Below are 144,179 nucleotides of genomic sequence, written 5' to 3'. Positions count from 1 at the left end.
GTGGATGTGGAGGTACCAGAGGAAGATGTTGAGTATCTTCCTCAATCTTTCTCCACATTATTTTCTGAGACAGTCTCTCACTGAACCTGAGGTTTATCAAGGCAACCAGCCATATGACTACAAACCCCAGAGATCAAGACTCCTTCTCTGCCTGCCCAGAGCATGTGCTGCCATCTTTGGCACTGTCGTGAGTCCACAGACGCCAATCTAGGTCTTCATGCCTGCATGGGAAGTGGTATCCTAACGGAACCGTCACTACAGATCTCCGGATAAAGCTGTTTTCAAAACAGAAAGCGTAAGATTTATTATTGATTTCTGATTATAGAGATTTCAGGGTAAAATGAACCAAGTGATAAAGATTGTGAACTAACTTGCACAGCAGGTCTGGAGAGACGGCTCAGTGGTTAAAGGCACTGACTGCTCTTCCAGAGGTCCTGAGTTCAATTCCCAGCACCCACATGGTGGCTCACAACCATCTGTAATGGGATCTGATGTCCTTTTCTGGCACACAGGTGTGTGTAGACAGAGCACTCATCTATGTAAAATAAATAAGTCTGAAAAAATTTACATAGTAATAGAAAGTCTATGTACCTGACAACAGAAATTTTGGTTTAAGGCAAAACCCAAAATAAAAGGAAAAGCATGCGAGTCTACTTTATAGTGAGACACGTTTTGCTTTGTCTTTGAAACTGCTCTGTTAAGTAGAAGGAGGACTACACAGAAATTAACAAGCTTGGTAGAAAAGCCAACAAATGTGTACCCAACAAGAAGAAAACATACTCTCTACCCTAAAACAATTTCAATATTCACAAAAATAGTTTAAAATTAAAAATATAATAAAACTCAACAAGTTTCAAAGGTCAAAATTTATACATGCTATATTCTTTGGCCAAAAGCCAGTGGATTAGACATTTATATCAAAATCCTACCTATGTGATTTGTTTTGTTTTGTTTGTTTTTGGAACTAAAGGCAGGTTAGGCAACAACTTAGCTATATCCACAGCCTCTTGAACTTCCTTTTTTTTCTTTGTCTTCTCTCATACATCCTGACAGTCCTCCCTACACTCCTCCCAGAGCCCCCTCTCCCCCAGATCCACTCCCTTCAAAAAAGAGCAGTGTTCCTAGTGATATCAACAGAACTTGGAATAACAAGATACAATAAGACCAGGCATGTAGCCTCATATTGAGGTTGGACAAGGCAACCCAGTAAGAGGGGGAAAGTCCCACGAGCAGGCAGAAGAGTCAGAGACACCCCCACTCACTTTGTTAGTAGTTCAATAAAAACCCAAGCTAAAGGAACCACAGCATGTATGCAGAAGGCCTGCTGCAGACTCATGCAGGCTCTTGATTGCTGCCTCAGTCTCTGTGAGCCCCTAAGAGCCCTGCTTAGTTTAAACTTCATTTTTAGCAACTTTTGTGTTAAAGATGGACAAAGCATATTTTTCAGTAAATCCATTCACATCAGTTTTGACTTGTATCTGTTCTGTGCTCCGTGTGTGTGTGTGTGTGTGTGTGTGTGTTTCTCAAGCAGAGACACTGCCTGGTTGACTTGTGTGTCCGTTCCTACCAGCTCGACAGGAGCCAACAATGTCCTTGCATGCAAAATCATTTCAGAACAGGGAAGAGAGCAATTCCACAACTCATTCTCAGAGGCTGGAGAACTTTGAAGGAAAAGCAACACAGGATTTCTCACACATGAATGGAAACCTTGGGCCAGTTCCACTGGTGTGTGTGTGTGTGTGTGTGTGTGAGAGAGAGAGAGAGAGAGAGAGAGAGAGAGAGAGAGAGAGAGAGAGAGAGAGAGAGGACAGATAAACAGAGACAAAGAGACAGAGAGACAGTCAGAGATAGAAACAAAGAAGGAGACAGAGAGACAGAGTCAGAGACAGAGATAGACAGGTGGCCAACAGAATGTTTGTGCTTGAACACACACACACAGAGAGAGAGAGAGAGAGAGAGAGAGAGAGAGAGAGAGAGAGAGAGAGAGAGAGAGATACAGACAGACAGATAGACAGAGACAGACAGACAGGTGGCCAATAAAATGTTTGTGCTTGAACACACACAAATGAAATTACAAGTTTGTCTTCCAGATGTAGGTCCATAAGCTTTTCCCCCAGGAAGACAGTTTTCTGTGTACTTTGAGCATCCATGCAGATTCTTGTGCACGATCCAAGGATGTAAGGCTCTTCCTGATGCTTACCAGAGACAACCTCAGCACTGAGATTGAGGTAAGCAGCCTTGGGGGTTGAGGAATTGTCTGGTACAAAAGAGAAGGCTAGCTCTGCATGACGGACATTAATCTGGACCTTTCTCCGTGCCTCGGGAGCTTGGGAGAACGCAGGCCACCGACACGCTGCTTATGTTGCTTGCTGGACCATGAGTAATAGGGCCTTTATCCCAGACCCAAGCGTCTCGTTTCCTGCCTGCGTCATGAAGCATTCAGACACTAACTCACCCCTTTGTTCATGCCCTCAAATCGCAGACCCTCTGTCCCCACCGCATGTGCTTCCGCCTAAATTTACATTATATCTTATTCTAAACTTCTACACTTTACATTTTCTTGGAACTTAATCACTTCATCCATTATGTTAGCAGCCACCGCTGGCTTCCCCTCCTCCCCTCCCTCCTCCTCCTCCCCCTCCTCCTCCTCCCCCTCCTGCCCTCTTCCCCTCCCTCCTCTTCAGCATTTGCTGAAGTTACTTCCTCCTTTTTGTTTTAAATATTTTTGTGACTTTTGCTTTTAAGCTTATTGTTTTAAAGATCCATTCTTGGTTTTCTTAAACTTCTTAAGAAAACAATTTTATGATTTTCTACTTTCTGTCTTATTTTTTAGTAGGCAACAGAGGTTGCTGTGTGTGTGTGTGTGTGTGTGTGTGTGTGTGTGTGTGTGAGTGTGTGTGTGTTTATTTTAACCTTGGGGTAATGTTTACTTGTTAGTGGCTTTCTGCTAGCCAGTTTGAAGTGAGCCTTCTGATCACATACCATCTGGGGTACACCCCAGATGATTCCACATCCATTATCACTAATTCTGAGTCCCAAATCGTTTCATTTCTTTTATATTTCTTTTTTCCTTCTCTTGGCTTTTTGGGACTGTAGACTGTGCTGGCCTTGTACCCACTACAGCCCTCCTGCTCAGTGTCTTGCACACTGGACTAGATCCATGCACTCTCTTCACTCCCCTTGTCCTTGGGATTTCTTTCACCCAAGGGATATTTAGAAAAGTTTCAAGCTCCCAGATGCTAAGATTTTTTTATTTTAAAATTTTGTGATCAGTAAAAAAAGTTTGACTTAATCCTTTGGACTCCTAGGTTTCCTCGTGACTGACAAATGGTCTTATGTTTGTTATTGGGAATTGAATGTAGGACCTCATACGTCTTATGTTTAGACTACTTCCTGCTGATTAGGGGCATGAGTTCCTAGGGGTGAGTTTGCTCATCACCATCAAGATATCAAATTTCCTCATTCCCCCTCCTCTTCTCCTTCATTGCATATGACTACTTAGAAAACCGCAACCAACAGCATCCAATCATGAACAACCCACACTTGGGACCCTAGCATTTATATACCCTGTGAAGAGTCCCCAGAATTCCAAATGCCACACACTTGCAGAAACTACCTGCTGCTGTCAAAATCATGCACCTTCTAGAGCACGAGGCAGATCATAGTCAGCTGTGGTGGACAACCTAAAGCAGTCTCACATACCACACCTACGGTTAAAATGCAAACATGTCCTTATATTTTTCGATACAACATGATTTTTTAGACTGGCCCATTTTCCTGCAGCTATAATGTTATTTTTTTTATGATCATTGTGTTTATGAACCACATTTTCCTTATCCACTCATCTATTGAAGGGCATCCAGGTGTTTCCACGTCCTGCCTATCGTCAGCAGTGCAGCCAGCGATAAGCATGGAGTGCACATTTTGGAGGAAACTAAGAGTCCTTCAGGTCTTCCTCTGTAGGAATGCGGCTGAGTCAAATGTTCTTGAATTTTAGTTTGAGAAGCTCCACTGTGCTGTGCACAGCAGCCGTACAAGCTAACATTCCCACCGGCAGTGTGTGAGGAGTCATCTTTCCCGAATCCTCATTCTTTCTTTACGGTCCTTGTGCTGACTGGGAGGAGCAGGGCAGTTTTAAGGTCACATTTCCCCCATGTTTAAGGATGCTGAGCATCTTTTCACCTATGTATTGTTGTTTCCACTTCCTCTTTTGTGAGCTGTTTAATTCACTAGCCAATTGATTTTGGTTTGGGATGTTGAGTATTTTCAGTTCTTTATATATTTACGTTCGCCCCCACCCTTTCCTCTAATTTCTCCAGTCTTGATCTCTCTGGAATTTATGGGTCCCACTGACTCCATCTTGATTTAAAGCAGGATAAGAATATCATCAAGTAATAAAGCAAGCACCCAAGGCCACTGATTTTGCATGTGAATTCTGTACCCAGCTGCGTTGCTCTAAGTGTTCATCCGGATTAAGCTCTCTGGTGGGGTATTCATGGTTTTAAAGATAGGATTCTACTGTTTGCAAACAATTTGGCTTCTTCTTTTGCTATTTGTATCCTGCTTCTTTGTCTGCTACTGCAGCTATGGCTTCCAGGACACAATACTACTTATTCCCTCTACTTTTTTCTTCTATTATTTTTATAGGCACTACAGACTCTCCAAGCCCTCATTGTTTAACTTGGCTCCTTTTGATAGTCTCACAGACTCTTGGGTTTGGTCTTGACTGTATCTCAGAGTTCTAGACATTTGTGGTCATGTTTGCTTATTCTTTCTTTGCTCATTCTTTCCTTCGTGTGGATGTGGTTGTTCCATCTATACTGCTGAGGCTCTCCCAAATTTTACCATTTTCTGACATCATATGGATGATCTTCTCCAGCTCCTTGTTTGAATTAATTTGCTTTTTTGTATCTTCCTTCAACATATTGAACACTTTCTTTTTACCAGAAAAGTAATGATGAAGTTGCAGTCACTCAGCCCCAGATGGACGGAAGAGCAGAAGTTACTTCCAGAAGCAGGGTTCACCCCATCCCCACCACTGAGTGGTACAGGAACCCGAGGCTTCAAGAGGAGGCTGATCGAGCTCTGGAGCTTCCTCTAAAGTAGACCATATATTAGGACACAAAGGATGTCTTAATATAGGAAGTTAAAGTAAGTCCTTATATGTCAGCCCATTCCACAGGAGACAATCCATGCTTTGTCCTTTAAATCTGGTCAAGTGCAAGACTATGACTCATTCATAGAATTTCTCGTTTTTTTGGTGGACTGTAGGAGCTCATGTGCATATTTTTCTCAAAGTCCTCCCGGTAACTACTATGTGGAGATCCAAAGACACTGACATAAAAAGACTGATGTTAGATAGAGCTAATGGTAGAAAGACAGTGAGCCACGTGGTTGAGTCTTCGAAATAGGGAGAAGGGTATGAGACGTGTGTGGTGAATGAGCTGGGAGGGCAGGTGCACGGGGCAACAGTGATGTCAATCAAAATTCTGCCATAAGAAGACCAAGTAACTATAAACACAGGTCAGTGCATTCTGTTCACAGTATACCCACTAGGAACTCTGACATAAATTCTTGTATTTTGAACTGAAAATAAAGGAGTTATTTAAAAAGATGGCTGGCACATAAGTTGAAAGATATTCCCAAGTCCCATCATGATAAATAATGGTTTAAATAATTTTTACCTAATTTTAGAATTAAGTGCAAGTGGTTCAAAGATCTCCACATTAAACCAGATACACTGAAACTATTAGAAGAAAAAGTGGGGAAAACCTCAGAACACATAGGCACAGGAGAAACACCAATGGCTTGTGTTCTAAGATCAAGAATTGATAAATGGGACTTAAAGAGGTTGCAAAGTTTCTGTAAGGCTAAGGACACTGTTAAGAAAACAAAACAGCAGCCAACAGATTGGAAAAAGGTCTTTACCAATCCCACATCTGATAGAGGTCTAATATCCAATATATATAAAGAACTCAAGAAGTTAGACTCCAGAGAATCAAACACTCCTATTAAAAAATGGGGTGCAGAACTAAACAAAAAATTCTCAATTGAGAAATATCGAACGGCTGAGAAGCATCTAAGGAAGTGCAAATCCTAGTCATTAGGGAAATGCAAATCAAAACAACCCTGAGATTCCACCTCACACCAGTCAGAATGGCTAAGATCAAAAATATCTTACAGCACATGCTGGCGAGGATGGAGAAAAAGAGGAACACTCCTCCAGTGTTGGTGGGGTTGTAAGCTGGTACAACCACTCTGGAAATCAGTCTGGCAGTTTCTCAGAAAATTGGACATAGTACTACCTGAAGACCCAGTTATTCCACTACTGGGCATATACCCCAGAGAAGCTCCAACAAACAATAAGGACACACGCACCACAATGTTCATAGCAGTCCTATTTATAATAGCCAGAAGCTGGAAAGAACCCAGATGTCCTTCAGTAGGTTAATTGATACAGAAATTGTGGTATATTTACACAATGGAGTACTACTCAGCTACTAGAAACAATGACTTTATGAAATTTCTAGGAAAATGGGTTGTATCTAGAGCATATCATCCTGAGTTTGATAACACAGTCTCAAAAGAACAGACATAATATGCAGTCACTGATAATTGGATACTAGTACCAGAAAGCTCTAAATACCTAAGAAACAACTCACAGACCCTATGAAGCTCAAAAAAAAAAAAGAGGCCAAAAAGTGGAAGCCTCAGTTCTTCTTAGGAAAACAAAAAACAAACAAATAAACAAAAAACCAGTAAGTGTATAGCCCTCTCTCAGAGTGAGGTACACCTAGACCTTAAATCATTAATAATTCAAGATTTAGATCTTGAGATAGCCTTGTGGCAATTTTTGGAATTTAAAAATCATTATGTTTAAACTCTACACACCAAGAAAACTTTGACTATTTTCATGTTACGTTTTGTTTTACATGTACTTTATGCTCATTGTAACTAGTAAGATTTCAATGCATACTATCAAACCTTTAAAAATATCAAGTACTGACAAAAATATATTCATATAGTTTTATGTTAAAATGTTTTTAAAAATCTGTACATATATGTTATTTTAAAATAAAGTTGTAAGAAAAAAAAAGTAAACTGTGTGTAACCTTTAAAAAAAGAACATTACTAATATAAAATTATAAAACATGTTGGAAAGAGAAAGTAAATTGACTTGTATGTTTACTGGTAAATGTATAACCAAGCTCCATGATTTAAAATTATTTAAAACAAAAGTAGAAACATCTATAAAAAGAACATTCAGTTTTTAAATATCACTTTTAAAAAGCTGTAGGATGATGGTTATAAAATAAGTTTGAAGCCAACAAATTTATAATTTCGGAAAACACTAGAAATGAATATTTAATTTCAGAAAACACTAGAAATGAATATTTAAGAGGGTGTACCTTGCTGTTGCTTTGGGAGGAAGGTGGAGACAAATATTTTATCACATGCACTTATTACATGACTTTGAAAATGACACTGTAAATAGTCCTTTTTTGTATTTTGCAACAAAACATGAATTTACTCAAAGGAAATAGAATGAATAAAATTGTAAGACTGGTGGGAGTGGAAATCATCCTATACTCAATTATGCAGCAAATTACTGCAAAGGGAAGACCCTGGACATACAAGGCACACTGGTTACACGGAGCACCACCTCAGGGACGTTCACAGAGCGACTTTATTAAGTCGAGGGGAAACAAAGCATGTTGCTTGTAGCTGACTTTTAAGTTCTTTCTCAATCACAATGAAATCTAGTTTTAAAGAGGATTTTCTTCAAGTGTGAACAGTTGGTGCATGATTAGTATTTGTCTCTGACATCTTATTTTGTACTTCTCTTTTCTAAGGGTCGGCACACCTAAATTTTTTGGAGTTACAACCTTGAAAATGAAATTGTAAAAAGCTGGTTTTGATCTATATGCCATGGGATGGTGCTTACATGCTATTCTGAGAGACTGGGTTTGAGGCCACAAATAGGTATTGTCAGATGCACATTGGACTTTTAGCAAAAACACATATCAACATTTACTTCATAGATTTTCACATTGTAAAATTTTAGACTAGTACATTTAAGAATTTAATTAGTAAAAAATATGCCCCAATTTTCTGTTTGATTCCTTTTACAAAACTCTGAATACATTTTAGTTTAATTCCTTAAAAAGAAATGCATCATGTGGGTAGCCACAGGACAGCCCAGATAAGGTCCACATAGATAAACATGTCTCCCACTGCTGTCCTTCCTGCTTGCAATAGTTAGTTATACATGACGATAACTACTTCATCCAGAGTTCTGTAACGAGCTCACTTTGCACATGCCCTCTGTATCCAGGAAAAAACTTTCAAAGTTGATGAGAATATAAGTAATTTTCAAACAGACAGCCAAGTTTATTGATCTGCAGTAGGTCTGAACTTCAGAAGCAGCGGAAACACCTCAGGAGGTGAAGAGGTGCAGATTTACTGGAGCAAGTAAATCCCTGGGAGAGGGCTGTTGGGGTGCACAGCTTCTTCGTACTTCCTGCTCACTCTCTGAGCTGTGCCGGCTGCTTGCTGCTGGCTTCCCTGAGGGACTCCTCGCTCTCTGGAACCATAAACTCGCATAGCTCTTCCTTTTACTTAGAGTAACAGTGGTGGTAGTAGTAGTAATAGTAGTAGTAGTAGAATTCTGCCAACAGACTAGATTTAAATGGACTCCCCTGGATGAGAGACAGCATCATGTGCTGATGACACAGTTAAGGGAACCAAATGGATCATTCTCTGAGTTCACCATGCTATGGGCTATGGGCTATAAACACAGGCACGAAAACCAAACACACCTAAACAGTGCAAGAATATTTACACGCATATATTATGGTTCACTAAAGCACAGATTATTAAAGCACAGTGTGAGCATATTAAATTAATTCACAGTATAAACACATTTTTAGGAGTAATTTAGTTGGGAATAATAAAAATTCACATATCACATCACTTAAGCTATTAATACATATTTTGTTTTTTCACATATGAAAATATATATAAGGCTCTTTTAAAACTAAACATGTTTACATAAATATCCACTGATTTAAATAAAGGTGGACAGAGGTAGAATTTGTGTCAGTGTTCATGATTCGCAGGAACAAGTACTTCAAATATCTCATTACTCTTGTGTTCTTATAAAAATCCATGTAGAAACTCACTGAAAACCATAATCTGAAAGGTAAGGCAAAAATTAGAGTCACTCGATATATCAATAGTTTTACATTACAGTCTCTAATAAAAACTTGTTCCCCAAATCTCATCATTTTTAAGAAGCATCACTACTTCGTGAAGACAGACAGTAAGAAGGCAGTTTTGGTTTGCTCAGTCCCCGGGTCCCTCCGTGTGCCTGTGCGATGCTGTGGCTGAAGAAAACAGACACTTGGTCTCTTCTTCCACTTGTGCCTGGCAAAGGCTCCAAGCAAGTCCTTGTGCAGTGGGCGTGACTGCTGGTACTGCCAGAAGGCTAATGGCTGAGGCTGAGGGGAAGGGGAAGGGGCTGCCCACCAGGATGGCCTTGGGTAGAGGAGGAAGGCTAGGGCCAGGTACTGAAGCCTCTGTAAGGCCCCAGTGGACGAGGGTTGGAGACCTTCCAGAGAGCCGAAGGCCTGGAAGCCGTGCACACACTGCATCGTGTGGCTGGTCACTGGTATCTTTGGTAGGAACTAGGTAACTATTAAGAAAAACATGAGCACCTGGCAAATTCACTCAAAACTGAAAAGAAATCCTTGTGGGCTCCTGGGTTTAACAGCAGGAAGCACAGCCACCTGGGACTGTAGCGGGCACCTCGTGAGGGGAGGGGTCTTGTTGACTGACCCCCTTACCAATGGGGTCTGACATTGTCTTCAAGGAAGACAGTTTAGGAAATAGAGTTGAATTGTAGGACAGCTAGTTGGAGTGTGGTAGAGAATAAACAGTCAGAAGGGTTGTGCTGAGTTTGTGACAGTTTTTTTTTTCCTGTTCCCTGTAGTGTTAATAAAAACATAATAAAAAATAAAATTAGGTCATCTATTTTTACTACTAGAGAGACACGATTTCATGTATATGCAGTTGGTGTCTCAGTGCTCAATGGAGAAATCCTTTAAAATTAAACTGATATTATCTAAGAAACATCTACAAAAAGGGATTACCAGTTAAATGTATTGTGATACTTTGAGAATTGTCAATTATTACAAAATTGTCAGCTGTGAATCGTTAACAGCGGAAAAGCTTCTGATGCCCATAGACTAGGAGGCTACAATGATAACCACCGTTAGGTGCTGGTGGAGGCGTGGACAGTCAGAGCTCAGAGCAGCACTGGCAGCTGGAACAGCGGAGCTCTGTGGACCTTGGCCTACAGAGGTGGGCCAGCCGGTAAAGTGCCTGAGCTGGGGAAGGCAAGAAACATGGATTTCAGGAGCTTGTGGCCACTCAGTCTAACTGACACAGAAAGTCCGGTTCAATGAGCCCCTGCCTGAGAGGATAAGGTGGAGCTCGGCAGAGGACATCGGCATTGAGTTCTGGCCTTCACATGTTCACACACAGGCCAGTACATCACACACGCACATACACATTTACTATGAGACACTGGGAATGAAACTGGGGACCTGTTGCTGTGTAGTGAGCAATCAATCTACCACAGGGCCCCCAGATGTTATCAGTGGCTCTTATGAAGTCCAAGGAGCCCAAGTCCCCAAGAACTTTTTAGGAAATCTACAAAGTCAAGACCCCCTTTTTCATAACTCAATAAGTCATTTGCCATTTCACTTCCTGTTTCTTTCTCATGGTTACAGCTGACTTTTTAGAGGCTACCTGATGTGAGAGGCCAGAAATAGAACTTTTAAATGTGCAGGCCACAGGGTGTGTCATAACTGTCCAGCTGTGCTCGTGAAGATAAACGGCTACTCTGGACAGTCTGTAAAGTTGGATGATACTCCAATAAAGTTTATGCAGAGAGGCAGGGTCTATTGGCCTCACTACAACTCTACTTGGCCAGCTACAGAGATAAGCCACAGACAGCCAAGTATGGAAATGAGTTTGGCACCTTGTTCTGAGGCATTGTATGGAGGTAAACTGCCGTCTACGCACCCTCATAACAACCCAGTGCCCGGCCCGATGTAAGGGTGCAGTGACTCAGGTGACAGGTAAATAAACGTTTAAGAACATAAACATTCACACAAAACTGCAGCCATCAGCCATCAGTAGGCCTGGCCCTAGACACTGGCCTCAGTATGTGGCACAGAGTGACCCTTGTTTGTGAGGGGACTTGGAGCCTCTGAGGAAATGCCAATTATCTTCTCCACACAGTGTTTCTATTAAAAGAGGCAAAGAAATGCATCACTTTGAAGAAACAAACCCAACCGTTTCTGTCAGTGAGTGAGTCTGCATTCTTCAGTAACTATCTGTCAAAGCCAGCGTCTGACTCAGGCTTCATTCCTATCTCCAAGGAACTGGTCCATCTCTTCAACTCTGCCTCAGCCATGGGCATCCTAACATCAGCTCCTTGAGAACAGACCCTCGTGTCTATGGGAGTTGGAAATGAACGAGGTCAGCAGTTCCAGTCCATCTATACTCAGGGCGTTCCTCCTGTCAGCTGGGGAGATTCCTGTCAACCACAGAGTGTGAACTAATGGTTTAAGCTTACATCAGGATTCTTCGCAATGCAGCAACAGTAACCATCCAAAAGCATACGTACCACTGGCTGGATCTCATAAATGCACCACAGAAAATAAGAAGCCAGAAATATACAATTTCACTGATAAAGTCCAAAAACAAAGGGAGAAGAATCTATGCTTTAAAGATTAAGGCAGCTGCTCTGTAAGCAAAGGTTTTTGCTAAACTTTGTCTTGGTGCATGCCAAATAGATGTGTCCAGCATAATCCCAGTGAGAGATGCACCTTTGATGTGGCACCTTTTCTTGACGGCCTGTTCAGGGTCTCATGTAGCCTAGGTGAGCCTCAAACTCATGATGCAGCTGGGGATGACTTTGAACTCCTGACCTTCCTGGCTCCACCTCCGGAGAGTTGAGAAGAGTTTGCTGCAATCTCTTACTACTCTTTCTATATCTGGGTCCTCCATTTCCCGTGTGGTGCAGACATGGCGATGAGGCCATCCTGTGGCGTCTCATATGTCTTAGCTCTTGCTGAACCCCCCATTCCTCTGCAGTGCTGAGAGTGAGCCCGGGGTTCCTGTGTGTGAGGCGGGAGTTCCTTATGTGCTCCTCCACAGGCCATACTCCTAGCCTCTCTGTTCAGGTAAAGATGACACACAGTGAAATGCACAGAGCACATGTGCAGTACGTGCATGTTTACAACTTGGGGCCATGCCACCGACACGCAGGACATGTCCTTTGCTCTAGGAAGTTCCAAGGAACACCTTTCCAAGCCATCTCTCTTCCTCTGACAGGAACAATTCCAAAATGTTTATTAGCTTTCCCTGTCCTTGGAACCTGATACACTCCTCCATGATAGCTATGCATTTGTATGTTAGATCGGCTTTACCTGTCCTTGGAACCTGATACATACCTCCCTGATAACTATGCATTTGTATGTTCAGGAGACTGGACAGCAGATTTCAGAGTAGAGCTCAGAGGTGACGTAGGAAGACCGAGTCGGCGCAACTCTTGGATTGCTCGCTCTCTGTAAGTGAAGATTACAAGACAGAAGCACCATGAAAACCTAAAACGTGGCTTCTGGGGTCATTAGCCCACCACACAACACCTCCTAGTGTAATCAGTATTTCTACCACCTTTATTTTATTTCAGTTGGTTCAGTCTTTGAAATGGGGCCTTACTGTGCTACCCAGGCTACCCTGGGCTCATGGGCTCAAGTGATTCTCCGGCCTTGGTCTTCCCAAGCAACTGGAACTAACAAGTGGATAGGCTGCCTGGCCTACCTGTATATACTTTTGCCAAATCTGCAGGATTAAAATGATTAACTTATGTTGTGTCTATGGGCGCTTTGCCTGTGAGCATGTCTATGCCCGGCTCATGTGCCTGGTGCTCGTAAGGGCAGAAGAGGGTTGGTTACTGATGGTTGTGAGCCACTGTGTAGGTACCAGAGCCTGGGGAAGAGCAGCCAGTGCTCTTATCCACTGGGCCATCTCTCCAGCCTCAATGTGTAGTTTTTATCAGAGTGTGTGAAATATTTGAATTAAAACAATATACATTAGAAGAAATTGTTCGAAGCAATTATGCTATAAGCATGTCAGAATATTAGGGCATTAACAAATAACATAAAAACGTAACAATTACAATGGTATATCTAGTTTAAAAGTTAGGGTACCAAATATCCACTCAGAAACACAGACAGCCACACAAGCCATCAGGATAGCGCGTGGCAGGACAGAGGCATGAGGGGAGAACTTGTCTTAAAAAACAAGCCAAAGCAAACAAAACCCAAAAACAACATACAACTAGATGTTGAACTAAAAATATTAATAGTGGTTCTGGGAGAACCTACTTCTTTCTGCTTTAAATATGTATCTATTTCTCACGTGAGCTACCATGCGGCTTCCTTACATCTCTGCGGCATCTGAGCAGTTAGCACCTCAGCTTCCTCCTTGCCCATTCCTGGTTCTGCTTCTACCTCCACAGCCATTTCCTAGTCTTTACTGGGCCCTGTGTCTCTGCCTATCCTCACGCCAGCGCTGTTTCCCAGGGCCTGCTTTAGGAAGTCCTTCCTGATTCTAGGCAAATGGAGGTTCAAACTCTAATGTCAATAAAATTGACAGTTGCCTCTACCGCGGCAGACACACGCTTCTTGAGATCGGCTTCTGCTATGTAGGGCAGGCTGGTCTCAGGCTCACAAGCTTCCTGCCTCATCCTACTGAGTTTGAGGATTACAGGTGTGCACCATCATGAGCACATGTGTTTGTGTGTTGTGTGTGTGTGTGTGTGTGTACTCAAAGATAGTCATTTACACACCCATGCTTGAAGCAATGTGTATCACTTGTAGCTCACTAACATTGCTGTTGCCGCAGTCCCGGTCCTGGGAACAGTGCTCCTGCCCTGCACACTTCCCTCCTCTGCCCTTCCTTTCTCTGCACATACACCTAGCCTTCACGTGCCTTTATTCTCCCAAACACCAGAGACAAAGGAACCCACTTTCTTCTTCACACTGCCCTTCCTAGTGTCAGGAGTGTGCCAACACCCGGCTGTCCGCCCAGGGGCTCCCGTCTGCCCTTTTCTTCAGCTACTCAGCACTCAGCTTTTCTTCCTAGTACAGCTGCTCAAACCTTTTCTCTTTTCAATGTTACTCTGCCAAAGAAACTTCTAAAAGACTTTTCCTCTCCAGATTTCTCTCGCTATCCAAGGCAACTAGATAAAGACACAGGGTCCTGCTAGTGTACGGTGGCCTCTGGGGCCCATCAAATGCTGGGCTACCTAGACTGTCTTGTTGCCCAGAGGGTGGGAGATGGTGCCCATGACAGTGAGTCACAGTCTGGGGTAAAGAGCAGGAACTGTGTGTTCATGAGGCCCGTGGTTCCTCTGAGGCCCAGGGGGAAGAAAAAGGGGGTGTCTTTAGCTCTGGGCCACAGAGATTATGACAAGAGTTTTGGAAGAGAAATCATTATATACAATTTAGCATTTCATCTTCCAAATGTCAAAAACTTACACCACTGCCACAGTAAATAAAACTCATTTCTATCTGAAGTCACAACTACCGACTTCACAGCAAACCCCGTCTTACTTCATGAAGCATATCATTCAAGTTCTGATATAAATAGGGAAGAGTAAAGTTTTAAAATGATCCAATAGGCAATTTTAGCTTGCTCAAGAACTTATCTCAAGTGTCTAAAGAAAGAGCAATAGAGAGATATAAGTTGGCTGTTGATTTGCAAATTAGACTTTAATTTTAGTGCATTTCTTTTTGAACACTGGTCTCCCAGACTGGCTTTAAGCTCATGATCCCTCTGCCTCAGCCTCCTGAATGGTGGGACACAGGTATCCGCCATCATGTCTGGCTGGATTTTAGTTGTTAAACAGGTCTCGTCTCTGTACTATTTCAGGACTCCATGTTTTCACATAAAGCAAATGAACTGAACTGTGACCATGACTAAGCAGTAGGGGACATATTGTGGAGATCAAAGGCATGAGCTGTGGCCTGAAGTCATATTTGTGTTTAACAGCAGCTGCCATTTACAGGTGGCCTCAGTTTCCCAGCATGTAGGCATGAGACTGGGGCAGCCAGGCATGCCAAGTGCAGCTCACAACTGCTAGCTGCTCTCATGACATGGTCACCATTGTTACCCATGGCAGTGTGCGTTCAGAGCCTCTGGCTGCACTGCATTTGGGATCCTGCACGGACCTCTGCTGTTTTTCCATCTGTACCCTACGTCCCCCACAGGATGCTCCAAGAGGCACTTCTGCAGCCGGGACGCTCCCTTACTGCAGGGACTCTGTCTCTGTCATGGAGACTCTTGCTCTAGGGGAGAAGTGCCCAGGAAATGTATTTTACATATTAATATTAAAGCAGCTTGCTGTTGGCAGTTCGTATTAAATATTCTTAAGTAGGCTAGAAGATATGTAGAAATTCTGTTTATGGCTGAGCAGACATGCCTTACCGTTCGTACTTCTCCTGTGACATCTGCCTTTTCAGATTATCATAATCTGTCTGCAGCTCTGCCACTTTAGCTCGAAGCATGGAGGTTTCTCGGCTTTGGGTAGTTCTTAAAAACAAATGTATAGATCTTAGAAATAAAAAAACGAATGACATCTTTTGTGGAACCGATGGCAAATACAAATGGAGGTGATGCTTAAGAAAACACAAAGATCTCAGCTTTCCACCAGGGCTCTCTCTGACTCAGAGCCTCTGCAGTCTGCCGGCCTCTGTCAGCGAGGGAGCCAGCAGCATGTGCTGCACACGCAGAACCCATGAACTAGGAACACAGGGTCTAAAGCATCTTGGTTCCTTGCCGCTCGCCTCACAAAGAACAAGGTTTTCAACTCCCCTCGGCCCTGTATAAAGCCCACTTCTCTGCACGCTCCCAAGTCCAGTCTCTCCTCTTCTAGGCTGACGTCAGCACCAGTCTCCCTGAAGGTGACGAATGCACTGAGGAGAACCAGATCTCTCCTGCCCTAAGCCTTTCCTATCTACAAAGCAGCTCGCCCTGACACGCCTCTCCTCTGTTCACTCCTCAAATTCAGGTCCTCCCTGAAGATCACACCTCCCCTGCTGTTCCCATGGCACCACCTTGGGGCAATGATCTATGGCTTCAAACACAGCACCTCCTGAGTGGTCCCCCTGGATGTCCAGAAGCGGCAGGAAAGAGTCAGATACGGCGGTTCTGTATCACACCCCCAGTGACCCCGCTACCTCAGAAGTTGAAAACTACTTGTCAAAACCGCCTTCCCACACAGGTTGCTCTACAACACTTACAGTTTGCTTTCTGAGAGGTTTAACTTCTCCTTCAGTAGCTGGATTTCTGTGTCCTTCTCATGGGCGGTTAAGTGGGTCTGGAATTCTTTATCTCTGTTTGTAGCTAACAGTGACTCGAGGTTTTTAATCGTCTGTCTCTCACCCATCAGTTGCTTTTTTAACAGTTCTGATTCTGATTTTACATTCTCTAATTCAGCTGCCGCCTACAGAAAAAAACAAAGATTAATTTAGTAAGAACTTAGATCTAGTTTGAAAAATTCATCTTACAACGTAACAGCAACTGACTTCTTGTTTGGTTGAAGACTTTAAAACATTTCTTTAGTAGTAAAAAGAAAAAGTCATGATTTTAAAGTCCTGTTTGCTATTTTTACAAGGACTTACTTGGCTTTAAGGTTATTCTATCTCTACACCGGAGGATGGTCACCAGTCACCCCCTTATCAAGAGAGGGTAACAGAGATGACAAGCCTCCCTATACTGTCAGCCACAAGTCCCTGCTCTCTGTACATGACTGCACGAGAGACCCAATGACCTGCTCACACGAGAGCACACACCAGCCCAGTCAAAGTAAGGTCTCAACTTGGGGATGGGCAAGTCCAGTAAAGAAGCCTTGAAATTTTATTATAAAAGAAAGTTCAACTTAGAAAAATGCCCAAAGTGTTTAATCTTTCCATCAAATTTTACTTTTAAATAAAAACAGAATGTATGTTCCTGATCTACAGCTAGACAATGCCTAACCTCTTAAGTACCGTCTATTCCAAACCCAATTTTATCGGCTTTTTATTTCTTGCAGTACTGAAGCCAAATCTAGAGTGTTTCACAGGAAAGCAAGGACCCCTGCTCAGCTCCACCCATCTCATTCCCGTGCTCCACTGACAAACCCCAGCAGAGAGTCGGCCAAACCCAGTGACCAAGACCTTGCAAAGGGGACAAACAGGGAACACGAGAGAATACGAAGTCAAGCGTGAGCTCAGGGCTCCGTAGGACAGTATGCCCCATCTCTCTGCACCTACCCTCTCCAGCTCAAGGCTTTTGGAATTCAGCTGCTGGGTCATAATGTCTTTGCCCGAGTCGAGCTTAATGCAAAGTTCTCGGAGAGACGACACATCGCCTAAGACGGTCGCTTTCTCGCTTTCATGGCGTCGCAGCTCTTCTTCTAACTGAGACATGGCTTTCGCCATTGATGAGATCTGAGCCTCATAAGCGTGATGTGCATTTATGTGCTGAGAACAGAAAGCAGAACATAGAAAGTAACGTAACTCAGTCACTTAGAGTGCAAGCCTTCAGAGATGGCTTCTGGAATTTGGGTAGCCACAAACTTACCTCAGAAAACCAAGTGCCAATTTTTGCATATGCTAAAACATTCTCAGGAAGTAAGGTGCTATTTTAAGACAGCCTAAGCAGGGAGTTAATGCATAAAAGGAATGGCATGTAATTATTAATCATAACTACTAATATCTCATATATATATTTGGAAGGTACAAATATGAAAATTATATGAAAGCATTGTAAATAAGATTTTTAAAAGTTTTTTTCTTTATAAATGTCCCTTGACATATTTTTCTCATCAAATAGTAACATATAATATGAAAACATATTTATATATACTTCCAAATCATTCTTATAAATTCTAAAATTCTAAATAAACTAGGGTTTATTTTAGTACCAAATACCTAAATTTATATTTAAATTTAGTCTAGTTTCATTGGCTAACTTTAAATTTTTAGTGATTTTGAAATAATGAGCAAAAATTGAAATATTCCCATAACAGCACACATTTTAAACTTCTTGTTATTTAAATTTTACTTGATAACTATGAATTTATATAAAATCTCCTTTGGGGTTTCAGAAAGATAGCCACTCTTAAAAAGCAAAATGACTTTAACAGAATTTACAGAAATCAATGCACTAAAAAAGAACAGTATGTGCAATAAAGCTTATGAGATACCACTGCTACAGAAAAGTAAATGCTTGGGTTTTCCACTATTAGTACCCCGAGCAAACAACAGGTCCCCCAGATTCACTCAAAGCACACGGGCCAGGTTTGCAGTGTGGCTCACTGGTAGGACGCTTTCTTAGCATCAGGACGAGCATCCAGCCTCAGCACGACAAAAACAAACTCATTCTATACACCACACGAGAATATTAGCAATAGCAAAGAACAAAACTATAAGGAACCCCGCTAAGGAGTTACTTTAAAGTTTGGAGGCCCGCCACTACAGATGCTGCAGACTGAGTGTGCAGGGCTGACTGGACCATGTCCTCCGTAGGCTGTGTAGCTGAACTTGGTCCCCAGTTGGTGGCACTCTTGGAAAGGCTATGGGGATTTGGGGACACAGAGGCTTGCTGGAGGAAGTGTGTCACTGGGGATGGCCTCTGGGAGTTTATAGCCCTGCCCACTCCTGGTTCTGTCTTCTATGGTGAGTGACCTCAGCTTCCTGTTCTTCCCATGCTGCCGTGTGGACTCCCCCTCTGGAACTAGAAACCAGAGTAACCTCTGTTTTCCTTGTGTCCCTTTTGGCCAGGGTGCATTATCACGGCAAGAGAAATCACTGATAACGCCAAGGGTCATCATTTCCCCAGATCTGGAGGCTGCAAGCCAATATTACTTTTAAAAACTATTTTCTTTTTAACTTTATTACGGGTATTTTGCCACCACATCTGTACACCGTGTGCATGCAGGGCCCAAAGAGGCCAGAAGACGGTGACAGATTCCCCTGAAACTGGAGTTACCAACTTTTGTGAGCCACCCTGTAGGTGCTGGGAATCAAACTCAACTCCGCTGTAAGGGTAGCTAGAGCTCTTAACTAGTGGGCCATTTCTCTATCCCACAAGCCCAGTTTTCAAGAACCAGCTCCTTCTAGAGACCGAAGCACAGTTCTATGCCTCTCTCCTTTCTTTGGTAGTGTTGGCGATCACCTTGTCTTGCAGACATCTGTACCCCCATTTCACAGTGCTCCTCAGTGTCGCACATTTCCCTTATCTCAGATGGACACGGGATGCTCACTGGATCCCGGTCTGCTATAGCCAGCGGGATCTAATCTTAACCATGTCTGCAAAGACACTGCTGTCAAGCAGGCCGCACCCAGGAGCAGAGAGGCATTCAAGGATTTTCAACAGTCATGATTGTATGTGCTCTAAAGCCCTGCAAAGTTTAGTCCCTTCTCAAGCATGAAGCACCTCCAGGGTGGCCACAGTCTTTTATTCAATAGGTTTAACTCTTTTGAATGTGTGTTTACTGGGCCAGGTTGTGTGTGAAGATCAAAGAAGAACTTGCAGCAGTCAGTTCTGTCTTCCCACCACGTGGGATCTAGGAAAAACCTCAAAAGCTCCTGGCACCAATGTATCAACCCAGATGGCCTCCAACCACAGGACGAGCACCCCCAACCCCCACCCCAGTCTCACTTAGGTGCCATCGAACTTAGGTGTGAATATGACTCTAGTGCACTTTGAGGTGACCTTTTACTCTCTCTACTTGTCCCTAGTACTAGAAAACGGTTGTCTGCTGCCGAAATACAACAGTGCACTAGGCACAGAGTACATGACTCCACTCCACACCGGAGAGGAAGTGGAACGGAGCTGGCTCACAGTTGTGAGTCAGCATTTACCCACTGTGACAGGATACCCAAGAATCATCTTGAAGGACAACTGCATTTGGCTCACAGTTAGAGACTTTAGCCCATGTCACTTAGCCCTGGTGCTTTGGGGTTGGTGAGGAGGTAACGATATCATGACAGAATTGCATGGCCGACTCTGAGCAGAGGAGCCTCACTGCACTGCAGCCTGCAAGCAAGAGGGGTAAGGAAGACCAAGGTCCTGACATCTCCTCGATGATGTACCCCATGAGCTAACGTCCTCAGTGAGGCTCCACTTCCTCAAGACTCCAAACCCTGAAGTGACATCACAGACTGGTGATTACATCTTTAGATATGTGAGATTCAAACCATGACCCTAGTCCAAAGTAAGTCTGAACTCAAGCAATACAGCTTCTATTCCGTCTTGAGAGTAAGTTGTCTGGGTATTAATGCACTGCTCCTGGATAGTACGAGACTTCTAGCCTCAAACCTGGGCCCACGTCCTCTGGAGTCATGGCAGTGCAAGTCCCGGCAGCCTCTCAACTGCCCTCTGGAGCTCCAGCCATGGCTTCTGGACTATTCTTGGTCACTCTTTCCCTTTCTTAAAGGTGACAGTGGCCTATCTTCCTCCAGCAAGACCCCAGAAGCCCACAGTCTGCCTTCCACTTCAGTCAAAGACTGACGTTTCTGGTGAGAGGGCTGCCTGAATGCATGGCTTCCATCTTAAGTTGTGTAATCACAACACTGGCCCTGCCTACAGATAGTATGGATGTGCTGAAATACTTTCAGAAGCCAGTGACTTGTGGTTCCTTTGCTTGACAGTGTCTTCTACATCCTCCCTCATAAGTGAGGCCTCCCTCCCACACTCCAAGTAAACACTTCAGTTCAATGTTAAAACCCATCTCATATGTTCTAGTGTCTTCCAAACACTATACATAATTTTGACACATTATTTGCAACAGGGTTACCCTTTTTTCCAGTGTCCAGTAATACGTTCTTCAGTTCTATTTGAGACCTTGTTAGAAGAAACATTCCATTTATTACATGTGTGCTCTGTATTTAAAGAGTTTGTATCTCCTCTTTTTAAAATTTATTTACTTAGAGACAGTGTCTGCAATAGCTCAAGCCGGTCTAGGATTTCCTAAATAAATCAGGAAGACCTGAAACTTCTTCCCGACGCTGGGAGAGGAGGCGGGTGTGCCACACTTGGCTCCTGCGGTTGTGGAGCTCGAAGCCAGAGCGTCATACATGCTACACAGGCATTCCCCTAGCGGACCAATATCCCAGGTCGACTTCCTCCCCTCTGTGAAGTCCACAGTACTGACACTTCTAGAAATCTCTCTTCAACACAATCCAGGCTTCCCCTCACACACCTCCGAACTCTTCTAGTTTTCTTCATTACCCAATTCTAAGACTTCTATGTTTTCCAGTGTTTGTTAACAGCAGTGACCCCCTTCTTGATCTCCAAGTCTGAACTGGTGTACCGGGGCTGTGTACAGCAAATGGCCACAATGTTAGAGGCTTACAACAGAAGCTTCCTCCTCACAGTTCCAGGGGCTAACGGTGCAAACGTCAAGTGACGGCACAGCTGACCCCTCTGCAGACTCTGAAGCAGAGCCCACCCCACGCCCGCACTGGAGGTTGCAAAGCAGCATGAAGCAGCGGTCAGCAGTGTCTGCCTGTCTTTGCACGGTGCTCTCCAATATGTCTTTGCTTGTCTAAATAGCCCTCATTTTATATGGGTATTATAGGCATGACCTCCTTTTCCTCGGTTATATCTGCAAAGACATTACTGCAAAATAACAGTCTGAAGTTTAGTACCTAAATATGTCTATTTGGGGGGCTCTAACTCCGTGCAGCACAGAGTCATTACTTTCTCCTGAAAGATGAAAATTTGAAAATTATACCAAAAAAACAAATAGGTAATCTAATTATATCAAACTGTGGGTCCTTATTAGTTTAGCTGAACTCAAAACAGCATTAATAACATTTTCAGTCAACTGTCACAATGATGAAAGCTTATTTATGCCCAAGTGCTCAACTCCTGAGCCAGTTCTCTGACCCACTGCTTGTCATTTTGTCCCAGCGCTCACAGAAGTAACCAGCAACACCATGGTCACGGGAGCACAGCTGTCAAGATCCCAAGTGTGGAAGTAAACAAACTTCACCAAAAGGTGAGCGGCTCGGCCACATTTGAATGCAGCCTTGGAAAAGGACAAAACATGATTTAAGGTAAATACGTTTGAGACTAAGTGAGTGGCATTAAGAATGTACTTAATGTACAGGACATGTAAGAGTGGCTAAATGGCAAACCTTATGTCACCCGTCTCTTGCCGTTGTGAACAGGGGCGGGGCACCCACTAGAGTCTGCCAGTAGCAGGTGATGGCTCGGGGCTGGAGTCGGCAGCACAGCCTTACCTCCTGGATCTCCTTCTCTAGGAGCTCCACCCGCTCTCGCAGGTGCCTTCTCTCGGTGTCGATAGACAGCAGCTCCAGGCGGACGGAGCTGTTCTCCCCCTCCGCCTGCTGAGCTTTGATCTCCCAGTCCTCAGCACGGTTGTGAAGCATCTGGAATCTGTCTAGTAAGTCGTTGTTTTCTTTTTCCTGGTTTAAGAACAAGTACATTATTTCTAAGTCAGTACCGTTGATGAAACATCTATATCACACACACACACACACCTCACACCAGGAGCTGCTTGAATTCAGGAAACATCAGTGTTTCCATGGAGAAAGATAAAGTTAGTAGGAAAGACTTCTACTCTCAAATATCTACTATCTAATCTTAAATGTCCAACATTAATGCTGGAGGCACAGAGTTCTTAGAAAGCCGGTCTTAGCTGCAAGTTAACGCTGCCTTTCACCTTCGTGGCCATCAGGCTCTCCCACCGTGACACCTCAGTGATGTACTTGTGAACTCTGCTCCTCAGCTCTTCTTTCTCTTGCACTGCTACCTCCAGCTCCAGGGAGATCTCCTGTAAGTCAGCAGAGCAGAGAGAGCCAGTGTCAATGTGAGTCCTGTGTACACACTCCTTTGGAACTGAAGAGGAAAATGTGGGAAACCTCTACTGGGTTATTTTTTTCCCCATGGCTGGCCTTGTGTGTGTGTGTGTGTGTGTGTGTGTGTGTGTGTGTGTGTGTGTGTGTGTGTGCAGTGAAAGCATATGTCTACAGATCCACAGAGCAGAGGAAGATGCCAGACCTCACTCTCTGCCACCCTCCCCCTATTCTCCTGACACAGCCCTGTAAATGGAAGTGGAGCTCCCCATTTCACTGAGGCTGGCTGGTCAAAAAGCTCCTGGGATTTTCTAGTCTATAACCCCAACTCTGGGGTCACAGGCAGCCATGCCAGCCATTTTACATGGGCGTGGGGATTTGAACTCAGAACATCTTACTTTCATTCCACAGCAAGCACCCTTACCAGCTCAGCCATCTCCCCATCCCTGATCTTGACATTTTAGCAAACTTTGCCATAAAACTCCCATGACAGTTCTGACCTTGTATTTGAGTTTACATCGGGGCCAGTGAGTTGGCATTAAAGTTGATATAACTACAATATGGTTGACACTGAGTAATACTGAGAATAAATTTTACATTACATGAAAGAAATCAGTCTCCGTTGCATAATTCTGTAATAAACCAGTACAAACAAAGCCTTACATTTAAAATATCCCTTTATTTGTTTACAGATACATCTCTAAGACAATGGAAACAAGCACAAATTACTAAATCCCGTCATGGTCCTTTATACATACGAAGAGGTGCCCGAAGACTGATGCTGTGTCCTACCAATCCTGTGACAAGAACTTCTATCCGAAGAAAAGCTATGCTCCCTAGCAGCAAAAACTAACTGGTATCAGGCCTGGTGACACACCTGTCACTCCCACACTTGAGAGGTGACAGAGAGGATCAGGGTCAAGATACCTTGGCTACACAGGGAGTTCAAGGCCAGCTGGGCTACATGTGACCCCGTGTCCAAACAAACAAACCAATCAACTTCTAGAAGGAAGTTCAACTCCAGAGGAAAAGGAGATTGTAGCTGCACTGGTCTGACCACTGTGCTGGCTGTTTTATGAGAGCTACCTTTGCTAATGCCGATAGACACCATTCCCCTAAGGAGTTACCCTGCTTACATTCAGTCCCAGTGCATTTTGGAATAGTGTATTTAGAAGTTTAGTACTTAGCAAATATGTAATTCGTGTAGAACCTTTGCCTGGTTTCATACCTGGTTTTCTCTCGACATTGTGGCCAGGTCATCTTGTAACCTTCTATTTTCCTTAAAAGAGATCTCTCTGGATTTCCCAACATCATCCAGCTCCTTTTGAGTTGCATCAAGCTGGCGTCGGAGGCTGCTTATCTCTCGGTCTCGATTAGTCAAAGTCTCTTGTAGCTGGCTGTGGAAGAGTGTTGGGGTGGTCATAGTGTACGGGAGTCCAGGTCACTTACTGCGAGACGACACCATCTCAATAAGTGTGTGAACACAGCAGAGGTTAAGTGCTACCCTCGGATATGACTAAAGCCACAGAGTAAATATTATTATGATGCAAGTTAAGCAAACGTAACATTTTCAAGTGTTAGAAAATACAATATAAAACCACATTAAGTATTTTGTGTTTATATTGCCTTTATTATATAAAACACAAAGGCATGTAGAATAAATGCTTAGTGACTTTGCTTTTTAGATAGCTTAAAATCTTTCTGTAGACCAGACACAAAACATGAAAAACTTAAGATGCTCAATATAGGTTTAGCTGAGGAATAAATGCAACAGCTGGCCATTAAAGCAAGCTAAGCTGCGATATCGGGACTCGAAGAGATGACTACGTAAGCACAGAGAGCAAGTGTGTGAAGCACGGGGTAGTGCGACCCAATGCAGCAGGGCGCAAGTCAGAGCAGGACTGAGGGAGCAAGGCTGACGTGGGCAGAGCCCGAACTTCAAGGAGAAACAGTCCTTGCTCCAGACTCTGCTCAGTAGGAAGGCCGCATTTGCTGGAAATTTCTCATGAACACCATTCACTGGCTACTCACTTCAGCGACATTTCATACTCTCCCACTGTGGCCTTCAACTGGGCAATAGCTTTGTCCTGGGAAAATCACAGAAACAAAAGATTTTAAGTCATTCATACAGAATCATCTTCATTTAAATTTGCATAATCAACTCAATTTAGGTAAGCTCAATTGCATAAATTATACATAAAAGCCAGTTCCAAATAAACGCAGTTCTATGCCTATCTGTATGTCTCATCCTGGCATGTCTCCGCCCACCGAAGGGCTGAAGTGGCTTCCTTAAAGAGTGCTTTAATGAGACCAATCACATTCTAGAAACAGATAAAATCCCACCATAAAGGTTCCAATTACCAGGATAGGAGGAAATCTAGCTATGTTGTAGACAGAGCCCTGGGTCTCAGGAATTCGCCAAGAGCATAAGAACTGCATATTTCAAGTGGAGAGTAACCGGGCTCCCCTGCTGAGATGCTGGAGAACAGGAGACAGATACATACTTTACTGGCGAGGCTTTCTTGCAGGTTGGCGATCTTTTCTGTCTTCTCATCCACAGTCTCCTGGAGAAAGTCCTTTTCTTTGTCGATCACTCCAATGGTCTTCTTCATTGCGTGAGTTTCTTCACTTTGCACCGTCATCCTGTGGCTGAGACTCTCTACAGAGGGAGAAGAGCACTTGTTAGGTGGAGGCAGCGTAGGTTAGCAAAAGCAAAATTTCGAAAGACTCACCTAGTTTTTGCTCCAGCATTTTAATTTGTTCTTGGGCTGATTCAAGTTCTCCTCTTTTTATGGCAAGTCGGTGTTGACAGTCATCAAGGGACCGCTGTAGCTGCTCAGTCACCATCCTAATCAGTGACAAAACAAATGGCATTCTTTATCTCTCACAGATTAAGTAGCCATCTTAAGATAGCTAGATTTCTTACGTTTACTTGATTTTTTTATTATTAAAGCTCTTCCAGTCTAAACAATGGCGTTCTATTGCACACTATTATATCTTTGTTCACCGTTCTACTCCAAAATGGTCTCATCTTCCTAAAAACGACATGATAGAAAGATAAAATTGTATATTCTCTTCCAGAAGATTTTCGGTAGTTTTAAAGTCCTCCTCAGTTCCCTAACACCAACCCCCCTTTCCTCAGAATCTCCTTCTGAGAGTAGAGTCAAAGCCCTGTCTTTAAGGCATCGCTGCCACTCCAGACTCCCCGTGAGTCCTCACCATCCGGACTCTGTGAGCTTGTAAGTTTACTTCTTATGTTGGTTCTCTGACTGTAGGTCCCAGTGCTGGGAAGACAGACATGTCTTACAGTGTGATGGGATAACACTAAAGGCAGCTTTCAGAGAGCCAGGGGAAGGACTCATGGTCGCTTAAGCCTTCCATGGTGTCTGTTACTAGTTGGAAGTAGCTGCTCCTTTTCAGAAATAACATCCTGGAAGCAACAGGTCTTGGCTCTCATAGTCACAGGCTTCTGGACAGTTCTATCTCTGAGCAGAAGTATTTACTATGTCTGTTCCTACCTCAGTTTGCTGTGAATAACTTCCTTTGGGGTTTCCTTTGAGGATAAGACACTAAAGAAGATACTAATGGGAACTTGACTAAAAAATGCCTAATGAGCAAGAGGGCTAGTTCCCAAGACGATGAGTAAAATGAGATGTTTCTATAGAAATAAGTTTTAAGGAATGCTGGGGTATTCTGAAGACGAAACACTAACAGAGTTCTCACAGCAAGTGGATGATAAAGACTGAGGCAGGCAGGGGAGTAGAGCTGGACTGACTTCTTAGAACTGGACAAGGAAACCAAGCCAAGTCAGAGAGAGGCCAGGCCCAGGCAATTTTACTTGGGAAAAGCATCTGCAGGCTAGGTAGGTGCTCCTGAACCTGGGGCCATGGTGTGCAGGGACAGCTAAGGAGAAGGGAACTGATGTTAGTATACGTTAGTTCATGTGATCTTGGAGTAGTTCTGTTGCAACTCTCTTCCAAGTTTACTGAAACAATCTACTTGTCCAGGATGACAAAAAGGCCAAGGTGCCAGGATAGGCTGTGTCATATTGCCCTCTGTGCAAAATGCAGGGAGACCAGTACTCTCTACGGCAGTGACTCCCAACCTCCCTAATGCTCAACCCTTTAATACAGTTCCTAAAGTTATGGTGAGCACAACCATAAAATCATATCTGTTGCTACTTTATAACTAGAATTTTGCTACTGTTATAAATTGTAAATATCTGTGTTTTCTGATGGTCTTAGGTGACCCATGGGAAAAGGTCATTCCACTCCCTCAGGTTGAGAATCACTGCTCTACGTGGAGAGGAAAATGGAATGGCCCACGGAGGCAGAGGACTTACTGAAGAGCAAATGGCTGACAATGTTTAAAGCTCTAGGCAGAGATATGTCTCCTTTGCATGAAGCTTTATAAACGGTATGATGTGACGAAAGCACCCAGGACGTCATCTGATCTGACAGAAAGCAAGCCCTCAGGCGAGCCCTAACAAAGGCTTTACCTCTTCTACCCCAGAGTGAGAGTAGAGGGGCGACAGAAAAGTCTGACTGCAGTTCTGCTGCCTAGAGACTTCCTAGTGGGAGCTGGGAGGGAGGCCCACAGATGGGCTGCCATTTTACTCTCTCTAAATTGGAAGGAAACTTTGCAAACCAAGTTGTCAGTCAAAATGAACCAGTTACTTAGCTTTAAATGTTACAGAGGAAAAAAAATGATTTCCCACCAGAAAAAAAAAAAAGTAAACTTGAACTTAATTTTGGCTCTCCATCTAACAGACCTATGCCAGACCTATGCCCTGCTCAAATCATCTCTCAGCCTGAAAGTTCATAGTCGAGTTACATTACATTACATTGGCTATGAATACTCTCATTTTGGGGGATAAATAGAATTGTTTCCTTTTGTTACAGAGTGTATCTAAAATATCTTAAAGACATCTCCCAAAGGTTCTTTCATTCATAATAAATGTTCTAAGCTCTACAGTGAAGTTCTGCCTAAAAGAGGTCAGTTTGGAAAGCTAATGGCCTATTAGTGACTTTTGCCTTTCAGAAGCCGGGCTTAAAGGTGTGGCAGAAACTGCATGGCCCACAGTCTAAACTACTGAGTGCCAACAGGAAGTTTGCTGACCCCGTTCTAGAGACTGGCTAGCATGCAGAGGTGTCAAGACCCATCATCCCTGCACACAGATATTTCCATCTTATCCTGTAAAGATTTGGATTAAGCTGTAAACTGTGGGACCTCATTAAAAGTTGTAGTTCAAGAGAAGCAAGAGTCATTGCCATTTTCAAAATGGCTATTTCATACTGTCTTCTGATACTACAGCAAGAAACCAGACCAAAGACTCGCTATTTCTACAATTGTAGGTTCTGTCTGATCCTCTGAGGCCTGGCTGAAGGCATAGAAATTTGGTGGGAAAATATGCCTAACACAGGAAGGGAAAGAAAAGATGGCCCACAAGGTAGAAAGTAGCATGTACCACAGCTCCCTGAGAATCAGCTTCATGTATGACATCATGTCCTTTGAGTAACAAGAGCTCAATGAACCACACTAACAATGTTACGAGGTTTGGACCATGTCCTTCTGTTTCAGTAGAGGTGTGTGTTGTGGCTCGTACTGAGTTTAGTGCTGAATTTAGATCTGATAGCTTGAACTCAAATTTTTACCAATGTTTACCAACAGAATATTAAAGACATGCTGGCCTTGGAAAAAAGTCTCCCAATACCTTTTGAGAGAGAGAGAGAGAGAGAGAGAGAGAGAGAGAGAGAGAGAGAGAGAGAGAGAGAGGAGAGAGGGAGAGAGGGAGAGAGGGAGAGAGGGAGAGAGGGAGAGAGGGAGAGAGGGAGAGAGGGAGAGAGGGAGAGAGGGAGAGAGGGAGAGAGGGAGAGAAGAAAAGAGGGCACATAGCTGAAGGCAGAAGCAGGCTGAATTCATAAGATAAAATGGTGTTTGTATCAGAACAAAAACTGCAAAGCACCTATAGAACAGACTATGGCTTCCACAAGAAGACAGCAGCTGCTCTATGTCCAGAGTCTTCTGTGAGGAAAAGAAGGTAGCAGCGGTATGACTAGGATCTGAAGGAAAAGAAAAATGGCAGCTGTGGTCAGCTGGGCAAAGAGTAGACTAGCCATTCTGCGATGAAAATATAGCGCTGTGTCTGCCTGGACTTTGGAGCTGAAGGGAAGCGGCTCCCTCTGCTCCCTCCACAGGATGCAGAGGGCATCGGGAGGGAGGAAGCTGTCTGATAAAGACGGTAGTAAGGCTCGGGGAGAACTAAACGCTGAGTCTGGAAGCTGCCGTTGGTAATCTTCCCTCAGCCTTCCTCTTCCTGGCTACTTCTTCATCACTCGTAGGTTTGTGACTCCCAGCTTTTGTATATGAAGTCTGTGACTTATTTTTCCCCACCACTTCTTTGTCCTTCTGAATTGTAAGTGAAACGCCTAAACCTGCTCTTGATTTTACCAAGTCAGTCTCTACAGTAGACAATCTACTGCTCTGTAACTCTTCAGCTGTAACTTACCAATCCTTAAAAAAAAAAAAAAAAATCAATCACTACCACCCTTCCCGACTGCAGCGCGTTACTGCTTCATGCCTGAGTTACGTAAAGACTGCTAACATGAGAGAGTTCTTCCTAATTTTTATGGTAAGTGTAATTCAGAGGAATAGATTCCCCTGACTCTTTAGAGTAGAGGGTTCCTGCTAACCTTCAAGTATTTCTTTTGCCCATGACAACTATGCAGTTGGGGCTGGGGGACGGGGACACAGCTTTTACTTCCTTCAGTTGTGTGTACTTGAAGCTGAAAAATGGCCCAATGTATGCATTAGTGTACTGCTGTTCTGTTCCCATGTAAGTCGCCTTTTGATTTCATGAAGGAAACATTTCTTAACTTTGCTTTTTGCCCTCAGGTTCGCAGTCACCATCTCAGTGACCTGGGATCTGCTCTGACTGTCATTTGTCTCTAAGACGTCAAATCCATGCTCCAAGTTCCAGCACAGTAGGCTTCCTGCCCCTGGGCTAATTTTTCTATTTCTAAATCAGACGGGTTAAAAGTAGAAGACACAACATTCAGATTTTACACTGCTTTAAAAGAGGTGAGAAGAAGATGGAGATGGTCTACAGGGCAGAAGCTCTAAGACCCGTGCAGCTCTTCCCACAGAGCACACATCATGACTGTCTACTAAGGTTAAAGGATGAAGCAGAGAACTTTTTGATGATCCTGTCAACCTGTCAAAGTTTCAAAACTATGGATACCAGACCTCTCTCGATTCACTCAGCAAATCAGACCTAAAGACCTCCCTCGTCCTCCTAAGAGCTCCTAGGAGACAGTCCCATGAGGCCACCTTGGGAAAACACTGTTCAGGGCACAGAACAAAACACCACTGAACCCTGCTGCCCAGGAGAAGCATGTCCCAGAGGGGAAATAATGAAAGAAAGCTTTAGTAGACTTACCTAAGCGAGTTCATCTCTGTTTTCTGATGAGATGAGTCACCAGTCACATGGCTCAGTTTTTGAGCTTGGAGTTTTGACTTGTTCTCTAATGACTCAATTGTTTCTTTCATTATTGATATTTTAGATTGCAATTCATACTTCTCATTTTCAAGCTATAATTTAAATTAAAAAAATTAATAAGCATATAAGGTAATATCTTATTTTTCACAGTCACTCTTTAATAATATTCTGGAAGATAATTATGGAGCTATATTAGGCTTTTAAAACAGTGACTGCCATCTTTACTCTTTGGACCAACATGTCAGCGTGGGTGTATCCACTTGTCCTTCCTCACATGTAAACAAAAATAAAAACAAAAAAATTCCACAACAGCAAGGAGACAGGAAGAAAAACTAGAAGCAGGATGAAAGTCAGAGCAACTTCCTAAAATTCAACCAAAACCCTGGAACCAATAGATTCTCCCCTCATCTCCCTTCCACCCCAGAAAACCTCAAAACCTGCAGTAAATAGACAGGAATTAAACAAAAATGGGAGGCGAGAGGAATGTAACATGCAACACAGTCAAGATTTATGGAGAAACAAAATGAAAGTTTTCCTGACACACGGAGTAAGATCTGACCTAATACAGACCAGACCGCTGAGCTTCTCTGCCTGGGAGCCTAGACTTCAAAGGCGTGCGTTTCACTAAATTATTAACCCATGAGATGCTGACTCTGCAGGTAGGCTCCAGGCCACCAAGCATCTTGCTGTCCCTCACTGCATCACAGTAACATCACTTCCTAGGCCACACACTGCTCCGTCTCGCCTGTTTTTGAACGTTACCAGAGTGGGATCACACCGTGCACCTTCTTCAGCAACTTAGTGCTTGGTACAACCTGCATCTGTACCAGTCATACCTTTGATGTTAGTGACCGCCATTGTGTTTCTGCTCAATAGAAACTGAGCAGACCTATGACTGATCATCACCTATTGGTTTAAATGAAAGGCGTAGGCTCTGTGGGCCTCTCTTCTGTCCTCACCAGCCAAACAGAAGAGCAGATGCAGTCAATACAGAAGCAGACACGTGAGCCAGTCTTTCTCGTCACTAACCCAACACGCAGAGCAGGGAGGGCATCTGCGGGCCTTTCATATACAACAACTACCTACAAGTGAACTGCTGGCAACATGCAGGTGCTATGACCAGGCCTGCTGTGGCTTGAACACGCAGTGTCCATGACGGACTGAGGTGTTGAAGGCTTGGTCCCCACGGTTTGGGGAGGTGCTGGATAATGAAGCAGGACCAGCAGCAGGGCGGTTGCTGGGGAGCAGCCTGATGAGACGAACTGAGGCCCTGCCTCTTCTCATCTTCTCTGCTTTCCGGATGCCTACCAAACCTCTCTGCTTCAGAACCAAGCAACAGCAGCAGCTATGGACTGAACCCTTGAAACCGTAAGCCCAGGTGAACCTTTCCTTCAGTTGCCTGGCTCACAGAAATGAAAGGGGATGGACACTGAAAACCATAGAAGAGCTGTAGGCTGTGGCAACTCCCTGGCTATGGAGCTCAGGACCTTGGGACTGGCTTGTGGAAGGACCTGAACTAAGATGTTATGACACAGAGCTGGTTAGGCAACTCCAGTTGGAGAAGAGAAGACCAGAATGCCGACAGAAATGTGCACGGCTAGAGGCCAGGTTCATAGCTCTCACACGGGAACAAGGACTCTGGAAAAGGACTAAAAGCCATTGTGTTTCACTGTGGCAAAGCATGTAAATTATGTCCACTCCTTGAGACTTGTGACTGTGTCACAAACCTGGAGATAAAAGATGACAGGCTGATTAACCTGGGAGACAAGCACACACGCTGTGGCCTGGGTATTTCTGGCAGCCATTAGTCAGGTCTATGGTGAGATCTGGCAGCCATTAGTCAGGTCTATGGTGAGAACTGGGAGAAACACCAGAGCAGAGAGGTTGAAAAACATGCAGTTCAGCCAGAAAGTAAACGAAAGTGAGGCCAACAGCGGAATGGCTGCTGGTGAAATGAGAAACTAGCCACACTTGGTAACAGGCTAAGAAGCCTGAAGAGCTTAGCAAGGATGAACTCATCTCCATTTAAAGGCATGAATAGGAAAACAAGTAGAAACCTCTGTGGAAGATGGGGCTTTAAAGAAGGAAGAGGTATGTTGCTATTCCCAGCTTGGGAGATAGTTCCCAATGTTCGGCCAAGAACTCAGCGGCTGCTGCAGCTATGGTCCGGGTAAGCCTGGCTACTGCTCAGACTGACAGCAGACACTGTGTGATCCTCCAGCTTCAGCCTTGAGCAGCTATCTCTAAATGTTAAAATGATTTCTGGTTATAGTATTTTTGAGGCAGGAGCCAATTTCTTATTCTTTGTATCTTCGCAGATGCAGACATTCATCCAAGACAGAATTACTAATAATCATTCTTTACTCACTGATCTTAGTTTCTGTATATCTTAAGTTCCTTTTAGGTATATTTTTTATATTTGGTTTCATCAGTCTTTGTTAGCCCTTACCTTTATTATAATGGTCCCAAACCCAGTATCATGTTCCTTAAACTTCTATATGACTTTTGGCTCTTTGTTTCTACATAAATTCTGGAATCACAGAGTAGCCAATGGTAGAAAATATATACTATCTAGTTAGTCTAGAATGGTTGCATCTGTGTTGAACATCCAGATTTTTTCTTGTCATTAACACAGTATAGCAACTGTTTTATGTGACATTTACATTGTATGAGGCATTATGTAATCATACAAAGTCCTAAGAAACCTAAATATGATTTAAAGAATATGGGAGAATATATAGGTTATATTCAATATTATACCATTTTATGTATTTTTATGAATAAACTTGAAGTTCTTCAGACTTAGGTATCTGAAGAAGTCCTTGAATCAATCTCCTACAGATACTAAAGGCTAATTATAAAGAAAACTAACAGTGAGTTTCACTTTAGAATGCATGTATCACATAACTAATTTTCTAAGACCAAACACAATAATCATAGCTCACCACTACCGAGGCCTGTAACATTCCAGGACTCTCTAATGTGTGGCTTGTGTGTTGGTTTACCTAACACATTTTCACAGAAACCCCGAGAAACAGAAACACTCCTCCTAGTCAAAAACAAAAAGCTGAAAGAGAAGAGCCAAGAACCTGGCCTAGACAGGAAGGCAGACTTGAACCACGTGACACACTTCAGAGCAGGCACTGCTCTTCCTTGCATACTAGTTTTCAAAACACTACGTGCACTAAAGGACACAGTATACTAAACTGAAAACATAGTGCACTAAAGGACACAGTATACTAAGCTGAAAACATAGTGCACTAAAGGACACACAGTATACTAAACTGAAACCACAGTGTACTAAAGGACACAGTATACTAAACTGAAAACACAGTGCACTAAAGGACACAGTATACTAAACTGAAAACACAGTGCACTAAAGGACACAGTATACTAAACTGAAAACACAGTGTACTAAAGACATAATTATGGGCACAGTCATCCATAAACCCCAAATCCTCTGATAGATTACCTGGTGATTAATATATGTCAAGTGTTCAACAGTTTTCTCTAATTCTGATTTTCCAACAGCATTCATTTCTTGGATACTCTGAAAAAGAATTTTATAGAAAATGTTCATTTGTATTAAATACTCACAAAAGTAAATAATGCAAGTTTGCAGAGCTATGTTCCCTATTTCATAGAATCTAGGAATGTTATAGAAAGGTCAGACATTTTATAAAAGCATTCTTTCAGTAAGAAAAGTTACATTTCCTATCTTCACCTGTCATGCAGAAGATAAAATGGGGGTGGTCTCAATTATAAAGACTGATGTAGATTGAGCCTGGTCAACAGGCATTATACAGAGAACAGCACACAAAGTCACAAGCTCACAATGCATCCTCACAAGAGGAGAGGTAAGGACACCCCCCCCACACACACACCTCCCATTATTTTTGTTACAATGCTGCTGACTGAACCAAGAGACTCATGCTATGATAGTGCTCTATTATTTCTGAGCTATAACTCAGATGTAAGAAAAACAGGACACAAAGAAGACAATGCATGATCAGACACAGACAACAGAACAGTGTAAGACCAGTTTTAAGAACTAGCTGGTCAGGATATAAATGAAGGCCAGTTTTCTCATTTATCACGTCACTCAAGTCTCAACAGCTGCCCGGATACATAATGTAATGATTACTGAGTCTTTCTAGTAAAGGCACGTGCTCATTCATGTGTTCACTTTGAAACTGTATTTCATATTCAGACTATACATCTGGTTAAAAAGATGACTGCTATGTTAATTAAATCACTTAAACAGTGCTGATATATGCTCTATACAAAGGGCAGAGCCATCAGTAAAGTCTCTGACGTCATAGCTTATATAAAGACAGACCTAAAACAAGAAACTAAGATAAAACCATGAAGGCAAGTCAGGAGTTCCAAGGTGACGCTCAGTTATGAAGCACATTTAAGTCAGCCTGAGCTACCCGAGGCCTTGTCTCAGAAACAAAAAGAATAAACAGAACTAGAACATGCTCTGAAAGCTGTTGAGGGGAGAAAAACATCAAGAGTTGTGCCCAGCTGGGCACCCTGCATGCTGCAAGGTCCACCTGGGTCAGATGTGCCATTGCTGTAACAGTGGTACGATCGTTACGGGGTGGCGCTTCCTGATTAGATTGGAGGGCTGGTCCACAGAAGGGGACTGTCTGATACTGGGGCTATGTGCACAAGACCTACACAAGAGCAAGCCAGTCAAAATTCTTGCACACATGGGGTAGATGATCTCTAGGCCACACCACTCACTGAGGAGATTCTGGCCACTGACAGTTTGGGGACGGAGAATCATTTTCTTTTAAGGATAGGGTTGTTGACAGGATTCCTATGCCCCAGTGCATGGCCCACAAAAAGAAACTAGAATATGAAGGGAGAGGTTAAGAGGAATACATGCGATCATATTTCATTGTAAAAATGCATGAAACTCCCAAACACGTGGGAAATTAAACACAGAGAAGTGAGCGTCCTCCTAGACAAGGAGCTTTATTTCTCTGCTGAAAGGAATCTAGAGCCCAGCGATCATTAAATGACATTAAAGGACAAATTGGAGAAGGACATGTGACAAGGTGGGGAACTTTCAGCAGGCTGCAGAAGACTGGTGGCAAGAAAAGGTCCCTTAAGCCAGACGCCTTGAACAAAATGAGAAATAGCCAAACTGCCTGTAGGGAAAAAGATGACAGACCGTGAAATAGGCCAGGGCCGGTCACTAATGATCTTGTACACAGGTAATAAACTTTGCTAGAAGTAACAGAAAGAGTCTAAAGGGTCCAAAGGGTCCCCCTTGTGAGCATAATGACCACAGGAGAGAAACAGAGGAGAAGAGCTGGAAGGACAGAAGCTCAGGGAGACAGAATCACAGACAAGGTGGCTAGGCAAGGATTTAAACTCATTATATCTCAGGGGTCTCATCTGCAAACAGGAACTACTGAGGGCTCATCTCACACTTGGAACAGAACTCTCGTGGGGTGGGGGTCCATACTGTTTGGGAGGCAGCACTGGCAGCCGTGGCTGACAGCTGGGACTCGGAGCTTTCAGAGAGTTTAGTCAGAATAGCTGCTCGAAAGCAGGGTGGCCAGAGGACCAACAGGAAACACTCCAGAAGGCTGGGGAGTAACGTGACTAGTTTAGTTTGTTTTAAAGGAAAGGTCTCTTGGAAATTCACAAAAGCCTGCCTCCTACAACCCAGAAGGGTTCTGATGCTTTAAAGGCAGTTTTCTGAGTTGCTAATGCAATTTTAAAATTCTATTTTTACAATTCTGGTCATTGCAACAGACACAGAAAAGGGTAAGCAAGAAGCCCGTGCTAAAGGAGGCCATACTGCAGAAAAGCTTCTGCTCTGGTAATTTTAACTTTTATTCCAAGAGACATCAATTAAAACCGTTCTTACACTGTCTTTGGGGGTAAAACTTCAACTGAAAATTTGTACCATGAAGACTATGCTTAAAAGGCTTGTATATGTTTCTAATTTTAGTGGCTACTTTTAAGGCAATGATTTCATAATATTAACTGGAATTAACCATGGCTTCTACAATAAGATCACTCAGAACTTACCATGTGGATATACTATGGAAAAATGCCTTGGTGTATTCACACACTTACTTGGGAACAATTATAAAAATTACAATCTACCCAAGAGAAATGAAAACATCACATAAATATTCATACAAGTACCACTCATGAATGAACCTCAAGGATATCATGCCAAGAGACACCAAAAATTAAACACGTGTGTGGGTTGAAGACATAACTCAGTGTAGGGTAAATGTACATGCAAGGCCCTAAGTTCAATCCCCAGCACATAAAAAATACCCACATATTTAATGATTCAGTTCATATGAACTGTCCAGAGAAGCAGAACTGAATTAGTGATGCTCACAGCTAAGGAGGCCTGGGGAGCTGAGGCTATTATAAAGGATACAGGGCTCCTCACTGTTGGGAGGAGTTTTTCTAAGATAAATTATGGTGAAGATTACAAAAGACAGAGAGAGAATAGCAAAAGCCATGGCACTGTCTCTCCATTAAATAGATAAATTGTATGCTAGGTAAAAAATATCCATAAAGTCATTAAAAAAGAAAAGGTCGCCACACTTGAACTTAAACAATCCTGAGTTCAAGGGTGTGGCGCTAAGGACCAATAAGGAATGTCTTGGGTCTTGGGGGCCAAATGTATCTTCTCCACTCTGACACCGTGGTACAAAACCAGCTATGGACACGTTATCAGCGGTGAAATATTCTCAGTGACTACCACACTCACAAAAGGTAGTTCAGTATGGGCTGGCATGCTGTTATGCTGTGTAATGCTATGTTGGGTGTGCTGTGTGTATGCTCTGTATGTGGGCTGTGTATGTGTGCTGTATGTGTGTGCTGTGCTGTGTGTGCTGTGTGTGCTGTGTGTGTGCTATGTGTGTGCTGTGCTGTGTGTGCTGTGCTGTGTGTGCTGTGCTGTGTGTGCTGTGTGTACTGTGTGTATACTGTGCTGTGTGTGTGCTGTGCTGTGTGTGCTGTGTGTGTGCTGTGTGTGCTGTGCTGTGTGTGCTGTGCTGTGTGTGCTGTGTGTGTGCTGTGCTGTGTGTGCTGTGTGTGTGCTGTGTGTGTGCTGTGCTGTGTGTGCTGTGTGCTGTGCTGTGTGTGCTGTGTGTACTGTGCTGTGTGTGCTGTGTGTGCTGTGCTGTGTGTACTGTGTGTGCTGTGTGTGCTGTGCTGTGTGTGCTGTGCTGTGTGTGCTGTGCTATGTTGTACTGTGCTGTGTGTGCTGTGCTGTGTGTGCTGTGCTGTGTGTGCTGTGTTATGTTGTACTGTGCTGTGTGTGCTGTGTATGCTGTGCTGTGTGTGCTGTGTGTGCTGGGCTGGGCAGTAATGTCGTATAAACTTATAAAGGAGGCAGTGGCTGGGTCTAATGAATGCATACTACTTTAACTTTTCCCCCAAATACTTAATAAATTACATTTCAGGCAGCTGTAACATTACTACTTACTTTCAACTTTTCTCTCAAAGCTTCCTTTTCTGCCGTAATTCTTCTTAAGTCAGATAATGCGTGTTCTTTCTCCTTTTCTATACAGCTAAGATGATCGTTGGGGGCTGTCAAACTAGTGTGTTCCTGTCTTAGTGCAGACAACTCTTCCTTTGCCTTAGAGAATTAAAAGATATAAAACTACTTAGGATATATTCCATTTATAAAAGGGGCTGGGAATGGGATTCATTAGATACATGCTACTTTCCCTTTCTCCCCAAATCCCAACAAAATCAGAGTAACAGGATTAAAATGAACTACTCAAGTCCCCGTGACAAGAAGGTTGAGAGAGGCTGAGGCCACAGCACACTGGAAACCAGAAGCAGCTGGCTAGAGAATTACTAGGCAGACTCAAAAAAGCTGAGAGCTAAGTCTACTGTGGGGAGACACAAGGAGTGGATCCATTCAATTAATGCACTGCCAAGTCCTAGAAAAGCATCTCGTAACTTACAAGTCTTCCCTCTGTCAAAATAGTAAGGGGCTTCATGGGGGCGGATGTGCAGCAAAGGAGCTACACACTCCAGGATCTGTTCAGCCAACTCCTCTGCTGCTAAGTCAGGATCTGTAATAGCGCCAGGCTGCTGCCCTCCCCAGAGCAGATTTTCTCCAGGAGCTAACCTTTAGAGTATGTGTGCAGCACCGTCTCCCACTGACTGGCTAGACTGGGCTAACAGGAAGCTCTGGAGATCCACCGGTCCTGACCCCAAGAGTGCTAAGGTCTCAGATAAGAATCACCATGTTCCGGACTTGGCCTCAGGGCCTCAGGGCTTGTGCAGTGGGTACTCTGACTTACAGGCTAGCAGCCAATACTGCAAATGGTAGGTACACATCCACTTCATCTCTGGGATCCAGACAAGTGGCAGCATGTCTAAATTCAGGGACAATTTTGGCTGAGAGTCAGCTAAAGTCAGTTTAGCTGATTTTAGAACAAAGAGACTATCTCTAAATGACTGGACACACAGATAAGCTAGGAGAAGGGGAACAAATCGAACAAAAATGGAGAGAGAACTAGGCAATCAATCCTGCACTTATCACGTTAATTAAGAAGGAAAGTCACGAGTCTGGTGTGATAAAAACTTGCAGGACCCAGTTACAGTTCTGTTACAGTAACTGTTTCTAAAGCTTCATTTGGGTAATTAGAAGCAATGGCTTACTTCTTTATACAAGACACTGAGTTTGTCCCTTTCTGCTGTCAGCAGCTTCACGTTGGACTGTATATCCTCCATGTATTTCTCGAACCTTTCTAGCATGCGCTGAAGCTCGTCCCTTTCTCTTGTGATCAGGTGAATGTCTGAATTGTAGTCTCCCTGAAACAATACATCACAAAGACGAACATTACCATTTGTTATGACCGTGTGGTTGTCACAATCATGCTGACAGAAGAACAGACGTTCTGGTCATGTAATTAAAGAACTCCTAAGAGCATTCCAGGAGAGCAGATGAAAGCATTGGCAGCAACAGTACAAACTCCCAGCTCTAGGTTCTCGGGAAGGTACCAACGTGGTCACCTCAGTAGAGCTTCCACAGTTGCTGTCTTAGCCGTTCCTATTACACATGGCACCTAGACGAGGCTCTGGACAAGGCAATCAGCAGCACCCAGAACACATATGCATGAAGTTGAGGGTCCGTGCTGGAATCTTTGGGAGCGGGGTATAGGGCATTTTGTCAAGTTTCTATGTCATGCTGGCGCATGGTAACTTTTCATAGTCATTACTTTATAACTCTCTGCCATGGAGAGTCCAGAGCTATATGTGTACCTGTTTTCTATGACTGACCATTAAGGTCAGCTTCTCGGGTACAACAGCCCCAGTTGTCCCAGCTTTGACCCATATGAAGGCTATCTGTGCCATGGTCCACGTACAAATGATTGGCAGGAATGGTCACTGTCTAAGCAACTACTTGCAACATCTTATGGAATCTACTATCACAGTATGATTCTAAAGGTGCAGTCTTCACTGCCATCATGAAAATGAGATGGTAAGTTTACAGCATGTTAATGCCAATGAACTAAAGAGAGAAAACCTGATAACCTGCTATACTACTGTGGGTGGTGGTTTGCTGAGAATGGCCCCTATAGGCTCCTATGTTTGAATATTTGGTCCCTAGTTAGTGGAACTATTTGGAAAGAAGTAGGAGGTATGGCCTTGTTAGAAGAGGGAGGCAGGCTTTGAAATTTCAAAAGACTCCATTTCCCAGTATGCTCTCTGCTCCTGCTTGTGGATTCAAAGATGAGCTCTCAGCTGTTCTGTTGCCAAACCTTTCTCTGCCATCATAGACTCTCTACCCTAACTCTGAAACCATAAGCCTAATTAAACACTTTGCTTTTAGAAAGTTGCCTTGGTCACGGTGTCTTGTCACAGCAAGAGGAAGTAACTACAATTGGAAAGCATCTTGGCTTATATAATATTTGATATCCACTGAGCATATACAATACCAGTATAGACTCAATAAATGCTAAAACTGTGAGGAGCCTCCACTTAGAAAAAGGCTATTCTTTTTTAAACACACACAAAGCATGATGGGAAAGATTGGGTATAACGGACACACTAAAGGGCAAGATGTTCTACATGACAAGAGCAGATCAGAATTTCAAGATAATCCAGGCGTACAGCCACAGAGGAAAACCTGTGGCCTAACTCTTCCACTGCAAACATCTGCACAGATCCTAGAACAGGAGTGCGGTGAATCAGTATTCAAGTCTTTCATTACTGTCTATGCCTCAGCTTAAACATCACTTTCTACGAGTCTTCGTGTAATTCGGATGTATATAAAATTCTAAGCGCTCTGATTGGCCCTGTATAGTCTTCACTGGCACTTAATATAAATGAAAACTTAAAGTTATTTAGCAGTAAGGGTTGTGACTCAATGGTAACATAGCCCTCAAATCTGCATGATGCTTTTGATGTACTCACTAAATTGAATTCCTGTGACAGACACAGGAGGTGCCTGTTCCTGTCATTTTGTGTTTAGTACCTGGACGTTTCCTGGCTGGCTTCCTTGAGCTGGAACTCTACACTTTCCTGAAAAACATATCTTATATGCAATACTGACATTAGTTTTACTATACCATGCGCTAATTTGCTCCTTTTCTCCACTCTCTTACTCTCAACACATTGATAAGCAACATACAGTGCCCAAGGCACAGCATCATGTCAAGAACTCCTTTTCTTCTTATTTTGAGACGAGGTTTCACTATCTAGCCCTGCCTCTCTTGCTTTGCAGGCAGGTTGGCCCTGAATTTGTGGCAACCCTCTTGCCACTCCCACAGTACTGGGATTACAGGTGTAAATCACCACAGTGGGCTAGCAACTGTCACCACTGTCTCTACAGTACATGCCTCATTCATAGCAGACAGCAGACAGCTGCTGAGCTGGGCCGTCTAGACCAGAGATGCTTTAGAACAGCAAGCAAGCCAAGAAAGAAACCATCTTCCAGGTGGGAACTAGGCACTGTGCCAGAGGATCCTCACGTGGGTCAGCTCATCCGATCTTTATAAGACGACACAGTTACTGTTCTGGGCCTGCACCTGAGGAATTAGGGGTGTCAGGAGTCAGCTTCTCTAAGGTCTATCACATGATGCAAGAAGCCAGGACCTGTGTCAGGTCTCCTACTCCAAAGCCTTGTGCTTGTGTTGCCCCGACCAGACAGTGACCAAGTGGGTGTAGTTAAAAGAGAAACACTACCTATAACGACAAGGGAAATCATGAAATCTTCATTACCCATGGGGCTCTGATCACTAACAATAAAAGTGTCCCTTTTCTTCCTGATTTATTATAATTCCAAGAAACTGTGCCTAACAGCTTACCATGAAGCAGGAAGCTGACAGCACAGCGAGTACCCAATCCAGCTTGACAGAGGCCTTTGTTGTTTGCCAACAACGTACTTACAATATCCACTTTTATGTGGGCAGTGTGTGCCCCAGGTCTCCACGCTCAACAGCTGCACACACTCATTTGACTCGTGCTTACCACAGCTGCCCACCATGCCTCAGCTCAGTATTGGGACTATAAAACATTCTCGAACTACACAAAATGAATTCTTTGTCTGTGCCTGGCAATATAACACTTGAAAAATGCCGAGGGGTGGAAGAGGCAATGGTAGCTCCTAACTGTTCCCCACCTCACCAATGTCTCACCTGCCTTCCCACTGTGAACCAAGCAACTGTGTAGATACTTGGTGTGGACTTGATTATCTACTTAACACTATATGCCATTTATATGTTTTGTGATCCTTTTGTACAATAAAAGTGAACAATTTCTCCTGAGAAATCAGAGCATAATTAAATCAGAGCTTGCGCTGTCTTCCCACCAACCCATTCTGCTGTAGCAGACAGCGTAATGTTGATGCTGTTCATTCAACTGCAGCCATTAGCCAGTGAGGTTGAAAGGCAAAGGCAAAGCAAAAGGCACAGAGCTATTAGACCGTGGATATATGGTCTTCGTGGAGAAGGGAGCAGGATGAGTAATGCTGAGCCAAACCTGAAATCATAGACTCTGAGCTAATGGCTGTCCCAGCTCCATTCCATTTTACCTGTTCTGTGGATAATGCTACTGTCCTAGAAACCTTCAGGACATCTATAGCTCCAACGCTCTAAGATAAAAGTGAAAGGACAATCTAAAGACAGTTGACATTAGCGAGACACTGGTAATGATTCGGACTTAAATAGGAGCATGTGATTTTACTCTCTCAGGAATCACGCCCAACTTTTAAGAACACACACAGTGGCAGATGCAGTTAGAAAGCACAGTGCAGACATAGAGAAAGAACTCAGTGTCAGAACATGCACTGGGTCCTGTTTTCAGTCCCCTGCTTCAAAAACAGAAAACAAACAAAACAAGACAAAAACCAAACCTATCTGCAAGAACCCAAAAGGAAGCCAAGTGCCGTTCACATAGGTCATTTTGTAAGACAGTTCACTGTGCAGCCCCGGCTGACTCTGAACTTTGGGTCCTTGTGCACAGCTTGATTACCATCTTGTCTAATCTTCCAAACGAACATTTTTAACCAACTAGTTACAGCAGGCTAACAGAATAATCCACTTCCGATGTGCACCCCCCACCCAGCAAAAAAGGTTCTGGAGAAGATTGTTCAGTTGAACGTGGTGATGCTCTTGACTCAACCAACGAAGCTGGAAATGTCACCAAGTTCTGTGTGTCCTGAGGACAGAGCTACTCCATTAGCAGTGGCAAAGCGCAATTGTTCCAGAACATAAATCCCAGGAAGAGCAGAAATGTACAGTGTTGTGAATCTCTCAGTCTAGTTTCTGAAAGCCAACATGGCTCAACTAAACTCAACCTAAATTTACAGGAATCAAAACGTTACCCTTTACTGTGGGGTCGTTCTCCTGGCAATGCAGGGTTCCCACACTGCACATTATAGAATAAAACAAAAGTCCAAATTAGGACTTTTTAAATATGTTAATGATGTTTCATTTAAGACAGCAACAAAGCAAAAAGGTTTATAGCACACACACAATTTTTTGATTACTCTTACAGAAGGTCTTACCTTTTCTGAGCATTTGACTGTAGGATTTTTTTCCCGAGCACAGTAATTAACAGAACAAGATCTTCGCTGGATGAGATGCTGCAGTTTCTCCAGCTCTTTCTTGTAATAATCGCGCTCTTCCTCTATGCCTTTCAGAAACGTGTCTAGACGAGAGGGTGACTTGTCTCGACGTTTTATCCCGTGTTCCAGCCTCATCCTCTCAACCTCTAGCGTCAGTTCTCTTTCTGTGGATTACAGTGTTAGCCTTAGTAACCCTGCATATATAATGTGGACTAGTCTGGTAAACTACAGCATTAGCCTTAGTAACCCTGAATGTATAATGTGGACTAGTCAGGTAAACTACAGTGTTAGGCTCAGCAACACTGCTTATACAATGTGGACTAGTCAGGTAAACTACAGTGTTAGCCTCAGCAATGCTGCTTATACAATGTGGACTAGTCAGGTTCACTTTCCAGGTTCACTGTAAAGACTGACTCAAAGTCCCAGGTTCCAATGGGCCTTGCACCTGTCAAGTGCCTGGGAATGCAAGAGTCCTACTGTATCCAGTCACCTTCCCAGTTACTTTTGCTTGATCTAAAACAAAGCAAATACTGGCAACTTCAGAGTTCAGCCTAAAGGGACAGACACTGACTTAAGAGCTCAAGGGGAGACTCCAAGGACTGATACTATTAATGATGCTAAGGTATGCTTACAGACAGGAGCCTAGCATGGCTGTCCTCCAAAAGGCCCAACAAGCAGCTGAAAGAGTCAAATACAGATACTTACACCCAACCAATCGACAGAAGCTGGGTACCCCTGTGGTTGAATTAGGGAAGCTGGAAGAAGATGAGAAGAAGGTGGACCCTGAAGGAGGACCAGCAGTCTCAACTAACCTGGACCCCAATCTCTCAGACATTTAACCACCAACCAGGCAGCATACACCAGCTGATATAAGGGCTTCAACAAGAGGACTGCCTGGTCTGGCCTCAGTGAGAAAAGATGCACCTAACCTTCGAGAGACTTGAGGCTCCAGGGAGTGGGAGGTCTGGTAGGATGGGGTTGGGGGTGGGAACGTCCTCTTGGAAAAGGGGTGGGAGGAAGAGGTATGGGATGAGAAATAGTCAGAGGACAGACCAGGAGGGGGATAAAGACTGGACTGGAAAAGAAGGATTAAAGAATAAGGGAAAAAAGTAATTTCATGATCTAACGTACTGCCATCTTCTTCTTCACTTCTTCAGCAGATACAGGGGCCACTCGATGCAAATGACCAACTGAAGAACATTCACTGAATTCGGTGGGGGAGCAGGTGGAAGGGCAGAAGCCTCTGGAATGGAGTAAGGAGCTTCAAAGTAGTGGGTGATCAAATGGGGACACTGAGGGACAATTTTAAGGCAATATAACAGGATTCCTTACCAAACCCAAGCACTATTGCTGATGCCAAGTAGTTCTTACTGGCAGGAACCAGATATGGATGTCTCCTCAGAGGCTCTGCCAGAACCATACTGCTACAGAGGAGGATGTTTGCAGCTCACCATCGGACTGAACACAGGAACCCCAATGAAAGAACTAGAGAAAGAACTGTAGGAGTTGAAAGGCCTTGCAACCCCATGGAAAGAACAAAACCCTCCACAACTCCCAGGGACTAAAACACCATCCATTGAGCACACATGGAGAGACCCATGGCTCCAGTTGCATGTGTAGCAGAGGATAGCATTGTCTGGCATCAATGGGAGAAGAGGCCTTTGATCCAGTGAGGGTGTTTTCCCCAGTGTAGGGGAACGCCAAGGTGGTGAGGAGGAGAGGGTGACTGGGAGAGGGAGCCCCTTCATGGAAACAAGAGGAGGGGGAGGGAGGATAGAAATAGAGGCAAAGAGGATAACGTTTGAAATGTAAATAAAGAGAATATCCAATAAATTTTTTTTTTAATGACTGAACTTCGATTTCTGCCGTTTCAGAATGGTCTTCTCTGTCTGTCTCAAAGAAGCACACACATCTATCACAAACATCCAAGTAGCCTCTCCTATACCAGCTGGTCAAAGTGCAGGGAGGGGTTCCGACTGTGCCCACGCTGCCTAGCCGGTCTCTGCTCCACAGCCAGTGCTCAACAAATAGCTGTTAACAGATGCACAAAAGCTCATCTACTAATAAAAACAGCATCTTACCTGTGACTGCAAAACTCTGCAGCTTTTTGTTAAGTCTTTGCTTTTCTTGCTCAAGCTGATGAACAACAGTCTCCAGGTCCGACTTCAAGAGTAGTTCACCGTTCAGTCTCTCCTTCTCCTTATGGCTTACGTCTAATTCCTGCAAAATGTTGATCCTATAATTGAGTATTCTAATAACCTCATTAACTGTTATAGCAATTACAGGTAAAATGGATATTTTATGAGCATGCATATATATATATATATGAGTATATACTTTTATAAGCATATATATGAGTATATACTTTTTATAACTATATATACACTTATAGCAGCATATATACAATATATATATATATGATAGTATATTGATATGTGTGTGCACACGTGTGCATATACTTTTAGTGACAAATATACCATACAAGAAGGACCCACAGCTGCCACACCATGCTGGGACTCAGATCACTGCCACTCTGTGTCCTCATCGGAGAAGCTTCTCATAGCAAATGGGAACAACACCGAGACCCGTAAGTGGACAATGTGCAAAGTAAGCAGCTTGAGAGCTCCATTCTAAATGGGATGTGCTCATCAAACCCGCCCTCAAGGATCTATGTGGTAGAGGATCTGAAAAGTCTAAGAGCCAGAGATGGTGATAACGCCAAGGAAACGGGCTTCAGACACAACAGGGCTGATGCGGGGACAGAGCCTGTGGCAGAGTGCACAGGGCTTCACGGGTTCGAGGCAGACAGGGTGGCAGCAGAGAAGGAAAGTGGACACTGTCATCTACCTCTAGCCAAGAGGCCGTCTGCATTTGACACCTGCTGGAAAAGGGAATCTGTTTTCTCCAGTGGAGTGTCCCTCTGCATATTAACCACACTCCAGGGCAGGCCCTGTGCCAGGAGAAGCTGGCCAACGCTAAACAGACTCCACGGTTTTGTCTGTGCATTTTGTTTTGTTATATTTTTGTCTTACTTTGTTTGTTTGTTTGTTTGTTTGTTTGTTTTGACCTCTGCTTCTGCTTAGTTTTTGAGAGGAGGGAGGATATAAAAGTTGGATATGTAGGGAGGATATGGGAGGAACAGGAGGAAAAAAAAATATGATCAAAATACATTGCATGTAAAAGAAAACTTTAAGGAACTTAAAGGAAAGTAAACAAACAAAGGAGAAAAAAACCAAACATGCCCTGAGACCCAGATGCTAACAGATGCTCTTTTGTGGAAAGTGGAAGGAGCCCTTACATTTCTAACTCATTTGTTTAGCAGTTAACCTACTTTTTTCTAGATGAATATAATAATATGCTTGAAGAGGGTAGCAGAACAGACCCAGGGACACAGTCACTGTTTCTGCCATGACAGGTGTTTAGTGAACATTAGCTATCAATATCACTGTTATCTCAGAAAAACATAAAATACAGAAATACTAACCGGAACCATAAGAAAGTCCTGAGAGTGAGTGTCAGCCACCGTGACCGAAAATCGTTCCCGGACCTGAGACAAGCTCTGTCAATCATCCTCAGCACTCACTATGTTATACAATACTGAATGGCAGCAAACAAGCCCTGTTGCACACGGAGGTCATGTTCCAAAAAACACCTCATCAACACCCCTTTAGGTACGGGACTTGAGAGTGAGCTCCTTCAGCTCAGGTAACAGCTACTCGATGCCACTCAAGGCTTACTGAGCTCAACATAAAAAGAAGCCACTGCCACTGGACAGTGGTGGCACATGTCTTTAACCCCAGCACTCGGGGGCAGAGGCAGGTGGATCTCTGTGAGTTCGAGACCAGCCTGGTCTGCAAATGGAGTTCCAGAACTGCCAGGACTATACGGAGAAACCCTGTCTCAGAAAGGAAGGAAGGAGGGAGAAAGGGGGAGAGAGCGAGGGAAAAGCAAGAGAGGGAAGGAGGAAGAAAGAAGCCACTATCATGTGCTGTTTATACCATGTGTATAAAAATCTACAAACAGTGAATGTACGCTACCATACCATAGCGATGCATGTATCTCAAATGCAGCAGCACAGACTATACAGAAGGAAGAGACACAAGTCATCTTTGTTCTTTGTTTCCAATCCTACAGGAAACCCTTCTGATAAAGCAGGCTACACAACTGAAGAGAGCTCCCCGCCCCCGGTGACCATCAGTTTTCACTTGTAAGGCATCTGCTAATTCCAGCAGTCTCTGTATTGAGGAGTCTCTTGGTGTGGAGCATAGCTTTCTCAATAAAAAGACACAGGGACAAGCCCTGTGACTAGGAAAACCACTTGACTTACACCAGACAAAGCAATTTCAACGAGTACTTTTATATAACTAGCAGTTATGATGTTACTGTAGTAACCAGAGGAGTTATGGAGTAGTTAGAAGGATGCAGAATTGCTAACAGGGTCTCAGATTTTCAGCTTTACCTACAAACCTGTGCTATGAATGGTTAGAGATAACAGCATGAAATTGCATAATCATATGGTGGACCATTAATACTCAGCTGTAGGAAGGGAGTCCCCTTCCATGCTGCGACCTCACAAACCATGAAAACATCCTAAATGAAAGAAGAACCTTCATGCAACAGGACGTAGGATTCATTATCCATTTATGCCAAATGGTCAGGTAACTCTAGACCCTGACGGTGGGTGAGTGGCTGTCAGGGGCTAAGCAGGAGGTAACAGTGACTCTCATGGGTAGGAGTTTTCTTGCCAGAGTGATGAATGTTCTGGGACTGGCAGTGACGGTTGTACAGTTCCGTGACTGGGGCACGGCTGAATATGCTCCACACACACTGTATCTCAATAGACCTATGAAACCAGCCATCAGGTCATCGCCGAACACACTGGCAACAGTGTGTCATCAACTTACCCACTGCAGTTTTGACATTTTTTCCTCGAGGTTCCGCATTTCACAGAGGTTCCTTTTAATCTCTTTCTAGGAATAAAAAGGCTATTAGGTGAGTAGCTAAGACCCTCAGACTATCCATCACTATGGCATCCTGAATCAGAGCAGCTGGTTTGCATTCTCTAAATCCATAAGGTCTGGGACTCGAATCTAATGCTCAGCCCCAATGAACAGAGAATAAAGGTGAGATGAAGCATCTGTTTAATACTGTGGTGTCCTCAGTGTTTGTGTGAACTCACTTGTCAGGTAAAGAACCATTTTCTCGATGGTAGTCCATTCCTAACCATGCTCTTCCCTGCTCTCGGCCTGCTTTTACTAACCTGGATTGCTTGCACTACAGATGAGCAGAAAGCCAGTGAAATGTTGGGATCCAACAGCAATCCATTGTTGCTTCAAGTTGACGTCTGTGGGCCTTGTCAACAGGCCATGAAGCACCATGTCCAGTGCATTGCATGTGAAAGCACAGAAGGCTCAAAAGGAGCAGAGAGAGCAGAGACGGAGGTGCACTGCAATCCACTAAAACCTGAGAAGCAGACCCACCCCAGACAGCCCAGTTCTGAAGATCGAAACCAAGGCCTCACACACGGAAGACCAGCACTCTACAAACTGGGCTACATCTCCAGTCCATGTCTTCTTCCAAGACTGCTGTCTCTTGAGAGCCCGTATACACTGTGGGACTGTTTTCTACTTTTGCAAAAATTGGCACTGCATTCTGATGGGACCTTAGCTGAGCTCACAGACTGCGTTACACCCAGGTCCCCTAAGCCACACTCACAGGAACACAGGACGCTGCTCCACTTACACATTCTTCAGTTGTCACTAGTGCTCTGTCATCTCAAGTTTCCACCTCACTGGTGTACTTCATTCTGATGTAATTACAAATGACATTTACTAATTTCTTAATATACAGAATTGCATCTGATGTGTGTGTGTGTTCTGACATGCGATTTTGTTATGTTTATTCTCTTTCATTGTGTGCAAATCTTTGGGTTTTCCACAATTAATCATAAAAAGGGCATCAAGTATGAAATGTTAAAATGGGGTACAATTTTGTGAGACTTTCTAGGAAAAAGGTTTTTTGGACTCACTGTTGCATTATAAATACCGTAAAACTTGCTTTAAAAGATTAATGCTGTCATCATAAAATTTCTCTCTGTGCATTTTTTTAGCAGGAAGATTAAAAATGGTAGTTATCAACTATAAAATATATGTGGAAAATGTTTTTAAAATGCCTTTAGAGGGCTGGAGAGATGGCTCAGATAATAAAAGACAAACTGCACAGGCTTAATGACCAGAGTTTGGATCCTGAGAAGCCCTATGAACGCTGGGCTGACTTAGCATTTGCCCGTAATCCCAGCACTAGAGAATCTAAGATGAGGTCCTCAGGGCAAGCTCAGGAGCTAGACAAGCTGAATTAGTGAGCTCTGGGTCGGGGATAGAACCATCAGCAATAAACAGTGACTGAGGCAGACATCCTCAGCTTCAGGTCTCCACACACATAAGCTTACAAGCAGGTGTGTTCACCAATGCATACACACACACACACACACACACACACACACACACACACACGCACACACACACACATGCATGTACATGATATAAACACATACACACATGCAAAAATAGTCTTTCAAGGACTCGTGATAAATCTGACAGAGAGGACGGACTTCAGAGGTGAACAGACAAGGGTGGAAACTGTAGAAGAAATCAGAATAGAGTCTAGACATCCATTCTATGAACAGGGAGCACCAGGAGAACTAAACCAGCTAGAACAGAGGCCATCCTTCACAGGGTGGAAATAATGCTTAAGGAAACCTTGGGTTATGGGGGAGGGGGGGCTCAGCTCTTAAGAGCATTGGCGGTCCTTCTAGAAGTTCTGAGTTCAATTCCCAGCAACCACAGGGTGACTCACAACCATGTATAAGATCTGAGGCCCTCTACTGGCCTGCAGGTATACATACATAAAATATAAATAAAATTAAAAAAAGCCAGTCATGGTGGTGCATGCCTTTAATCCCAGAGGCAGAAGCTGGCAGACCTCTGAGTTCAGAGCAAGTTCCAGGACTGTGTTGGAAAAACAAAACAAAACCAGACCCCCACTGAGCAAACCCCAAAGCTCTCCCTCTGTGCTGAGGTCCTAGCCCAGTCCTGGCATCACCTTTGCCTCCCCAAGCTCCTTGTCCGCCGTCTCCAGCACTTGTTCCTTGTGCCTTTCCAGCTGCTGCGCTAACTGGTCGATTTGGGTCAGCTCCTGGCAGAGCTTTTCGTTTTTGCTGCTCAGGTTCACAACTTCAGTTGCCACAGTTTCCTTGGTTTCCATGAGCTCGTGAATATGCTTCTCTAGTTCTTTATTAGCTTTCTGAAGGAAGTCAACCTAAATCCAATTTATAATCATAGTGGTTGAGTAAATAAATTGAAAAACTATCCAAAATCCTGAATCTTCAAACTAGAAGTTCTAAATATTATATTTTAAAAGGCGTTGAAGTTAAATTCAGGTATTTTTGTATATGCAACCATAAATACTATTTTCTTTTGCCAAAACTCACAATGTGACTTTAATAGAAGTATATGTCCACTGGCATTGATTTTCAAACACAAAAAGATAAGAAATGTGTGTGAACTTGTTCCCGACAGTGCTTAAAGAATGATGTCACAATGAGATTAGCTTGTGCTGCCCAATAGAGTGGCCACTGGCATCTAGACGTAGCCACTGAGACTTGAGAGATGGTGAGTCCAAACTGAGATGCGCTACAAACATAAAACTCACGGGGTGTCAAAGTCCTAGGATTTTATTTGTTTTCTGTTTTTTAGAAAAGTAGCAAGTATTGTATGCTGAAATGAAGCTTTGGATCTATTGCATAAATACATTATTTGCAATTCACTCTGTCTGTCTGGATTCCCATTTCCACTGGACAACAGTATTTGAATGCTGCTCTATAATCTTTGAACAAGCCCCACCCAGCCACACACAGATAAAACCCGAGGCTTGTGCGTCCTCGCACCACCACGAGTTCATCTGAGGATGAAAAGGCAGATGGTGAGAACGGCCTTGGATTTTGTATGTTACACAGCATCTTATTACAAAAATTCACGCTCACCACATTAATGGGTTACATATTTATATAAGGTATGTAAAGTATGAAATAGATAATAGCATGTATTATAGCCAACACATATAATCTAGGACATATAACACATATAAGTATATGTAAACCTTAAAATCATCTTTTACACTATAAAATAGTCATTACATTTTTCAAAATACAGAGCCATCAAGAATTCCCCAATACACAAAAATAAGCTTCTGAAATATATTTTAAAATATTCTTTGTGTTTTCTCTATGCATTTATACATTTTGCTGTTGTTCTGTTCTTTTAGAATCGAGTCTCATGTATCTCGTGTTAGTCTAGAATTTACTACAGGGCTGAGGCTGGAAATAAACTGATCTTCCTGTCTCTCTCCCTCCCGAGTGCATTTCACTTATTCACAGTGTTTCGTTTTGTTCTGAGGAGAACTGAAGGCACTGCCTGGGGTAGCTGCCTGTGCCTTGGCCCTCCCTTACTTGCTGCCTCACTGAGCACTCTGACTTCTCAAAAGCTGCCCCTTAGTTCTTAGCTGGTTCTATGAGAAACCCTCCAGGGCCAGGCATGCCGGCTCACACCTTTAATCCCAGCACTGGACAGGCAGATAGGCAAATCTCTGGGAGTTCAATGCCAGCCTGGTCTACAGAGAGGGTTTTATACCAGTTAAGGTTATATAAGGAGGCCTTCTCTCAAAATAAATAAACAAAAACTACCTTGTAATTCTTCAGTGAACAAGCCTGTCACTTTTACACAGGTATTATAAGAACTAAAGTTTTTATATACTTAATGAAACAACCCTAAAAGCCATTACCTGAATATTTAGGTGGGCAATAAGCTTCTCGTTGGTTTTATTTCTAGTCTCCAGAGACAAAACATCAGGGGAACGTCCACCATCCAAAGCAACTGACAGCCGTTCTATCTCTCGTTCTCTTAGTTCAATCTGAGAACACAAAGTTGTGCTTTCGGTTGATAAAGTCTGGTCACAAAGCGAATCCCTAACTGCGCATTCCTTCAGACACACTCTTTACTGATGTCACAGCAGTGCACACAAACAGTCGCCATTTATACTGGAATCCACACGTGTGCAAAACACAGAGCAGAGCATCCTTAACAGTACCAACACAGCACTCAATTATGGAACTGATTCTAAGTTTCTAGTTTGCTTCTCTCCTTTAAAATCAGGGGATTGTTTATATGAAGAGAAATGTCTCGGCAGATTATACACATGTTCGAGTACTGCAGGAAGGCTGACATGCTGCGGTGCTTGGCAGGATGAATGGAGAAGTGAATGAAAGGGAAAGACTGGGTTGCTGTCTCACTCGGTATTAAAAAACACATGAAAACAGAGAGAATTTAATTATTTGTATTTAACCAGTATTAACCATATACTGATACTAAGTCACATGTAAGAATAGGAAAAAAACACTTTTTTGTTTTCGTGGAGAGGGAGACAATTCAGCTCACTAGTGACCGGTATAAAGAAGGATGAGACGAGGGACTCTGACCTTCAGGAGCAGAGAACTTAGCAGGGAAAGCTAGCAAGCATCCCAATAGTGGCTGCTAACCGGAAGAGCGGAGGCAATGCTGTTAGGAAGGCACCAGCAGTTAAAGGGACGGAGCGAGCCACTCTGCATTCTGTGCCTATAATACACCAAAGGTCTTGCAAATACAGAATGTCCACACAAGGTTCTAGCAACGCCGTATCAAGAAAAAGGATGCCCCAGGCAGGATGCACCAAAGCACGGAATCATGGGAAATATCCGAGGCAGCAGAAGTGGCTCCGCAGGACTGGACTGTCATGTACAAGGCAGCTCCTTGCTGCAGGAGGAGCGGAGGGATTGAGCATTGAACCAGAACCCTGAGGACACGCATCACGACTTAACGGTGCACACAGGAAGCTGAAGCGAGGAGCTAGCTTGAGAAAGTGCTGATAGAGTGTCTGCAGATGTTGGGGACAGCAGAACACGGGGTGCTGGTACGTGCTGGTGCTGCTTTCTGTCCAGGGCTTTCTTTGAGCATGCTCGGTAACTGCCTACCACTGCGCCGACCCCCCATCCCTCAGAACCTGTTAGAAGTTCTGAGAAAAACAAACTCAAGCAAAAAGAATCAAAAGCAGAGAGGACTCAACTAAGACAGCCGCCGGTGCTTCCAATCAGAATGGCCGAGCAAATCCTCCACACGCCTCACCTCAGAGAGATGGCAACGCTTGGGCCGTTTATGCTGAGAAAGTGCTTGGGGGAAAGGAGGTTATAAACTGAAAAATAGCAACGACATCCAATTTGTCTATTTTTTTTTTTTTTTTTTTTTTTTGTCTTTTATTGCTATGTCGAGAGTTGAGCCCAGCGCCTTATGCTGGACAAGCTCCTTGCCTCTGAGCCACAGCCCCGTGTAAAGACCTGACTTTAGCGCAATGGTTCTCAGCCTTCCTAAAGCTGTGACCCCTTTATAATACACTTCCTCGTGTGTGGTGACCCAGCCATAAAAGCATTGTGTTGCTACTTCATAACTGTAATTTTGCTACTGTTATGAATTGTAACACAAATATCTGATATGCAGGATATCTGATACATGTCCCCAAAGGGGTCACAACCTGTGCACAGGTCAAAAACCGCTGTTTTTAGTGTCTTCACTAAAGTGCTTTGGTTTGTTTGGTTTTTGGTTTGATATGAAAATTTCCTTTAACTTTTTTCTAATCCAAATAATTTTCAAAGTACTTTACAAATTAAGAGTTATACCAACATATTAGGTATATATAGAGTTATATGTACCTAATCATACAAAAAAAACACACAGCCATGTTCCCGAGAAACGTTACCAAGCTTAAACTCCGAGAGGCACAGTAGAAAATAAAATGTGCTGGTCAGCTAAGTCACGAATTTTGCAGGCAAATGGATGGAACTAGAAAATACCATCCTGAGTGAGGTAACCCAGACCCAAAGGACATGCGTGGTATGTGCTCACTGAAAGTGGATATTTGCTAAAAATCCAGAATACCCATGATACAACTCACAGACGGTAGGAAGCTTAAGAAGGAAGACCCAAGTGAGGGTGCTTCAGTCCCGCTTAGAAGGGGGAACAGAGGGACCTGGGTGGGAGAGAGGAGGGAGAGGGAAGGGGGAGGCAGGATTAGATCTGGGAGGAGACGGGAGAGAAGGCCAGAGAGGTCAGGAGAATAAATGGAAAACATGCAGCTGTATGGGGGTGGGGGCGGGGAGACCTCTAGAAAGTCCCAGAGACCTTGAATGTGACAGGCTCCCAGGACTCAATAGGGATGACCTCAGCCAAAATGTCCAACAGTGGGATGACAGAACCTGAAGAGACCACCTCCAGTAATTAAACAGGACCCCAGTGGAGAGGTGGGGTCACCATCTACCTTCAAAATTTTGATCCAGAATTTTTCCTTAGTAAAAGAAAAGGGGTTTAAAAAAATGGAGCAGAGACTGAAGGAAAGGCCGTCTAGTAACTGTCCAACTTGGGATCCACCCCATGCACAGACACCAAACCCTGACACTACTGATGCCATGTTGTGCTTGCAGACAGGGGCCCAGCATGGCTGTCCCCTGAGAGGCTCTACCAGCAGTTGACTGAGACAGATGCAGATACTTCCTGCCAACCATTGGACTGAGGTCAGAGCCCCCTATGGAAGAATCAGGGGAAGAATTGAAGGAGCTGAAGGGGATGGCAACCCCATGAGAGGATCAACAGTCCCAAATAACACGGACACCTGGGAACTCCCTGAGACTAAGCCACCAGCCAAAGAGCACACATGGGCTGGTCTGTGGGCCTGGCACACATGGAGTAATGGACTGCCTTATCTGGCCTCAGTGGGAGAGGATGCTCCTAACTAATCCTGCAGAGACTTGATGCCCCAGGGAAGGGAAGAAGAGGAGTGGGGTGAGCCGGGGGTGAGTGGACGGGTGAGAAGTGTGGATGGGTGGGGTGGGGAGGAGCACCCTCTCAGAAGCAAGGAGGGGGGACCGGGAAGAGGGGGCAACATTTGGAAGTGAAACAATAAAGACAGAAACACTGACATAAAGGGCAAGAGCCCAGAGCTCACTGTAGCTATGATCTAATGTGGCATCTGCTAAGCTCTTGCTGCTCAGACAACGGTGTTATGCTGTAGTAAGACTCCCAGAGGAACCACACTGAAGACGGCAGCCCGGAAGAGGAACATTCAAAGTTATATTCAAAGTAAAAAAATAATAATAATACAATCACTTTTTGTGGTTTTAAAAATTATTTATTTATATATTCTGTGTGTGCACCTCATAAATGGAGGTCAGAGGACAACTTTTAAGAATCGGTTCTCTCCCTCCACCATGTGGGTACCGAAGATCGAACTTAGGTCATCAGGCCTGGTTATGAGCACCTCTACCCACACAGCCATCTTGTTGGCCCTCCTAACAAATAAAATTATAAAAGTATGTTGTCATACTTTAAAAAATTACTCTTACTTATAATTTTTATTTGGGAAAATTTTTTTTATTTAGGGAGAGATGCTTTAAATAAATGAAAAACTAAAACTAAGATTACTGCTCACCTCAGTGAACAATAAGGGAACGGACCAGGCACTGTAGAGATACCCTACCTATTAACTCAACTGACAGGCTTTTTGAAAGAGAAAAAGGTGGCACTTGAAACTAGGAATGTGTAATATAAGACAATTCGAGTCATGATTGATCAGAGCACACACACCTTGACCCAGAGCGACAAATGAACAAGCCCCACCTGCCTGCTGTAATCGTTCACTCCTTTTTCCATCTGCGCTAGCTTCTCTTGCAGCTGGTGGACTTCCTCCTGCAGCTCCTGGATCCTGAAACAGGTATGACTAATGTCAGCATGTGTAGCAGAGACTTCGGCTGAGAGAGACAAGACACCACGGTGGGACAGCAAAGTCCCAGGTGTCGCAGGAGAGACGCAGGGCTGTGCTCAAGGGTCCCGGTGCCTCAGCACGGATACAGCACATCACCTTGGGGAGCTAATTTTATAGGAGCAGATATCAAAATTGAGAGGCAAGTGATTGGAAACTCACACACAACATGCAATAAAGCAGCTCACAGTTTCATTGGGTCCTTAGAACAACTCTGAGGCACAGCTACTAATTTTTAGGCTCAGGAAACTGAAAATCCAGTTCAAACTTCATAGCATCACTAAGTAAAATAAGGGTGTTTTCTGACCCTAGCCAACCCTGTGTTGCCTAATAAACTACTTTATGCTTCTGAAGAGAAACGAGCTGAGAAAACTGCAGTGCTCTACGTGACACCAGCAAAGCCTACTTTTCCTAGAACCTGTAAGTTCTAACAGAGTCAGGACTTTGTCCAAATCGTCTGAACTCCACATGGAGTCTTTTGGCTCGGTATGGCATACCCCACTTTTGGCTAGAAAAGCCCGAAGCACAGCTGCTTTGAAGAGAAACTGTCCATGAGCTGCAATAAGTAGGTTGCAGAGAGTTCGTCTCAAATTCTTACTTCAGCCAAAAGTGTCTACTACTCTAAGCTAAGAACAAGAGCACACACGCAGGCCTGTAACACCGACGCAGAAGAGACTGTGTACGCACATCAAAGCATACAGAACGAAACAGCCCACTGTTTCATAGACTGATGGCATTTCTACAGTGTAAACAGTTCCTTAAAGGATACCTCCAGGTGATCTGATCGTACCCTGACACGGGGACACAACAATTGACAAACCCAATCCTTCCCTCAATACGCCTTATAATACAACAGTGATCACATGATCAATCAAGTCAGCAAAGATGAAGATGACGTTGACGACTTTGGTGTTAGGGACTGAACTCAGTTCCTCAGGCATGCTAAGCATCCCTCTCCCACTCCCAGCCTCGGCAGAGGAAGTACATCACTCACCTGTTGTCAGCCACTTGCAGGAGGTCTGCAATGTACGGGTCTTCTGGTTGAGGAACTGGGTACGAGCTGACTTCCGAGGGTGGGGCTGGCTCGTCGATTTGCATCCTCTGGCGCCTAAATGCAATGTTTCTTTTCTTGCCACCTAAGAAAGCAGAAACAAATGTATAGTTTAAAAACAAAGGACAAACAGACCCTTTTCTTAGGTACTAAACAGCACAAGCTAACCTGTTATAAAGTGGGCTCATCTGTAAATATCCACGCTGACCTATAACTGAACAATGTATTTCTGAAACATCTGATAAGACAAGGCTATAAAATAAGGTTTCTGTGCCTGCAAGCTAGGCATACACATACAGGTTTAAACTGTCCCTCAGGCAGATTAGATTTTGGCAGGATTAAAAGCAGAGTGTGCCTTGCAATGGTCAGGGTCATGCGCTAACCTGTCACCATCAGACAAGGAACACTGACAGCAAGAAACACATGCTTATTAAGCACTGTCAAAAAACAGATAACTGGGGCTGGGAGATGCTCAGACAGAGCAGTGCTTGCTGTTCAGGACCTGAGTTCAGTCCCCAGCAACCACGTGTTGGGACCATGCCTATGATCCCAGCACCAGAGTAGACAAGAAGATACCTGGGCTTGCTGGACAGCCTGCCTAGCCTAATAGGCAAGTTCAAGACTCAGCGAGAAACCTTGTCTCAAAACAGTCTGGAAGGCGATAGAAGACAAAATTGAAAGTTGACTTTTGGTCTACCATATGCATATGGTACACATGCATGTACACACACACACATCGGATAACTGAAACTCTAAAGAGCAAAACTAAATATAAGACGATGTCACCTATAATGCTATAATCTGAATTAGTAATGAACACCTCCATAGTTATCTTTGTAGGTAGCAGGAACATGTTACATGGGTAGCTTGTCTTGGAGTGGTATAAAACTCAGAGTCAGTTTACTTTCTCAGTAGCTGGCAAGATTAGAGCTACACTTTCTAAATTAACAGAGCTCATGGAAAATAAGTATAGCCCACAGCGCTGCATTCACAACCACTTTAACCACCTTGGCTGAAGAAGGAAACCAACGAGTTACCCGGAGTCTGTACTACAGCATGCAGATTCTTTTCTTGAAGCTGCTGGATTTTTTCATCCTTAGCTTTGCTCTCTTTCTCCAGGAGTCTGAACTTATGTACATACTGGTTATTCAGAAACTTCAGATCAGCTGTCTCCCGGGCACATTTCTTCAGTGTGGTTTTCAAGTCTTAAAGTGGGGAAGATGAAACAGTTCTAAGGCTCAAGCCAAGAGCACAGACGTGAAAGGCGACACCCGAGCGACACACGCTCTGCAGGAAGCCGAAGCCACTAACAAATCTGCACATGACTCACAAGCACGGAAAGAGACTTTGTTTTATTGATATTATTGTATACACCCAAAATGTTCCATGGCTTTGATCCAATAAGTTGGGTTTAGGCTAAACAATTTTAAATAAAAGATTTATAGTAAGATAACCAAATAATTACCCTTGACCTTGGAAATCGGCCACCTGTCCCAAACACTGCTTAGTGACTAACACATGGCTCTCACTCTTTCATCACTTTTTGTTTTGAGAAATTATCTTCCATTCTGACCTCTGATATTCTCTACACTAATCTCTAACCAAAAGCATAATCTGCATACAGTGAACATTGTCATAACTATGGGATGCTCATTTATTTACACTCTCTCGATACAGTTCAATACCCTGTATTTAGGGAGCTGTTAGCAGTTAGTTGTTCATATCAAGTATTTTAAAGGGATATTAGCCTTTTCCACTTATAAAACAAAGAGCACAAGGACCCTTCATTTAAATCATCAGAGTTTCGTGTACCTTTAATGTGCTTGTCTGAGTATTCTCTGAGCTTCATTAACTCCAGATACAATTCATTATTCTCCTTATTTAGTCTTGTATTTTCAAGTTTATAAGGTTCCAAAACAAAATCACAATTGGCGCTTTCCTTTTCTGCCTTTGCCGAGGACAGCCTGCATTGCCTCAGGCTTTCTGTTGTACGAACTAAATCACTAAAGGAAAGAGAGAAAATACAAACACAGAAACATCTTCCGTGACTTTTAGTAACTTAAATACATATCTAAAAGGGATTAAATATAACATTAATGTTAAATAACATAAAATTTTAAGAATTTTAAGAACAGTAGGGTTCTTTCAAGGTTATCAAAAGTTTCTCAAAGCAGGCCTAACTATAAATTATAATATATAAACACATCAAACTATTGTTTGGCTGTTTTGCCTTTCGGTTCTCAAAGTAATTTCATTGTTAATTTCACCTTCAGTTTGAAAATCCCATTGTTTAGGAACATCCAATTAGGGAACGTAACAAAATAAGTTACCATGCCCAGTCGCTGTTCTCTCTCCCCCTGATCCCTCTCTAGGTCAGTGAAGCCTGTGAAACTGGCTTGTCATTGAGTGAATATGGACTGATTGTGTGCTATGTGCTACATCCAGGAAGACACAAATCAGAACCACACTCCTACCTCTCAGAACATAGAGCAATAAAAATAAAAAAACACTCACTCACTAAATGGTTTGTGAGAAGAAAACACACACACACACACACACACACACACACACATGCAGTTATTAATGAAGAACTTATCAGAGACATCATGGAACATGATAAAGTAAACATTTTCGTGCTTACCAGATCTATATCTACAGTGGCTGTATGTGAACATGGCGGTCTTACGAAGTTTGCAATGCAAAGAGGACTAAACCCAGATGTCAATGATGACGCACGGTGAGTGTAAAAAGCAACAGCTGTGACTGTCCTACACAGCATAGAAGGTGAGAAGCTGTGGCACAAAAGCAAGAGCAGAAAGGGAGAGCACTCTACAAGCAGAGGGAGGAGTGTGCAAAACAGCAAGGCTGAGAGCACAAATAAGTTTACAGAGTGTCACGTGACTCGTGGTTAGTTCTCATCACTGCCAAAGGATGAAGATAAATGGCAAGCCAGAGAGGGGAGGGGCAGCTCTGACCTCTATCAGAAGCCTCATTGTAACTGCCCTCAGGGAGACTCTCAGAAATGGTGACTTGGAACGGCACAGTGGGTATAGTGATCCCTAGCATCCTGCACCAAAAGGCCCTCTTTTGAGGACCAGCCTTAGGACTGAAGAGAGAACAGGCAAGCTTCAGATGACTTAAGGGCTTCTCCAAAATCTACTTGCTGCTTTACCATGAAAAGGTCAGCCACGAACTCGGTAAGTGGATTGAGGATTACACACATTTTTAACTATATTTTCTTCTTTACCTGAAAAGTTTTTCTACCAAAGGCAGACAGTCCACTGACAGGGTCTGGCGGTAGCCCAGCTGGTCTAACCTTTTCCTAATGTTAATATACTTCCTCTCTGCAGCTGTAGTCATCTTGCTTCCAGAGTGAGTTATAGTCACACTCCAAACTTAACGCCCTGGAAGAGAGGATTAACACAGCTGTTAAACATAACTGTAACGCCAAAGAATCATTTGGTTTCTTTTTTGGATAGTCAGTGTTCTATAACTAAAGCTGATTTCAATCCAATATATTTGATTTCCATGTTGCTACATTACAACATGTGTTTCTTCATAAACCTAAATGTAAAAGTTAAAACAACAGGAATTCTAGAAAGAGACAAAGATTCTTCCAGAGGCAGGCAGGGGATCCTTGAAGGAAATGCCACTTTCCTCCAGAACTGTGGATGGCAGCCAAGCATCCCACTCATGTTGGACAAGTGCCCCACGGGGGCCATGCCCATGACCCACAGGGAACTCCCTGGTGGCAGTAAACATAAAAGAAAAACAGGATAAGCAAGACCTCATTAAAGTGGAAAACATCAACTCATCAAACACGCTATCAAGGAAAACGTGAGGGCCTGGCTGACATTAGGCTTAATGGCATTGTGACCAGAAAATAGTTCACAAGATCTAAGAAAAGATTTGCATTCTGAATAGAAATAGACTCTTGGAGCTTAATAACACAATAATCCAATAAGAAAACTGAGGCCAGATCTGGTATGGAGACGCACGACTCTAATCTCAGCATTTTGGAGACAAACAGGGAATCTGCCCTCACCTTGAAACCAGCCTGTACATAGAAGCCCAGGGATATATGGTGTGACCCAATTTCAAATTATCCCCCCAAATTGTATTAAAGCTAAATTTTACTTATACAAAAATTTGAAAAGACACATTGCAAAAGATCTCTCGAGAGAAATATATGAAAAGTTGCTTAACATTATTTTCCTTAACATGCATTTTTTTGGTGTTATGCACCAGGAATACAAAATTAACTATAGGGACAGACAATGTGCAAAGGCAGTGAGAGCTCTTAGCAAATGAAATCCACACATCTCTCAGAGAGTAGAAAGTCACCTTGGAACAAGTTGGGCAGTTTCTTATAAGATGAAACACAGTCCTAGTCAATAACACTGTAATTCTGTTCCTACACCTTTATAAAAGAAAATGGACACAAATATCCACAGGGAGACTCCGAGAGTGTGTCCAACAGTGTACAGACCTGAAAAGGGGGTGAACAAGCTACCACACCCTATGCCTCGTAGCATGACGCAGATAAGACACAAAAAGCTACCAATACATCCTGACAGCATGGATGATTCTCAAAGGACATTCAGGCAAATGGAGCCAGACACATACTCTATGTGATAATGAAAGACGCCCAGAGCAGGGAGACCCTCACTCAAGTCTCGGGATGACGCGAACCCTCAAGAACTCACGAGAGACTGTCCTTGCTGGAATCACATAAGGTTTATTGACAGGAACCAGCACGCTGGGGTTGAGACTCATATCCCATGCAGGGGTAGAGTGGCTGGGAGAAGGGGTATTTAAAGGAAAAAAACCCAAAAGGGGTAGGAAGGTTTTCATCGAAAATACATGTGAAGAATCACAAGGGAAACACTTGGTTTCTCAAGATTGTTCTAATTTCTGCCTGCTAGGGGGGGTCTGGTTTTTTAACCACAGCCACAAAAAGCTCGGAAACAGGTAAAAATTAAACTGTGGGGACGGTTTCACAGGAGCTGGAGAGTGAGTGGAGAGGACAAAGCTTTCTTTCCAGAGTGATGAAAGTACCTAATAGGGTAAGTTAACCCAGGCACAGGCATTGATGGGAAGTTTTTACATGCACACTCAAGGTCTGTGCATTTCACCATGTAAATTCCACTCACATATTGGTTCTTTTCATGCTTTTGAGACAAAGCCCTTATAATGTCTGACTAGTCTAGAATTCACTTTGAAGACCAGGTGGCCTCAAGCTTTTCTTCTGCCTGTACCTTTGAGTGCCAGGACTACAGGTATGCACCACCATGCCCAACTTTACTTCCTTTTTTGTTAAAGTAACACACATATAAGTACCTCAGAATACATTTTTACACTACAGTGTTCAGGATTGAAAGCTGAGCCTATGGCATGCTATGAAAGTACTCTGTTACTGGGCTATGCCTCTAGCAGTAGCCTTTTAAAACACCTATCATTATTATCCCCATCAAACTGCCCTAAAATTGAGTTATGCAAAGATCATTTCTTTAGAAACGTGCTCCTTTCTAAACTTTGCCAAATAATTGTAGCCAGAGAACTCATATTTTGAAGTCAAATAAAAATTACATTCTTCACCACTAGTAAAAATATGAGTGCACATAAATGAACACATTCGAAACGTGGTGCTCCGAACATCCAGTGTAGGATAAAGTACCAATGGCACCGTTCCTATTTAAAGCGTAGAGCAAAGAAGGTTGTCCAAAGGAAATAAGGTCCCCAACCATGGGACTACTTCTAAAGTAGTGCCTCTTCTTGATTATTCCCGTTAACAAATCTAGGATCTTGAGAGGCTTTCTGGGTCCTTCCACAGAAGGGACTTGACTGATTCCGGACGTTTTAGAGAAACTCTTCTGGTCACAAGAAAAACATCTGACTAGATTGATTTGCTGGGCAAACTCCAAGAAATACACGTCTCCTCTTTGACAGCTGCCAACTCCAGGTACCAGGAAACCATCTCATCTCCTTCCATCCTTCACGAAGACGAAGAGATGAAGACATTGAGAATACGAATCAAAACACCATGGGCCACAATAAGTAAAGTCCTCCCGGGGGAGGGGGGAGTAAAGAAAAAAAGTATATATTAGGGTTTCCCTACAATCCAGACGACAACTTTTAAATCACAACAACCGAAAATGGTAGGTTCCGCATTTACAATTAGCAGTCTACTAAACGCTGGGGCACCTCTTACTTTCACGGAAATATCCAACGAGCAGATGCAGAAGCGTTTAAAAAACAAACACCAAGAGTGTGGGGACCTACCCCGGCTCAGCCTGGAAGGTGGAACCGTAGTTCTCCGGTCGGCCCCGGACGGACGAGCGGACCGACGGACGGTGGGACAGTCCCGCGCCGCCCTCCCCCCACTTCCTCCCGGCAGCGCCCGGGCCTCCCTCCCTCGGGGATGAGGACCGCCCCGGAGGCCCCGCGAGCCCGCCCGTCCCCCGTGCGCGCCTCACCGCAGCTCCGTCGCGAGGCGCTTCGCTCTCGGGACCCGCCGCCCTCCCTGGCTCTTCCCTCTGCGACAATGGTTCCGGCACGAGCGCAGTTTGAAAATGGCGCGGAGAGACGGTCGCGGCCCTCGAGGAGGGAGCGCCGCGGTTGCCCCGGTAACGGACCGGAGCAGCCCACAGTGGCGGCGCGCGCGCCGGGCGGAGGTAGCGGCTCTGGCTTCGCTGCCCGGAAACGTAACGGCCGGCCGATGCGGGGCCACGGCGCCCCCTGCCGGGAAGCCCGAAACTCTGCGGTGCCCGAGGACCTTGTCAACTGGCGGCTGGTGGTAACTAACCGTCAGCTATGCCCCAGCCTCAGGCCCCCAGAAAATGACCTTTCACTTTCATGAGTGATTTTCTTCTGATCGCCCTGTATTCCCCCCGGACATCACTGTCCTTGCAGCTTCTCCCTGCTGCATCGTCGTAGGCTCCTTGAATCAAATATTATTCAACTGTATTTCTCAAGCATCTATCACAGTGTTTGTAAATGTTACGTCGAAATAAGCTGCTTACCATAGCCTGCTTGTGGATAGAAAGACCACCGTCAAACCCCCAGAGTCCACCACTCCCCGAAAACTTTCTAGATGGTTAATAGCTGAAGTTTTTTGTTTTCTTTTCTCTTGTTGCTTTTGCTTATATTCCTTACCATGCTGGCTTTTCCTCTGAAAATGCACTTTGTCAGTGGATAGCATGGAAGTATGTTGGGATGTGAATCCCTTTTTTTGCCAATTCATTCTTTGCTTCCACGTCTCTGTTTTGTGTTCTTTGTTCGTCTTTAAATGGAATTTTAAAGGAGCTAATGGATTCTGTGAAGATTTTTTTTTCTACCATCTTGCACATATACAAGCAAGCATATTTTTTATGTAAAGACAAATACCTTTTTTTGGTAAGTAGCCATAAATATCAGAAATTGGCTGTGCAGAAATTGGGGACAGAAATTCCCTTACCGCAAACACACCTGAATTAATCGTTAGAACAAAACTCTATGAAGAATACAAAGGGGTAAATGGGATTGAAAGCCACAGTTAACCTTTGTTCCAGGTGGCACTGATAACCCAGAGTCAGGTTCACCTCTGACCTCTGAGGCCTGGCACACAAAACTTGAAAGATGGGAACGCAAAGTTCTGCTTCTTCCCACCCAAGTCCTAGAGCTTTAAGCAAATTGCATGGCTGTGGAGGCAGGTGGGGTGCCCGCATCACGAACAGCTACTCCGAATCGGGTGGAGGCCTGGTAGGGTTTGGAAGACACAACTGAATTATTTGTGTTACCAGAAATGCTTTACTCCATCTCCAAATCCAACTGCACTGCACTGACTGCAGCTCTCAGTATATACACTTACAAAGGCGATATGCAAATTCCCTAGCTTCGGGGTGAAGTCTCTATCCTGAGGCAGGAACAAGTGTGGAATAGGCTTGTGACTGGGCCAGTTAGCACAAAGGAGAGCTTGTTGCTTTCCCAAAGTCAAGGCATGCAAGCAGACAGTTCAACTAACCCTTAGCAGATGGGGGTTGGCTATAATTTTCCAACAGGCAGGGAGGAAAAGAAATGCCCTCACAACAGAAAGTGAGCCTGATGCCTGGGCTTTGTAGACTTTAACTATCAGCACACAGGAGTCCCTGAAATACTATGAGATTTACCCAGGTACTGGTGGGGATCCTAATTGTAGGGAGGAAAAGAACCAGATCTAATGGTAAAAGAGTTGCTTTCACTGAAGACTGATGTGGTAGTTCAGATCCGGTTTGGAATGTGGCAGTTTGAATGAGAATGGTTCCTACAGGCTCATAGATTTGAATAGCATGAGCTCCAGTTGGTAGACTGTCTGGGAAGTATTAAGGGGTGTGGCCTTGTTGGGAAAAGTGTGTCACTGGGGATGTGATGGCCAGTGTTATGTTGGTGGCTAACTTTATGTTTCAAATTTTAAAACTGCTGGAGAGAACTAGAAAGCATAAATAGACTTACACATGTTAAGGTCTGTTAAGAGTTTTGAAAATTGCCTGGTTTTGCACAACTTTAACAAAACTACTGTTTCTGCTTCATAAACAAAATCTTGCTTTACATGGGATGACCTTCTTCCTGCACATAGACAAAACATAACGCATGCTCTTTGCCTTTATAAGTCCTTAACTGAGGTGGCTGGAGGTGATGGTGCACAGGAGCTCTCAGTGCTAGTAGCAGGACTGGTGCCAGTATATGAAAAAGGCTTCTTCCATAGTGGTCAGACTGGGGAGTCCCTGAACCACCTCATACCTATCCATGCCATTCCCAGTTAGCTCTCTCTTTTTGGAGCTTGTAGATCAAGATGTAAGCTTTCACTCTCGGCTGCGGATTCAGCACCATACCTGCCGGCCCACCTGCCCTCCGAAATGCTCCCTGACATGATGGTCATGAACTGTAACTCTCTCAAGTTGTCTTGGAAATGGTGTATTAGCACTTTGATAGAAAGGTAGCTAAGCGAAATGTCCTCCAAAGGCCTGTGTGCTATGGCTTGGCACTGTTAGGAGGCAGCAGATCCTTTAAGAAATAGTTTAGTGGAAGGAAGCTGGTTCACCTAGGATCTGCCATTGCTGGGGGGTGAGTGAGGGGATATTGTGATCTTTGCCCCTTTCAGCCACTTTCCCTCTTGGCCATCATGAGGCAAACAGTTGTGTTGCACCATGATTGTTCTGCTTGGTCCGAGGTCCAAAAAGCAACAGAGCTAACCAACCACAGATGGAAGCCACAACATTTTAATCTGATAAAGTATTCTGTCACAGTGATGGAAAGTCAACACCATAGGCTTGCAAATCGAGATTTTCTGCAGGTGAAAAGAATGTAGTGGATATATTTTAAATGATCTAGATCAGGGTTTCTCAGGCTCAAACACTTGGATGGACAGTTCTTTTTGAGAGGAGTCTGTCCAGTATTGTGGAATTGTGTTGTAGCGCCCTTCCTAGCTTCTCCACATTGGATGTCTGCAGCAGCTTCCACTTCAGATGTTGCTATAGTCACAGTGCCTTTAGGACCTCCCAAATGTCCTTTGACTGCAGGCCTTCCCACCCACACCTGAATTCCTGAAAGTGACTCTGAGACTTAATTATATATGAAAAATGCCTAGGCCAAAAGCTTTGGCCACGCCCACTCCATGCCCCAGCTTGTAATTCAGTTATCACACTTGTTCCAAGTTCTGCCAGTGGTTATTACCACTCCTCAGGTTCATGTGGCCATCTTCCTCAGAGTTCAGGGCAAATCTCAACCCCAACTGACTCTATCCCAGAATTCCAATCTTTCTACCAGATATCTTTCTAATCTTTCTAATCCTGCTTTAGCTCATTGGCCAGTCATCATCTATTGACTGGTGATGTTTTCATACAGTGCACAGAGATTATCTCTACATCTCCCCCTTTTAGTACAATAAAAAGCTCTTTCTCTTTCAATAATAAACTATAAACAATAATAACAATTATAAAAACTATCAGATAAGATTACATTGGCAATGTTCAGTCCATATGTATTTGGCAACACTGGAGGAAGTATTCTATTATCTATTCTATCTTGGTGAACTTAAAGTTCTATACCTACCTCAATTTCTATCATAACTCACTGTGAGACTATAACTATCTAGTCTTCAACACCATCAGAGATCTGAGAAGGAATAAATATTACCTAGGTATGAAGGAAGTGCAGGCGAGCAGCTATACTATAGAAATGACAGAGGTGGCCGGCTGCCTGACAGTCACCCAGTATTTCTGTGTTGTTGGAGCATCATCTGTAGCTTTCTGGCCCGGACTTCTCTGTGAAGCAGGATGTGGGGCAATTGGCAGTGAAGGGTACCCTGATTCTCGGTCAAGATAATCGAAGCCCCAGGGACCCTAAGGGACGGAGGGAAGCTTCCTAGTCTGGGAGATCAGGCCTCTCTCACTTAGCTACAGCCCCCCACAGTACCCTGTAGAGTGGATAGTTCATGCTCCAAGTCTCTCCTCTACAGGTGAGGATGTGACGTAGGTTCAGGACAGAACAGTCATGCCCCAAGACCCTCCTCTGTAGGTGAGGACGTGACCACCCATCACATAGACTCAAGACAGAAGCAGGACCACACTACCAAGTATGTTGATGGGGTGTTACCAAACCCTCAGGCCAAGCCAATAGGAAGCACCTGTTGTCAGACTCTGACCCATCCCCAAAAGTATATATGAAGCCTGTACAAACTTAAAGGTGTGCGGGAATTGTCTGAGAGCTTCTGTCATAAGAGCTGTAACACTGCCACTTGGGAAGAGATTTACTCTCCTGAAGAAGCTGCATCTGCTCTCCGGAAGCTCCCCTGCAGCACCTGCTTTCACAGATGGCTCAGCCCTGCATCCTGAAGAGCAGTGGAGACAGGATACAGGACAGCACTAGCAGCGGCAGTGCTGGAACCAGTTTTCCCCTCCCTGCCTGAGCTCTCTCCCCTTTGTCTGAACCCACACACCCAGCCGGGCCCAGCAGTGGAGGTGGCAGAAGCCGTTCCCCCTACTTGACCAGAGATCTCCCTGTGGGGCCTCTGGAAGGTAGCCCCCACAGAAGGAATTATGAAGGACTTCTTACTCTCTTGGTAAAGCTTGGCAGACGACTTCCCTGTGTCTTGTCTAGTTTGGACAGCATGCTGTCAGCAGTTTCTTGCTTAGTTGCTAGCTTGCAAACTTCTTTGAAGTAGAATGGGGTGCTGCCAGGAGCAGACCTATCTCATTGTCAAAACTGCCTTAGTTAATAAAACATCCTTAAATGCAATTTCTATGGATCTCTGGTGTTTTTGAAGACCATCTATCTACAGCATCTCTGATTTGTTTCTAGCTATTTACTATCTTTTCAACTTTGAAAACATCTTACTGTAACTAGACTAATATCTAACATAACCACGAGTTTGATTGTAAGTTGTATTTTTAATTATCCTAAACAGTTTGCAATAGCAGCCTTCAAGGATTAGAACTTCACATTACATAGGTACAATGCCCTTTTCCCCCAATTTTATTGGATATTCTCTGTATTTACATTTCAGATGATATATCCTTCCTCCCCCATTCCCCTCCCTCCTCCCCCTCAACTTGCTTCCATGAAGGTGCTCCCTCTCCCAATCACCCTCTCCACCTCAGTGCCTTGGCTGTTGATGATGTTGTTCTTCCCACGAGGGTGCAAACCCTTCAGCTCTTTCAGTCCTTTCTCTAGCTCTTTCATTGGGGTCCCTGTATTCGGTCTAATGTTTAGCTGCAAGCATCCTCATCTGTATCTGTATGACTCTGGGAGAGCCTCTGAGGAGACAACCCTGTCTGGTTCCTGCCAGTAAACACTTCTTGGCGTCAACAATAGTGCTTGGGTTTGGTGGCTGTATAAGTGGTGGTTCTCCAGGTGAAGCAGTCTCTGTAGATCTTTTCTTCAATCCCTGCTCCTCTATTTGAATAGGTACAATACCTTAAACAAGAGATGAAACATATATTCGTGATGTTTTATAGCAAAATATAATTCTAAGTCTGTATCAATATACAAAGCTCATACCACTATAAAAGACTTGTCTTGTTGATGTTCTTTGGTCTAAAATAGGTTCAATGATCTACCCTTTTATCCTATTATCTCTATATTTCCCTCTTTTCCCTTTCCAATTCTTCTCTCTCCTTTTCCCCTTGGCATAAGAAAGAAAAGATAGAGGAAAGAGAAGGAAAGCAGGAAATCCCCAAATCTAACTTTTTCCCCCTCCCTGATCAAGACCATTAACAGCTTGCAACTACCTGCCTTAAATGACAACAAATACCCACCATGCATTGAATGGCCACAAATCATCCACCCCACCTCTCGGGAAGGGGCATTGTTCTCTTAAAATAGCTTCCTGCTGTTTGGGATTATTGTTTTCCTTTTTTGGGGGAGGGGAGCAGTAAGAAAATTGGGGTATTGGTTAGTCTTAAGAAAGCTGTTACATTTGCTGTCCAGTCTCTGTGTGCTGAGAAAGGTCGGGGCCTAACTGAAATCCTGGCTGCAACAGCCTGTGATGCAGAATGATCTAGCTGGGCTGTTCTGGAACTGTCCTAAAAGTAGATTTTTGAGGAAACAGCTTTGAGGCACTCTGAAGTAGGATCAAACAGGATACTGGAATAAGAGTGTCTCAGCATTTGATTTATCCCCAAGGGTGACTCTTGTTAGGGCCATTTTGACTTTGTCGCTGTCTGTAAACATAGAAACTTTGACAATATACATTTCTTCATTAATATATGTATGGAATGTGCAGTTTGCTGAATTCAGTTAAAGATAATTGTGTTCTCTGTTCCAGCAGGGAAGGCATTTCTGTCTTTCTTCATGTTTGTTTTGATTATACATATGTTTATGCCATTTGAAAGGATGGCATAATACGTCCAGAGGATTTTGTACCAACAGGATGTAGTAGCTATGTGATAGCTGAAGTTCTGGCTGGAGACAGTTTCATGTCTCAGCTGTCTCAGAGCTGTCTCCATATTGAGAAATCAGCAGTTTAAGTTCTGTGTTTTGTTCTTCTTGATTTCTTTCATGTCTGCAGTCAGGATCTTCAGCCTCCCAACACCCAGGTCAACTCTGGTTGTTAACAATTTGGAAGGAATACAGAGCTTTTCTTCTGTTGATTTCCTTCCATTCTGAGGTTATGACATCCTGAAAATAAATAGGCTGGTTTCGTTCAACAGTTTTTCCCATAATCCAGTGCCTCTCAGCAGCAGTATTGTCAGTCTAATTGTGGGGAAAATAAAGTTCTATGAGCATTTTGTTTAAAGTCCTGTTAAAATAATTGCTTGTCTTGTAGTATTGCAAGATATATCTATTGTAGAGAAATGGAATAAGGTGACTGCTCCCAGCCTGTTAGCTTCAGAGTGACTGGAGGATTTCTGTAAATCTCAGCACACTGGGCACAGAGATAGCACACATTGATGTTCTGCCAAGTAAGCTGCATGCCTGAGGAAGTGGCCTTCATGGCCATCTTCTCATGAGAAAGCTACTTTGTTTTTAATTAAACTAAGCAACACATAAAAGAGATGGACTGCTGATGTATCTCAGTCTGCAAAGAGGTTTGGGTCACCTTGAACCTACATAAGTTATTGCTTGAGATACAGAAGCTGAGAATTAGAAGCTATAGGAAACCTTTATGCTTGCCTATAGAAGGTAATGGAACATTCAATACACTATGCATTGGCACACTGTTGCTGTGCATCCCCTATGTACTGATTCATGTGCCCCTACCCTTGGTACCCCAATGCTCTAGATGTTGACAATCTGTAAAGTTTTATGCCATAATGTCTAAAATAATGTTGTATTCTAATGGATACAAATACTGAAGCACCATTAGCTTGAATCTGCAAAGGCCTCCCAAGATTGCCAATACCTCTAATAAATGTGCAATATCAGAATCAGCCTTTTCAGAATAAGGCAGAAGCACATTGAATTTCAAAATATGTACCAATAGTATAGTGTATCAACACATATCTTAATTCTCCAAACTCTACAGAATGAAACATATAATCTATTGTATGACATTGCTTTAAAGTAGCATGAGACATAATTTGTACTCTTTACTACATTGCATCTCTATGGGTTGCCATTCTAATTCCTCAACTCTTTATGGGTTTTTCCTCATCTGGAACTACCTTTTTTGCTGTTATTGTAGATTCCAGATTGGATTCTTCTGAAGGTTCTTTATTCTGTTTTAAAGAATCCTCTAACTTCTGTTTTATGGCCTCAAATCTAGCATTTCATCTTTCACTCCTCTCCTTTTCTGTTTTATTTTGATATCTCTAAAAGAGAGTCTTAGTTAGGGTTTCATTGCCGTGAGCAGACACCATGACCAAGGTAACTCTTATTAAAGGTCAACTTCAAATTGGAGCTCACAGGCTCAGAGGTTCAGTCCATTATCAGCATGTAGGGAAGCATGGCAGCATCCAGGTAGATATTCTGCTCGGGAAGAAGCTGAGAGTTCTACATCTTGATCCAAAGGAAGGCAGAGTGTCTCTTCCTCACAGGGCTGAGCCTGACCACAGGTGGCCTAAAGTCTGCCTGCATAGTAATGCACTTCCTCCAACAAGGCCAGACCTATTTCAACAAGCCCACACCTTCAGATAGTGCCACTTCCCATGAGCCAAGCATATTCAAACCACTGCAAAAAGAATATATATATATATATATATATATATTTGTAAGCACTACTGAAAACAATCATATATATGCTGATAAGCGAAACAAAAATCATATAGGATCCAGGTGCTTTATGTCATAGCACCTTTCTCCATTTTTAACATAGAAAATATTTTCCTCTAAATCTCCTTCTTCTTAAGGACTTACCTTTCTTAATTTCAACTCAATATTTCTTCCTATGATTTTTATACCCAGGTTTATTTTTTCTCTTTTATTGTTTTCAGACTTAATACTTTACCAGTTCAGAAGTCTGAGGCTTACAGTCTCACAGTAGCTCTGGGAAAATGTTCCTTTTGCCCTTAGGTGTGTCTGCAGGCTCCTCAGGCCAAAGCATGTCTATAGCAGCTAATCCATCCCTTCCTCTGTTTAACAGGCTGCCTGATCTTTCTAAAAGGGATTTAGCCTCCCACACAGCTCAGAGATTGTGTCAGGCTATGGGAAGTGCTTGTTTCCCACCTTCCCAGATCTCTCAGGGCATTCTTACCCAGCTGTCTGAGCTTTCACAGGCCCTATGCTTGGACGGCATACCTTTCCACCCCAACCCCAGTTCCTGAAAGAACGACTCCGAGACTTAGTTATTATGAACAAATGTCTAGGCCAAAAGCTTTGGCTCATTCACACTAGCTTGTAACTCAGTTACCCAGTTTATTCTCTCCTAAGTCTTGCCAAATGGTCAGTTACCTTCCCTCGGAATCATGCAACCACTCGAGATGAAGAAACAATTGTTATCACAAAGGATGAGAATTGTTAAATAAAATAGGAGCCAATAGCTATAAAGAGGACCAATAAAATATGGGATATTTAAAATATCATCAAATTAAAAAATATTAGGCTGGCAAGATGGCTCAACAGGTAGTCTTTGCCTACAAGACTGACAATCTGAGATCAGTCCTTGGACTTCATGTGATAGGAGAGAGCCAACTCCTGAAAGTTGTCCTCTGACATCCACACATGCACTGTGACACAACCAGCCACACACAAAACAGGTAAATAGATAAACATAGTAGACAAACTATCAACTGGGATAAATTATGGACTGATGTAATTAAAAGAATTTGTAAAATTTACTTGAACCTCAGAGCAAGCTATGAAAACGTAGTAAGAAATATAGGTAATAACTTAACAATCCCTAAAAATGTATTTGAGGGGAGGGATAAGATTAATAAGGTAGATTGTATGATATACTCAAAGAATTCATTAAAAGCATATTTCAAAAAGAATGTGTTGGAGAGACTAGTGACAATGGTAGGTGTGGCATTGGAGGAGCTGAGAGTTCTACATCTTGTTCCAAAGGAAAACAGGAGAAGAATGGCTTCCAGGCAGCTAGGAGAAGGAAGGGTCTTAAAGTGCACCCCACAGTGGCTCACTTCTTCCAACAGGACCACACCTCTTAATAGTGCCACACCCTAGGCAAAGCAAATTAAATCCACCACATTCCACTCCCTGACCCCAGAGGCTTGTTCAAACACATGAATCTATAGGGGCCATATCTAGCCATAGCATAATGCAAAATACATTTAGTCCAACTTCAAAAGTCCCCATAGTCTATAGCAGTCTCAACAATAGTAAAAGTCTAAAGTTCAAAGTCTCTTCTGAGATTCATGCAATCTTTTATCTGTAATCCCATGTAAATCAAAATTGAAAAGCAGATTACACACCTCCAATATCACAGGATATGCATTACCATCCCAAAATGTCACAGTGAGAAAATACTGATCCAATATAAGACCAGAAATCAGCTGGGCAAACTCCAAACTCTGAATCTCCATGTCTGATGTCCAATCCCACATTCTTCCAAACAAAACATGGTCAGGCCTATCACAACAATCCCCCAGTCCCCAGTACCAACTTCTGTTCTAGTCAGGGTTTCCATTGCTTTGAAGAGACACCACAACCAAGACAACTCTTATAAAGGGCATTTAATTGGGACTACCTTACAGTGTCAGAGGTTTAGTTCATTATCATTCTGTCAGGAAGCATGGCAGCATCCAGGCAGGCATGGCACTAGAGGAGCTGAGAGTTCTACATCTTGTTCTGAAGGTAAAAAGACTGGCTTTATGGCAGCTAGGAAGTGGGTCTTTCTTAAAGCCCATCACCACAGTAACACACTTTCTACAAGGCCACACCCACTCTAACAAGGCCACACCTAATAGTGCTACTCCCTGGGTTAAGCATATTCAAACCACCACACTCTTTAAAGTGCTTTACAGGATGTGTGTGTGTGTGTGTGTGTGTGTGTGTGTGTGTGTGTGTGTGTGTGTTGGAGGACATGTGGCCTTGTTGGAGAAAATGTGTCAGTGTAGGGATGGGCAATGAGACCCTCCTCTTAACTACATGGAAACCAGTCTTTTCCTAGTGGCCTTCAGATGAAAATGTAGAACCCTCTGCTCCTCCTGTACCATGCCTGCCTGGATGCTGCCATGCTGCCACCTTGATGATACTGGACCGAACCTCTTAACCTATAAGCCAGCCCCATTTAAATGTTGTCCTAATAATGCCTTGGCCTTATGCTTTGGTGATAGTGTCTGTTGACAGCAGTAAGACCCTAACTAAGACAATGATAATAATGGACTAAATCTCTGAGCCTGTGAGCCAGTCCTAGTTAAATGTTTTTCCTTATGTAAGTTGCCATGGTCATGGTGTCTGTTCACAGAAACAGAGCCCTGACTAGGACATCAGGCTAAAATGTCAATACCACCAGCTACTTCAAGTTCTTTTATTTAATCAGCAGAGACTTAATTAATTTTCCTGTTGCCAGTGGTGTATAGTTTGGCTGGTAACATGATTATCGCTATCAGACAAGGAACAATCAATCCATCTAGGGCCTAGTGACAGAATTTGAAGTGCCCTGGCTGTGCAAAATGAGTAGGTGTTAGGAGAGGCTATTCTCTGGCAGAAGACACTGGGAAATCACTCTAGGAAATGATCACTTTTACAGGCCTAGAGTATCTCCATGATATAGCAATTTCATTTCTTGTCTACAAAGTCATGGGGCGTTTTCATTTCAAATGCCAGTCCAAAGAATCAGTCTTTCTTCGCCTTATGGATTGAGAAGAAACAGAGGTAACTGTGGAGGCTCTTCAGGAGTTAAAAACTCAATAAATATAAGTGAATTAGGAAACCCACAAAACAGGCCTTCTCCTTGTCACACAGTCCATGCCAAATGACAAAGAATAAGCTAGAAAAATTGTATTTACAATAGACCGAAAAATGCTTCATTTTTGCAAGTTGATAGTAAAATGAATGACAGTAAAATTCGTTAGAAAAATAATTTTAATATAAGCAAAAGTACAGAAATGTAATTTGCTAAATGTCTATTATATCAAGAGGCTCCACCTGAAAATGATGGACATGCCTGTATGTCACTGTGACATCACTGTGACAGATACTGTGACATCACTGTGAGAGATACTGTGACATCACTGTGACAGATACTTGAACAATTTCAAGGGGCAGGGGAGGGGGTTGACTTTTGACTTGAAATTTCAGAAGTCTCAAACTGTAATGGCAGTGAGCACACAAGGCAGGATGTTCACATATGACAGCTAGAAACTAAACAAGGAGCCCAGGATAAGCTGGAGCCCTCAAGAACACAGTCCAGTAGTCAGCTCCCTCCAGTGAAGCTGTTTTTGAAGGCTCCTGTCTCATCCCAATGACGCCATCACATTGAGTCCATCGAGGGTTAGTTCTAAAGTCAACACCCTCATGAGCACCATCACTCTTGAGAGCCCATAAGCCGGAGATTAAACCTTTAAGGACTGAGCCTTTGAAGGGATGCTTCATAACAAAATCAGATCAGCACATAAATGGAAACAGGTGTGGAAGATCAGTAGCCTCATGGAAACAAACAGATGAGACAATAAAACGCCCATGATAGTTGCCATAGGAATATATCCATGGCAACAGAACTCCGCTTTGCACTGCTGATCATCTTTGGTCAAGTGAGTTTCCTTTTTGCAGCTGAAGCCGGCTTTCCCCTAAGCATGTGTAATTGTTCTGAGCACTCATAAGAAATTAAAGCATCTCTCTTAAGAACATGATGGCCCTTCAGAGTAATATCCTAATCCTCAGTTATTTTTCTCACTGGTTCTAAAGCTATTATTTATCTGACTATATCCTCTGGAGTAGAGATGCCTCAGTCTCTTAGTCTTATTAAAATGATCTGAGCTGAAGACGGGGATAGATTTATTTCCTTTGATACATCTGCACAGTGTTTTCCATGCATATAAACAGATTACTGTTAGACTGGCCTTGTAAATAGTCGTGTTCTCCCGGGAAGAGCAACGGTCCTCTTTCTGTGTCTCCTAGGCTATCTACCATTCTGACACCAGAATCCTGAGTGTGACAGGACTTTTCATGGCCCAGTTGTGCATGACACAAGGCCTAGGGTGCTGGGCAGTCATGGGCAGATCACCCTAAGACAGTGGCTCTGGGTTTGCTATCACTTGCCTGTGAAGATTAGAGACATGGACTCTCAAGGGCATACACAAAGCAGAAATGTCTAGCAGGGACAACTAGAGTAGCCCATTTGATATCGAAAACACAAGGTAACATTATCAAATTAGGGTTTACAACACCTAGCAGAAATAGACTAGGGAAGTCCCACTGAGGCAGCCAGCTGGAGTTAAGGACTAGGAGTCCCACAGGGAGAGTATCTCCTCTCAAAGTGAGGCTGTCAAGTAAAAGAACAATAATAAGAAAGCATCATCAACTGTTTACATCATCCCATAGAAATTAATGGGGGGAGGCACTGCTCAGTCATCCTGGAGCCTGGACTCTCACGACTGCACCAGACAACCAGAACCCAGTGAGGACATTCACTTAAGATGACCACGTGATGGCAGCCATTTGACAGAATGAGCAGACAGCGATGCATTGCTCTTCACTCCTTCCAGGACTTCTAGAGACATCAGACATCACCTTGATCTGCACTGCAGCCCGAGAGTTTCCTCTAGGATTCTGGCCCCTGGATTTGGAGAGTAGCCTTGTAGAGACAAGTTAGGGTGTTAGTTAGGAGCTTGGAGAGTGACCATTATGGGAAGACCTCAACAAAATGTTAACTTAAGCCAACACCAGTACCTACTATCTTCTTGCCTCAAACACCTCTCTCCGAGACTCTGCTTCCAGCAAGTGTAAATAAGCCAATTTGATGGTACGATGTATCTTAGAGGACATCCAGAGCCTCCCTCTCTCATACTTCACCGTACTTCTTTTAGGCAGTCACCACTTGGCTAGATTGCCAGCAAGGCCTAGTGATTATTCCTGCCTCCCTCACAAGAGCCAGCACTGCGGTTATGTGTGTGTGCTTGGCTTTTTACATGGGAATGTTACCGAGTATCGGATTTGACATTTTCAGTGACTCTGTAAGCTAAGCATAATTGTTTACACTCCATACATAAGGAGACTAAGACAAACTCGTCTGAACAAGTTCACACCGCCTGCTAAAAGCAACGGTTCAAGCTCACTTCACTGTTCAGAGCCTGACCCCTCAGTCCAGTGCTAAACTGTATTGGTCTTTAACAGATGCTCCCCAGAAGGGGACAGTACCTTATTTCCTTTATAAAGTCATTGACTACAGATACGGCTAGGCTTCTCACTCCTGAGCATTTACACGCACTGTCATCCATGTGTCACCTACCAATTGTCCCACAGGGTTTATGTGGTACATCTGCATTACCTGGAGCCCTTTGGTCAGAGGTTCAGAAACTAACTTCAACTAACTGAAGTGTCCCCAACCACATCTTAATTCCAACAGGGAGACTGTCCAGTAACGCACAGAGTCAAAGGGCAACGATGTGCCCGACTTGGAGAGGCACAGAAAGCACAGCTGCTCTGAGGCTTGACATCGTGACATTTCATTTGTCTGACTGCTGAAATGACTTCATGCCACATGTATGCCTTCTACTGAAATGGCACGCATGTGTCATTCTGTCCAATAGGCATCTGGTGAGCGGTGGTTTGTCTTGTTAGCCATGTGTCCAGTCTTTGTGGAGTAATGCTAGGGCCCAGTAAGTACCCACTGTGGTATAGCAGAACAACTCAGCTCTTTAGAGTGGTCAAGTTCTAGACTCCTAGTGAAGGGCAACATAACTTTCTACATAGCAGGAGAAATTGGGTACAGAACTAACTGCCAGGCTAAGGGGCAGGGAGTCATTTAAAAACATGAGACCCTAAGAGGCGGCCAAGAAATTATAGTTCTGAGGATGATGCCCTTGGGAGAAGCATGCCATTTGATTTACCCAGTTTCTCAGTCCCCAGTTCCTCTCTCCTCTCTTTAGAATGCTGTTCATTATGATGCTGTGTAGGGTCTCATTAAGCTCATCAAATTTATGCCCCCTGTAGTGGCTATTTCTGACCTGCTTGAGTTCCAGTCCTGACTTCCTTTGGTGATGAACAGCAATGTGGAAGTGTAAGCTGAATAAACCCTTTTCTCCCCAACTCGCTTCTTGGTCATAATGTTTGTGCAGAAATGGAAACCCTGACTAAGACACCCCCTGAATAAAACATATACATGGCTATGTGTTTTTATAAGCTCCATGTAAAAATCCCAAGCAAGGCTATCACAAATACATTTTAGTAACCACCTAAAGTTTTTTTTTTCTTTTTTCCCCACATTAAATGTTAGAGCACATGAACTTCCTCATCAAAGTGAGGGGTGTTTGGGATGGAATGCGGTTTTGTTGCACTGCTTGAAGATCCTTCTGGAAGGTGCTTTCCCTGCGTGCTGCAGCACTGACAGACAGGTCAACACTGACATCACAGGAGCAGCAGTGTAATTAGGACTGGCTGCATTTCTGCTGCCAGGACCTGAATAGAAAAACCTAAGGATGGCTGGCCCTGGGAAAACCTTTAAAAGGAAGCAAACAGCAGGCATGCCACACCCCAATGAAGCCAAACAGAATCTCAAGCTCCTCCTGCACATTGTAGACACAATGTTATTGTGCCCTGTGTAAAGATACCCTTGTATTACTCACATGCTGATTTCTGCGCCTCCATAGCTGGTTGTAATCCTTACTCCGAGACTCTCCGGTCTCCTTGTTGTGAACAACACTGAGCCCTAGTTATTCTAATTGGTTAGTAAAACTAGCTGATCAGCCAGTGACTGAGCAGGGGAGAGAATAGGGATGGACTTCCAGCCAAGGGGGAGAGAGAGAGGAAGTGGGGCTTAGCCAAGGGGGGTGAGTAGTCCTGGAGGCCATGAAGCTAGATCAGTGCTAAGGTACAATCCACTGGGATTGTGACTGGGAGGTCGCTGGATTATCTTAGAGGATTAAAATAGAGTAATACTGCTCAGCTGTTGTGCCCTTAAAGCTTGTTAAAAAAAAAAAAAGTCCAGTCTCAATTTTCTGGGAGCTAGCTAGGCTAAGAGGGAAACTTATAAATTGCCACTAACAGCAAGTATTAAATCATGTGTCAACAAGGAACGTGCTTCACAGAATCCTAAAATGAACCTTTGTACCTCTTCGTCTCCTACCCCATGCTTCTTGTTGGAAAAAAAAAATTGAAGTTCAGGTTGTAATTTCAGGTTGTACTTACCTTTTGTAAGGTAGTTTAGGGAAGAACTTTTAGAAAGAATATTAAGTCTTCATTTGAAAACAAAAGTCAAATCACTCACCTAAGATTACCCAGCAAAGAAGTGTGAAAGTTTAGGCAAGATAGACAAGTGGATTGATGAACGGAAGGCTAATGGTTGCACTGTCACTAGGAAAGGGAGCTGTCTGCACGTTGTGGAAAAGCCAGTGCCTTCCGGGTGAACAGTGGGGCTAAGGATCACCTCATGCAATGACAAGGCAAGGCTGGGCACTGTGTCTGACCACAGCTCTGACTAGATCCCCATCCCTACACATCCTACAAAGGAAAAGAGGGCAAGGCTAAAGGTCTTTCATGTCCAAAGGTCCTCCACTTTCTCTGCCGAGTGGGCTATCTTTCTAGGACCCCAACCCCATTCTCTTGCATCTCAAGGATTCACACAGAGGGAGCGATGGATGGCAATGGCTGGCTCAGGATGACCATGAGAACCACTCACAGGATTTGTGAAGCACCGGAGTTCCTTCCGTCTTCCTTCAGACATTTTGTTGGTTGAGCTCTGGTTCACAAATCGGCATGTTTAATACTTGCCCATGATTTTAATACGTAGCAGGTTGAAAGCCAATGGCTTGTGCCAGTTGTGATTACTATACTTGCTGGGCATTTTTCTATCAGGCAAAGTGGAGGTCTGTTAGTGAGGACTGGGCAGCCCCACACTTTAGCAGAGAAATTTACAGAGGTATATATAGACAACCTTCCTCCTGAAGAACACGTATCTGAATTTTACAGGAGACATGATTCACTGGGGATGTTCCACTATGAATCTAATTTATTCTACAGGTTTTATCCAACTTAAACTGTACTGGCTGCTCAACAGAGTAGAAATGTGCACATTTCTTCTTCCTTGAAGGTCAGTGCCTTTCTAACAATTCCTAGCCCCAATGTTCTCAGCCTTCTTCATGCTGTGACCATAATACCTCAGTAGGATTGTCTGTTGCTACTTCACCACTGTAATTATGCTACTGTTATGAATTGTAATGACTATTTTTCAGAGATAGAAGTTTGCCTAAATGGGTGGCGACCCCCAGGTTGAGAACCCGTATGTGTCCATGTCTACAATGCTCAGAGCACACCTAGGGTGCTAGATTTCCGGCAGGGCAGGCTTGGTCTCCAGCCTCCTGGAACCTTGGTGGGGGTTGTGACTGTGTCTGATGCTGCAGGGACTGCTAAGGACTGTGCCCCTCCTTCTGTGAACTAGTCTCTGTTTCCTTTTACTTTCCGAGGCTGGACTTGATAAGCAGTTAAATGCTACAGACAGTGAGTCAAGGCAGCAGCCTTGACCATTGCTGCCAAGCTGATCACAGAGACAAGTAAACCAAGCAAAAGTCCCCAATCAGCAATCCTCCTGCCTCAGCCTCATAAGTGCTGGGATGACAGGCATGTACTACCACATGACTTTTTAACTCTCTATGCCCCTGTCTGATTTTAGCAGAATTTTGCAATTAACCCCTGGTTTTCTACTTGTAACTCTAAGCTACAATGGCTTAATTTGTTTTAAAAGTTTTAAATTCAAAGAATCCCAGCACGCACGGGTTCCTGGTGATGCCCTTCTTCACCCGACAGTGTTTCCTGGCTTATCTACACTTCCATGCTGGTGTCACTGCTCCATGGAACATGTTTCAGTATAGTCCTAAATCGTAAATAGTTTTGATGCTACTACACCCTTTTCTTAATATTCTATTATCTTGCTTATTGTTACAATTCTGAGTGTTCTGTGGTATGAAGCCTCACAATTAATTCTGATATACAGATTCTGTAAGAATTTGCTTTTATATGTAAGATTTATAAAATCTAAGAATATTATCAAACATCAACTTTCAGAATGTCCTTTATTTAATATACAGAGCTACATAACTTAGAATCGAGGCTGGAAGCTGATCACCACATCGGCTCCCTTGCCCATGTGCACACTTGTTAGAAACGGGGACAAAACAATTCCGTACAATGTTTTCACAGTCCCATGATTTGTGAGTGCTGAGGACTCCCACGGCTCCACCCAGGACAGCCCCTCACAAACACAGGAAGCCGGCAGTAAAGCGGTGTCCTGCCCCGCCACTGCAAAGTGCTGAAGGCTTCTCATGACGAGATAAATGCTTACGTACATCACCTGCAGACAAATAAAACCAAGCTGCACGCTGCTTCTCTGAGCTTAAAGATCTGGAGCAGAGCCACAGCTATCCGACATTTAGTAACAAGTTTGAGCCTGGCTTCTCAAAGCACTTGCTTCACTTTTTAGGTAGTGTTTGGTGGACGGAGAACGCGTGCTCTCTTCTTTCAGGAGTTTCAGTGGGACTGTGCGATGCTAGAACAGTAATCCAGAATGTCCTGAATGGTGAATTCCATTGTAACTCCAGATCCTGGGTAACAACGTGCTATCAACCCCTCAAAGTGCTTGTACTGGCGAATAAATTCATCTTGCATGGAGTGCCACACCACCTATCGTAAAAGAGAAAGTGAAAGCCGGAGCACGGTGAGGGGATGACTCCATAACCACACGGCGGACAGGGCATGAGACGGATCTAAGAAGCTGTACCAGGTGGCAGTTAGGACATGCATTCTGATGCCAATGCCCTCAGTCCTACTTGTGACCTCTGTATATGCCACTGGTCCTGTGGACCTCAAATTCCTATCCAGAGTACAGGGTTAGGGAGGCCAGGTCTGACATAAGCAAGCTCCCAGTGTGCGTTAGCTGTCCTTAAAATAAGCTCTAACATCCACAACAGATGCAACTTTGCACATTATGTGCAGGAAGCAGGACCACCATTCAGGAGGTACAATAAACATTTAAGTTCCATTTTAGTCATAGTTCATTTTTTTCCTTATCTAGAACTGATGGCATAAAGCATTGCTTGATACTGTGGAGGGAGCCGTGATGATCCAGGCTCTCTACCTGCAACAGTGATAGTGCACCTAGCCATGGGGCAGACATGTAGAAAATTTCAAGACAGAATTCCATACACAGTGATGTCAGGGCTTAAATTCATTGAGGTTTACCCTGTATCAGCACAGTACAATTTTTAAGTCTCCTAGGACCTGGGAAGGGTGGGGTCTATGCTCGTATCCAGAATGTACTCGTCTAGGGTTTTTCTACGGAACCTCCTCAACCCTCCACTGCTGGGATTTAAGACCAGGCACTACCACCCGCCCACACCTTTTGCTTCGTCATTAGCTTGTGCTGTTTCTTCACTGAGTGTCACACCAGCCACTCGTGAGCAGGGTTTCCCTTTGGGAAGTGAACACAAATGTAGCACTGTGGTGGGTGCTTCTATGAGGCTAAAATCACAATTATTCTCCATCTCTGAGCCTTCTGGCAAAGTTTATAAAGAACATAACTTCATTCTGTCAAATCTGGCCCCACTGCACATGAACTAGGTTGCTGCCATGTTAGTCCACCTCTCTGAAGTCTCACTTTTCTTATCTAGGAAATGAAGGAACAGTAGTGCCCACAAGAGGCTTCAATTTGAAGCTCAGAACTCAAGAAACTTGACTCAAATTGTGCAGCTGAATGTGATTCAGGCTTCTAGATCCGTTTCTAGCCCTATCCCCGCTCAGAGCCATGGCTGCATACTAAGCAACACTGGCTCATTCAAACAATGAGACAGACTCAGCCAGCAAATAAGCAACGCCTCACCTTAGGGAAATAGAGAAAGCAGAAATGATTACATTTACATACAAATCCCTTCTTGCAGTTCAGCATTGTCTGTGCTCCAAACAGTTTCCATTTGTCTTTATTTTACTTTTGTTTGGCTTCTTTGAGGCAGGGTCAATATATAGCCCAGGTTGGCTGTAAGCTCATAATGTAGCCTAAGATGATCTTAATCCCGTGCCTCACCTCTGAGTGCTGGGGCTGTGGGCAGGCACCACTCGGCTGTGAGCTTCACTCAAGCACTTAGGACTAGAGCATGCGCAGGGTCTGTGCAGAGAAGTAGCAGCCTTCAAAGCAAGGCAGTCATGAGAACACGCCTACCTGAAGTAAGTTCTCCTCCTCACATAAATGCTTGTCAACCTTCTTGTAGAGGTTGTCTAGACCCTTCTTCACTTCCTTGCCAGGATACTCTTTAATGACTTTGCGAAGTTCTTGCTTGTTGAATGCTAGCTGGTAGCTCACCTCCTCCTCTCGAATGCCCTGGGCTACTCGAGCTTCAACGCCTTCAAAGAAATGCTTCAAGGAAATGGAAAGGGATAATGGATAAGAACTACTTTGGTATCACCTGAACTTCTGAAAAACCAGTTTCAATGCATGTAAGCACATGGACGTTAAAATCGTCACGTATCCTTGCTATAAGTGGTAACTGCTGTGAACATTTCACTACTTTCTGTTTCTTTAATGTGAGCATACAAAACTATAATCTCACATGCTACAGTTGCTATTTAATGTCAAAGACTCAGAGTTTCTCTCCATCTCAGCTTCCTGCATGCTGGGATTAAAAACACAAACCCTTATACCCAGCAAAACTATCATTTCTTAATGTTATAATTTTATCATTTATACAGGGGAATGATGCAAGTCAGGAAAGGAAATGCATATACAAATGTGTGTGTGTGTGTGTGTGTGTGTGTGTGTGTGATGTGGGTGAGTGGGTAGGTGTGGAGGCCAGAGGTTGACATTAGGATATCTTCCTCAATTGCTTCTCTACCTTATTTACTAAACCAAGATCTCTCACTGAGTCTGGAACTCGCTGTTGAGGCTACATTTTTGCCAGCAAGCACTTGGGATCTGCCTATCTACATCCCTGAACTAGGATTAGGGTGCGTTTTTCTGGGGGCATTAGAATCGCAGCAAGCATCTTACTCCCAAACCATTTCCTTTCCTTTTCTTTTATCTTGACAAAGTTTCCCCTGAACTATATAAAAGTTGGCCATTTATGAGGAAAAAAAATGGGAAGCGCTCAGTCAAGGTTCAGCCTCAAGTTTCTGTATTTTTAAAATGGAATAATAGTATATGGAATAATAAACTATTATTATAATAATAGTAATAATAATAATAATAATAGTAAATAATAATATTATAGTAATAGTAAAATGGAATAATAGTTCCTATCACTGTTCAAACTGAGTATCACTTCTTTACTCCGAGACAGAGTTCTCCTAAGTCGCTCACACAGGCACTGATCATAAGTTATGATCCTCTTGTTTCAGCCTTCCAGGCAGCGAGCACTATAGACGTGTCCTGATGCAGCACCTCTGCTCACGTCTGACTCTGGCAGCTCCTCAAGCACACCCTTCACTCCCCACTGCCGTGTCAGCACAGAGAACTCACCCTGCCCTAAACTGATGCAGGATTCAAAACCAGGAAAACAGGGAATAAACATATATTTACGTTTAGTTTTTCAAGGGGCTGTCCTAAAGAGTAAATGACGTAAGACTGAAGGTGATCAGTGTACTTCTGCTTGGCTTCTTTTTTCTCAGCTTCAAGGCATGAGATTTTCAGACGAGAAAGTGTTGCAAAAATATGATGAAAGTTCTCCATCATGACCACATCCCTAGGGGTCTTCTGGCTGTCATTTGCTGCCTTCTCCACTGAAATCAACGCAGGAAAAAGAAAGACTCTGATGTGAGGAAAACAGTTCAGGATTAAACACAGCATTTGCATCACAAGGTCCTCACAGCCTCCTGAAACAGTGCCATCTTCACACAATACCATGCACACGTGAGATTCAGTGAGGAGGAAAGGGGACTTTTCCAATCAGCGGAGAAATTGTGAATTACTACTCTATGTTAGGACAGATGACTCACATCATGGGTGGACTCTGAAATGCTCAAGTACTTGAGTAAAAAGCATCAGCAGGATCATAAACATCAAGAAAAATATATCTAGTTACAAGTCAGGTTTGGGACAGCATGGCCTTCTGGAGAACGGCTCAAACACAGAAGGAAAAGAAGGACACCGTGAACAGAATCACAGAGTGCAATGAATTGAGCGAGCACACCCAGAGCATGCTGGCCAGCAGGGAATAAAAGGACAGACTGGTAGTAATACTGCAGAATGCACAGAGCAATTCAACTCTCACCAAATGCTCACAGCACCTAGCTGGCATAAGCTCTCTGCACTAGCACCGTAATTTAGCAAAGCCTTGATATATACATAAGCCTTTGAACAACCAATTGTATTTCTGGCTGTAAATCATTCTAATGGCATATTCAGTAAGTAAATAGTGCTGTACAGAAACCACATGGTCGTTAAAATGATTACAGAAACTGATGGTTAGTATTGTCAGCTTGACAGAATCAAGAATAATGTGAGAAATGGGCCTTGGAGCACGGCTGTGAGTGGTCGATTACATTAACTGAGGTGAGCAGAACTGTCCACTGTAGGTGGTACCATTCCCTAAGCAGGGGATCTATATAAGCATAGAGAAGGGAAACTGAACACTAACACATACACAATCATTGCTACCTTTTCTTGACTATAGACATAATATGATATCTGTTTCCAGTTTCTCATGACCTGACTTCCCTGCCATGACAGTACCTTGAACTGTGAGCTAAAATTAAATTGTTCTCTTTTAAGTTGTTTATCAGACTATTTTATCAAAGCAACAGGAAAAAAATTAAGACAGATATCTATATCAACTGACAAGGAAAGATGAAAGGATTATGGGGTTAATTAGTTCTAGTGTATAAAAAATTAAACTAAAAAACTTCCAATTACAAAACCATACACATAAAATGTTCTAGGTATGGGGGGCATGGAAAAATAAGTAGAAACATTAAGTGTTATAAATAATCTTTCCCCCTTTACCTAAAAAAGCTTGTTTTCTGTGATTACACATTAGTATATTTTATTTTTGGAGCCAGATAAAACAATTAAAACTATTTTTATTAGGCATATGTGTCTCTTGTATGGTTTTCTATAAGTATGTGCAGTACCCATGTAGGCCAGAAGAGGGCATCAAATCCTGAGTTACAGTTATAGTAAGTCACCTGATGTGGGTTCCAGCAACTGAACCTGCATGGCAGCACATTGGGCCCGCTGAGCCATCTTGCCATTCCTCCAGCTAAACTACTCAACACTTCAATACCAAGCACCCAATCAAAAATCCTTTCCCCAGGCTTGCTTTCACCACCAAAAAAAAAAAAAAGTTACATGCAATATGACAAGATTCAACTTCCTTTTCATTTTTGCTATTGAAATCATTAAGTGTAAACGACATGTTTCTGTACCGACACCAGCTTTTTTTGTTTTGTTTTGTTTTTTAAAATCACTATTGCTCTGTAGAATAGCTGGAGGCCAGGGATAGTGATTCCCCAAGAAGTTCTTTTATTGTTCAGGATTACTGTGATAATTTGGGTTTTTTTTTTTTTTTTTTTTTTTTGGTTTTTCATATGAAGTTGAGAATTGTTCTTTCAAGGTCTATAAAAAATTGTGTTGGAATTTTGATGGGGATTGTACTGAATCTGTAGGTGGCTTTTGGTAAGATGGCCATTTTTACTATGTTAATCCTGCGTATCCATGAGCATGAGAGAGCTTTCCATCTTCAGTTTCTTTCTTCAAGGACTTGAAGTTCTTGTCATACAGATCTTTCACTTGCTTGGTTAGAGTTACACCAAGATACTTTATATTATTCATGGCTATTTAAAGGGTTATCATTTCCCAATTTTTTTCCCTCAGCCTGTTTAATCACTTGTATAAAGGAGGGCTACTGATTTCTTTTGAGTTAATTTTGTATCCAGCCATTTTGCTGAAGGTGTTATCAGCTGCAGGAGTTCTCTGGTAGAATTTCTGGGGTCACTTATGTATACTATCATATCAACCACAAATAGTGAAAGGTTGACTTCTTTCTTTCCAATATGTATCCCCTTGGTCTCCTTTCAAAATGTTCCTGAGTGGACTCTCACACAGGCCTGCCCACAGTACTAGATCACCCCATGGAACCTAACTGATAAAAACCTGAGGCATAAGTGAACTGACCTCTAGGGCATGCAGACATCCCGCCTATCACCTTCAGAAGATCCTTTTTAAAATGCATATGTATCCCAGGAAGTCATTTTCTGCATTTCTTCAGGAGGGCCTTCAATTCTACATAGTAATAAGGCCCTGATGGATAAGTCAGGGTAGGAGCTGCTTAGTTTTCACATTTAGAAGATGCCCAATTTCACACAGCTTAAAAAGATGCAGTGTTTGTTCTGTTGCTGCTAAGTATTCAAATGCTAAATACTGGCCCCCAAGATCTGGTTGCAGATCCTCAATTATACAAAGTGAGGCTGTGTAAATCTTATTCCCCAATTTAAAGCTTTGGTTAAATAAAAATAAGCTACAGCCAATTACTACTAGGGAGAACAGAAAGGTGTATTTTGAGTTACTGGGTTGGGTGTCCCAGGTAGGGAACAGGAGGAGAGAGGAGAAAGATGGAGAGATGGTTTCCATTAGACTTACTTGTGGACCAGGAGCAAATGCTCGAGTGGAATGCCCTGAGGACAGGCTGATGGAGCAGAAATGATCCCAGCAAGACTCAAGCAGCATGTGTTGGGATTCTGTAAACCCCACCCCACAGTTACTGACACCATAAAAGGGGATGCTTGCCCCCTCCTTTTTTTCTTGGTCTCTAGCTCTCCCCCGCCTCCCCATCCCCCTCCTTACTCTCCACATGCTCATGGCTGGCCTCTGCTTCTCAACTCCTCTTCTCTACTCCTCCTCTCCTCTCTTCTTGCCCCCCACCCCCTCTACTACCCTCTCAACTCTCCTCCCCATGCCATGAATAAACTCTGTTCTGTACTATACTGATGTGTGGCTGGTCCCTCAGGGGTCCCCAGAGGCATCCCCCTTACCCCCATGCCTCGCCGCACCTCCACGGAGCATATCCCCCGCTCCCCTTCATCTTTTGCCTAACAGCACATACTCAGGGAGCAAAGCTGGCGAATCAACAGTCTAGCGTTAGAACAAGAAACCAGGGATACTTCCCTAGTAATTGTGCTAAAGCTAATTAAATGAATCCATAGAGGACTCTGGCTAGGTTATTATTAATAGAGTGTATTAAGATCCATTTGCACTACAGACTACAGAAAACAGTGAGTATATCTACACCCAGCTTCAGTTACCCAGAAGCAATAAAAATTGGCACAACATTCCTTTAGAACAAAACCATAAAAACTCACCATTAATGAACACTCCTCTGATTAATTTGGTGTATGCTTTGTCCAGATCGCCACGGCGTTCAGCATTTTTGAAAATAGATTCTGCCAGTCCAGCAAATTCTTCAAATTCAGCAACAAATGGAAGAATTCCTACTTTACTTTTCTTTGAGATCTTTACTTCTTCCATTTGTCTTATTTGGTTACTCTAAAATTAGGCAGAAAAGTAGGGAGAAAAAAGCCAAGCAACTTAGAAAACACATGACAGTATGTATGCACACATCAGTGCCCAGGGCATTACAGATGCCTGCTCAGAACTACAACTGACGAAGATACTGAGAAAACTAACCCTCTAGAATAGAAATGAATACTCTGTGGTATTTTATTTAGAAAATGAAAGATGTAGATTTATTTAAAAAATGATTCAGTCAAGGGTTTCGAACTTCAAGTCTGTGTTCCATCAAGAAGCAGTTTATGTTTCTATCATCTGTGAAAGACAGGGATGAGGCAGGTGTCCACTAGGCCAGAGCAGAGCCAAGGCCTGGGCACGGAGGATGTCCCTAGTTTATTTCTGTTTAGTGGCCGTGTGGCTAAATTGAGTAAGTGTAACCATTTCCAATTCCTGCTCATCTAAAACTTTGTTTACAACAAATTCTCTCTGGGGGGCATGGCGGGTGTGTAACAAGAGCAGAGGAGAAGGACACTGATTTCTATTAACAGAGCTGCATTTCATCGTTCTGAGGAACCAGCCGTTGGGGTCCAGAAAGATCTACAGATTCAAGTACAATTCTATGTACTTCTCAAGACGGTCTAGGTCCTCTCTCATAAGTATTACATAGTCAAGTCACGTCAATTCCTACTAAAATTTCAGTTTTGAGATTTGGGAAAGCAGGCTTAAAATCTACATGCTGTATGGAGCAGAGGCTCAGACAGTAATTTTTAGACTGTGGGCGTTGGGGTAAAAAGCTCTGTGAACTCTGTCAGTGACTTGGGCTCCTTCCAAACGCTCCACGTCATCAGCATGGCCCAGTGTGCAATGCTAGATTAGGCTGAGAAGGCAGAACAGGACTGCAGCACTGCCACCAGGCCTGGTGGGGCTGCCCAGCCGCCGGCCACTTTCTAACTGCTGACTCAGCAAAGTAACTTTGCCTCTTGAACACCATCGCCCCCAGGTGGGGTAAAGTGAGATCAGACGGACTGCAGACTGCTCAGGCACTGCATACAGGTTGACAGCAGGAAGCACTTACTCTTAGCCAGGCAGCAAGCTGATGGACATGGACAGTCCTCTATGGCTTTCAACTGGGTCGCCCACTGGTATCTAACCTTTCTTAGCTCTTCTCCTTCAAATGTCTCCTGTAGTAAGACGCTCCTAGTTACCAATACTTCTGGAGAGGAGTGTGTTGTTTGTGCGCCTCTGGGGAGGAGCCGAGAGCCTTACACATGCCAGGTAAGCCATGTGTTGCTGAAACAGACCCCCAACCCAGAGGGCACCTTTTTCTTTTCTTTCTTTAAAAAGATATTATTTATTTTATGTATGAGTACACCGTAGCTGTCTTCAGACACACTAGAAGAGGGCATAAGATCCCATTATAGATGGTTGTGAGCCACCATGCATTTGCTGGGAATTGAACTCAGGACTTCTGGAAGAGCAGTCAGTGCTCTTAACCACTGAGCCATCTCTCCAGCCCTGAGTGCTATTTTCTTAAATGTAAAAAAAAAAAAAGGCATAGGTTTTAACTGCCCTTAAAGTTTATCTGCCATTACACCACTATGGATGATATAACTTACAGGCTATATATGAAAAACATTCAAATGGTAAAATTCAAAATTATATAAATAGAATGAAAGTATTAAAGAACTGGGCTTATCCCAATTCACTCCTACAAATCGTCAAAGTCTAACGGGAACAATAAAGCTCCTTATGCTGCTTCCTGTGAAGACGTTATTAGCAATGTGTCTTTCTGTGTAGCTCTGCCTGCCTCAGCCTCGGAGTGCTGGGACTAATGCCATGTGCCATCATGTGCACAGCAACTGATTTTTAAAGAAGGAAGTATGATTATTAGACCTTGTATATTATTAAATAAAATTATAATGTAAAGTCATCACTTAATGTTACTACAATATATGAAAATAGGAATAAATCCAAATGCCTTTCAATTGCTTCATTAGATCACATCCTGTGTCCTGAGGAGCCTAGAGTGCCACTGAGGCAGAGGCTGTAACCCGACTGCATCTTATCTGTTCCAGTGGGCGAATGACAGCTCCCCACCTACAGCTCTGTGGGTCATGTGTGGCAAAACCTAGATTAAATGAATTAGTCATTTTGCATGACTTGTACTTGGGTTAATTTTTACAACTTACAATACATTTGTCAAAGTTCCTCTTCACAGTCACCAAAACGTTTCCTAATGTAGTACTCAGAAAAGACGCTGGGTCTACGTTCTGTGCAGTCCACACGTGGTGGCTCATTTTGACCAGCATGTACAGGGAGTTAAAGCTGTCAACTTTGTCTCCTAATGCAATTAGGTTGTTCAGTTCTGGTTCAATGCAACGGAATATTTTGATCATCATTTGGCGAATCATATCTTTCCTGTTCAGAAAGCATGAAAAAACATATAGTTAGTACAAACCTGTATACATAGTATAACTGTGGAGGTAATGTATTATATAAAAACACATAAACACTGGGACTGCAAGTAAAAGTATTCAAGTATAATAAACTATTCTGTAGCAGTTTTGGATATAAAAATAGCTGACCAAAGTAAGTTTTATCATTCCGATTAGCTTTGCTTCCACTTGCAAAGCCGGGTGCCAAACTGCTTTTCTATTGCTCAGAAGTCCATGCAGTCTGAAGGATACTTTCTAGCTGCAAATACTAGCACTGACCAATCTACCTATAATTACCAGACAGAAGAGTTGACAAGCCCTTGAGCAGGGCCAATACCAGTTTCCAATAAGACAGTTAGCACATATACTTACTCACTGTCAACCCAACAAGACCTAAAATCACTCGGGAGACAAGCCTTCATGTTTATCTATGCTACATTGCTCCTGGACATGCCTAGTGTTGAGAGCATTATCTTGACTATGTTAGTCGAGGTAGGAAGATCTGCCTACAATGGGTGGCACCACTCCCTGGGCTGGATTCCTGACTGTATAAGAAGGAAAAAGAGAGCTAAACACACACATTCATTGCTGTTCTTCCTGAGAAGTATGACCACATGCTTCAAGTTCCTGCTGCTTTGATTTCCCCACTTGAACTGCAGGCCAAAATAAACTCTTCGCTTCTATCATGGTTTTTCCTCACCATAGCAACAGAAGCATAACTAGGATAGCATACAGTCTGTGTGGGTACCAGCAGGTGACCAGGAAACCAATGAGAGACACTTCTTACTGTCCAAAGACTGTTTTCCAGCACATACACAGTGATGAATACATACTCAGAGGAAACAGGCAGCAGGTTGGCAGAACTATACGGCCGGGATAACGAGCCTCCATCCAGGTCTTCTGCTTCAGCCTGAAAAGAGATTTGCATATAATGAAAGACCAACATAATGACAAGTTTATATATCAAAAGGCTGCTGCTTTTAAAACACCTACAAAAAATATGTTATGGAAAATAGTAATATTTTATTACTATTAAAGTAATATAACAGTGTACATTCTTTAAGAAAGTTTCATGAAGCACCTTGTTCTTAGAATTAAAAAATGTATTTGTTAAGTATGTGCAGGTAATGCTGCATGTGTGGAGGGCAGAAGACAGTGTGGTGGAGTCTCTTCTTATACTTCACTCTTAGGTAGGTTCCAGAAAATGAACTCGGGCCATCAGGTTTGCTCAGCAAGCACCTTTACCCAATAATCCACTCTATCAGCCTGTTTTTAGATGCTCGCATCCCACCCCAAGAATGATCAAATTCAGGCCCTTCCCGTCCGTATAGCATCATCCCCTAGGCTGGATCTTTTCCTTGGGAACACTAAGATATTAAAATTGGTAGGATGTTTGGTGTCCTAGGCTAGCCTGGAACTCACGAAATCCTACCTAAGCTTCCCAAATACTCGAATTATTCATAGAAACTACCACATCCTTCTTAAATTGCTTTTTGAATAATGGTTCTCTACAGAATAAATGCAGACATTTCCTGTCCTATTAATTTGGAGGTGTTCAGCTTAAAAATTCTGAAATACTAGAAATAAAAAACCAGCTACCTTCCTGTTTTCTGTATTTTGTGAATAACAAAAATACATAGAGATGGAGTTACTTCCCTTTTCTGTTTGGATACTGAAATTGTGAACACAGAATACAAGAGGAACTAGGTTAATTATATTACAGATTATAAATACTGTCCTAACAAATGTAAGCCATACCATTGATGCAGGCATGTTTTGATGCTGCTGTAGTTTGAAGAATTTACTGATGAAGTCCTGTTCTGCCAGACACAGAGGCTCCAGCTCACTCAGCACCTGCTCAAAGATCTGCAGGAAACCACACTGAAGGTTAAGGAGCTGCATGGAACTCCACATTTAGCTCACTCCTTGGCAAGGACACAGATGTTGGGATGGTCCCAGCGTGCTGAAGACTGACAGTAACACGGCGTCAGAGTGAGACACACCGAAAAGAAAACTCAGTCACTCACTTTAAATCTGGAAGGAGGAAGACACACTTTGAAACTTACCTGAGGCATGGCGGCCGGCAGTGAAGCTTCTCTTCAAACTCTGCATCTGTCACTCCTCAAGCAACTTAGGTGGGATTTTATTTGCACAGCATATTTCCAACAAGTAAATGCCAATTAATCTTTTATGTTACTGTAGTTGCCCCTTGGACTGGGATTTTTTTTGTTGTTCAGATTGAAATCAGAATTGGGAGGATATAAGAATGACTTAAAAAGTGCCTGAGAGCCTGCATCACTTAAAGCAGTCACAATGTTAATTTGAAGACTCGCCTGTTACTTTACCTTATCAAATTTGGTTCTGTCAGCCACATCGAGGTCAGAGGCAGACATGTTCCCCATATCCAGCAGGGAGGATGACTGGGACCTTCGACTGCCTGAGCTCTGAACACTGAGTTTATTCAGACTCGAAGTTGATCCAGTGAGCTTCCCAGAGCTTCCATGGAGACCTAAGAAACAACAGAACTTTGAAAGCTGTGTCTCTTGAATAAAACACCTACAATCTGCCTCAGGGCTACCTTCTAGAGTCTTGGTCTTCCAGGACTCAGATTCTACTACATGCTTTGCAGAATCCTTGGTATTCATTAACACTGGATCCCACAGTGAATATTATAAATGGAAGGAAAACTCCCTGTAGCTATGGACTAGGATGGTAAGGCCTCACTGACTATACCCACCCCACCCCACCCCATCCCAAAGGTAAAGCTGTGGTACTTTCTATGCTAAAGCAGATGGGGAACAAACAAGGGTCACCAAATACTGTGCTAACACTACAGCTGACATGACCCTGTGGTTTTCCTAAGAATACCTACAGCAGAGTATTAATCAACTCTATCTTAAACACCAATTTGTTAAGGTGAACAAATATCACTTATTGACAAATTTTCCCATAAAAGTTCATCATTTATCATTAAATTTACTATGTTCCTGAGTCTAGAAACCCACACTAAGGTATTAATTAATGGCGCCTTCTTAGAAGAACATATAACATTTAGATTCAGAATATAAAGAAGAAAACACTTGATAAACTCTATAGTTCTTGACTACTGCTCAGTTAACTTGCACTTCTTAGTAATGGGCAGAAAAGGAAAATCATTATAACGGGCAATTCAAGCTTTGGCCTCAGTATACAAACCACTACCAGACCACTAAGAATTTTTTTCAATAATTTAGTTTTAATATTACTTTGAATTATATGTGTGTGTCTCTGTGTGTGTACATGTGCACACATGAGTGTGGGTGCTGGCAGAAGCCAGAGGCATGGAATCCCACTGGAGCTGGAATTACAGGTGGTTGTGAGCCCCCTGAGGTGAGTTCTCTCAAAGAGCAGTATGTGCTCTTAGCTGCTGAGCCCTCCCTCCAGTAACAGTTATAGCTCTTCTAAAGATAGCCTGCAACAGAAGTGTGATGTTAGGGCTTTCCATACATTTCTGACAACAAAGCTTTCACCCCTCGCTGTGTGACTGTAACCACGTCACTTATGTCTTGGATGTACAGACAGCCACCATGCTGGGTTTCTTTTTCCAATACCTGGCAATTCGGTGCAATCAACGTATCTGCTATTAATGTTTTTCAAGACAAATAGCTCCATCTAGACATTAACAACATGCACTGAGTGCCTACCAGCACATAAGCATACTCACTCTCTGTCTCCTGTTTGACAGCACTTTCTTTTCGAGGCAGTGTAGCTGTGATGGATTAGGTTGCAAGCATCAAAGACAAAGACAAGTTAATAAACTGCGATTTGCACAAACCATGCACAACAGGCAGTTAAAGCTCTAGTTTAAAAGACACATGCAAAGAACCATGAACATGACTAACAGGAAGTGCAAACACATGGGGAGTTACTCAGCGACGACTGAGAAAGTATGAGAAGTTTTACAGACCTTTCATGTAGGACTTCTAGAAAAATGTCAGTGTCTGAACCCCTTCCCCAACCCTTTAAGTGTATGGGATTGTTGTTTTAGTTTAGGAAGTTGGTACACTTAGTTTAAAAGAATGAGCTCATAAGGCTTTATTTCCTGAGAAAACTGAAGCTCAAGTAATTTAATACAGTAAGGAACGAAGGGGTGGCTTTAGACACTAGCAATCATTTTCTGAAAGCCCCAGAAGGGAATCTTCAGCACACTAACCTTTTACTTTATCTGTTAAAGATTATGTGGGTGGGGCTCTTAAGACAGCTTTATAATTAAAATAAATACCACACTGAAGTTCTTGGTAACTAGCCCCCAATGAACAGAAGACTGAAAGGTGGGAAAACAGCCATCAGGAGCCGTGTGGAAGAGTGAGGCTGAGAGAAAAGGAGCTAGGGAAGGCTGATCTCTATTATGGTCCCTGGCATTTCTTTTATTCTCAAACTCTGTTCTTACCAACTTCAGAGTTTATGCTGCGAAACATTCTGAACTCAAACTCAGAAGCTAAAGTGAAAGGCAAGAAATAAATCGCATAGCATGATTAAAGAATAAACTGTAACCCAAGACCATCTTCAAAACAGAGACTGATGTGTCAACTGGCAGGTGCCAGGCCACACGTGAGGCAAGGCCTGAGCTGGCCATCCCAGCGCCACTGTTTTATTCCCAGCCCCCACTCCTGAAGCTCAAGGGGACGTGAAACAAGAAGCCTGGACTGTACGGGGGCAAACACACAGTGCAGCTGACAGCCACCGAGGTGAGCACTGCTGCCCACGCTAACCCTCAGGCTCTCCTGCACACAGCAGTCTGTCTCAGAGGATCGGTTTGTTTGGTCTTTTTAGAGACTAGTTACCAGTACTGCTTATTGTTATAACATTCTAGACTCTTTGTGAGCAGCGGATTCTCCTGTAAAGTCTTAAGTTTAAGTCATCCCCAGTAGGTGACAAACACAAAAGCAGCGGTGGGTAGGGACTGTGCTCACTGCTGTAGAATGAAAATCATGACCTGCCACCATGCCTCCAACCTAGGCTTGCATTCAACTACTTTGGAATCAAAAGCTTACTTAGCTAGAGTGAGAAACAATGCTAAAATGATTTTAGGCACTTTAAAGATTTTACAATATTAACAGGGGCATTATAATTATGTAACTGTATAGATGAAGGAACTGAGGCCTCCTGCATCTTTTACAGACAACTCAGTTGTTCTGCTACAGTTAAGATATACATACACCAAACCAAGACTAGAGCCCAAGTATAAGCACTACCGCATCACCCCAGTGACACGCCTGTCTTTAAGGCATCCATTTTAAGTGAGGAAGAAAAAAAACCCAGTAAAAGTAGTAATTGTAAAATTAATCACTCAATTTCCTTTGCCTCCATCACACTGAGAAGAAAAGAGACTCCACCAAAACACCACTCCCAGGAGGAAATCCTATGCCCCTGAATATACTGAGATAAAACTATTCATCAAAAAAGGGAAAAACTTATATAGAGATCCTATCACGAAGAGATATCTTCTTGGCATATTTAACCTATTTTGACTTTCTTGAAGTGATGTTAAAGATAAAATCAAGTTTTCAAAAAGCAAGAGCCCTGCTCCCTTCTGATAATGCCCATTACAGCACAGTCTTCCTTTTGTCAGATCTGTGATGCAGGATTTCCAGAGCACGTTCAAAGCAGAAGCTTATTCTTAGAACCATTGACTGTGAATCTTGAAAAGCTAAGTTTCCAAATTGGGGTGGGAGGGGTCAGTTTTAATTATAATTACTATTAAAATTCATTTAAACAGTCTGGATCACTGAGAAAGAACTCTTGGGGAAAATCTCCATCCTACTGAATTCGGAATTTCTGAAGCCACGTGTGTTTAGCCTGAGTGTGACTTTAATGTTAATGAGCCAAATCACAAGAGATGAATAAACCACTGTTGCTCTCTGAAGTTAGTTTTTCTTCTCTTGTATTTGATAACAAAATAATTGATACTGTGATTTTCTGTAAAGAATTATCACTAATTACTCTCTTATCCATCGATATTTAATAGATACATTGAAAAGTTATCATTTTGTTATGACATTGTTTTAAAATTATAAAATGCATTCTAAATCTATATTATGTAAATTAAAATATCTTAGCAAGGTAATTTAAGAATTTAGGATAGGAAAAGAAAAGGCTTAAGCTCCAGGATAACAGGATGATAATATAAAGATCCTATTGCATTTTTATTCCATTTATATTTATGTGTATCCAACTTGTGTTCACACACAGAAGAGATCCCTCAGGATTAAATGGCACACTAACACGTGATGACAGGTATACTTCATGGAAACATTAAACACGTAACTGCAATATATTATGCTCTTTGCCCCAGAAAAGGCTCAGCATATCCACAGTGAAACATCAAATATCACAGTGAACAGTTAGCCTTTAGGATGAGTTAGCATTTCTGTTTTCAAAAGCCTTCTGTTAAGACAGTGTTTGACAAAGGGTAGCATATTAACAGACAAACCCAAACTACTTCATTTTCCAGATCACAGTAATTAATACAATGAGTCCCACATTAGGACATGTAAGGACAGCGATGCTCAACACTGCTGCCTGCTTCCTATAGATGCTTAGGGCACAGGCTCCTTTTAACAGTCAATGCTAAACTCAGTGTTCTAAAGGGAGTCCGCAGACACACTGAGGAGTGCACAAGGTAGCCCTTAAAGGCCAGGTTTGGACTCGACTAGGCACAGAACTCCATCCAAAGAGAACTCCAGAGATGGGTACATGCAAGAGCAGAACGTGGCCTCAGCACATCCTTTCTTAGCTTGATACTTTCACTGGCTCTTCTCTCAAAGGGAATGAAAACCAATAGGCCCCAGATACACTGCTTTAGAAAAAAATTACAAGGGAGATTCTGGTGACATTTTTATATACCCTTGGCAAGAGAGAGATAAAAACCACTTTTCTAAAATTCAAAGCAGCCAGTGAGAAGTAGGAAGCCAGGAATGACCTAGTTCCCTCTCTGTGGAGAGGAGTGACTTGTCTCCACCTGCAGCAGTCTCCTGGGTCAGAAACCACACTCTGAGCAGTTTCAGGTCTAGCCCTAGTCTAACCCTCTCTAGCAGGCTGCACTCCCGTACTCCCCTCTGCTGTCCTATCCAGTGACCTCAAATCCCAGCATGTGCCCAGCTGCTGCTGGACTGACACACGACATCATTTCAGCCTGTGAGGAACATGTGAGTTACATCTCAGTGAGTAAGATCACTCTCAATGGGAGACGCTGAGCCCAGGGCCAGGCTTACCAAACTTCTTGCTTTCTTTAGTGGTGCCAGTCATCTTCATCTTTGCAACTTCAAAGAAATCTTTGATTTCTCTCTCATAGAGTCGAGATAAATAATCCATGTAATTCTTAAAATAAAGGAACAAGCAATTATCAGTAAACTAACAATTTTCTTTATAGTCTTTCCCTTAAACCCTTCATGCTTGTAAAGCCTTGGTAATGGAGGAGACTCTGATCTCACTGCACCTTTGTCAGCCTTGCGTGTAATCCCAAAGTCAGCATCTTCAAAATAACAGATTTGATTTATTAAGCCTTAAATGAAAACATCTATTATTTAAGCATAAAGGCTATTGTTTTTGATTGTACCTGCCTATGCTGACATGAAATACTCTGTCCCAGTAAGCACTCTTCAGGAGTAGGCATCAGTGTATTTCCACAGTATTAGAGAGCTGAGGGACACTGAAAGAAACTGACAGTGAAGTAATTATTCCCAGTCATCTTCTTTAAACTTAGATTAATCTATCTGTATCTAGAGCAGTCTCCATTAACAATAGCTGGGTCAAACATACTTTAGAGCATCTGTGAGAAGAGTTACTCAACTGAGCAGTTATTTCCTATGGTTCCTGTATAAATCCGAGAGCACATAAAATTAAAATACACCACAAACTTAATTCCTTTTGACATGATGTGGAATCTATCTGTGTTTAAATGCTGCTGTCCCAGACAGCCTTTTCAATTTTGTTGCATGCTGGCTGTAAGATGTCTTCCAGACGTCTCTTATGCTGTATTTTTTTTATACAACCAGGCACATTCCTCAGTGTGAAGCTAACATTGCCAATAGAGCTACTTTCATAGTGTTATTCTGCCTACCCATGAGTATGGGGGATTTTCCATCATAAAGATATGGAGCCTTATACGTGCACAGGGTCCTTCCTAGTCTGTGTGTTCCAGCTGTAGTGCACGTGCTGAACTGGACACGGAACAAACGGGGAGTCGGTCTCACACACTGCTACTGCAGGGGAAGCTCAGCCCCTCTACCCACGAGGGAAGCACCTGCTATCATATTCACATCCCAGGACCACAGACAGATGCTGAGTCCTGAGCAGATGGATGGCTCAACCAAAGCTCGTCTTCCGAGGGCTCAGATTATGTAAACAAAATCAGGACAGTCGAGATTCTACCTCAGTCCAGTTGGGAGAGATGGTGCAAATAAATTCTCATCCCTCAAGCCCCCGGAATAGGCCTTTCCTATTCATTGCAACAAGTACGAGCTGTGTATCTCAGCCAAGTGCTCAGAGAAACATGGCTTTGCTTGTGTTTATTAGGGTTCTTTTTGTTGTTGTTAGGTCATTTCCCCTTCCTTTTAAAACAAAATTCCTGACTTTTTACAATATTTTAGCAACTACACTGGCCATATAAGCAGTATGTGCGTGCGAGAGCAAACCAAAGCTCAAATCAAAGGCTCATGTAACATCCCTGGGAAATATGACAATTTTATTTAAAAAGTTTATTAGTGGTGTCATTCAAAATTACCATTTTGTAGCCAAAACAAACAACGAACAAGCAACAAAACAAAAAACGTAGAGCGGGGTGTACATCAGCACGAGGCTGGTGCTCACCTTCTTCACTCTGAATTACATTCATGAATACTGCATAATAGATGAAGACAAGATGGTAATACTCTGAGAACACAATTAGGCAAAAAGCTTATTGATTACATATTTGAATAGTCACTAGGGGTCAGAGCATTTGTTGGCATGAACCTCTTAAGACATATCTAATTATTTAAAATATTAATGAACTAAAACTTCAAAAAGGAAAGACTTTGAGTACTACAAATATTTTTACTTAGCATACCCCCAAATCAGAATTCTGTTGAATGAAATAAAACAGCACAGCACAACAGAAGAACTTCATTAACAATCAATAGCCTCATTCTGAGGAGCAAAAACAATCTTCCCTACACTATCAAGCCAGTTCAGATGCACATAGACACTTTGGGGGCTACAAATTTGTTTTGAAGAACATTTTAATTTTTTATGTGCACTCACACTGTGTGGGGTGAAGAAGTTAGAGTGTGAAAGCAGAAAGAAGTCAGCAGACAACTTGTCAGAGTTGGGTTTCTCCTATCCCACGGGTCCTAGAGACCGAACTCAGGCTGTTGGGACTGGCAGCAGTTGCCTTTACTAGACGAACTGTATCACTAGCCCTTGAAAGGTATTTTAATTATGGTTTGAAAACACATTTTCCTTACCAAATTTATCTTCCCTTTTAAAAAATCTGAGTTTATTTAGTAAGGCCTGCTGCTGAAGACGACACTTACAGAATCTCCCTGAACATGGAGCAGTCAAGCCGGTGCTTATGAAGGTGCTTACAGTGCCAGCTGACTAGTATTCGTGGGACTAGAAGATACTCTGCACACTACCAGAGGACAAAGGTGAACAGCAACCCAGTTACAATCCCTGCACTCTTCAACGGTGACTTGCCTTCATGATATACTAGTTTAATAGTGACACAAATGTTGTGAGAGGAACCAACAATTTTCTGCTTGGATTTCAGGCCCATTCACAAGATGGAACCCATGCCTCACACTGTTCGGGCAGCCAAGAAGCTGAGACTGCATGCCATGGGCTTCTGGGAAAACAAAACACTACGGTTCTGCCAGAGAACAGAGCAATGAAACGACTCCTGATACATCTGCCTTGCTCGGCCTGTATCAGTAAAGCTTCCTCTTACAGCAGAGCAGAGCAGACAGGGGCCATAACTGAACAAAGTACACAGTAACAGACCATGGGACACTCAGTTTGGGATGCCCTCATTAAACCCCTCCCTCATGGACAGGGAATCATGGAGAAAAGGAAAGACTGTTGAGACCAGAAATGATGGAATGCCACACATCACGGGACTGATGCTCACACGAGCTCACAGAGACTGCAGCAACATGCACAGGGCCCGCACAGGGCTGATCCAGATGGGTCCTAGCACTGAGAGGGGAAAGGTACATGAGCACCTAACCCCAGCCATCCGCTTGCAAAGGAAAACTTCAGTGAGTATCCTACCCACACTTAAGGCCTAGCAGGACATAGCTGCCATCAAATGAACTCAATGGTGTTTGTGTACACCTTTTGTTTCCTACTGCTTGGTAAGAGCATTTTTTTGTCCTACTGGTCTTTTGCTTGTATACTATGGTTTCCAATGTTGTGTTCTTATAAGTTTTGTTTGTGTGTGTATGCTCTTCTTTTATAAATTCTGAGTTGTGTTTTGTTTTCTAAAGAGAAAAGAATGGGTGTGGAGTTGGGAAAAGGGAAACTAAAACCAAATATATTGTATGAAAACCATTGTCTTTCAATTAACATAAAAGAAAGAAGGGTGAATTGCAGGCCAAGTTTTAAATGGTCACCAGCAAGTGAAAATCCTTTTTTTTTTTTTTTTAAAGAAAAAGATGAACTGGCAGCAAGTCCTGATTCACTGCAAAAGAACCTAAAAACTATAATAGAAAACCAAAGGAAGAGGAAGGGTATGTGTGTGTGTGTGTGTGTGATGAGAGTGATAGGGTGTGTGTGTGTTTGTGTGTGTGTGTGTGTGTGTGTGTGTGTGTGATGAGAGTGATGGGGGGTGTGTGTGTGATGAGAGTGATGGGGTGTGTGTGTGTGTGATGAGAGTGATGGGTGTGTGTGTGTGTGTGTGTGTGATGAGTGATGGGGTGTGTGTGTATGTGTGTGTGTGTGTGTGTGTGTGATGAGAGTGATGGGGTGTGTGTGTGTGTGATGAGAGTGATGGGGTGTGTGTGTGTGTGTGATGAGAGTGATGGTGTGTGTGTGTGATAAGAGTGATAGGGTGTGTGTGTGTGTGTGATGAGAGTAATGGGGTGTGTGTGTGTGATGAGAGTGATGGGGTGTATGTGTGTGTGTGTGGTGTCAGATGAGAGTGTGACAATGGGGGTGGGGTGTGGATGAGTGTGACAGTGGGGGGAGGGGGGGGGCCAAATGACAGTGTGATGGGGTTGGTTTGCTAGCTCATGACAGGTGGGTCATAATTTTTTTCTGCCCCTTTAATGACACTGATGTCCAGTTTCTAAAGGTGACACATAAAGGCCAGAGACTACCAGCTTTAGCTACACTAGCTTCTTGATTTATTATTTAAGCCCAAGGTAGATCCCATCATTCTCTTCCTTAACACCCACCGCTCTCCAGTGTCACACAGTAGGACCACTCCCTTCTGATGGTCTGAAATCTGCCGGCCTACACATGCCCCATCCCCAGGTCACAGTGCTGCCACCACAGTGGCCTCCTGGCTCATTCTCGAGAACACCGTGCATGCTTTGCTTCAGGGGTCTGCACTGCAACAGAATCCTCACTGTTCATTCCTCTCTGACCTCTATAATCAGTGCTCCAACACTGCCCCCTTCTTGTAACTCTGTCTCTGACCACTGTACTGAAAACGACCCTTCTCCAAACAATGGCATCACCTGAATTCTCTCCAGAGTACTCACAGTACTTCTTCCATATATCTAGTTAACTTTTTTGAATTTCTGCTCAGGATATGCACTCTGACAGGGCAAGTGCTTGCCTGTTTCTTTCACTGACAAACCTCTAACACTCAACCATGTTAGCAGACAATAGACTGAAAATGGGGATCAATGATTCAGACACCTGGGCTGCGGTCACTGATTCACCACACTGTTCTGATGACCAACCCTGCTACGTTCAGTGTCATCCTAGTTCTTCTGACCTGGGAGCCACTCTTCCACTGGATATTCCCACCACCTGTTCCTTAGGCAAACAAAAACCCAGCAAGTATATATTCCCTTATGCATGTTTATACTTCCAAATGTCTATACTGCACGTAAAGAATCATCTAGCAGAGTTAAGAAGACAGTTCAGTGGGCAAAAGTGCTTTGCTATGTGAGTATCAGGACCTGGGTCAGACCCCAGCGCCCACGCAAAACACGAGATGTGGAGTGGGAGAGACGGCTCAGCAGAGTAGTTCTGCTCTTCCAGAGAAACTGGGGCTGGGTCCCAGCACACACAAGTGGCTCACAACCACTTGCAACTACAACTTCATGAGGATCCAACATCTCTGACTTCTGTAGATGTCTGAATATGTGACACCCATACACATATTCAGACACATACGCAGAACTAAAAAATCATTGAATAACTAAAAAAAGCTGGCAGTCATGTAAACCAGTGGTAGGGGCAAGCAGAGACAGGAAGATCCTTGGGATCTGCTGACCAACCAGCCTTGTTGAAAATGAGTTCAGTGAGAGACCCCATCTGAACAGAATGAAGCAGACAGCAACAGAGGAAGATACCCAGTGTCCTCCTCTGACCCCTGCACAAGCACACACACAGATGCACATGCAGACCCACACAAAAGAAAACAGGAAAAAGAATTGCTCATGACAACACTGAACTAAATAGACAAATACTTCAGGTTACAATATGGCTTAATCCCACTGCACAGTGAACTTCAAAATGTGGCTCTTTTTATTCGAGTAAATATATGAGCACTCAGAAATTCAATTATCTTTTGCTTTGTCAAAAACACTTTTTAGTATTTGAAACTTAAGGACTTTATCACTTAACACTCTTGTTGCAGACCCGGTGAGTAACGGCCATCAAACCCATACCTTTGTCAGCCCCTCATACTTTCCGTAATCCGTGCTCTTTAGCCACTCCATCAGCTTGGCATAGCGGAGTAAGTCTCTGTGAAAGGGATGATGATTGGGTAGAGTCAGCTCCACAGAGTGCTGAGCAAGAGTTGAACTCTGATCATGGCCCTAGAGTAAGCAAGCAAATAAGTATGAGGGAACATTCAGGGGGCACTGTTATGACAGAAAATTCTAGACAATGACCAAATATAATCATAATACCAAGCGAATAGAGAAAAATAAAAACTGAGCCCTTACTTGTCTACTTTTATCATCCTGCGCATCCACAGAATCCCAGCACCATCAATACTCACAAGCACGTGGTAAAGCATCACTAACCTCATCGTTCAGAAGAACTGAGAAGCTGTGTAATCTTCTTCTTCTCTATATCACTTTACAACTTACTAAGCAAATAACGTCTCCATACAGACTGTGTTAGGAAGCATACCAAAGGGAAGTCTCTCAAAACAAACTGTCTAATGAGAAACTGTCCCATTAGAAGCTAGACCTTTCAACAGATAAAACAATGCACAAGATATGAAACTAGAAGTTCGTAAGGACTCCAGATGGCTTTCTAAGATAAACCCTAATAACAATGTAATTATGGTTTTTCCCATTAAAGTGATGTGCTAGTCAAACTACTGCATATGACTATTTCAAACCTTGGCATTTTTGTGTAAACAAATAATAGTCTTAGATCGTATGTCTGACTTTTGCTTTAGAAAAATATAGACTGCTAGATTATTGGCCTATTAACCCTATTTTCTAGATGCACCCAAGACTCTGAGTGTTAAGTGACTTGGTCAGGTCACACCGAAGGAAAACCATGATTGGAGTCTTGTTCAACCAACTCTAACTTCTTCCTTTAAAACCCTTCAAACAGAAGCATTGAGCCAGAATCAAAAACTGTTAACTGCCAACTAGCTCTTGGGTGTATGTGCATCTCTCTATAAAAGTAACATCTCAGGCCTCTGCTGAACTACCTCGCTCTTTAGTCAGCATGTGCAATGGAGCTTAAAGTCTGCGAGCGCTCCAGAGATGAGGAGCTACAAGAGCAGATTCTACTTAAAACAACTTTCCACCAAAGAAGCAAAGGCCAACACAAGCCGCATTTACATTCATTAGTTCATTTGAGTTGCCTAGTCAGAGGGTGTTCTTGAATCTTATGGAAACCATTAAATTTACAAAGGCTGCTGAGTCAGAGAGAGAAGCTGTATAATTAATTTCTTGGTAAAGTCACCTAAATGTATATAATAGTAGAAATACAACAGTTTGATTAACATCCTGAGTAAAAAGAATTAAAATTATTTTAATTTGAAAGGTTTCTCTCCTGTGGTTTACATGCTTTGGTCACGGTTCTGTCTCATCTCCACACTTGTCACGGGGAGGGTGATATGTGCACACTAAGACACAGGTGTTCATAGACTCTACACTTACAGGTTCAGGAGTGTGTCCTGGTGGCTCTTACCTAGATACAAGAGTTTCCTGCTTTACAATGTTCCAAATACTGTGCTAATGAGCAACGATGCGAATGCTCTCATCACCCAAAATATTCTTCTCCACAGCTTTGCTCAATGACTCAAGACACAAAGTCACCCAGTCTACTGTAAGTTACATTATTCAAGTTGGGAAAGCTTTTACATCATTAAAAAAATTCACTCCAGGGAAGTGGAAGAATTAATTACTAGCAATTGTGTGGAGTCCTTTCTGTTTACAAAGCTCTTTGCAGATGTCACTATGCTAAATTTTCTAAGCATTTTCATGTCACAAACACCCGAGATACTGGTGTTTCATATATTGATTATCATTACCCTTAATTATTACTGTCAAGATAGACTGAATGTTACTAAAGATGTAAGTTTAGATAAAATGTTCCAGAATAAGGATAGGAAATTATAAAATTGTTTAAATTGCTTAATTCAATCAACATTACAAAAATTATCAAAATACAAGCCACTAAATATAAAGAATTTTGTTCTTCATATGTTTAAAAACATTGAACATTTTAAAGGTTTCTATTATATAAAATAATAGACTACCAACAACAGTTACAGAATTACTGAGTGCCCACTGCCTAGGTACCTTTCATACATAAATTCCAATCCATACAATACCCTTGTAATGTACTTCTCACCTAAATTAATGACAACTCTATAATTAGCATAGTTTACAGGGTATTCAAATTAAAAAACATAAAAACTAGCTAGCTATAAGATTTTACCAGCATACACATATATGTATATATACATATATATATATTACTATAGTTTTTGTTTGTTTTCAAAACAGGGTCTTACTATGTAGCCTTGGCTAGCCTAAAACTCTCTATGTAGAGCAGGCTAGCCTCAAACTCAGAAATCTGCCTGCCTCTGCTTCCCAAGTACTGGGATTGTGGCACTACATCCAGTTAGATACTAGAACTCTTAATAAAAGCTACCATGGAGCATTCTACGATAGCCAAGTATTAGTCTAAGTGGAGTAGACACTTCTATTATCTGTTATTAAATACGGCAGCTGGGATGGGAGCTGACAGAGTCACACCATCACTCACAGCCGGAACCTCCCAGCTAGTTTTCACCTCGTCCATGCTCTTTAGCTCTTTTGCCAGTGGCCTGGTGACTAAGTTCAACAGACATCCTTTTCCACCTTTGACAGCACATGGCAGGCTGCTGCAGCATTCTCATCTTCCACATGCGTCACTCCCACGTTAACAGTACACATTAGACGTTCAGAAATGAGAAGCATTCTTTTAAACAAAGCCATTAGTTTAAAAGGCAAAGAAGCAAACGAATGAATAAATGCAGATTATCACCAATAGTTAAGGATGCAAAAAGACCACTGTCGACGGACATTTTTGATGTCATCACACACGTGGACAGCATCACTGCCAATAGCATTAAAAACAATAAGCTAAGAAAAATGGAGTTTCCTATGTGACGTTTCAGTTGACTTCTTGCTACTTTTCTAGTCCAGTAAAACGTTGAGGGTATCTGTCCTAATCTCCCCCACCCACGCTTAGTGACAGCCGCATTCATTCCCAAGTGTGTCTGTCTCCCAGCCCTCGACTTTGGGCTTCTCATGGGCAGGATCAGACTCTGCACCTCAACCACCAACACGTAATTACTAAAAAGAAAAAATCAAGGAGATGACAGACAGGGAGAAAGGCAAGCAGAATGAGGTTAAATGCCTTTTCGGACAAATGGGACATTTAAAAACTATTACAGATATAGTTAATGGGTAGCTTAAATCAGTAAGTCAAGCTGTAAGCATCAATATTCTGCTGCTAACTTTAGCAAACTTTAGGCATGAAAAAAAAATTGCAGAAGCTTGAGCCAATCTGCTGTACTCACAGGAACGGAAAGAAAGTAGGACCTGTTTGAGAGCTGAAGGAGGGCCTGAGTAAACTAGTTGGAAATGAAATATAATAAAGACAACCGTTTTAGAATACTTCAATGAAAATCCAGTGTTTTCAGAGAGAATTTACTGATTTTTAATATTTCTCCTGATCTTTCTGCATAATATGTGTAATAAAATAAAAGACAACCCCCCACAATAATCTCATTCTATTAACTATTAAAATATCTCCTTCAAATTTTGTAAGGTGCCCTTGGCATTATTAAAATATTCCTGCCATATCATGAATTATAACATCTCTTTCCAAAAAAGAGAGGCATGTTTATAACATGGAGACCCAATCAACTGAAATTCACAGCTGAACTAGTTGTTTCCTTATATGAACACAGCGTATCTGACGACACAAACCCTATGAAACATTAAAGGTAATGGGTCAGGTCTGATGCTCACTTTGAAAAATGTCAACTGTTTATGTAACTAATGAGTATAGCTATCCGATTCCTAGTCAGTCTCAGCTAAAAGGGACTTGACATCTCTGTAAAGGGTCACCTGAAGTCCGAGGGACTTCTGAGCAACTGTGCACACATTTCAAAATCTTAAAACCATAGAAGCCTGTGAAAGAATACACTGTAGCCCCAAACAAATACAGTAACTATTTGGGGGAATTTAGGTTCAGGGCAACATATAAATGACCTATGGAAACACCAGTTTTAATAGTAAATGAGAATTACCTGCTGTACAAAAACGTTGTTGAGATGACTGGCCAGTCTCCGGGCAAAATGCTCCCTCAGGTCACTGAAGCGCTGCTGCTGCTGCTTAACGGCCAGGAGCATGTCATGGCCTGCATCAGAACAACACCGATTGGCTCCCTCTGAACAAGAAATGCCTCTCCATATGTGCATGTGGAGGTCAGAGGACAACTCTGCGGAGTCTTTCTCAGCCCTCACCCTTTCGTGGGTTCGAGCAATCCAACTCAGGTCACCAAGCTGCCCAGCAAACCCCTCTTCTTGAGGACCATTTTGCTGGCCTCCCCCCACCCCAAGGCACCCAGGCCTTGTGCACATAAGGCAGACAGTCTCCCACTGAACTGTATGTAGCTCATATCTATGCTATGCTAATGATTCCAGACTTAACTTCTGAAGAATCAAAGCTGTAATGCCTATTTATTTGCTTTATAAAATTTAAAAAGGAGGAAAAGTAACACAACATGCCGTTTCTTCTTCAGTGTCACCTGGTAACCACTAGAAACAGGAATTTTAGGACCTCAGCCCAGACCTAATGAGTGTGCAGATAGGCCTGGTCGTCTGTTTCACTGAGCCCTCTAGGTTTTGGAACCACTGCCTAGAAAACCCCATCTTCTCTGGTCTATCCTAACTGTGTGCTTGCCCACTTCCACTAAAGACCCAGAAGACTGACAGGTGGGATAGTTCCGCAGGTGAAAGTGCAAACACACACCTGGAAACCTGAGGTCAACCCTGAGAACCCCCGGTAAAGGTGGAATAAGAGAACTGAATCTACAAAGATGTCCATATACACACAGCGTACACATGCACACGTAAGCACACACACATACAATAATAAAGTTACATTTTTAAACAAGATTAAGGTAAAAGCACTGCATGGTGCTGCCTGCCTGTACTCTTAGCACTTGAGAAGCAGGGGCATTGTAGGTGTGAGGCCAGCCTAGGCCATGTAGTGAGATGCTAACCCCTAACTAAACAAAATAAAAACTAGATAGACCATAATAATACAGTTGTGAAGGTAAAGATGGTCCGTTAGAAGGAACTGAAATGAAAAAGTTTAGTGTTAATAGAAATTTGTTGGGGAAATCTATGAAACTCTTTTGTGTTGCTAATTAAGTAGCCCTAAATCACTTAGCCCATGTTTCTTCTTGTCAAAATATTTCTACCAAGCCTCACTGTTAGTCTCGGTTCTCGGTCAGATTTTATCATGGCTGGGAACGCACCTGGCCGAAGGGCGACATTCATGCACTGCAGAAGGGCGTCGGCAGCGTTGGTGCAGGCCTCAATGCCTCTAGAAGAAGCAAGGTCTCCTTCCTGAAGGGCCTTTATATGACCTTTGGCCAAGTCCATGTGGTTCTGGAACACATTCAAACACACCACTTGCATGTGTAACTGTGGGGAAAATACAGGCAGGATGCTACTCCAGCCTACACTCAGCCTCTGTAATCACTCTACATCCGGATCTCACAAGGAAGTTGTTTTTAAATGGATTTTACATAACATCCCTAGTCTTCCTGCTTCTGCTCTGCTGGTAGCCAATGAAATGCTCACCACGAGGAACTCTATCTCAGACAGGAGCTTCACATTATTCGTGTTGCTGAGATGAATCAGGTGGTTGCTTTCGGAGATCTGATCCATTTGCTCTTTTACACTTTGGAGCATTTCCTCGTAACTGCTCAGTTTCAGTTCAATCTGGTCCACCTCCTTTAGGGCCTCGTCCAGGAACTGCATCAGGATATTCACTTGTTTTTCAGAGGCCATAATTGACTGAATGTTGGCCTACAAAATGAAAGAAAATGTAAGGTTCTTGCTGTTTAACCGTGTAGGAGAGGAGCAGAGGTGAAGACTGCCGGAGCTCTTTGCATCTGTCAGCTGTTCCCGGGTCACTTCTTCACAGCACCGTGGAAGGCTTGTTGCCGCTATACGAGGTTTGAGACTGTGCTTCAGAAACTGTGCAGACATGTCAGAGGCTCTGTCCTAAACCCTCTTTAGTGGAAGCTCTCGGTCCTTCTCCCTCTCTCTACACTTACCCTGTTCCCCTTTGGTAAATGACTCTAGCTCCTCCTGGCTCCCCACATTTACCCTGCTCCCCACATTTATTTTAGCTACATTTCTCTCATGTTAATTTGTCCTTTTTAGCTTCTTGAAAACAACAACAACAAAATGCTTATTCTTTGACAATGAATGATTCAGAGTCTAGGGGAATTATCCCTTAAGGTGGTATCTGGTTATCTTTTATTAAGAACATTCCAAAATCTAAAATCTTAGTCTTAGCTAAATGTCTTCATTGGAAATGTTTTGTAGTGAGTGAGTGAGTGAGTGTGTGTGTGTGTGTGTGTGTGTGTGTGTGAGAGAGAGAGAGAGACAGAGAGAGAGATATGTGAATTCTAACTGGCATCAGTGTAAATAAGTGTGGACAGCAACTGTGGGTGTCCTCCTCAATTGCTCTGCTCCTTACTGAGACAGGGTCTCTCAGCTGAACTCAGAGCTCACTGACTTGTCTCGTCAGCTTGCTCCAGGAACCCGCTATCTCTGAGCTACAAGCACTGGGACGGCAGAAAAGCTGCTATGCTCACCTGGTATTTACTTGGGGTCTGAACCCTGGTCCTCAGCTTGCATAGCAAGCACTTTAGCCACGGAGGCATCTCCTCAGCTCCTGGCTCATCTTTTAAACAGCTGCTAACAAGCTTACGGTGACACAGTGATCCCACTTATAAAAGCTCAGGTGCGGAGCAGACAGCCTGGGCATCGCCAGCCTCGCAGTCCACCGCAGCAGCCGTTTACAGCACGAGGAGCTCTTACCCCATCGAGCACCTGCAGCTCCCGGGACAACTTCTCTGCAAAGGCTTCGGCATTAGAGATGGCGCATTCGCAGCCTCCCATCATGATTTCGAGATCCTGCTCTTCTCTTGCATTTAACTCTTGGTACTCATCCACTGCTTCTTCATCCCCTCCTGCTACACTCTGGTTCTCTCCGCGTGGAACAGATTCTTAAGACAAAAAGGAAAGAAAGCAGTCAAAAAAATGTGAAGAACTGTAACACGGGCCTTGAAGTGCTAGCTAATTAAGACTGATTATGCACACAGGACACATTTAGTCGATGGAGGATAGAAAAATGACTCAGAATGTATGGAAAGAAGTCTCAAACCTCACTTGCACACAGAAGCACAATACTGAAGTTAGGTCCAAAGAGCAATAGAAAGCATGCAGTCTAGTATGCTCAACTGACTTACAAGTGTTAAATAGGCTTTAGTCACAATCACTCACAACACAATCCCACTAAAACAGAAAGCATGAAGAAATGAACCTAACTTCTCTTGTTCTCCCTGGAGGCTGTTGCTCTAACAAAACACTGATAAATTGTGAACATGGGAAACAATTCTTTCCTGGGAGCATTTTCCCTTGTTATTTTTGCTATTTTCATATATATATATATATATGAGAAATGTATATATATGAAAAATATATATTTTCATATATACACATATATATAAACTGTCTATATGTCTCTCTCTCTCTCTCTCTCTCTCTCTCTCTCTCTCTCTCTCTCACACACACACACACACACACACACACATCCCTTTCAAATAACTTTGGAGTGAGAGGTGTACTATCCACAAGAGATTGTGAATACTGAAAATATTGACTGCATTTTTTATTTGTTGTTGTTTTAAAATTTCTCATGCATAGACAAAATAGCTAAAGATAAACTACAGGAATTTCCTTAGTAACTTGAGAACAACAACATGGTGACATATTATACAATGTTCCCAGCTTCCTAACAAATGAGAGGTCAGTCTGATGGGCTTCATCTGGATCCACTCTGGGGAAAGGAGCACGGAGTGTGCGATCATTCTGTACAGAACCGGAGTTCAGTGCAGGCGAACTGGAAATGGCTGTCAGCCCTGACTGACTGTGGCAGCAGTGAAACCCCACAGCCTGGATGCTTCTAGTGTTTGTTACTTGACTTGAAAGTGAGCATTGTAAGGAGAGAACAAAGAATTTCCATTAAGCATGACTTGAAATACATTTATTTGTCTCAGAAGACAACCTGTTCATTCTAAGTGAGACAATATTATTCAGAAGAAAATCATAAATTAGGTAGATTTCGTTATATCCTAAGGGGGGAAGCAGATTAAAATTTCTGACATAAGCAATGTACAGATTACACTCTAGAAATATTTCTAGAGAAACATTGTTATCTTCCTTCTCTTGTCAATGAGACTATTTTGTTCCTTGTGGAGATGCTCAACTATCAGATGTGATTCCACAGTAACCACTAGAGGGCAGGAACTGCCTAAATAACCCACCACAGTGCGGCACACTAAATACTGGAACAAACAAGTGTTTTAAGCCATCAAAAACTACATTAGTAGTAGTCTTTCCCTGAAACAGTCTTTTGGAAGCTAATAATGAATACTACTATTGGTTTTATTACTACATGGATTTTGTCATAAGCTTATCCTTGTACAAACTCCATGAAATATGCAACCCATGGATAACAGAGCAAGTGATACATACACATGGAATATAAAGAAAAGGTGTTACGCACCTTCTGTAACTTTAGGCAGTTCTGGAGTAAAAGGTATGAAGAAAGCAGAGGAAAGGAAGCAAAGAATATTAGCTGGGTAGAAAAGTACACAGACTTAACAACCTTTAACTGCTACCCATATCTCGTTTGAACTTCATGCTAAACTTGGCGACTTGGCAACATCAAGACCAACTACAATGTGGAAAGATCCCTCAGAAACTAAACTTGCACGCTTGTTTTCCTATTGTCTCAGAAACTAAGTTTGCACGCTTGTTTTCTTATTCACTGTCTCAAAATGTCCTTCCCTATTCCCTCCCAGTCTCCAGAAACAGTTCCGAGGAGTCCTTGAAGGAGGAGGCTGGGAAGCGAATTGTTTCCTGGGGATTATTTTTAGGTCAGTTCTGACTCATGCGTTTAGTGTAGTTATTTTCACTCAAGGCCCAACGCTTTGCCAGGACAGTCCCTCACAAAGGATTAGTCACAAAACACTGTTTCAAAGAATAAGACCGAGGGAGGCAGGAAACAAAGACAGGAGACTGCAATACACGCAGGCATTCAAGGGTTCAAATGGAAGACTTTAAAAATCTGATGCAAGACAAAAAAGAACTTCCCTCTCCATCTCTCAAACTCCAGCATCCCACTGTGAGTTATAAAAACTACCAAAGCTGCTGCTGCTGCATGGACAGTCACAACAGCACTGACTCACTTGGCTGATTATTTAGCTCTTTAAAACGTGTTGCAATGAGGGTTGTCCCTCCTTATCCAAAGCTTAGAGACATTTACTTGTTAAAAATGGAATTAATGGCTGTGGTTTTGGGCCCATGAGGACTAGTTTTAGACATTTAGCATCCTTAGAACCAGTCTCAACTGGAGCTCATCTTTATAAACATCAACATTTTGGTTGTATGTCCTGAAAAATTAAGTACCTTTAAAAAAATTTCAATTTTATCCTTAAAAACAGCAATAGTCTTTGTATTCATTTGGAATGTTTTTTAGTGATAGAGTATGCATTTTTCAATATAGTTATCCTAATGAAATACATTAACTTAAAATATATATTGGGAATACATAACATCCAAAAACCTAATATTTGAAAACAGACTAACAAGCGTTCCAATGAATGATTAGCTAATCAGAAAATTCTTGATTAAATGGTAAAACAAACAAAACAAAAATCCTCAGAGTCTTTCTGAGTAAACACATTTCTAGGGGGTCATTTCTTTGAGGCACTGGGGACATGGCAGCCCCTCGATGTCTCTAACCCAGCCTAGTGCCTCGGTGGGGAGGGGCCTGGGGGCTGCTCAGGCCTGGCAGATGGATCTGCCAGCTTTCTGCCAGTTCTAAGCACCAAGGCTAGAGAGGAGAACTGCTGAGAAAGAATAATCTATCTGAAGGGAGAAACATCCATCACCAAATAAAAAGAAGAGGACCAATAAAGAGGCAAGTAGCTTAATAGTCTGCTTCAAACTGTGTCTTAAACTTATAACTGGATACGGGCCAGAGACTAACTCAGGAGTTGTTTGCCTGGTGACCTGAATTCAATCCCTGGAAACCATATAAAGATGGAAGGAGAACCAACTTCACAGCATTTTCCTCTGACCTCTACACAAGTGCCATGGGATGGATGCAAACGTCCTCCTTCCAGTACACATGAATCAAGTTTTAAGGCAGCCATGGCTCACTAGGAATGCTGGGCAGGAGGCTTGCCACAAATTCAAGGCCAGCCCAGGCTACACAGTGGATTCCAAGCTAGCCTGGGCTTTACAGGCTTCAAAACAACAGCAAACAGCTGGTTTCTTCTGTGATATGCACACGGTGTCCCTGGGGCATCCAGAACCATTTCCACAGATAGCTTTAATCCTTAGGGAAGAAACTTGCAGAGAATGAGATCTCACTGAACATTTTAAGACTTCAGAGTAGAGGTTGTCTTGCCACACACAACAGTCCACAGTAACATTTGCAAAGGCAGACAAACCACTGGTGCCCTCACCCACCTCCTGTCTGAGCAAGGGCTCTATTGCCAAGGATAGATGAGATTTATTGACATTTAACATCCACTCAAGACTCTTTGCATCACATGTACATGCTAAGAAATGTATTATTAAAAAAAAAAACTGTAGGTTAGACACTACCATCATCTCTATTTTGTGAATAAGGGAAACTGAGGCTGCCATTAACTATGTAAAGCCAGGACACAGCTGGCAAAGGCAGAATTAGACCTCAGGCAGTAGAACATCAGAATTGTGTTAGTCTACTGCTAGGCATAAACGCGCTGCTGCTGGGTCACTTATCCCACAGCTGTTTAAATAGAAATTTGCAGTATTCAGTAACATTTAAAAAAGCTTGTGTTGAATTCTAAGTACTGAGACTGAACCCAGTGCCTTTGCACATCCAGGCAAATGCCGGTCACTGCTGACTTTTAGACAGTGCCTCACTAAGAGACTCAATCTGGCTTTGCACTCCCTCTGGAACTGAGGCAAGTCTTGACTGCCTTAGCCTCCCAAGTACGGAGGGACTACTGCCTGTGCCACCAAGCCCAGGATGAGTGACTACTTTTTAAGTTTAATATACCAATATCCTGCAATGTACACACACAATGCTTTCAGCAAGAAAATGGTTAAGACATTGTGAGGCAACCTCAGTATCTGTGTTACTGTGAACAGTGTCAAATTATATAGTCGTTTCAGGACACATGTGACCACACACACTCTCTCTTATTTTACCTTCCAAAAGCTGCGGGCTGACGTTAATGAAGTCGATTTTCTTGCGGAGGTAGCGCTGGTTCAACTTCCAAGTGCAGGAGATGAAGGCGTTCTTCTCAGCGATGCTGCTGGCCACCCACCTATACACTTTTTCAAAATGTAAATCGAACTCAGGGTTTTCCTAGAACAAAGAATGTAGAAATAGGTCTGATCCTATCACTTCTCACAGTTACTATAAAATCTACTTAAAAATTAAGAATGGAAGTTGTTCTTGGGAGGCATAAAAAGACCATTAGGGATCTTGCAAATGGCTAGGGATATATTTGCCTCATATGTACTAGGGCCAGGCTCAGTTCCTACATATACACACATCAACTAAATGACTTCAAGTCCTTAGAGAATATAATTTATAGCAAACACTGGACAAGCAACATCCTACAGTGGCCACTTAAAGTCTAGAAGTGAAAGGCCAGGGTACACACCTTCATGGCTGTGTTCAGTTTCCTCCAGAAACACGACAATGCTATCTAGCTCTTCTGTTGGCATCTTTTTTTTTTAAAGTTGTGTATGAAATATTGGTTACATAATTTGTTTGACAATGTGTGCTTTGATACTAACTCCCAATTGATGAATAAAACTGAATAAGGAAAAAATGTAACTTAAACCCTTGTGTATTTCCTAAGAGCGAAGGTGAGAAACACGAGCTGCACTTACTGTCTTGAAAATGCAGAATCCCAGGCATCTCAGAAGACAGCAGTGTCCTGCATCTTATAGTCGGTTAGGGGACCAACTATACCTTCCCCAAGTCTGAGTCTCTGGTGCTGTGATAAAACCCTAATGAGACCAACTCGGGGAAGGAAGACTTATTTCATCTTACACTTCCAGGTAATTGTCCATCACAGAGAGAAGTCAGGGCAGGAACTCCAGCAAGAGAAGAGGTAAGAACCACAAAGGCAAGCTGCTGCCTGCCTGCTCCCGTGCTCTCTCTCATGTAGATACCTTTAGTATACCTCCAGGACCACCTGCCCAGGATGGCACCACCCAAGGTGGGCTGGGCCCTCCCACCTCAATCAACAATCAACATGATGCCAATCTGATGGAGGCATTTCCTCCGTTGAAGTCCCTCCCTTTCAAGTGACTCTAGTGTGTGTTGGGTTGACAGAAACTAACCAGCAGAGCCACTGTACAGCAGTATCTTTCTTGACTACAGGACCACTCGACTCTACTGTGGAAACCAATCATGATGTATATCATTCTTCACTTCCAAAGCATTGAAATGTAGACTCAAATGCACTACAGTATAGGACAGTAATATATTCTAACATATTAATGTTCTATAAGCTACAGAGATAATTCTATTCATTTGTAGCACTATTTAGGGGTAAGGATGTCAATAAACCTTCAAGGCAAGAAAAGTTAGATGGACCATTACTTTGAAGAGTAGGGTATTTTAAGGGACAGGACTTGACTTTTGGTATCATAATCACGTAAGAGTAGGATAAAATCAGTAATTTATTCAACTTATAGTAGAATAAACAAAGCTTAAGCATCCAAAAAACTGAAAACCTGTTTGTGAGCTAGCTCAGCCTCAGAAGGTAAAGGCACCTGCGGTCAAGTCTAACAATCTGCTCCACATGGTGAAAGGTTACAGCTCTCACCATCTGTCCGCTAGCCCCCACACACATGCCATGGCATATGTGCATGCCCCCAGTGTAACAGACTAACTTTAACTGCAACCTTGTACTTATGATTAAAAGGAATCATTTGTTATGTACAAAGCTATCCAGGAGCACTGGCAACTTCCCATACGCCAGTGAGGCTGAGTGTTCCAGTGGTGGCACCCGAGAGTCAACGCACCGTCCTAAGTGGCTACTCCCAGGCTGAGTGTAAAGAGTCCACATTTTATATCCACCTATAGGAAGCACACACCAAGGGGCTTACGTAAATGAAACAAACACACCAAAGCCCATGAGGCAAGTTAGCAGAGACTTTCTGAGAAGCACCGGGCAGTGCCGAGTGAGCAGGGCCTACACAGCAGGTGCATTTCTGAAACGCTGCCGACGTGTGAACTTCTTAAAGTCTCCCAGAAAGATTCCTCCTCCTGCCACCCCAGGATCAGAAATTATTTACTTAAATCTAGAAAAGAAAAACTACTTTTCTTTCCAAATACTTCTCCCTCTCACACTTTATACATTTCCCTAAATCCTGTGTCCTTTTTAGGAAAAGACTAGCTTACTAAAATACACTAAGTCCCTCCTCTCTATCTGTGTGTGTCTATTTCCAATAGAGAGATTGATTGATTTAGGAGAAATCTGACACAGACTGGCAAGGATCTCCTAAGACTACTTTATTTCTTAGCATGTGACTCAATTACCTTTCATTTTATTCAGCTTTTTAATACCCAGACTTATGTCACGGTAAGAGTAAACCATGGTTTCAGTCAGACACAGTGGCATATGCCTGTCATCCCAACACTGGGGAGACAGAGGCATAGGGAACATGAGTTCAGAGCCAGCCCCAGATACACAGTAAGTCTGAGGTCAACATGGGTTGCACGAGCACTTGTCTCAAACTAACAACTACACAAAACCCTGGAATTTTACCTTACCAGATCAATTTACGAATGCCTCTATCATGCTTTTCTTCTTTGTACCTTCTGGCAAGCAGGCACGACCTTTGGAGTTCCCAGAGGAGGCCTGACAGTTACACTGGCGTGAGGCTTGCCCTGAGTCCCAACACACTGTGGGTGTGCTGCGGTGCTCCTCCGCTGTGCTCTGAAGGGCACAGCAGCCACCAGGCCAGGACTAGCCAGGAGGGAAGTGGGAGGAAGGACCCCATTCACTAAGGGAGGGAGCTCTAGTGACTTTCACAGGGAACTGCTGAGAACTGCCTTGAGCTGCCAGGAATAAAGGTAGCTCTTAATGTGAATATTCAATTATGCTATGTCCTCAAAGTCTGAGCACACTCTAAAACAAAGGTATAAAATGTATATTCTTAAAATTTTATTTAATCACCTCAAAATAAGGTGTGTATCACTTCCTTTATTTGAACCACAACCACCCAATGGCCAGCTTGGCTCCATCAGCTGCTGAGTCCTTATTCCACTTGGGAGGAAAAAGGAAGCCTTCCTTACGCACATCACTCATGCTTTTGAACCAAGTCTTACCAATACAATGACTATTTTAGAATTAACTCACACAACATAGTACTTTGAAATCCATACGAATTTACAGAATTTTATATTGAGTATATTTAACTTAAATAAAGAAATACATAGTATCAAGGTTATCTTGCTCTAGTGTATGTACTTTGAACACAAATATAACTGTAGCTTTAACAAAGTAAAAAAGTGATCCAAGCACATGTATGCAGTTCCATTCTTATTGTAAGTGATCTAACATCGGGGCCGAAGTAGAGAGGAATGTATTTCCGACTAGCAGGTGGCAGACCTACAGCCACAGAAAAGCTTAGATCATCTCAGGGCACACACTGCTGTGTGTAACAGGACAGACACTCCCTGAACACAAGTGAAAGGACTGTGGAAAACATACTTTGATGGCATCCTTGGCGTCTACCACAGTGAGGTCTCGCAGGGCCCAAGCAATTTGCCTTTTGTAGAAATCTCCCTTGTCTGATTTCTTGACTTTGACCACCTTTACCTGCACGGGGCGTTCAGTAGTCACTGTTGAATGAAGCACACAGACACAACTGTTAGCACATCGGTCACCTACTCATTCTTCGAGCACGCACTGCAAATGTGGCTCTCGGGACCTAGATGGGGACACTGAAGTAAGCACAATGCTCTGTAATGTGTCAGCTGAGGAGGCAGAGAATCCTAAAGGAAGCATCTAAATCAGACTAGAGGGCTGGAGGCAGAGAGATGCCTGAGAGGTAAGGCTTCAGACCTCTTTTACAGAGTGCAGGAAGAGAAATCAAAGGATGGACACATACAAGTCCAAAGAGTCCCAGAAGAGCCTCATGTCTTCACAGACAGCAACAGGAAGTACTCAACACACACAGCACAATGTCACATGAGGTGGGTGGGAATGCAGTTACTACAGAAGATGGGTGCTCAGCTCTTTAAGGGCTTCAGCTGAGGTAGCAAGGGATGCTATTAGAGAAATGACATGCTCTAGTTTCTAGCTTTAAAACAGGACTCTGGCAATAGAATGGAGTTTGGATTTGGAATGCTGATACATTTGAAAAGCAAATGGCTTTCCAAACAAGAACAAACAAACAAACAAACAACAAACCTCCAAATGCTCTCTTAAAAATCTTAACATACACAAATGGATTAAGAGAGATGGTTCTCAGCCCGTGGGCTGAAAGGCCCTTTTACAGAAGTCACCTAGAACCATCCAAAAACAGATATCACAGAACACAAAATTACAGTTCTGAAGCAGCAACAGAAACATTTTGGTTGGGGTCACCACTACTGAGAAACTGTGTTAAGGGTAGCAGCATTAGGAAGGTTGAGAACCACTGAACTAGAGAATGTTGGGGAAAGATATCCCCTCAACTGCACTTGCTGGGCAACAGTGTGCCATCACACCCCCTGCCGTACTAGTCCAGCACCGCTACCTGCTCCTCCTGCCAAGTTCCAACAGGAGAATAAACTCCAATCAGGGGAATGCACAGGCTTATTTAATAACTATGGCTAACCAGTCTACAAGGATAGCAAGAGGAAAACTACATATAAAGAACATGGGTGCACAATTTTAAACCAGTACATCGGCAAACAGGGTATTAATAAAAGATACTATTTTGTTTCATCAAATCTTACATTATAAGTGGTAACAGCACACAGACCTAAGGAAGAATGCCACTTAACAAACATAATATAGAAAAATTTTAATATAAGCAGCAAGGCTTATAAAAACAGAAAATAAACATGTTCAAGGACATAAACATCATTTAAAAATGCAAGTTCCCTACAACTTAAATGATAGCTTAAAAACAATCCCAATCAAAACACAACAAAATCTGAAACTTAAGAAGTTGATTCTAGGGCTGGAGAGCTGGCTCAGTAGTTAAGAGCACTGACTGCTCTTCCAAAGACCCTGAGTTCAATTCCCAGCAACTACATGATGGCTCACAACTATCTGTAATGATATCTGATTCCCTATTCTGGTGTGTCTGAAGAGAACTACAGTGTACTCATATACATTAAATAAATAATAATTTAAAAAGGAAGTTGATTCAAAAATTAAGATGAAAGAGTAAAGAGCAAAATAAAATGAGATATAAGAAAAAATACTAAAATAGAAATATGTGTTCTTTCACACAGAAACAGACAGACAGAGATACAAATATGTGGATTTATATTTAGTCAATACATGACTAGACAGGGAGAGGAGATGGGAAAAAGGAGAGGAAATGGAAGAGGAGGAGTCAGAGGAGAAGGAGAGGAAGGAACGGGAATAGTAGGACTGTTAACAGCAAGTGATAAGGGATCTCCTAGGAGGGGAATAGAGAGCGTAGTGGTGGTAAATCTGTCCAAAATAGACAGGCAGCTTGTTTTCCTAATTACTGAATTGTGTTTTCATTGAATAGGTTTATTTGAGTTGAAAAGGATATTGCAACACAAACATATCACACTCTCTAAGACACAAGTGAATCAAAACCTTTACAAAATAATGCAGAAGTCATAAAGCATCAAAGTAATTTTACTTAATGACAATTACATTTCACTAAGAAGAACCACAAAAAGTACAAAGATAAGCCACAAACTAGAAAGTATACAACCACATAATAGAAATATTTATGCAGCTAATAAATCTAATATCTATCCAGATAATCATAATAATTAAAAACAACTATACAAGTCTGTATAATGACAACCAATTCAATAGGAAAATGAGCAAAAGGCTTAAGTGGTAAAGTACCTAAATAAATGGCCACTAAGTTCAACTTCATCATAAAGTGGGGAAGTACATTCTAAAACCACAGGGATATACTATGTCACTCTGCCGTCCTGACAACGGTTAGTCTGTCAGAAGCAACTGTTGATTATGGTGTAGAGAACACAAGAGAACCACGGGTAGTGGAGTGAAAAGAATCTTTTTACAGTAACTGTGTATTAGAGCAGAGTCCACATCCACGTTATTTGCTTTAAAATAATTTTGGTGTGTATAGCACAAAACAAGCACAAACACATTCACAGACAAGCTGTTTAAACAGCAAAGCCCAGGCACAAACCCAGGTTCACCCCTGGTTTGATGGGTATGGGGACCATGGGACACTTACAGCAGAGCATGTGGCAGCAGTGACTACGATGGTGTTAGAGCCTCGTGTAGGAACACAGTTCTAACTCATGGCCAGGTGTGCTAGCAGACGGCATAGGTAGGTGGAGCTCTGTGAGCTCCAGGCCCGCCAGGAATACACAGTCTCAGAAACAAAACAATAAAAACTCCAAAATGAAACAAAATTCTCATAAATGTACTGCTGAATGGGAAGGGTCACAAGGAATTATAATTAATTTTATTAAAAGTTTAAAGACAAGTGAAAGTAAACAACATAGCTTGAAATTACACATGGGGAATGTGGTAAGATGCGGGATCCCAGATCCCAGCCACCAGCCACTGGAGAGCAAAAAGGAATGAGGTAAGGAAGCTGCCACCAACCCACAAAGATACCAGTTACTCTCCCAGTTATAGAAACATGAGAATATGACTCCAAGGAATGCAGTATCTAGTACACACTTCTGCTTAATAAACACCTACCTGTGGCACACAGGAAACAGTTCTTTTTCTTTTTGCCCGCTTTGCAGACATTGACGATGCTCAGCAGGCGTTCGTCGTTTGGTGTGAAGATATCTCTCTGTAGCGCGTGCTTGATTGCTGTCATCTTTTCTCAGCTGAAGAGCATTTAGGAGAGAGGGGTTGAGCTAGTTCACAAAAGCACCGCTCTCCCTCATAAAGTGTTCCAATTATGACTCGAATAATAAAATCCTAATAAATACATAAATATATTAATACATTTATAACATAAAAGCATGGGGCCTCAAGTTTGGAAATCAGAGAAACCAGTACACACACACACACACAAAACTCATATATACATATATGCAAGCATACAGACATACACACAGAGACACATACAAAAAGCTAATAAATATTAAAAAAAAATGCTCAGTATAGAGCTGGGGTGACGGCTCTGTTGGAAAAGTGTTTCCTAGTAAGTGGAGGACACAAGTCTCACCTTGTTTAATTTCTAGAACTCACAGGACAAGCAGTGCACGATGAAGCCTGCCTTTAACCTCATGCTGGGAGGCAGAGACAAGCAGATCTGTGGAGTTCACTGACCATACAGCTTCACCTATTGGTGGAGTGCCACTCTCCTGAGAGACCATGCCCAAGGAAAGGGGTATGAATGGTACGCTGAGGAAAAACATGTATAGCTGCACTTTGGCTTTTGCAAAGATGCACACCAGAAACCCAAAACATTATCATCAACCACTTGGGAAATGTGATTGAAGTCCACAGTGAGATGCCCACTACTTTCAACAGCTGGGAAGGCTAAAAGCCCAAAGGACACGCAGCAGCAAGTACTGATGAAAGAGACTCCCCCACAGCTTCGAGGATCACAGATGGTGCAGAGGTTTTAGGAAACAGTTTCTTCTACAAGTCAAGTGTGTAACAATTATGATCTAGCCTCCATCAATCACTAGTTTAAAAAATGACCAGAGGTTTTCTCCTTTCAGCTTGTGTCACACTGACAGAAAACTAGCTAGCACACCCCTTAATATGTCCTAGGGCCTGGATGTGACATTAAAACTCGATTCTATATTATCCTCAAATTGAAGTGGCCACTGTCTGGTTTACTGTTCTGTCTCTGGGCTTTGTTCACTATGTTCCTTTTCCTGAAATTCTTGTCACTGCAAATTTCAACTCATCCTCAACAATTCTTATAACACACTGCCTCTTCTTTGAAGCCTTTTATCCCAAATTCCTCTTCTGTTCCCCATCTTACCTCTATTGACAACAGCTTTCCAACCAGTGTTTTTAGCTAGTACACTGCAGACCCCATTAAAAGTAGTTCTCTCTTGGCAGAGACCTTATTTTATTCATCTTTATATTCCTAGCATTTACCAAGAGGTACACAGTGAGTGCTTAGTAAACATTTAAGGGAATACTGCCCCACTCAGTATCAGACCAGGGATGGGTCCCTCAATGTTACCCCTTTCCAGTTTTTGAATCTGTAAGAAAATACCCAGATTCAAACTCTGCCCTAACCGATTGCTTTCTCTATGCCAACGAGAAATCTATTAGCATACTCTGGCTTCTGCGTCTCCATACGATTTACGTTCCCCCATCTTGCCAACACAGCAACAAAGACTTACTACCTTTAAGCAACAGCTCCTGCTATTACTATCTTTTCTAGGCTTCTACAACCCTGAAAAACTAGTAAATAATTTTAAACCAGTTCTCATTTTACCACACACCTGGTCAGTGTTCCCAAGCCACGCCTTGCGTTCAGAGCACTCTGTTCTTTTTGGGAAATCTTTGTTTAAGCACTTTCCCATGCAAGACATATTGCCTTCTTCCTACTCAAACCTCCACGTCTCCATTTGTATGAAGTTGACTCAATAAAAGTCTTAATCCACATTGCTCTTTTGCTGAAAATGTACTTATTTGTGAGACAAGTGCTTGCTATCTAATGGGGACATGAGTATCATCTCCTAGGTCTCCACAGCCATCTCTTGAGAGGAGGAGGGTGCTCTATCACAGGTTTGTGTGTTGGGTACTTACTACATTCTCTTGGTGTAACCTGTTTTATTTAAATAGTAAATGCTGGTAAGAAAGAACAATTAACAATGGCCAATGTTCACCATACTAAAGACTTGGTGCATGGTAAACGGTAAAACAGCAGAGGGCTGGTCATAACTCATAAAGGAAGTAGACGTAATTCAACAAATATTGTTATCCACTAAGTGCCAGGTAGCACTCTGGGATATAAAGAAGAAACTGAAAGACATGAATGGGATGACATAGCATTGTGACAGTCTTCTTCAGGGCTAGTGATGAATTCTCCCGTGTTTATACAGAACTTTACATTATGCCAGTATTATATTAATAGTGGCCTTCACAACGATTTCCAAGTCCATATTCTGGGTTTTCTTTAGATCTTCGCCTTCTAAAACCTCAAGGCTGCCGGTTACAGAGGCAGCTAACCTTTGTCTATCGTGTGTCAACGCAAGTGCCTTAGTGGGTTGGGCCCATCTACTGCAGAGACATCTCAACACGGAGACATGCCATCAAGAAAAGAAAACTGCTCAGAGGCTGGGCAATGCACCTAGAAGATTTATAAGGACATGTTATGTTGATTTTAACCGGCAGAAGCCAGGCCACGTCCTCCTCTCCTCTCCCATGCCACGCTAGTTTGGCAAAAATGAAATATGTCCCGGATGGGCGGAACTGTGGACTGACACTCGACTGCCTCCCGGCTCCGCCTTTTCCCAGAGACCAGGACAGCAAGGAGTAAGGATGCAGCCGGGGTTCTGCAGCCCGGGAGAGGAGCAAGGTGGGTAGGTAGGCTGGGTCACTTGGGAGTGGCCGACCCGACGCGGACTGAACTTAGGCTACTACCTCCAGGACCGCGGGTCCCTGGCCGGGAGCTTACCGCGAGGCCGGCCGGCCGAGGTTGCTGCTCCAAGAGTGACTCTGGAAGGGCGCCGGCAGCAATAGCAGCTGTGAAACGCTTTTCATTGAGCCGGGAAAAGAAGCGGCCAGAACCCGCCACTTCCCGTATCCGGTCACGTGCCGCTCTGCGCCGGAAGTTGACCCAGTGAAGCCGGAAATGGAGACCATGGAAGAAAACAGACTGACCAATGGACTAGGCGGAAGTCGAACGTCGCCTTGGTGGGTGGGACGGAGTTCGACTGTGGGCGTGGAAAAGTCAGGGGCGGGGCTTGCGTGCACATAGGCCAGTGGTTCTCAACCTGTTGGACAACAGGGGTCACATATCAGATATCCTATATAGCAGATATTAACATTACAATTGATAACTAGCAAAATTACCGTTAAAAAGTAGAGTTAATTTAATGGTTGAGGCCCACTGCAATATGAGGAAATGTATTAAAGGGTTGTAGCATTAGGGAAGTTGAGATCTACTAGCATAGGCTGATTAGTGGAGTTGATAATTTTCTAGATGTACCATTCCGATATTTGTGGCAAATCATTTGAGAGCTCATTAAATGTTTTCTCCATTGCATATGTAAAATACTGTCAACTAGATTCTTGGGACCACTTTAATGAGTTAAGTCAGAATCTCTGGGACAGGAACCTAGACATCACTAGTACCCTTAATTTCTCCTCACTTAATTCCCGAAAGCAGTGTAGGTCTAGAACCATGGCACGTATGTACTTCATACTCTACCCGGATTGCACAGACCTTTTTTTGGGATGCTTTTTAAAAACTGCACCCTCACCCGCTCACATCAGATACTGAAACAGAATCTTTGTTTTACTAATGATGCTCCTTTGGGTGGGAGAGGCATGAATGATGCCAAGATTTCAAGCTATAAGAGAAGCAATCATTTAAACCACATCCCTGGCAGGGATAAAGTGCTGGGAACTTTGATTTCCAGGTAAAAAGGCCATTCAGACTTTAATTTTATACCAAAGGAGTTCACAATGAAATAGGACTGAAAAAGGTGATTGCAAAGGCAGGATAACATACCCTACCAAGATGGTTTTCTTTTCTTCTTTTCCCCCTTCTTCTTCTGTAGTTAGAGGAGGAGTTTTGGTTGACCATCACCATGTTTGAATATTTTCTAACTCTCTTGGGCATTTTAGAAAACATTATGACTCCCTGAACTGTCTGCTACAGGCAATAACAATAGAAACATTTGCATATCAGCCCCTTCCTGTGACCAACAGTTAATAATGCTCCTGGGCTTTGACTACTCTGCACTTTGAAACTACACAATTTTGAATCTCAGCAGCCACTTGAGTCAAGGGTGTGCCGGCTCAGGCATGAGGAATGAAGGGCTATTGTGTTGCGTTTGCTCAGAGCTCACAAAGACCTGGACAGAACAGGTCGCTGGCAACAGAAAGCGTAATGACAGAATTTGAAGAGCTAACAGATGAGCACAAAGGCTCTGCCCACTCCAGTCCAATCCTCTGCATCTTTCTCATCTGCTTATGCCGTCTGCTGGGTTTAAGTCTCCACACAAGTCACTTCAGACGACCAGACATGATGGTGACAGACCAAGCCTCTGAGTCTGAAAGCAAGTTCCAGTTAAATGTTTTCCTTTATAAGACTTGCTGTGGTCAAGGTGTCTCCTCCCAGCAATGGGACACTGACTAATCCAGTAGTGCCCGTGGATTTTTGGAGTCTGCCTTCAGCCTGAAGGTGCCGTAAAAGGGATTTGTAGGTTGCAGTAATTGTGATCAGGGACACACTATAGTTTTGGTGATTGTGGGTGTTGGCTGAATCAATGAGAGAAAAAAAGTCTTACTTCAGGTCACTTCTTCCTTCACATAAAAGTGAATAATAAAGTGTGTTTATATAATCTCAGCTGAAAGGGAAGATTTCCTGGGTATACTGAATATTCCTAAGAGCTATCCCAGAGAGAACACGCAGTAGTAATTCAATGTTCCTGACCAGTTTATGTGATGTGTCAACTCATCTATGAGGCAGAATCAAATTCTTTATTCTGTATTTGGTAGGCATAAAGAGCTCCTACATGGCCAGAAAGTGTGTTGCAGAAGAGGGAGATGTCAGTGTTAACAAAGTTAATCCGAGTTCACAATGGGGAATCGGAACTATCCATTCTTGAAATTACGTGTGTTTTGGAATCTGCTCAACTTGATTGTATGCCGTTCTCACACTTCAGCAGTTGTTTCTAAAACTGTGTACCAGGGAGTTGGTAGAACTAATAATATATCCGCATGAGAGGTGACCCTTATTTTCCCAGTAGAGAATTGTTTCCTGCTTCGGAAAGCATGTTGTGTGGAACAGTGAGGACCTGTGCAGCAACTCTGACTGTGGTTTTCTGGAGACCTCACACAGCGCTTCTGTCTGTCACAGATCCCAAGCCTTCAGATCTGTTGGGGCAAAAGGTCGGATAGTAGGGCAACTTGTATGAGATCCCTTCACATAGACAGGTGGTGACAATTATAATTTTTCATTAAACTCATTCCAACATTCCTCCTTCTGGGAAGCAGTCTATTCAATCTTCATTCTTTACAGAGTAAATCCATCATTCTAGCCCTCAGAACCCATTCAGCACTGTCTAGCATCCTAACTGCATCTGGCATAGCTCACCATCAGAACCAGGAAGCACAAAGGCTGTGTGTTAGCATTCACTCCACCTGTCCTTGCCAAAACATTGAGCAGCGAATTGGCTGACACCACCTGCTTCCTCTGTCCAGCCTTACACCTGTATTTATTCTTCTGATTTGATGCTTTCAAACATTTATTTCTACATACATTCTGCTTGTTCCTATTGGCACATATTAGCCCTTTTTCCCCCCCAGTATCTTTTGAGTTAGCATAGTTTGGTGATTCTCAGCTTCCAATGATTTTTGGTCCTTGAGGGATATTCTACAATGTTTTGAGACACTTTGGTTGTGATTACTGAATGAGATCTGCTGACATCTAGTGGATACAAGTCAGATCTATATAACATTAAAGATAACTCTGTCACAACAGAGAGCTATTCATTCCCAAATGTTCCAGTTGTTAGAAGGGAGGAGCCGTGGCTGTAGCTTTCTCTAGAGCAGCGGTTGCAATTTCCCACAGAAGGCTGTGCTGGAGTAGCTTGGGTATGGAATGAAGATAGCCAGGGGAAAAAATGTGGTAGAAATGGGAAGGGAAGAAAACAGTTTTACTTTGAAGCAACTTTCTTTGCAATATTTCAAGACACGGGGAGACTGCTCTTCATTGTCCAAAGGAAAGAGACATTGAAGTCAAGAAAACTGAGCATCTAAGAGGGGAAATATGAAAGGAAAAGTATTGGCTCAGGACCTCCAAGACCAAGTTCTTAGCACAAAGGAGACTTATTTGTCCCAGAGGGACAGAGGACAGGGACTATGAGACAAAGACAGGAGACAGAGGGTGAGGGAGAAAAGGAAGGGACAAAAGAGGCAAAAGAGGAGGGGTATTTGAACAAGAGGGGGCAAAGGACTGGCTCAGAATGGAGAGGAGGCAGAGTGCATAGGAACATGTGGCTTCTAAAGGTAGGGGGAAACCTCGTGTTAGGATGGGGGTTTCATTTTTATTGGGCATGTTAATTAGGTGAGCTAAGAGGGGATTTTGCTTGCTTGACTTCAATACTTTGACGGCTGCATCTTGGTAGTCAGCCTTAGGAGGAGGATAAGGGAACAGACCTTGGTGGCTCACTGCAGGAATGTAATCTATCAGTTTGGCAAGGCAGAGGGAATAAGGGAGAAGGGCGAGGTCAGCCAGAGCCATGTTCCAGCTTGCCAGGGTCTCTCCAGAGTCCATACAATGCCCTCATTCTAGATTTCAAAAGACTGATTACTTTTCTAGGCTTCGATGTACATGGTGTTTCTAGGCTATGAATTTAGCTTGAAGCATCTTTAGTCCTTGGGCTTCTCTTTTATGGTTAACACTGGGGCAGGAGTTCAGCACAGTCTGCTGTGTGGTTCCACTGCTCCAGAGGCCCTCTGGCTTTCACAGTTAGCTATGATTTTTGTGGTACTTTTGGAGAACCTCAGAGATCATCTTACAGTTCTACACAACTGAAAACAGAGACATGTTGATCTGACGCTTCCCCTGCCTCCTGTCACCATTTCCCCACATACCTCAGTGTTCATGTGACTGCAGAGCTGGGATGTTCCAAGCCATGGCATTGTCTGCAATATGGCATACCAGGGAATGGGGGGGGGCACACTGTTGTCATATCATTCTTGAGAGACACTAGCTGATGCCTGTGACTGGCCACTGCAGCAGATACTTAGACTAAGAGATGAAACTTGAAGGGCTTAGTGACACTCAAGGACACTGCTGGTCCCTAATTGTCTCTGTGAAGTAATGGTTTCTCCATGTTTTCAGCAGCCCAAATCCATCCTTGATTTATCTTTCACACTCTACATCTGGTAACTCCAGAACTCCTGTTCTACAACCAAAATGCGCTCGGAATCTCACCACTCCCCAGCCTTTCCACATTGTTCCTGGATTTCTCTGTGACACATCCCTCTAGACTTTCTGTCTTGAGTCACACTTGGGTCAAACACATGGTTCAGCATTTGATCTAATCTGCACACGGGAAACTTGGGAATGAGGCCATTGGTGGACCCAGATTCACTCCCTAGAAATGTAAGCAAGCCAACATATTAACTTTTACTGAACATCAGATTTCATGTTAAGTATGTGAAATAGGTTGAGCTTATGTTCCTCCCTCATCCCAAGAGCTCTTAAATTACGATTTGTTTGTATATTATTCAGTGGAGAATGTCTCCCACAAACTCACTGGCTCACAGTAGAAAGTACCTTTCTGAAATGTGGCATTTTAACTACACAAAAAGAGGTCTGTTCTCAACTAGGTAGATTAGGAATTAGCTTTTACCTTTAATGGGGGCCTTTAGCCTTTGTAGGAGAGAGGTGGGATGCATCCTAAGGAGTCTAGTTGCCTTAGGGTTGTCCATGAATCTAGTAGTCCTGTGAGAGCTTGCAACCTATTTTTCACAGACTCTAGAGTCTTTCAGGAAAAATATTGGAAGTCGGTAGTGAGCCAATGAAGAGAATTAAAATAGCAAGATGGGCCAGTACGTAGTTAGGAGAAAATTAGAGCCTGGTGTAGACAAAACCCTCCCAGCTAGGATGGTCAAATGACATCTCACTATCGGAACAAAACATCAGCAAAAAGTTGATTATCTAGAAAGAATCCAAGAGTGTGGTGGAAATAAGCCATTTCTGATCGTTATGAATTCGCTTTTCTGCAAACTTTACTTAAAAATGTAAAACTTTTTGTTTAAAGTGTACTCTAAGAGGGAAAAACAAAACAAGACCCAAATTGGGTGGAAGCCTTGTGACATCACACAGGTGTGGGTTCAGATTTGGTTTTAGCCTTTGCTGAGTTAGCAGACACAAGGAGAGTTACTTGGCCTTTCTGATCCTCATTTTCCTCATCTGGAAATTTAAAATGATACGCTCCATTTGTGTGTCAGTCTTCACTCTGACAGAGGGTTATGTGTTATGTGTTTTTGCTGCCTTCATAGTATTATCAATGTTAATTTTCAGGAGAACTTAGTTTTTCGGTTAAATGATCATTAGGTTAAGGGTAGAAAAAAATGAAAGTGCAATGCATTGTTTATTTGCTGTGTTTTCTTTCTTATTTTGTGTTAGAATTTTTGGAACACAAAATCTAACCATTTTAATCACTAAAAAAATATTTTTTTTTGAAGATGGGATCTCATTTCAAAGCTACGGCTGGCCTAAAACTACCTATGTAGATGAAGCTGGCCTTGAACTCACAGAGATCTACCTGCCTCTGCCTCCAGAGTTCTGGGATTAAGGTATATGCACAAATAACTACACCTGGCCTCAATTGAGTCACCTTTATACACAGGATTTGGTGGTGGTTGTGAGTACACTCACGTGCCCTGTAATCCCAGCTTTCAGGAGGCTGAGGCAGGAAGATCTCTTTGAGTTCAAGGCCAGGCTGAGATATCCAGTGAGACCCTGTCTCAAGAAATACTTTATAATGCTGTGTGATGTTACCACTGTCCACTTTAGAAATGCCCTTACATTGCAAAACTGAAACTCTGTATCCAAACTGAAACTCTGTATCCAAGAAATAACAACTTCCCCTATTTTCCTTACCCCAAGCTGACAGCTACATTTTACAAAGTCTTCTTCCCTCTCTTCCCCCCTGCTTTCTGTTTGAAATTATGATACTTCCTTGCAATAGTATTTTGGGGATAGAGAATTTTATAACTATTGCAAGAGAAATATTTACTTATGCAGCCCTATAATATCTGGGAAGTAATTGTGTCACTTAATAATCTATTGGACCAAATTTTGCCCAAGAAAGCAAAGGTGTCTGCTCACAGTCTTGGTACCTCCCTATTTCAGACTTCGGGCTTGACTTGCTTACTTTGACCAATGGGTTGCTCGTGGACCTGACATGAACAGAAATTTGAAAGGTCCTTAAAAATAGGCTTATTCTTTATGTCTTTGGCCACATGTACACCCCTGGATCTTATAGTACTAAAAACAATCTATTTGCCATTATTGTGATAATTTGACATGAACGAGTAGAGGGAACGTGACAGGATATGTTGTGCTTCCCTGTTCTGAGAGGAGCTGTATTCAGGGGGCAGCAGAGGAGGGAGCATCTTCAGGGAAAAAAATTCTAATAATACGTGAAGCAGGTGTGGCAGAGCAAAAAAAGAAAATCAACTTGAGGATCATGTGACTTATCTGACTTTCATGTGACTTATCTGACTCTTAAAGAGACTTCGAGTGCCCAGGGACAGCTGGATGAGAGGACACGGCATAAGCAAGAATAAATCAAATAAATGCCAAATATTAATGTTATTAAGATCCAAGGATAAGGGAGAGAATATAAGCACATAAAATCAAAGAGGAGAAACCTCAGGATGCTAAATTTTAGTTGTAAATATTATTATGAATTCACTAACATGAGCTCCTGTTTTCAAGAGCAGCATGCATTCCTTAGATCTGTTGCTCTTTAAGCAAAGCGTGTGTGATAAAGTGTCCTCACCAGCTAGGTGGTCATGCGTTTCTCCAAGAGGACAGTATGCAGTGGTACCCACACTCCACCCCACACGGTAAGGTGCATGTTCAACGTTATCAACTGACCTGCTTGCTTCAGGGCATCAGCAAACAGATCTAGAGAAGGTATGCATTTAAAAAAATATTTTACATTTCTTATTGTGTCCCTGTCTTAGTTACTGTTCTCTGCTGTAAAGAGACACCATGGCCAAGGCAAGTGAAAAGGAATCATATAATTTGGGGGTTTAATATTAGAAAGTTAGTCCACAACAGGCATGATTGGACTAATAGCTGAGAGAGACAGAGAGACAGAGGCAGACAGAGAGAGAGGAGAGAAGGAGAGAGGAGAGATATTTGACCTGGTGTGGACCACTGAAACCTAAAAATGTACTTTCTAGTGACATACCTCCTCTAACAAGGCCATACCTCCTAATCTTCCCAAACAGTTCCACATACTGGAGACAAACATTCAAACACATGAGCTTAAGGGGATTCTCATTCAACTGACCACAATCTCTGAGTACAGTTTTAGGTTTGCTGAATTTTGACGAATATACATAGGTGTAGCTACTCCCACAATTAAAATATGTCTGAGTATTCTCACAACGACCAGATGATATGCAAAAACAGAACTCTGCCTTACAAGCTGCAGTAGCAGCCCGGGAACCAACATGGCACGTACAGTAACTAGTTCATGCACTTACCCACCATGTGTTGTATGTTGTAGAGACAACTAGCCACGAAGCCAGGTCTTAATAATGAATGACTTCTCTGATTCTTGACTCCTCCTTAAAGCTTAGAGCTGAACTAAAGAACCCACACATGTATTCCTGAGTAATCACATAAGATTCCCTACTTCTGGGTGACGGGATACCCAAGGGGCCCTACCTGCTCACAGGAGAAGGGGATAAGGGATGGGGAAGGATTATAGGAGGAAGTGACCACGAGGGAGGTAGTGAGGGGGATGTAAAGCGAACAAGTAAAATAAATAAATAAATAAATAAATAAATAAATAAATAAGAATTAGTATACAAATTAGAAAAAATACTTCAGAAGCTATTGGTAACTATTTTTTCAAATGGTCAACAACCATATTTTAAGTCTTAATAATAAACTTGTCTATTTTAAAATAAATAATAATTTTAAAGATTCTCTGCTTCTAATTGTCTATTCCCAACCCTCTTCGGGGTGTACTTAAGACTTCCCTATTTTCTCCTGCACACTGTCTTATTTTATATGCAATTGTTTATTCTATTAATTTTCCATTATTGTACACTTGAGCTCGTGTAGACATTTTACTAAGAACATATGTACATACATGTAGTTGTTTCAATATATCTTTGGACTCAAGATCAACACACACACACATGCACACACACACACACAATCTGAAAAACAATGTAAACTTTTCTATGTGGTAATAAACACAAGGACAAATTTTTCCACCTCAATGAAACACTATCAATATTTTTGGTTTTTTCCTATAAGACAAAAAGCGAGCTCATCTCACAGATATAAATGTTGGTTTCTCTCCTGGATAAAGTTGAGCATCTTCGAGCATCTTTTTAAGCTTCCCAGTGCCATTTGTAATTCATTTCCTGTGACCTGTCTGCTCATACATTTTCCAATTTGTTACTGGTCTTTTTATTAAAAAAAACTGCTTCAACTTTAGAAGTACATATATACATGTTTGTATGCAAGTTGTAATTTGTTTTGAATTTGTAATATATATATATATATATATATATATATATATATATATATATATATATACTACATATATAGTATTGTTTTTCTTTTACATAGTTAATATTACTTACCCTGTTTCTGGATTTTGAGTAATAGCAAGGAACTCTCAATCTGTGCAGAGTTTACGTACTTTCCTTCTAGTAGACTCAAAGATAACCTTTTCCTTTTATATCTTTATTATTGCCCAGCTCATTCACCACATACCCCACCCATTTAAAGTGTGTAGTATATACTGCTTATTCATCATTTATTTCTAGTTATGTTCAATATATAGCACTCTGCTGACCAGTTTAGCCATTTTCAATGTACAAGAAGGTGGCAGGAGACGGTGGCAGCATTAGTCACATTTGATGAGTTGCTCCACCATTTTTAAAACTTTTTTTCATCACAGAAGCTGCATAACAACTAAGAAACATTTCCGTTCTTTTCTCCTCCAGTGTGTTAGCTTTTCCTCTAGTCTGTCTCTGACTTCATCTACTCCATATACTTCACAAAGTCAAATCATGCAATGATTGTCCTTTCATTTGTGGATTATTTAACTTAGCACAATGTTTTCCAAGTTTATCCACATTGCAGCATGCATCAAAACTTTTATCCCTTGAAATGCCAAGTAACACTCCATTATTTGACTATACCATATTTTGTTAATTCATTCATCTTCTGATGGAGACATGACATTTTCTTCTTTTCGTATTACAAAGAATGCTGGGAACACAAAGATGAGACAACTTATAATATTATGTTGGCATATACCTTATAATATTATATTGGAATACAAATACCCATTTAAATCACTGCTTTGAATTTTCTTGGGTCTGCACCTAGGAGCAAACTTTTGGGTCATTTGGAAAGTCTCTCTCTCTCTTTTTTTTCTTATAACTTTATTTAAAAAAGAGAGATACATGTACAGATTTTTAAAAACATTTTGGCATAAAACTATATAAATATATTTTTTTGTCATTACTTTATATTTTAAAGGCTTGATAGTGTGCATTGAAGTCTTACTAGTTACCATAAGCATAAAGTACATGTAAAACAGGATGTAACCTGGAAATAGTCAAAGTTTTCATGGTGTGTATAGATTAAACATATGATTTTTAAATACTGAAAATTGCCACAAGGCTATCTTCTTAGATCTTGAGTTATTAACGATTTAAGGTCTAGGTGTATCCCACTCTGAGTGGGTGGAATGTCTCTTAAGGACATGCCTGTATGGAAGGAGCCACCCTGAATGGTTCACTCCACGACTGCCTTTGAATAGCACTGCTCAGTTCTCTCTTTGCCTCCCAGACACTATAAACAAACAAGTCCTTATAGTAATAATACGTGTTTTATGACTCAATTCAGAATGATGAGTCCATTGATACCAATACTTTAAGAGACACTTTAGTACTGAGTATGACTTAATAAGGTACATTCCAGCTTAACTGAATTCATTTTTGTCCTCACCTAAATGGCAGGGTTCAGAATGGTACCCTAGCCACCAAGACCTACATTTTTGTAAGTCCCCAGTAGGTTGTGTTCTGCAATCCTGGTTTTGTCTGCATCTTTTCTTTGGACCCATGACTCCGCGAGGCTGGTTCTCATACATTGGGAGCGGCTTGCTCCAGTGTTCCCTCAAACCCATTTCTTACAAGGAAGTAGTTTCTCACTGGCAATGGAAGAGGCTCTGCATCCTCGATGAGTCTTACCTCCCACGTTTGTTTCTTAAAGACCTAGTTATCCCAGTGAATGCAAGAGCAGAACTGATTTAACACGTGGCTTTTGATGGGCATTCCCCAGTGAACTAGAGGTGCTAAACATCTGTCTCATGCTCACTGGTTATTTGTGTATTTGTAGAAATAGCTGTCAACATCCTTTGCCCATTTTTAAACAGGGTTGTTTTGTGTCACTGAGTAGGGTGTGTGTGGGGGGTATTAAGTCATTTTCATACAGATGATTTGAAGGTATGTTTTCTCCCCTCTGAGGCTTGTTTTCAATTTCTTGATAACACCATTTAGTGCAAAGATATCTTTTCTTTTTATGAAATCTGGATTAGTTTTTTTTCTTGCTTTTTTGTTATGGTTTTTAGCACGATAGGAATCCATTTTCAACCCCAAAGTCCTTAAGATATACCCTAATATTTCATTCTAATAATTTATGGCTTTAGTTTCTATGTGTAGGCTATTGACTAATTAAAATTTTTATAGCTGGTGTGAGGTACATGTGCAGCTCAGGTCTTTCGTCTGGATGTTCAGCTATCGCAGCCTCATCAGATGAAGAGATCATTCCTTCTCCCTTGGGTGAACTTGATAGCTTTGTTCTCTGGGACTATGTTTATGCTAATACCATGATGTTTTAATTATAATAGTTTCAAAGTGAGTTTCAAAAGCAGAAAGCACTAGTCTTCCAACTTTATACTTATTTTTAACTTTTTGTTTGCTTGTTTTTATATTTTGATATGCTTGCAGTTCTGGATGATTTTGAAGATTGAATTTTCCATTTTAAAAATATTATACACACACACACACACACACACACACACATATAAATGAGCACACTGTAGCTGTCTTCAGGTTCACTAGAAGAGGGCATCAAATCCCATTACAGATGGTTGGGAGCCACCATGTGGTTGCTGGGAATTGAACTCAGGACCTCGGGAAGAACAATCAGTGTTCTTAACCACTGAGCCACTCTCCAGCCCCTGGATTTTCCATTTTTACAACTCAAACCACTAGAATTTTTAGAGGAATTATCTTGGATCTGAAAAACCGTTTTGAACAGAACTGGTATGTTGAAAAGACGAAATCTTCTTATTTATGAGCCCAAGATCTCTTTTATCATATTTTTCTTGATTCCAATTTAGCTCAGACCATACAACACCTTCCAAAGTTACTAAAGAACACAGTGGACCAAGAGTCTCAACTCTTTAATGACTGCACTCAGACACGTTTTATTTCAGTTCTCAAAGCTTTGTCTTACTTTAGTATAAATAAAACCCATCAGTGAAGAGGCAAAACACACTCTTGACTATCAGTATTCAGTTGGGGACCCACTTTCTTCGGACACTGATGAAGGACTTTGGGTTACATCTTCAGAGTGGCAGGGGACACAAGGACAAGCACACGAGATTGAAAGCATAAAAGCATATTCTCATGAGGACTAGGCAGTCCTTATTGTTGGAGGACCAAATGGAGTCATCATTTATGTAAGTAGAGTCGAAGTTCACGATGTGTAAGTCCTTCTTAAGATATACGTGGTTCAGCCTGCTCACCGTTCGAGCAAAGGAGTACTTGGAGGCACAGCTGTAGGCCTCCAAGCTGTATACTTTCTTGAAGTGCAGATCAAAAAATGGATTGTCCTAGAAGAGAAAGAGGGACCTGATTGAGTTTTCATTCAAGGCGATGGCCTGGATCCCCATATTGTGCTGGCTGTGCCTACGGACTGTATCGCTATCAGGCATCTTTCAAAAATCTGCAGGCCAGATTTCCAAAGCTAGGAGCACCAAATGGAACTGCTTCTTAAAATCACCAGTACAATCATTGCTTGACCCTGACTCCAGAAGAACTCCTGGAACCCACTCTAGCCAGAGAAGCAGCTAGGCTAACTGCAGACCTCTGCTACTCCCTCCTCTCCTCCAAATCCAATCGCCCAGTCTAACCCCATCTCTGTAGAAGACCACCTGCTTGCTCTGCCTCCACTCCCATATCCAGATCAAGTAGATGTTCATCAGCTTTCCTCCCCACTCATTCTGTTATCCCAGACCACAACTCCAGCAGGCATCCAGTGAGAACCTGCCAGCCAAGCCTGCCAAAGAGGCAAGCAAGCCAGCAAAGGAGCTAGGTGAGCTTCAGATCTTTACCCCCACTCCTCTCCTCCAATCCCACCCCCATCTCATCCTCTGTAGCAAATTAGCTGTTGTGGGCTCTCCTCACACTCTGCCCCTACTCATGGGTCCTAGAGGAACAATGTTGGTGACTATCTCAGAGGCAAGAAGGCAGTTCAATAGAACGTGACTCAGTAGCCAGTGTTGGCTCAAATATTGAGAGTCTGACCTCCAGTAGTTTCTCTTAGACATATTTAAGCACAGCACAATTTGGTAAAATGTTTCCAGGTTATAATTAACTCAATTCCATGTGTATGACAAAGATTAAGCCATGACTATCTGGAAATGTTTTGTAAAGTACAAATGACATCTTTCATAAAGATAGGTCCTATAGATTGACTGAGGAAGCAAATGCAAGATAATTGCTTAGGGGAGAATCTGGTGCCATCTTGGGTCACACAAATAGTGCAAAAGTCACCAGGCTATTAATCACACCCACTCCCAGCTTTCTGGGCAGGTATACCTCTTTCCCTTTGAAGAGATACCTCTGCACATTTAACATTCCTAGTTTCCCTGGAGATTTATCTGTGAGCTTTATCTGCATGCCTCCTACAGAACACCTTGCTTTCCTCCTTCCTGTGGGCCCCTGTCAACCCTACCTAATCCACCCCTTTCACTTATTTAAGCGTCAATACCTAGGAACATATTTTAATCAGAAGCCTTAATGTCCACACTTATCAGGATCCCAGAAGAAATTTGTACCAGGAAACACACTGACATCATTGTCTCCTGAGCATCAGAGAGGGCAAAACCAAAGAACAAAGCACACACTTGACAAAGACAATTTTACATTTCGGCACTTAGAGTCACAACCTTCCCTATAGAAAAGTGACAAGCTGACTGAAAATGGGATCAGAGATACAACACCTTTTACAATCCTCTTAAATAATATAAAATCTCCAGGTAACTCTAACCCAGTAAGTAAAAACCTTAGGACACTAAAGAAAGAAATTAAAAAGCACATCAGGAGATGGAAAGAACTTCCATATGCATGAATCAGTAGGGCTGATATTGTAAAAATAGCCATTCCCACCAAGAGCAATCTACAGATTCAGTGCAACCCCCATCAAAATTTACAACACAATTCTTCACTGATCTTGAAAAGACAATCTTTAGCTTTATACAAACACACACACACACACACACACACACACACTAGAGAGAGAGAGAGAGAGAGAGAGAGAGAGAATGGGGGGAGGGAGAGGAGAAGGGAGGGGAGAAGGGAGACCCAAGGCTAGGTAAAACAATACAGAATTAAGTAAAAGTACTACTGGAGGTATCATTATCTTTGACCTCAAATTGTACTGCAGAGCTATAGTAATAAAAATATGGTATTGGCATTGAATTGAATTGAAGACTCAGACATAAATTAACACCTTATTTTTTTTTTAAAGAAGGCAGAATAGACTGGGGAAATGGCTCAGAGGTTAAGAGCATTGTCTGCTCTTCCAGAGGTCCAGAGCTCCATTCCCAGCAACCACATGGTGGCTCACAACCATTTGTAATGGAATCTGATGCCCTCTTCTGGCTTGCAGACATACAGGCAGAATGCTGTATACATAATAAATGAATAAATCTTTTTTAAGCCAGAAATACACATCAGAGAAAAAAGACAACACTTTCAAGAAACCATGCTCATCAAACTGATAGCTGCATGTAGAAGAATCCACATAGATTCATGCTTATCACTATACATAAACCTTAAATCCAGATAAATTACAGACATCAACTTAAAGCCAGATACTGAGCTGCTAGAAGAGAAAGTAGGGAATAGCCTTGAACTCACTGGCACTGGAGATGTCTTTTTGAACTGAGATTGTTAGCACAGGCACCAAGATCAGCAACTAATCTAAACAGAGAATTCCCAAAAGTGAAAATTTCAATGGCTGAGAAACACTTAAAGAAAGGTTCAATATTTTTATTCATCAGGGAAATGCAAATCCAAACTACCTTGAGCTTTCATCTTACACTTGTCATAGTGGCTAAGATCAATAACTCAAGGGCCAATTCACGCTGGTGAGCAAGTCGAGCAAGGGGGAACACTCATTCATTGTGGTGGAAAGGCAAGTGTGTACAATCATGTGCAAATCAGTGTGGCAGATCCTCAGGATAATGGAAATGGATATCCAGCAATAGCACTCTTAGTCATACACCGAAACGATGCTTCAGCCTACCACCCAGACCTTGCTCTACCATGTTCATTGTTGCTCTAGTCATAGCAGCCAGAGATTGCACATGATGTAGGTGTCTTTCCAACAGAAGGATAGAGAAAATGTGGTACATTTACACAATGGAGTATTAAAAAACAAAATCATGAAATGTGTAGATAAATGGATGAGACAAAAAACAACAACAACAACAACAAAAAAACCCAAAACAAACAAACAAACAAACAAACAAACAAACAAAAAAAAACCCCCGACCCTGAATGAGGTAACCCAAATCCTGAAAATAATTAAGGTATATATCCACTCATATGTGGTTTGATAAAGAGACTAGGGGTGAGGAAATGACAGATCTCCCGAGGAAAAAGAAATAGATATAGTTATAGATAAGGTGGGGCAAAGACTGGAATAGGGGGATCAAATGGAGAAGGAAGGGGGTCAAAGAAGATACTACAAGGAGAGACAGGTAAAAATAAAGACCAGTGAGGGGTAGTACAAATACCTCATCAGTAGAAGTTTCCTGAATTGGCCATCTCTTGTCACCAAATGAAGCTCCCAGTACTGGATTGAGTTAACATCAAATTGAGTTGTTGGCCAACAGGGTCCCATGGGAATCCTCAAAAAACTCGAGCTTTGAAAAAACTATAGATTACTCCCCACAACTGATGGCAGGGACCCATTGCTGAAAACACTTACACAACTCATTAAATATGGAGAGGCTGAGCCAGTGCCGACATAGAGCTGCTGCCCTGTTTGTTACAGGAAGGTACTTTGCATTCTACAAAGAAGAATTTTAACCAACAACTGAGCCACAAACCCTTTGATCAACAGTGGTGTCCTGCCTGCCAGATAGGCTAGGGCAATGGTGGAAGAGTCTGTGGGTATGACCAACCAATATCTGGTCTCACTTAAGGCCAACTCCACAGTATGGAACCCATACCTAACACTGCTCAGGTGACCAAGAACCTGAGATTAGAAAGCCTGTGGTGAAACTAAATATTCTGTTCAAAACAAAACAATACACAAACAAAAAAAAATACAAAACAAAACAAAAATTCCAACCCAACCCAACCAACCAACCAACCAACCACTAACCAACCAACCACCCACCAATCAACCAACCAACCAACCAGCCAACCAACCAATCACCAACCAACTGAACAACACAAACCTACCCAAACTTAGTAATGACATGACTCCTAATGAAATCCTGCTATAATCATAGATCAGTCCCTTGCTCAGCCCTAAATGGGTGTCTTTGTCAAATCTTTCCCCTTAGGGTTCAGGTAACTCCAAGAAAGAGAGAGGTGTTTAAAGTGTTAAGAGCCAAAGAGAATAGAAGACACCAAGAAGATAAGGTCCTCTAGATCAACATGATGAAGTCACAGAGACTGAACAGCATGCATGGCTCAGCACCAGAGTTTGGAGGAGAATTTCTGATTGATTAACCATGCTACTGGAAAATTTTCCCCAAACAAGTTTCACTGGGGAAGAAACTACTCTTGAGGGTAGGCTGCATGCCCAGAGGTACACAGCCAACAGAAAACAAACTCAATGGCATCTTTGGAGGTTCATGGTCTCATATTGTGTCAGGGTTCTTCCTGTTTCTTTTAAAAATTGTTACTATATTACAATAATAAATGTATATTAATTACATAATTAATATATTATATGATAATAATATATTAATTATATATGTTTCTTCTTGGTGTTTTCATGGGGTTCCTAAGTGTGCAAATGGAGTCTCTTTTTTCTTGTGCCTTCTCTTCGGCTTTTTTCCTTCTGTTTATTTATTTTGACCAATTCTGATGTGTTAGTCTTGTTTCTAATCTTATCTTATTCTTAACTTATTTGGTCTTAATTTATTATTGTCCCATAGAAGCCTGTTTGTTTTCTAGTGAAAGACAGAAACGGGGTGAGTCTGGATGGGGGGGGAGGGAGATCTGGGAGGAGTAGAGGTAGAGGTAGAACCCAAAGATGACTCCTGGCCTCATCTACATGGCAAGCACATTTACACAACACCTGCATGCCTGCAGCCTCCTACACACACACACACACACACACACACACACACACACACTTTAAAAAGGAATATTTAGATTGAATGTGGCAGTGCATGCTAGCATGTGGGAAGCTAATACAGGAAGCTATGCATGATTCTGAGGCCAGTATGAGATCCATAGAAAGTTCCAGGATAGCCTGAGCTACCTACTAAGACTATGATTATAAAACAAAGATAAACGGTGTATAGAGATACTGTGTTTTCAAGGCAGTGCACTGCCAGGCACGCCTCGTGACTGTTTGCTAGTCTTCCTTCTGACAGTTGAAGGACAGTTACAGAGAATCCCAACCAAAGGGAATCACACTGACTGCACCTGCAGGTATTTCTCTCTCCCAACACTTGACCCTCATCCTGTGGAAAAAAAAAATCTTTCATGCCTTTGAAGTACATAGAAAAGACCAGTGTTTTCCGTCAGCCTAATAATTGAGTTCAAACAAACACACATAGGATACACTCTCTTCTTCCCTCTCTCCTTCCTTCCCATTCTTTGTTTTCCCTCCACTAAAATTCTAGAGCTGAGAAGGAAACTCATGGATTTGTAGTAACCCTTTATGTATAATTGGGATAATAGTTTTCAAAGAGGTGACATTCATGTGACCCACACAGTGCCTGGAAGAGCCTAGAACAAGAACAAAGGCCCCAGTCAGCTCAAGACAGCTCAGTGCTGAGACACCAGTCACCTGTTCATGCCAGACACTCCCCAAATCCCAGATCACTTCTGTTTATGTATTACAAACAGAATTCAATTTCAGTCCCGTCTAACTTAAAGTCAACGGCTGGCCTGAGGTTGCTCTATCTACCACGTTATCATTGCCATTGACAAAAATCACAATAAGTACTGACTCCAGAGGATTCAACCCCAAGAGAAGGAGGTGCACATTCCCAGAGCATCCAGGGAGAGAAATCTTCGAGAGAATGGCTGTCTGGAGACTGTAGTGTGTCTCCTGGCAATCCAGTGTTGCAGGTCCTGATGTGAGGTGAGAAGAAGCAGAAACGGTGAGCGTTCCTTCTTTATCTGCTTCACCACCAAAGACCAGGATCTTCACAGTGAAAAGGGGGAGAATCAGTGATTTCGCAATGGAATTGGAGGCCAAGAAAAGTGGAGAAAAAAATAGACCACAGTTGAGGGCTTCCAGAGGATCCAAGTCGACAGCCTTCGTTTATATGTCCCCAGGTGCCGGCTAAGTGCGGCGGGAATAGTGATGCTGTAAGTAGTATTTGGGAGAGAGAGAGGGGAAAGACAAAAGACAAAGGGGCTAAAAATGAACGAAGATGGCTAATTTCTGAACCGCAGATTGGTAAATATTATACTGATCAGATAAACATCACAGTCAATGCAATATAAATATTTGGTAAATGTGGAGAAGTGTAATGAAAAAAAAACTGTACCACCATCCCTCAAGAAATTATTAAAGTTTGATTCATAGTTAAATTCATAGACACATATGTTCACTACATGGAAAGTAGGAGGTTTAACATTTTGCATTGGGTATAGACTAATCTAACTTGTAGACATGCCATAATTCACTTAGCCAGTTTTTGAGTCCTCAACATTTAGGTAAAATATATTTTCAGCAAATGTTTGAGTACTTAGGACACAAAACAATGATGTAGCTCAACTCTCTGGCTGAGCGCCTTGTCAATACACCCAGTTTTAAAAGTGGGATTTCTAGGTGAGCACAAAGGGAGTAACAGAGCATGATAGTCTAGGAAAAGCAACGTGTCAACATCTTGAGTGGAGCAATCAATCAGTTAACGGCAGCATCAAATTATGGCTGTCTGAATAGTCACTGTAGGTCCTGATAGTCTATAAATACTCAAGAAATAATGGAGAATGAATGAGTATATGAATTCCTATTGATCAAGGAGCTGGAGAGAGGACTGGAGGAGCTGAAGGGGTCTGAAACCCCATGGGAAGAGCAAAATGATCAACTAACCAAACCCACCACAGCTCCCAGGGACTAAACCACCAGCCAATGACTTTGCATGGAGAAACCCATGGCCCCAAGTGCATATGCAG

At 42.7% G+C, this 144,179-nt stretch overlaps 3 protein-coding genes across 6 annotated transcripts in view; all 3 read right to left on the bottom strand.

The window, feature by feature from the left end:
* Positions 1-9,087: 9,087 nt before the first annotated feature.
* Positions 9,088-64,012, bottom strand: CEP135 (centrosomal protein 135). Its single transcript, XM_080920841.1, has 26 exons — positions 63,944-64,012; positions 60,715-60,871; positions 59,280-59,470; positions 58,505-58,672; positions 57,411-57,552; positions 56,275-56,359; positions 52,358-52,486; positions 50,621-50,836; positions 48,424-48,489; positions 45,601-45,739; positions 43,460-43,683; positions 39,109-39,261; positions 37,919-38,071; positions 33,917-33,994; positions 30,385-30,536; positions 25,679-25,794; positions 25,451-25,605; positions 24,978-25,033; positions 24,175-24,343; positions 22,814-22,924; positions 22,371-22,556; positions 17,391-17,600; positions 16,380-16,582; positions 15,565-15,669; positions 12,525-12,638; positions 9,088-9,195 (listed from the first exon to the last, which is right to left on the bottom strand). The coding sequence occupies exons 2-25, from the start codon at positions 60,825-60,827 to the stop codon at positions 12,536-12,538; spliced, it is 3,423 nt and encodes a 1,140-aa protein (XP_080776967.1). The 5' UTR covers positions 60,828-60,871; positions 63,944-64,012; the 3' UTR covers positions 9,088-9,195; positions 12,525-12,535.
* A 17,559-nt stretch (positions 64,013-81,571) lies between these two features.
* EXOC1 (exocyst complex component 1) lies at positions 81,572-125,358 on the bottom strand. 4 transcript variants are annotated; one of them, XM_080916548.1, is made up of 20 exons: positions 125,233-125,358; positions 122,334-122,467; positions 119,163-119,293; positions 115,633-115,792; positions 112,931-112,951; positions 111,181-111,368; positions 109,930-110,157; positions 109,602-109,734; positions 108,367-108,476; positions 107,632-107,685; positions 104,261-104,410; positions 98,651-98,756; positions 93,743-93,906; positions 93,156-93,263; positions 92,231-92,307; positions 91,152-91,380; positions 88,815-88,998; positions 85,039-85,238; positions 83,686-83,880; positions 81,572-82,154 (listed from the first exon to the last, which is right to left on the bottom strand). In XM_080916548.1, the coding sequence occupies exons 2-20, from the start codon at positions 122,455-122,457 to the stop codon at positions 82,002-82,004; spliced, it is 2,715 nt and encodes a 904-aa protein (XP_080772674.1). In that variant the 5' UTR covers positions 122,458-122,467; positions 125,233-125,358; the 3' UTR covers positions 81,572-82,001. The 4 variants fall into 4 exon arrangements, with proteins under 4 accessions (XP_080772674.1, XP_080772676.1, XP_080772675.1 ...); XM_080916550.1 differs by lacking the exon at positions 107,632-107,685; XM_080916549.1 differs by lacking the exon at positions 112,931-112,951.
* An 11,782-nt stretch (positions 125,359-137,140) lies between these two features.
* EXOC1L (exocyst complex component 1 like) overlaps positions 137,141-144,179 on the bottom strand; it is a gene marked incomplete at both ends in the record, with an annotated part of 22,045 nt that continues 15,006 nt past the window's right edge. The window contains one exon of the mRNA XM_080918376.1: positions 137,141-137,407. Within this exon, the coding sequence (XP_080774502.1) occupies positions 137,141-137,407 (267 nt within the window). The remainder of the gene's footprint in view (positions 137,408-144,179) is intronic.

The sequence above is a fragment of the Micromys minutus genome (assembly GCF_963924665.1).
Source record: "Micromys minutus genome assembly, chromosome: 1".
Taxonomy (NCBI): Eukaryota; Metazoa; Chordata; class Mammalia; order Rodentia; family Muridae; genus Micromys; species Micromys minutus.
This window is presented reverse-complemented; position numbering and strand designations above follow the sequence as displayed.

Bases quoted from the DNA above. Each gene is read 5' to 3' on its own strand.
- EXOC1 (XM_080916548.1), bottom strand. From the start codon at position 122,457: ATGACAGCAATCAAGCACGCGCTACAGAGAGATATCTTCACACCAAAC. The intron at 109,735-109,929 runs GTGAGCATTTCA...AATGTGTTCCAG, and splicing joins CTGAGATAGAGTTCCTCGTG to AACCACATGGACTTGGCCAA. The intron at 85,239-88,814 runs GTGAGTTTTTAT...CGTTGATTTCAG, and splicing joins CAGAGGAGTGTTCATTAATG to TGGAGAAGGCAGCAAATGAC.
- CEP135 (XM_080920841.1), bottom strand. From the start codon at position 60,827: ATGACTACAGCTGCAGAGAGGAAGTATATTAACATTAGGAAAAGGTTA. The intron at 50,837-52,357 runs GTAATGGCTTTT...AATTGGATTTAG, and splicing joins TTGCCCACCTAAATATTCAG to GTTGACTTCCTTCAGAAAGC. The intron at 30,537-33,916 runs GTAATCTATCAG...TTTAAATTATAG, and splicing joins TGACATATATTAATCACCAG to CTTGAAAATGAGAAGTATGA.